Consider the following 144,179-nt stretch of genomic DNA (forward strand, 5'->3'; position numbering starts at 1 on the left):
TAATATTTAGAATATTGTTTGTCCTAGGTGTATACAATCTGGTTCATTTGTACATTACATACATACACACACACACACACACACACATATGTAATATATTCATGTACAGATACTCTTCCCATGTAAATTATTGCAGAGTGCTCCGTTGACCTCCCTTGCTATATGGTCGGTCTCTTTGATAAATGTATTTAGTAGGTATATGTACACATATGGTAACCCTAATCTTAATTTTCCATACCAGCCCCCTTTCCATTTACATAAGAATAGTTTGTTTCCTAAGTCTGTGAGTTTCTTTCTCTGTGAAAATGCTATCATTTTTGTCAGTTGTTAGATAACGCCTATAAGTGATATCATACTATATGTCTTTTTCTTTCTGACTTACGGCATGTTCTGAGATTATATCTAGGCTCATAAATGGTGCCTCAACGAGCAGTGTTTCACTGTTTTCCATGGCTAATATTCCATTATGTACATGGACCACTTCTTTATCCATTCATCCATTGATGGACATTTTGGTTGCTTCCGTGTCTTGGCTATTGTGAAAAATCCTGCAGTGAAGCTGTTGCAGTCTGTGCCTTCTCGGCTCTGGTATTTTCAGGTGAGAGGTTCAGCGGTGGGCCTGCTGAATGGAATGCTGGCTCAATTTTTACTTTTAAACACAGCTCCTTTCTGTTCTCACTATTGGCTCTTGCCACTTTACATCTCACCAGCAGCTAGAGGGTACACAGTTCTCTAAAACCCCTTCAGCATTTATTGTTTGTAGACCTTTGGCTGATGGTAGTTGCCGTGTGTGAGTTGAAATCTTTTTGTAGGCTAGATTTGCATGAGTTTAAAAATTTATGTTGTTGAGCTTTTATCCATTTTCCTTGTTTTTAGAAAAATAATGAGTAAAATTTACCTCTTCCTACTATCTCCTTGAAAATTTTGCCAGTTGTGAATTTTTGAGGGCAGTTGTCCTTTACTGTCCTGAGTCCTTGTGAATGTTAAGTGACCGTTAGCTGTGGTTTTAAAGCCGCTCTTGTGGGAAACGGCCACAAGGCGGCAGCATTTCTACATTTCCAACTCTGGGTTTTTGGGCAACAGAGGTTTCCTGGAAATCGTGTTTGTAAGCTGCAAATTAGAGCAGAATGTGCCACGGCAAACTCCCAAGAGCTTATATCTCCTTCCTTCTTGTTTGTTTTTTACATTTAATTTTTATTTATTATCACAGCAAATTGGATAAAAATACTGTGTTTTTTCTAGGTGTATGGAATCTGGTTCATTATATCAATGTATTGATCTATTCATCTTTGGATCCTTTCCCGTGTAGGTTACTACAGAGTGTTGAGTACACCTCTTTTAGCATTCCATAGGTATTTTGTGATTATATATTTCATATGTATTACTACATGTCTGTTAACCCCCATATCCTAATTCATACATTCCTTACACCTTTCCATTTGGTTAAACATAATTTGGTTTTCTGAATCTATGAGTGTCCTTCTCTTGGAAATTATTTCATGGGTATCAATTTTTAGGTAACACCTATAAGTGATGTAATAGGATATCTGTCTTTCGTTTTCTTTCTTACTTCAGGTAGGGTGATTATCTCTAGATCCTTCTATGGTGGTGGCAACGGCATTGTTCCATGCTTTTCCATGGCTAATATTCCATTGTGTACATGGACCACTTCTTCTTGGTGCATTTTTCTGTTGATGGACATTTTGGTTTCTTCCAGCTCTTGGCTATGGTACATGTTGCTGCAGTGAAGGATTGCCAGCCTGTGTCTTTTTGATTCAGGTCTACTCAGCGGATAGGCCCATCAGTGGGCCTACCTGATCACATAGTAGCTCAAGTTTTACCTTTAAACACACCTCCATTTTGTTCTCTGTACTGGCTGTTACCAGGTTACATCCCATCAGCAGCTAGAGGGTACACAGTTCTCTAAAACCCCTTCAGCATTTATACTATGTAGACTTTTTTGCTGATGATCCTTCTGACGGCTGTGAGGTGAACGTGTTTCTAGACCGGATTTGCATGGCTTTATTAATTCCTGACGTTGAGCGTTTTTCCATGCCTTTTTCTATAACCAAAAAAGAGACAGAATATAAAATGTGCATAAAATATGCCTCTTGAAATTGTCGTTTTGAAATATGGATGTCTTTTGAGATTTTTGCTCGATTTACGACCGAAGGATTGTTTTGAGGACAGGTGTCATTTACAGGCCTGCAATTATTTTGACTATCAAGTAACCATTACAGCTGCAGTTAGAGCTGCTGTTGTGTGAAACGGCCACAAGGCGGCAGCAGTTCTCATTAACCAAATCTGGTTACTAGGGAAACAGAGCCTCAATGGAAGTCCTGTTCTAGGTTGCAAATTAGAATGGAATGGGCCAGGAAAAAGCCCCTTAAGTTTATATCTCACTAAATATTGTTCTTCTTTTAAATTTAATTTTCATTGTTTATCACAGCAAGTGTGATTACAAAGTTTTGCTTGTTTTAGGTGTGCAAGATGTGGTTGTTTTCCACATATACCTATCTCTTTTCTTCTTTGGATCCTTTTCCCATTTTAGGTTATGACACAATGTTGAGTAGTCTTCTCTTGGTATTCCGTAGGTCTTTGGTGATTATATACTTCACCTGTGTTTGTATATCTCTGTTAACTCTGACATCCTAATGTATCCAATCCTCACACCTTTCCATTGGTGGACCATAAGTTTGTTTAATGAATCTGTGATTGCCTTTCTCTGTGGAAATATCTTCACTGGTATCAATTTTTAGGTAACACCTATAAGTGATATCACAGGATACGTGTCTTTCGCTTTCTGACTTACTACAAGTTGCGTGATTACTTCTAGACTCATCTATGGTGATGCAAATGGCATTGTGTCATTGTTTTCCTTGGCTAATATTCCATCTGTACGTGGACCAGTTTGTCTTTGTCCACTCGCCTGTTGATGGACTTTTTGGTTGCTTCCATGTCTTGGTTATTGTAACACTGCTGAAATGCACATTTGCCTGCCTGTGTCTTTCAACTATGTCTTCTTCGGTTATAGGCCCAGGAGAGGGCCTGTTGGTTCATATGGTAGCAAAATGTTTACCTTGTAAAGGCGTCTCCATTCTGTTCTCATTAGTGGCTCTTACCAGGTTATGTTCCACTTAAATTTGAGGGTATGCCCTTGTCCACAACCCTTTCAGCATTTATTGTTTGTAGTTTTTCTGCTGATGTTTATTCTGACAGGTGTGAGCTGACACCTCTTTGAGGTTGGATTTGCATGCATCTCATAATCCCTTGAAATTGAACTTTCAGGCATGTCCTCTTTTTTTTCAAGCTGTGAGTAGCGCTTACCTCTTCAAATGGTTTTCTTGAAGTATGTGTCACATTTTGAAATATTTTGGCCATTACCTCCCTGAAGACATTTTCAGGGCTGGTTTCATTTACAGCCCTCCAGTACTTGTGCATATGAAGTGACCATTAGCACAGATTTTAAAGCTGCTGTTGAAGGTATCAGCCATTGGGCGGCAGCATTTCTCCTTTCCCCATTCTGGGAATTACGGAAAGAGTCCCTCCTGCCAGTGGTGTTCCTCGGTTATATATTAGAGAGGAATGTGCCCGGACAGACCCCCAAAAGCTGATGTCTCCTAACTTACGTTTGGTTTCTAAATTGAAATTATATATTTTTTTAATTGGAGTAATATTCCATTGTGTACATGGACCACTTCTTCTTGTGCCTTCCTCTGTTGACAGACATTTTTGTTGCTTCCAAGTGTTGGCTGTGGTAAATATTGCTGGAGTGCAGGATTGCCACCCTGTGTCTTTTGGATTCTCATCCTCTCAGGTGATAGGCCCAGCAGTGGGTATGCTTGATTGAATGGTAGCTCAATATTTACCTTATCAAGGCACCTCCTTTGTGTTTTCATTACTGGTTCTTACCATGTCCCACTTAGAAACGAGGGTGCGCATTTCTCCACAACCCCTTCAGCATTTATTGTTTGCAGAATTTTTGCTGACGGCCATTATGACTGGTGTGAGCTGATAGGTTTTTGTAACTTGGATTTGCATGTCTTTAATAATTCCTAATGTTCAGCATTTTTCCATGCTTTGTTTTCTTTCTGTTAAACGAAAACAGAAAAAAACTGTGAGTACAATAAAGCACTTGAAGTGGTCTTCTGGGAAGGCTGCCCTGTTTTGAAGTTTTCGTCGATTTTTGACCCCAGGATTTTTTTGAGAACAGGTGACATTTACAGGCTTGTAATGAGTGTGAATATTTAGTGACCACTACTACTGGCTTTAAAGGTGCTGTTGGGGGAAACGGCCACAAGGCGGCAGCATTTCTCCGTTCCCAAAACTGGTTTCTAGGGCAGCACAACATTTCTGGAAGTTGTGTTCCCAGGTTGTAAATTAGAATGGAATGTGCTAGGAAAAAATCCCATAAGTTAATATTCCATTATTTCTTGTTCGATTTTTTAGTCTTTTTAAATCGAGGTAATATTTAGAATATTGTTTGTCCTAGGTGTATACAATCTGGTTCATTTGTACATTACATACACACACACACACACACACACACACATATATGTAATATATTCATGTACAGATACTCTTCCCATGTAAATTATTGCAGAGTGCTCCATTGACCTCCCTTGCTATATGGTCGGTCTCTTTGATAAATGTATTTAGTAGGTATATGTACACATATGGTAACCCTAATCTTAATTTTCCATACCGCCCACCTTTCCATTTACATAAGAATAGTTTGTTTTCTAAGTCTGTGAGTTTCTTTCTCTGTGAAAATGCTATCATTTTTGTCAGTTGTTAGATAACGCCTATAAGTGATATCATACTATATGTCTTTTTCTTTCTGACTTACGGCATGTTCTGAGATTATATCTAGGCTCATAAATGGTGCCTCAACGAGCAGTGTTTCACTGTTTTCCATGGCTAATATTCCATTATGTACATGGACCACTTCTTTATCCATTCATCCATTGATGGACATTTTGGTTGCTTCCGTGTCTTGGCTATTGTGAAAAATCCTGCAGTGAAGCTGTTGCAGTCTGTGCCTTCTCGGCTCTGGTATTTTCAGGTGAGAGGTTCAGCGGTGGGCCTGCTGAATGGAATGCTGGCTCAATTTTTACTTTTAAACACAGCTCCTTTCTGTTCTCACTATTGGCTCTTGCCACTTTACATCTCACCAGCAGCTAGAGGGTACACAGTTCTCTAAAACCCCTTCAGCATTTATTGTTTGTAGACCTTTGGCTGATGGTAGTTGCCGTGTGTGAGTTGAAATCTTTTTGTAGGCTAGATTTGCATGAGTTTAAAAATTTATGTTGTTGAGCTTTTATCCATTTTCCTTGTTTTTAGAAAAATAATGAGTAAAATTTACCTCTTCCTACTATCTCCTTGAAAATTTTGCCAGTTGTGAATTTTTGAGGGTAGTTGTCCTTTACTGTCCTGAGTCCTTGTGAATGTTAAGTGACCGTTAGCTGTGGTTTTAAAGCCGCTCTTGTGGGAAACGGCCACAAGGCGGCAGCATTTCTACATTTCCAACTCTGGGTTTTTGGGCAACAGAGGTTTCCTGGAAATCGTGTTTGTAAGCTGCAAATTAGAGCAGAATGTGCCACGGCAAACTCCCAAGAGCTTATATCTCCTTCCTTCTTGTTTGTTTTTTACATTTAATTTTTATTTATTATCACAGCAAATTGGATAAAAATACTGTGTTTTTTCTAGGTGTATGGAATCTGGTTCATTATATCAATGTATTGATCTATTCATCTTTGGATCCTTTCCCGTGTAGGTTACTACAGAGTGTTGAGTACACCTCTTTTAGCATTCCATAGGTATTTTGTGATTATATATTTCATATGTATTACTACATGTCTGTTAACCCCCATATCCTAATTCATACATTCCTTACACCTTTCCATTTGGTTAAACATAATTTGGTTTTCTGAATCTATGAGTGTCCTTCTCTTGGAAATTATTTCATGGGTATCAATTTTTAGGTGACACCTATAAGTGATGTAATAGGATATCTGTCTTTCGTTTTCTTTCTTACTTCAGGTAGGGTGATTATCTCTAGATCCTTCTATGGTGGTGCCAAAGGCATTGTTCCATGCTTTTCCATGGCTAATATTCCATTGTGTACATGGACCACTTCTTCTTGGTGCATTTTTCTGTTGATGGACATTTTGGTTTCTTCCAGCTCTTGGCTATGGTACATGTTGCTGCAGTGAAGGATTGCCAGCCTGTGTCTTTTTGATTCAGGTCTACTCAGCGGATAGGCCCATCAGTGGGCCTACCTGATCACATAGTAGCTCAAGTTTTACCTTTAAACACACCTCCATTTTGTTCTCTGTACTGGCTGTTACCAGGTTACATCCCATCAGCAGCTAGAGGGTACACAGTTCTCTAAAACCCCTTCAGCATTTATACTATGTAGACTTTTTTGCTGATGATCCTTCTGACGGCTGTGAGGTGAACGTGTTTCTAGACCGGATTTGCATGGCTTTATTAATTCCTGACGTTGAGCGTTTTTCCATGCCTTTTTCTATAACCAAAAAAGAGACAGAATATAAAATGTGCATAAAATATGCCTCTTGAAATTGTCGTTTTGAAATATGGATGTCTTTTGAGATTTTTGCTCGATTTACGACCGAAGGATTGTTTTGAGGACAGGTGTCATTTACAGGCCTGCAATTATTTTGACTATCAAGTAACCATTACAGCTGCAGTTAGAGCTGCTGTTGTGTGAAACGGCCACAAGGCGGCAGCAGTTCTCATTAACCAAATCTGGTTACTAGGGAAACAGAGCCTCAATGGAAGTCCTGTTCTAGGTTGCAAATTAGAATGGAATGGGCCAGGAAAAAGCCCCTTAAGTTTATATCTCACTAAATATTGTTCTTCTTTTAAATTTAATTTTCATTGTTTATCACAGCAAGTGTGATTACAAAGTTTTGCTTGTTTTAGGTGTGCAAGATGTGGTTGTTTTCCACATATACCTATCTCTTTTCTTCTTTGGATCCTTTTCCCATTTTAGGTTATGACACAATGTTGAGTAGTCTTCTCTCGGTATTCCGTAGGTCCTTGGTGATTATATACTTCACTTGTGTTTGTATATCTCTGTTAACTCTGACATCCTAATGTATCCAATCCTCACACCTTTCCATTGGTGGACCATAAGTTTGTTTAATGAATCTGTGATTGCCTTTCTCTGTGGAAATATCTTCACTGGTATCAATTTTTAGGTAACACCTATAAGTGATATCACAGGATACGTGTCTTTCGCTTTCTGACTTACTACAAGTTGCGTGATTACTTCTAGACTCATCTAGGGTGATGCAAATGGCATTGTGTCATTGTTTTCCTTGGCTAATATTCCATCTGTACGTGGACCAGTTTGTCTTTGTCCACTCGCCTGTTGATGGACTTTTTGGTTGCTTCCATGTCTTGGTTATTGTAACACTGCTGAAATGCACATTTGCCTGCCTGTGTCTTTCAACTATGTCTTCTTCGGTTATAGGCCCAGGAGAGAGCCTGTTGGTTCATATGGTAGCAAAATGTTTACCTTGTAAAGGCGTCTCCATTCTGTTCTCATTAGTGGCTCTTACCAGGTTATGTTCCACTTAAATTTGAGGGTATGCCCTTGTCCACAACCCTTTCAGCATTTATTGTTTGTAGTTTTTCTGCTGATGTTTATTCTGACAGGTGTGAGCTGACACCTCTTTGAGGTTGGATTTGCATGCATCTCATAATCCCTTGAAATTGAACTTTCAGGCATGTCCTCTTTTTTTTCAAGCTGTGAGTAGCACTTACCTCTTCAAATGGTTTTCTTGAAGTATGTGTCACATTTTGAAATATTTTGGCCATTACCTCCCTGAAGACATTTTCAGGGCTGGTTTCATTTACAGCCCTCCAGTACTTGTGCATATGAAGTGACCATTAGCACAGATTTTAAAGCTGCTGTTGAAGGTATCAGCCATTGGGCGGCAGCATTTCTCCTTTCCCCATTCTGGGAATTACGAAAAGAGTCCCTCCTGCCAGTGGTGTTCCTCGGTTATATATTAGAGAGGAATGTGCCCGGACAGACCCCCAAAAGCTGATGTCTCCTAACTTACGTTTGGTTTCTTAATTGAAATTATATATTTTTTTAATTGGAGTAATATTCCATTGTGTACATGGACCACTTCTTCTTTGTGCCTTCCTCTGTTGACAGACATTTTTGTTGCTTCCAAGTGTTGGCTGTGGTAAATATTGCTGGAGTGCAGGATTGCCACCCTGTGTCTTTTGGATTCTCATCCTCTCAGGTGATAGGCCCAGCAGTGGGTATGCTTGATTGAATGGTAGCTCAATATTTACCTTATCAAGGCACCTCCTTTGTGTTTTCATTACTGGTTCTTACCATGTCCCACTTAGAAACGAGGGTGCGCATTTCTCCACAACCCCTTCAGCATTTATTGTTTGCAGAATTTTTGCTGACGGCCATTATGACTGGTGTGAGCTGATAGGTTTTTGTAACTTGGATTTGCATGTCTTTAATAATTCCTAATGTTCAGCATTTTTCCATGCTTTGTTTTCTTTCTGTTAAACGAAAACAGAAAAAAACTGTGAGTACAATAAACCACTTGAAGTGGTCTTCTGGGAAGGCTGCCCTGTTTTGAAGTTTTCGTCGATTTTTGACCCCAGGATTTTTTTGAGAACAGGTGACATTTACAGGCTTGTAATGAGTGTGAATATTTAGTGACCACTACTACTGGCTTTAAAGGTGCTGTTGGGGGAAACGGCCACAAGGCGGCAGCATTTCTCCGTTCCCAAAACTGGTTTCTAGGGCAGCACAACATTTCTGGAAGTTGTGTTCCCAGGTTGTAAATTAGAATGGAATGTGCTAGGAAAAAATCCCATAAGTTAATATTCCATTATTTCTTGTTCGATTTTTTAGTCTTTTTAAATCGAGGTAATATTTAGAATATTGTTTGTCCTAGGTGTATACAATCTGGTTCATTTGTACATTACATACACACACACACACACACACACACACACACATATATGTAATATATTCATGTACAGATACTCTTCCCATGTAAATTATTGCAGAGTGCTCCATTGACCTCCCTTGCTATATGGTCGGTCTCTTTGATAAATGTATTTAGTAGGTATATGTACACATATGGTAACCCTAATCTTAATTTTCCATACCGCCCACCTTTCCATTTACATAAGAATAGTTTGTTTTCTAAGTCTGTGAGTTTCTTTCTCTGTGAAAATGCTATCATTTTTGTCAGTTGTTAGATAACGCCTATAAGTGATATCATACTATATGTCTTTTTCTTTCTGACTTACGGCATGTTCTGAGATTATATCTAGGCTCATAAATGGTGCCTCAACGAGCAGTGTTTCACTGTTTTCCATGGCTAATATTCCATTATGTACATGGACCACTTCTTTATCCATTCATCCATTGATGGACATTTTGGTTGCTTCCGTGTCTTGGCTATTGTGAAAAATCCTGCAGTGAAGCTGTTGCAGTCTGTGCCTTCTCGGCTCTGGTATTTTCAGGTGAGAGGTTCAGCGGTGGGCCTGCTGAATGGAATGCTGGCTCAATTTTTACTTTTAAACACAGCTCCTTTCTGTTCTCACTATTGGCTCTTGCCACTTTACGTCTCACCAGCAGCTAGAGGGTACACAGTTCTCTAAAACCCCTTCAGCATTTATTGTTTGTAGACCTTTGGCTGATGGTAGTTGCCGTGTGTGAGTTGAAATCTTTTTGTAGGCTAGATTTGCATGAGTTTAAAAATTTATGTTGTTGAGCTTTTATCCATTTTCCTTGTTTTTAGAAAAATAATGAGTAAAATTTACCTCTTCCTACTATCTCCTTGAAAATTTTGCCAGTTGTGAATTTTTGAGGGTAGTTGTCCTTTACTGTCCTGAGTCCTTGTGAATGTTAAGTGACCGTTAGCTGTGGTTTTAAAGCCGCTCTTGTGGGAAACGGCCACAAGGCGGCAGCATTTCTACATTTCCAACTCTGGGTTTTTGGGCAACAGAGGTTTCCTGGAAATCGTGTTTGTAAGCTGCAAATTAGAGCAGAATGTGCCACGGCAAACTCCCAAGAGCTTATATCTCCTTCCTTCTTGTTTGTTTTTTACATTTAATTTTTATTTATTATCACAGCAAATTGGATAAAAATACTGTGTTTTTTCTAGGTGTATGGAATCTGGTTCATTATATCAATGTATTGATCTATTCATCTTTGGATCCTTTCCCGTGTAGGTTACTACAGAGTGTTGAGTACACCTCTTTTAGCATTCCATAGGTATTTTGTGATTATATATTTCATATGTATTACTACATGTCTGTTAACCCCCATATCCTAATTCATACATTCCTTACACCTTTCCATTTGGTTAAACATAATTTGGTTTTCTGAATCTATGAGTGTCCTTCTCTTGGAAATTATTTCATGGGTATCAATTTTTAGGTAACACCTATAAGTGATGTAATAGGATATCTGTCTTTCGTTTTCTTTCTTACTTCAGGTAGGGTGATTATCTCTAGATCCTTCTATGGTGGTGGCAACGGCATTGTTCCATGCTTTTCCATGGCTAATATTCCATTGTGTACATGGACCACTTCTTCTTGGTGCATTTTTCTGTTGATGGACATTTTGGTTTCTTCCAGCTCTTGGCTATGGTACATGTTGCTGCAGTGAAGGATTGCCAGCCTGTGTCTTTTTGATTCAGGTCTACTCAGCGGAGAGGCCCATCAGTGGGCCTACCTGATCACATAGTAGCTCAAGTTTTACCTTTAAACACACCTCCATTTTGTTCTCTGTACTGGCTGTTACCAGGTTACATCCCATCAGCAGCTAGAGGGTACACAGTTCTCTAAAACCCCTTCAGCATTTATACTATGTAGACTTTTTTGCTGATGATCCTTCTGACGGCTGTGAGGTGAACGTGTTTCTAGACCGGATTTGCATGGCTTTATTAATTCCTGACATTGAGCGTTTTTCCATGCCTTTTTCTATAACCAAAAAAGAGACAGAATATAAAATGTGCATAAAATATGCCTCTTAAATTGTCGTTTTGAAATATGGATGTCTTTTGAGATTTTTGCTCGATTTACGACCGAAGGATTGTTTTGAGGACAGGTGTCATTTACAGGCCTGCAATTATTTTGACTATCAAGTAACCATTACAGCTGCAGTTAGAGCTGCTGTTGTGTGAAACGGCCACAAGGCGGCAGCAGTTCTCATTAACCAAATCTGGTTACTAGGGAAACAGAGCCTCAATGGAAGTCCTGTTCTAGGTTGCAAATTAGAATGGAATGGGCCAGGAAAAAGCCCCTTAAGTTTATATCTCACTAAATATTGTTCTTCTTTTAAATTTAATTTTCATTGTTTATCACAGCAAGTGTGATTACAAAGTTTTGCTTGTTTTAGGTGTGCAAGATGTGGTTGTTTTCCACATATACCTATCTCTTTTCTTCTTTGGATCCTTTTCCCATTTTAGGTTATGACACAATGTTGAGTAGTCTTCTCTTGGTATTCCATAGGTCTTTGGTGATTATATACTTCACCTGTGTTTGTATATCTCTGTTAACTCTGACATCCTAATGTATCCAATCCTCACACCTTTCCATTGGTGGACCATAAGTTTGTTTAATGAATCTGTGATTGCCTTTCTCTGTGGAAATATCTTCACTGGTATCAATTTTTAGGTAACACCTATAAGTGATATCACAGGATACGTGTCTTTCGCTTTCTGACTTACTACAAGTTGCGTGATTACTTCTAGACTCATCTAGGGTGATGCAAATGGCATTGTGTCATTGTTTTCCTTGGCTAATATTCCATCTGTACGTGGACCAGTTTGTCTTTGTCCACTCGCCTGTTGATGGACTTTTTGGTTGCTTCCATGTCTTGGTTATTGTAACACTGCTGAAATGCACATTTGCCTGCCTGTGTCTTTCAACTATGTCTTCTTCGGTTATAGGCCCAGGAGAGGGCCTGTTGGTTCATATGGTAGCAAAATGTTTACCTTGTAAAGGCGTCTCCATTCTGTTCTCATTAGTGGCTCTTACCAGGTTATGTTCCACTTAAATTTGAGGGTATGCCCTTGTCCACAACCCTTTCAGCATTTATTGTTTGTAGTTTTTCTGCTGATGTTTATTCTGACAGGTGTGAGCTGACACCTCTTTGAGGTTGGATTTGCATGCATCTCATAATCCCTTGAAATTGAACTTTCAGGCATGTCCTCTTTTTTTTCAAGCTGTGAGTAGCGCTTACCTCTTCAAATGGTTTTCTTGAAGTATGTGTCACATTTTGAAATATTTTGGCCATTACCTCCCTGAAGACATTTTCAGGGCTGGTTTCATTTACAGCCCTCCAGTACTTGTGCATATGAAGTGACCATTAGCACAGATTTTAAAGCTGCTGTTGAAGGTATCAGCCATTGGGCGGCAGCATTTCTCCTTTCCCCATTCTGGGAATTACGAAAAGAGTCCCTTCTGCCAGTGGTGTTCCTCGGTTATATATTAGAGAGGAATGTGCCCGGACAGACCCCCAAAAGCTGATGTCTCCTAACTTACGTTTGGTTTCTTAATTGAAATTATATATTTTTTTAATTGGAGTAATATTCCATTGTGTACATGGACCACTTCTTCTTTGTGCCTTCCTCTGTTGACAGACATTTTTGTTGCTTCCAAGTGTTGGCTGTGGTAAATATTGCTGGAGTGCAGGATTGCCACCCTGTGTCTTTTGGATTCTCATCCTCTCAGGTGATAGGCCCAGCAGTGGGTATGCTTGATTGAATGGTAGCTCAATATTTACCTTATCAAGGCACCTCCTTTGTGTTTTCATTACTGGTTCTTACCATGTCCCACTTAGAAACGAGGGTGCGCATTTCTCCACAACCCCTTCAGCATTTATTGTTTGCAGAATTTTTGCTGACGGCCATTATGACTGGTGTGAGCTGATAGGTTTTTGTAACTTGGATTTGCATGTCTTTAATAATTCCTAATGTTCAGCATTTTTCCATGCTTTGTTTTCTTTCTGTTAAACGAAAACAGAAAAAAACTGTGAGTACAATAAACCACTTGAAGTGGTCTTCTGGGAAGGCTGCCCTGTTTTGAATTTTTCGTCGATTTTTGACCCCAGGATTTTTTTGAGAACAGGTGACATTTACAGGCTTGTAATGAGTGTGAATATTTAGTGACCACTACTACTGGCTTTAAAGGTGCTGTTGGGGGAAACGGCCACAAGGCGGCAGCATTTCTCCGTTCCCAAAACTGGTTTCTAGGGCAGCACAACATTTCTGGAAGTTGTGTTCCCAGGTTGTAAATTAGAATGGAATGTGCTAGGAAAAAATCCCATAAGTTAATATTCCATTATTTCTTGTTCGATTTTTTAGTCTTTTTAAATCGAGGTAATATTTAGAATATTGTTTGTCCTAGGTGTACACAATCTGGTTCATTTGTACATTACATACACACACACACACACACACACACACATATATGTAATATATTCATGTACAGATACTCTTCCCATGTAAATTATTGCAGAGTGCTCCATTGACCTCCCTTGTTATATGGTCGGTCTCTTTGATAAATGTATTTAGTAGGTATATGTACACATATGGTAACCCTAATCTTAATTTTCCATACCGCCCACCTTTCCATTTACATAAGAATAGATTGTTTCCTAAGTCTGTGAGTTTCTTTCTCTGTGAAAATGCTATCATTTTTGTCAGTTGTTAGATAACGCCTATAAGTGATATCATACTATATGTCTTTTTCTTTCTGACTTACGGCATGTTCTGAGATTATATCTAGGCTCATAAATGGTGCCTCAACGAGCAGTGTTTCACTGTTTTCCATGGCTAATATTCCACTATGTACATGGACCACTTCTTTATCCATTCATCCATTGATGGACATTTTGGTTGCTTCCGTGTCTTGGCTATTGTGAAAAATCCTGCAGTGAAGCTGTTGCAGTCTGTGCCTTCTCGGCTCTGGTATTTTCAGGTGAGAGGTTCAGCGGTGGGCCTGCTGAATGGAATGCTGGCTCAATTTTTACTTTTAAACACAGCTCCTTTCTGTTCTCACTATTGGCTCTTGCCACTTTACGTCTCACCAGCAGCTAGAGGGTACACAGTTCTCTAAAACCCCTTCAGCATTTATTGTTTGTAGACCTTTGGCTGATGGTAGTTGCCGTGTGTGAGTTGAAATCTTTTTGTAGGCTAGATTTGCATGAGTTTAAAAATTTATGTTGTTGAGCTTTTATCCATTTTCCTTGTTTTTAGAAAAATAATGAGTAAAATTTACCTCTTCCTACTATCTCCTTGAAAATTTTGCCAGTTGTGAATTTTTGAGGGTAGTTGTCCTTTACTGTCCTGAGTCCTTGTGAATGTTAAGTGACCGTTAGCTGTGGTTTTAAAGCCGCTCTTGTGGGAAACGGCCACAAGGCGGCAGCATTTCTACATTTCCAACTCTGGGTTTTTGGGCAACAGAGGTTTCCTGGAAATCGTGTTTGTAAGCTGCAAATTAGAGCAGAATGTGCCACGGCAAACTCCCAAGAGCTTATATCTCCTTCCTTCTTGTTTGTTTTTTACATTTAATTTTTATTTATTATCACAGCAAATTGGATAAAAATACTGTGTTTTTTCTAGGTGTATGGAATCTGGTTCATTATATCAATGTATTGATCTATTCATCTTTGGATCCTTTCCCGTGTAGGTTACTACAGAGTGTTGAGTACACCTCTTTTAGCATTCCATAGGTATTTTGTGATTATATATTTCATATGTATTACTACATGTCTGTTAACCCCCATATCCTAATTCATACATTCCTTACACCTTTCCATTTGGTTAAACATAATTTGGTTTTCTGAATCTATGAGTGTCCTTCTCTTGGAAATTATTTCATGGGTATCAATTTTTAGGTAACACCTATAAGTGATGTAATAGGATATCTGTCTTTCGTTTTCTTTCTTACTTCAGGTAGGGTGATTATCTCTAGATCCTTCTATGGTGGTGGCAACGGCATTGTTCCATGCTTTTCCATGGCTAATATTCCATTGTGTACATGGACCACTTCTTCTTGGTGCATTTTTCTGTTGATGGACATTTTGGTTTCTTCCAGCTCTTGGCTATGGTACATGTTGCTGCAGTGAAGGATTGCCAGCCTGTGTCTTTTTGATTCAGGTCTACTCAGCGGATAGGCCCATCAGTGGGCCTACCTGATCACATAGTAGCTCAAGTTTTACCTTTAAACACACCTCCATTTTGTTCTCTGTACTGGCTGTTACCAGGTTACATCCCATCAGCAGCTAGAGGGTACACAGTTCTCTAAAACCCCTTCAGCATTTATACTATGTAGACTTTTTTGCTGATGATCCTTCTGACGGCTGTGAGGTGAACGTGTTTCTAGACCGGATTTGCATGGCTTTATTAATTCCTGACGTTGAGCGTTTTTCCATGCCTTTTTCTATAACCAAAAAAGAGACAGAATATAAAATGTGCATAAAATATGCCTCTTAAATTGTCGTTTTGAAATATGGATGTCTTTTGAGATTTTTGCTCGATTTACGACCGAAGGATTGTTTTGAGGACAGGTGTCATTTACAGGCCTGCAATTATTTTGACTATCAAGTAACCATTACAGCTGCAGTTAGAGCTGCTGTTGTGTGAAACGGCCACAAGGCGGCAGCAGTTCTCATTAACCAAATCTGGTTACTAGGGAAACAGAGCCTCAATGGAAGTCCTGTTCTAGGTTGCAAATTAGAATGGAATGGGCCAGGAAAAAGCCCCTTAAGTTTATATCTCACTAAATATTGTTCTTCTTTTAAATTTAATTTTCATTGTTTATCACAGCAAGTGTGATTACAAAGTTTTGCTTGTTTTAGGTGTGCAAGATGTGGTTGTTTTCCACATATACCTATCTCTTTTCTTCTTTGGATCCTTTTCCCATTTTAGGTTATGACACAATGTTGAGTAGTCTTCTCTTGGTATTCCATAGGTCTTTGGTGATTATATACTTCACCTGTGTTTGTATATCTCTGTTAACTCTGACATCCTAATGTATCCAATCCTCACACCTTTCCATTGGTGGACCATAAGTTTGTTTAATGAATCTGTGATTGCCTTTCTCTGTGGAAATATCTTCACTGGTATCAATTTTTAGGTAACACCTATAAGTGATATCACAGGATACGTGTCTTTCGCTTTCTGACTTACTACAAGTTGCGTGATTACTTCTAGACTCATCTAGGGTGATGCAAATGGCATTGTGTCATTGTTTTCCTTGGCTAATATTCCATCTGTACGTGGACCAGTTTGTCTTTGTCCACTCGCCTGTTGATGGACTTTTTGGTTGCTTCCATGTCTTGGTTATTGTAACACTGCTGAAATGCACATTTGCCTGCCTGTGTCTTTCAACTATGTCTTCTTCGGTTATAGGCCCAGGAGAGGGCCTGTTGGTTCATATGGTAGCAAAATGTTTACCTTGTAAAGGCGTCTCCATTCTGTTCTCATTAGTGGCTCTTACCAGGTTATGTTCCACTTAAATTTGAGGGTATGCCCTTGTCCACAACCCTTTCAGCATTTATTGTTTGTAGTTTTTCTGCTGATGTTTATTCTGACAGGTGTGAGCTGACACCTCTTTGAGGTTGGATTTGCATGCATCTCATAATCCCTTGAAATTGAACTTTCAGGCATGTCCTCTTTTTTTTCAAGCTGTGAGTAGCGCTTACCTCTTCAAATGGTTTTCTTGAAGTATGTGTCACATTTTGAAATATTTTGGCCATTACCTCCCTGAAGACATTTTCAGGGCTGGTTTCATTTACAGCCCTCCAGTACTTGTGCATATGAAGTGACCATTAGCACAGATTTTAAAGCTGCTGTTGAAGGTATCAGCCATTGGGCGGCAGCATTTCTCCTTTCCCCATTCTGGGAATTACGGAAAGAGTCCTTCCTGCCAGTGGTGTTCCTCGGTTATATATTAGAGAGGAATGTGCCCGGACAGACCCCCAAAAGCTGATGTCTCCTAACTTACGTTTGGTTTCTAAATTGAAATTATATATTTTTTTAATTGGAGTAATATTCCATTGTGTACATGGACCACTTCTTCTTTGTGCCTTCCTCTGTTGACAGACATTTTTGTTGCTTCCAAGTGTTGGCTGTGGTAAATATTGCTGGAGTGCAGGATTGCCACCCTGTGTCTTTTGGATTCTCATCCTCTCAGGTGATAGGCCCAGCAGTGGGTATGCTTGATTGAATGGTAGCTCAATATTTACCTTATCAAGGCACCTCCTTTGTGTTTTCATTACTGGTTCTTACCATGTCCCACTTAGAAACGAGGGTGCGCATTTCTCCACAACCCCTTCAGCATTTATTGTTTGCAGAATTTTTGCTGATGGCCATTATGACTGGTGTGAGCTGATAGGTTTTTGTAACTTGGATTTGCATGTCTTTAATAATTCCTAATGTTCAGCATTTTTCCATGCTTTGTTTTCTTTCTGTTAAACGAAAACAGAAAAAAACTGTGAGTACAATAAACCACTTGAAGTGGTCTTCTGGGAAGGCTGCCCTGTTTTGAATTTTTCGTCGATTTTTGACCCCAGGATTTTTTTGAGAACAGGTGACATTTACAGGCTTGTAATGAGTGTGAATATTTAGTGACCACTACTACTGGCTTTAAAGGTGCTGCTGGGGGAAACGGCCACAAGGCGGCAGCATTTCTCCGTTCCCAAAACTGGTTTCTAGGGCAGCACAACATTTCTGGAAGTTGTGTTCCCAGGTTGTAAATTAGAATGGAATGTGCTAGGAAAAAATCCCATAAGTTAATATTCCATTATTTCTTGTTCGATTTTTTAGTCTTTTTAAATCGAGGTAATATTTAGAATATTGTTTGTCCTAGGTGTATACAATCTGGTTCATTTGTACATTACATACATACACACACACACACACACACACACATATGTAATATATTCATGTACAGATACTCTTCCCATGTAAATTATTGCAGAGTGCTCCGTTGACCTCCCTTGCTATATGGTCGGTCTCTTTGATAAATGTATTTAGTAGGTATATGTACACATATGGTAACCCTAATCTTAATTTTCCATACCAGCCCCCTTTCCATTTACATAAGAATAGTTTGTTTCCTAAGTCTGTGAGTTTCTTTCTCTGTGAAAATGCTATCATTTTTGTCAGTTGTTAGATAACGCCTATAAGTGATATCATACTATATGTCTTTTTCTTTCTGACTTACGGCATGTTCTGAGATTATATCTAGGCTCATAAATGGTGCCTCAACGAGCAGTGTTTCACTGTTTTCCATGGCTAATATTCCATTATGTACATGGACCACTTCTTTATCCATTCATCCATTGATGGACATTTTGGTTGCTTCCGTGTCTTGGCTATTGTGAAAAATCCTGCAGTGAAGCTGTTGCAGTCTGTGCCTTCTCGGCTCTGGTATTTTCAGGTGAGAGGTTCAGCGGTGGGCCTGCTGAATGGAATGCTGGCTCAATTTTTACTTTTAAACACAGCTCCTTTCTGTTCTCACTATTGGCTCTTGCCACTTTATATCTCACCAGCAGCTAGAGGGTACACAGTTCTCTAAAACCCCTTCAGCATTTATTGTTTGTAGACCTTTGGCTGATGGTAGTTGCCGTGTGTGAGTTGAAATCTTTTTGTAGGCTAGATTTGCATGAGTTTAAAAATTTATGTTGTTGAGCTTTTATCCATTTTCCTTGTTTTTAGAAAAATAATGAGTAAAATTTACCTCTTCCTACTATCTCCTTGAAAATTTTGCCAGTTGTGAATTTTTGAGGGCAGTTGTCCTTTACTGTCCTGAGTCCTTGTGAATGTTAAGTGACCGTTAGCTGTGGTTTTAAAGCCGCTCTTGTGGGAAACGGCCACAAGGCGGCAGCATTTCTACATTTCCAACTCTGGGTTTTTGGGCAACAGAGGTTTCCTGGAAATCGTGTTTGTAAGCTGCAAATTAGAGCAGAATGTGCCACGGCAAACTCCCAAGAGCTTATATCTCCTTCCTTCTTGTTTGTTTTTTACATTTAATTTTTATTTATTATCACAGCAAATTGGATAAAAATACTGTGTTTTTTCTAGGTGTATGGAATCTGGTTCATTATATCAATGTATTGATCTATTCATCTTTGGATCCTTTCCCGTGTAGGTTACTACAGAGTGTTGAGTACACCTCTTTTAGCATTCCATAGGTATTTTGTGATTATATATTTCATATGTATTACTACATGTCTGTTAACCCCCATATCCTAATTCATACATTCCTTACACCTTTCCATTTGGTTAAACATAATTTGGTTTTCTGAATCTATGAGTGTCCTTCTCTTGGAAATTATTTCATGGGTATCAATTTTTAGGTAACACCTATAAGTGATGTAATAGGATATCTGTCTTTCGTTTTCTTTCTTACTTCAGGTAGGGTGATTATCTCTAGATCCTTCTATGGTGGTGGCAACGGCATTTTTCCATGCTTTTCCATGGCTAATATTCCATTGTGTACATGGACCACTTCTTCTTGGTGCATTTTTCTGTTGATGGACATTTTGGTTTCTTCCAGCTCTTGGCTATGGTACATGTTGCTGCAGTGAAGGATTGCCAGCCTGTGTCTTTTTGATTCAGGTCTACTCAGCGGATAGGCCCATCAGTGGGCCTACCTGATCACATAGTAGCTCAAGTTTTACCTTTAAACACACCTCCATTTTGTTCTCTGTACTGGCTGTTACCAGGTTACATCCCATCAGCAGCTAGAGGGTACACAGTTCTCTAAAACCCCTTCAGCATTTATACTATGTAGACTTTTTTGCTGATGATCCTTCTGACGGCTGTGAGGTGAACGTGTTTCTAGACCGGATTTGCATGGCTTTATTAATTCCTGACGTTGAGCGTTTTTCCATGCCTTTTTCTATAACCAAAAAAGAGACAGAATATAAAATGTGCATAAAATATGCCTCTTGAAATTGTCGTTTTGAAATATGGATGTCTTTTGAGATTTTTGCTCGATTTACGACCGAAGGATTGTTTTGAGGACAGGTGTCATTTACAGGCCTGCAATTATTTTGACTATCAAGTAACCATTACAGCTGCAGTTAGAGCTGCTGTTGTGTGAAACGGCCACAAGGCGGCAGCAGTTCTCATTAACCAAATCTGGTTACTAGGGAAACAGAGCCTCAATGGAAGTCCTGTTCTAGGTTGCAAATTAGAATGGAATGGGCCAGGAAAAAGCCCCTTAAGTTTATATCTCACTAAATATTGTTCTTCTTTTAAATTTAATTTTCATTGTTTATCACAGCAAGTGTGATTACAAAGTTTTGCTTGTTTTAGGTGTGCAAGATGTGGTTGTTTTCCACATATACCTATCTCTTTTCTTCTTTGGATCCTTTTCCCATTTTAGGTTATGACACAATGTTGAGTAGTCTTCTCTTGGTATTCCATAGGTCTTTGGTGATTATATACTTCACCTGTGTTTGTATATCTCTGTTAACTCTGACATCCTAATGTATCCAATCCTCACACCTTTCCATTGGTGGACCATAAGTTTGTTTAATGAATCTGTGATTGCCTTTCTCTGTGGAAATATCTTCACTGGTATCAATTTTTAGGTAACACCTATAAGTGATATCACAGGATACGTGTCTTTCGCTTTCTGACTTACTACAAGTTGCGTGATTACTTCTAGACTCATCTAGGGTGATGCAAATGGCATTGTGTCATTGTTTTCCTTGGCTAATATTCCATCTGTACGTGGACCAGTTTGTCTTTGTCCACTCGCCTGTTGATGGACTTTTTGGTTGCTTCCATGTCTTGGTTATTGTAACACTGCTGAAATGCACATTTGCCTGCCTGTGTCTTTCAACTATGTCTTCTTCGGTTATAGGCCCAGGAGAGGGCCTGTTGGTTCATATGGTAGCAAAATGTTTACCTTGTAAAGGCGTCTCCATTCTGTTCTCATTAGTGGCTCTTACCAGGTTATGTTCCACTTAAATTTGAGGGTATGCCCTTGTCCACAACCCTTTCAGCATTTATTGTTTGTAGTTTTTCTGCTGATGTTTATTCTGACAGGTGTGAGCTGACACCTCTTTGAGGTTGGATTTGCATGCATCTCATAATCCCTTGAAATTGAACTTTCAGGCATGTCCTCTTTTTTTTCAAGCTGTGAGTAGCGCTTACCTCTTCAAATGGTTTTCTTGAAGTATGTGTCACATTTTGAAATATTTTGGCCATTACCTCCCTGAAGACATTTTCAGGGCTGGTTTCATTTACAGCCCTCCAGTACTTGTGCATATGAAGTGACCATTAGCACAGATTTTAAAGCTGCTGTTGAAGGTATCAGCCATTGGGCGGCAGCATTTCTCCTTTCCCCATTCTGGGAATTACGGAAAGAGTCCTTCCTGCCAGTGGTGTTCCTCGGTTATATATTAGAGAGGAATGTGCCCGGACAGACCCCCAAAAGCTGATGTCTCCTAACTTACGTTTGGTTTCTAAATTGAAATTATATATTTTTTTAATTGGAGTAATATTCCATTGTGTACATGGACCACTTCTTCTTTGTGCCTTCCTCTGTTGACAGACATTTTTGTTGCTTCCAAGTGTTGGCTGTGGTAAATATTGCTGGAGTGCAGGATTGCCACCCTGTGTCTTTTGGATTCTCATCCTCTCAGGTGATAGGCCCAGCAGTGGGTATGCTTGATTGAATGGTAGCTCAATATTTACCTTATCAAGGCACCTCCTTTGTGTTTTCATTACTGGTTCTTACCATGTCCCACTTAGAAACGAGGGTGCGCATTTCTCCACAACCCCTTCAGCATTTATTGTTTGCAGAATTTTTGCTGATGGCCATTATGACTGGTGTGAGCTGATAGGTTTTTGTAACTTGGATTTGCATGTCTTTAATAATTCCTAATGTTCAGCATTTTTCCATGCTTTGTTTTCTTTCTGTTAAACGAAAACAGAAAAAAACTGTGAGTACAATAAACCACTTGAAGTGGTCTTCTGGGAAGGCTGCCCTGTTTTGAATTTTTCGTCGATTTTTGACCCCAGGATTTTTTTGAGAACAGGTGACATTTACAGGCTTGTAATGAGTGTGAATATTTAGTGACCACTACTACTGGCTTTAAAGGTGCTGTTGGGGGAAACGGCCACAAGGCGGCAGCATTTCTCCGTTCCCAAAACTGGTTTCTAGGGCAGCACAACATTTCTGGAAGTTGTGTTCCCAGGTTGTAAATTAGAATGGAATGTGCTAGGAAAAAATCCCATAAGTTAATATTCCATTATTTCTTGTTCGATTTTTTAGTCTTTTTAAATCGAGGTAATATTTAGAATATTGTTTGTCCTAGGTGTATACAATCTGGTTCATTTGTACATTACATACATACACACACACACACACACACACATATGTAATATATTCATGTACAGATACTCTTCCCATGTAAATTATTGCAGAGTGCTCCGTTGACCTCCCTTGCTATATGGTCGGTCTCTTTGATAAATGTATTTAGTAGGTATATGTACACATATGGTAACCCTAATCTTAATTTTCCATACCAGCCCCCTTTCCATTTACATAAGAATAGTTTGTTTCCTAAGTCTGTGAGTTTCTTTCTCTGTGAAAATGCTATCATTTTTGTCAGTTGTTAGATAACGCCTATAAGTGATATCATACTATATGTCTTTTTCTTTCTGACTTACGGCATGTTCTGAGATTATATCTAGGCTCATAAATGGTGCCTCAACGAGCAGTGTTTCACTGTTTTCCATGGCTAATATTCCATTATGTACATGGACCACTTCTTTATCCATTCATCCATTGATGGACATTTTGGTTGCTTCCGTGTCTTGGCTATTGTGAAAAATCCTGCAGTGAAGCTGTTGCAGTCTGTGCCTTCTCGGCTCTGGTATTTTCAGGTGAGAGGTTCAGCGGTGGGCCTGCTGAATGGAATGCTGGCTCAATTTTTACTTTTAAACACAGCTCCTTTCTGTTCTCACTATTGGCTCTTGCCACTTTACATCTCACCAGCAGCTAGAGGGTACACAGTTCTCTAAAACCCCTTCAGCATTTATTGTTTGTAGACCTTTGGCTGATGGTAGTTGCCGTGTGTGAGTTGAAATCTTTTTGTAGGCTAGATTTGCATGAGTTTAAAAATTTATGTTGTTGAGCTTTTATCCATTTTCCTTGTTTTTAGAAAAATAATGAGTAAAATTTACCTCTTCCTACTATCTCCTTGAAAATTTTGCCAGTTGTGAATTTTTGAGGGCAGTTGTCCTTTACTGTCCTGAGTCCTTGTGAATGTTAAGTGACCGTTAGCTGTGGTTTTAAAGCCGCTCTTGTGGGAAACGGCCACAAGGCGGCAGCATTTCTACATTTCCAACTCTGGGTTTTTGGGCAACAGAGGTTTCCTGGAAATCGTGTTTGTAAGCTGCAAATTACAGCAGAATGTGCCACGGCAAACTCCCAAGAGCTTATATCTCCTTCCTTCTTGTTTGTTTTTTACATTTAATTTTTATTTATTATCACAGCAAATTGGATAAAAATACTGTGTTTTTTCTAGGTGTATGGAATCTGGTTCATTATATCAATGTATTGATCTATTCATCTTTGGATCCTTTCCCGTGTAGGTTATTACAGAGTGTTGAGTACACCTCTTTTAGCATTCCATAGGTATTTTGTGATTATATATTTCATATGTATTACTACATGTCTGTTAACCCCCATATCCTAATTCATACATTCCTTACACCTTTCCATTTGGTTAAACATAATTTGGTTTTCTGAATCTATGAGTGTCCTTCTCTTGGAAATTATTTCATGGGTATCAATTTTTAGGTAACACCTATAAGTGATGTAATAGGATATCTGTCTTTCGTTTTCTTTCTTACTTCAGGTAGGGTGATTATCTCTAGATCCTTCTATGGTGGTGGCAACGGCATTGTTCAATGCTTTTCCATGGCTAATATTCCATTGTGTACATGGACCACTTCTTCTTGGTGCATTTTTCTGTTGATGGACATTTTGGTTTCTTCCAGCTCTTGGCTATGGTACATGTTGCTGCAGTGAAGGATTGCCAGCCTGTGTCTTTTTGATTCAGGTCTACTCAGCGGATAGGCCCATCAGTGGGCCTACCTGATCACATAGTAGCTCAAGTTTTACCTTTAAACACACCTCCATTTTGTTCTCTGTACTGGCTGTTACCAGGTTACATCCCATCAGCAGCTAGAGGGTACACAGTTCTCTAAAACCCCTTCAGCATTTATACTATGTAGACTTTTTTGCTGATGATCCTTCTGACGGCTGTGAGGTGAACGTGTTTCTAGACCGGATTTGCATGGCTTTATTAATTCCTGACGTTGAGCGTTTTTCCATGCCTTTTTCTATAACAAAAAAAGAGACAGAATATAAAATGTGCATAAAATATGCCTCTTGAAATTGTGGTTTTGAAATATGGATGTCTTTTGAGATTTTTGCTCGATTTACGACCGAAGGATTGTTTTGAGGACAGGTGTCATTTACAGGCCTGCAATTATTTTGACTATCAAGTAACCATTACAGCTGCAGTTAGAGCTGCTGTTGTGTGAAACGGCCACAAGGCGGCAGCAGTTCTCATTAACCAAATCTGGTTACTAGGGAAACAGAGCCTCAATGGAAGTCCTGTTCTAGGTTGCAAATTAGAATGGAATGGGCCAGGAAAAAGCCCCTTAAGTTTATATCTCACTAAATATTGTTCTTCTTTTAAATTTAATTTTCATTGTTTATCACAGCAAGTGTGATTACAAAGTTTTGCTTGTTTTAGGTGTGCAAGATGTGGTTGTTTTCCACATATACCTATCTCTTTTCTTCTTTGGATCCTTTTCCCATTTTAGGTTATGACACAATGTTGAGTAGTCTTCTCTTGGTATTCCATAGGTCTTTGGTGATTATATACTTCACCTGTGTTTGTATATCTCTGTTAACTCTGACATCCTAATGTATCCAATCCTCACACCTTTCCATTGGTGGACCATAAGTTTGTTTAATGAATCTGTGATTGCCTTTCTCTGTGGAAATATCTTCACTGGTATCAATTTTTAGGTAACACCTATAAGTGATATCACAGGATACGTGTCTTTCGCTTTCTGACTTACTACAAGTTGCGTGATTACTTCTAGACTCATCTAGGGTGATGCAAATGGCATTGTGTCATTGTTTTCCTTGGCTAATATTCCATCTGTACGTGGACCAGTTTGTCTTTGTCCACTCGCCTGTTGATGGACTTTTTGGTTGCTTCCATGTCTTGGTTATTGTAACACTGCTGAAATGCACATTTGCCTGCCTGTGTCTTTCAACTATGTCTTCTTCGGTTATAGGCCCAGGAGAGGGCCTGTTGGTTCATATGGTAGCAAAATGTTTACCTTGTAAAGGCGTCTCCATTCTGTTCTCATTAGTGGCTCTTACCAGGTTATGTTCCACTTAAATTTGAGGGTATGCCCTTGTCCACAACCCTTTCAGCATTTATTGTTTGTAGTTTTTCTGCTGATGTTTATTCTGACAGGTGTGAGCTGACACCTCTTTGAGGTTGGATTTGCATGCATCTCATAATCCCTTGAAATTGAACTTTCAGGCATGTCCTCTTTTTTTTCAAGCTGTGAGTAGCGCTTACCTCTTCAAATGGTTTTCTTGAAGTATGTGTCACATTTTGAAATATTTTGGCCATTACCTCCCTGAAGACATTTTCAGGGCTGGTTTCATTTACAGCCCTCCAGTACTTGTGCATATGAAGTGACCATTAGCACAGATTTTAAAGCTGCTGTTGAAGGTATCAGCCATTGGGCGGCAGCATTTCTCCTTTCCCCATTCTGGGAATTACGGAAAGAGTCCTTCCTGCCAGTGGTGTTCCTCGGTTATATATTAGAGAGGAATGTGCCCGGACAGACCCCCAAAAGCTGATGTCTCCTAACTTACGTTTGGTTTCTAAATTGAAATTATATATTTTTTTAATTGGAGTAATATTCCATTGTGTACATGGACCACTTCTTCTTTGTGCCTTCCTCTGTTGACAGACATTTTTGTTGCTTCCAAGTGTTGGCTGTGGTAAATATTGCTGGAGTGCAGGATTGCCACCCTGTGTCTTTTGGATTCTCATCCTCTCAGGTGATAGGCCCAGCAGTGGGTATGCTTGATTGAATGGTAGCTCAATATTTACCTTATCAAGGCACCTCCTTTGTGTTTTCATTACTGGTTCTTACCATGTCCCACTTAGAAACGAGGGTGCGCATTTCTCCACAACCCCTTCAGCATTTATTGTTTGCAGAATTTTTGCTGATGGCCATTATGACTGGTGTGAGCTGATAGGTTTTTGTAACTTGGATTTGCATGTCTTTAATAATTCCTAATGTTCAGCATTTTTCCATGCTTTGTTTTCTTTCTGTTAAACGAAAACAGAAAAAAACTGTGAGTACAATAAACCACTTGAAGTGGTCTTCTGGGAAGGCTGCCCTGTTTTGAATTTTTCGTCGATTTTTGACCCCAGGATTTTTTTGAGAACAGGTGACATTTACAGGCTTGTAATGAGTGTGAATATTTAGTGACCACTACTACTGGCTTTAAAGGTGCTGTTGGGGGAAACGGCCACAAGGCGGCAGCATTTCTCCGTTCCCAAAACTGGTTTCTAGGGCAGCACAACATTTCTGGAAGTTGTGTTCCCAGGTTGTAAATTAGAATGGAATGTGCTAGGAAAAAATCCCATAAGTTAATATTCCATTATTTCTTGTTCGATTTTTTAGTCTTTTTAAATCGAGGTAATATTTAGAATATTGTTTGTCCTAGGTGTATACAATCTGGTTCATTTGTACATTACATACATACACACACACACACACACACACACATATGTAATATATTCATGTACAGATACTCTTCCCATGTAAATTATTGCAGAGTGCTCCGTTGACCTCCCTTGCTATATGGTCGGTCTCTTTGATAAATGTATTTAGTAGGTATATGTACACATATGGTAACCCTAATCTTAATTTTCCATACCAGCCCCCTTTCCATTTACATAAGAATAGTTTGTTTCCTAAGTCTGTGAGTTTCTTTCTCTGTGAAAATGCTATCATTTTTGTCAGTTGTTAGATAACGCCTATAAGTGATATCATACTATATGTCTTTTTCTTTCTGACTTACGGCATGTTCTGAGATTATATCTAGGCTCATAAATGGTGCCTCAACGAGCAGTGTTTCACTGTTTTCCATGGCTAATATTCCATTATGTACATGGACCACTTCTTTATCCATTCATCCATTGATGGACATTTTGGTTGCTTCCGTGTCTTGGCTATTGTGAAAAATCCTGCAGTGAAGCTGTTGCAGTCTGTGCCTTCTCGGCTCTGGTATTTTCAGGTGAGAGGTTCAGCGGTGGGCCTGCTGAATGGAATGCTGGCTCAATTTTTACTTTTAAACACAGCTCCTTTCTGTTCTCACTATTGGCTCTTGCCACTTTACATCTCACCAGCAGCTAGAGGGTACACAGTTCTCTAAAACCCCTTCAGCATTTATTGTTTGTAGACCTTTGGCTGATGGTAGTTGCCGTGTGTGAGTTGAAATCTTTTTGTAGGCTAGATTTGCATGAGTTTAAAAATTTATGTTGTTGAGCTTTTATCCATTTTCCTTGTTTTTAGAAAAATAATGAGTAAAATTTACCTCTTCCTACTATCTCCTTGAAAATTTTGCCAGTTGTGAATTTTTGAGGGCAGTTGTCCTTTACTGTCCTGAGTCCTTGTGAATGTTAAGTGACCGTTAGCTGTGGTTTTAAAGCCGCTCTTGTGGGAAACGGCCACAAGGCGGCAGCATTTCTACATTTCCAACTCTGGGTTTTTGGGCAACAGAGGTTTCCTGGAAATCGTGTTTGTAAGCTGCAAATTACAGCAGAATGTGCCACGGCAAACTCCCAAGAGCTTATATCTCCTTCCTTCTTGTTTGTTTTTTACATTTAATTTTTATTTATTATCACAGCAAATTGGATAAAAATACTGTGTTTTTTCTAGGTGTATGGAATCTGGTTCATTATATCAATGTATTGATCTATTCATCTTTGGATCCTTTCCCGTGTAGGTTATTACAGAGTGTTGAGTACACCTCTTTTAGCATTCCATAGGTATTTTGTGATTATATATTTCATATGTATTACTACATGTCTGTTAACCCCCATATCCTAATTCATACATTCCTTACACCTTTCCATTTGGTTAAACATAATTTGGTTTTCTGAATCTATGAGTGTCCTTCTCTTGGAAATTATTTCATGGGTATCAATTTTTAGGTAACACCTATAAGTGATGTAATAGGATATCTGTCTTTCGTTTTCTTTCTTACTTCAGGTAGGGTGATTATCTCTAGATCCTTCTATGGTGGTGGCAACGGCATTGTTCAATGCTTTTCCATGGCTAATATTCCATTGTGTACATGGACCACTTCTTCTTGGTGCATTTTTCTGTTGATGGACATTTTGGTTTCTTCCAGCTCTTGGCTATGGTACATGTTGCTGCAGTGAAGGATTGCCAGCCTGTGTCTTTTTGATTCAGGTCTACTCAGCGGATAGGCCCATCAGTGGGCCTACCTGATCACATAGTAGCTCAAGTTTTACCTTTAAACACACCTCCATTTTGTTCTCTGTACTGGCTGTTACCAGGTTACATCCCATCAGCAGCTAGAGGGTACACAGTTCTCTAAAACCCCTTCAGCATTTATACTATGTAGACTTTTTTGCTGATGATCCTTCTGACGGCTGTGAGGTGAACGTGTTTCTAGACCGGATTTGCATGGCTTTATTAATTCCTGACGTTGAGCGTTTTTCCATGCCTTTTTCTATAACAAAAAAAGAGACAGAATATAAAATGTGCATAAAATATGCCTCTTGAAATTGTGGTTTTGAAATATGGATGTCTTTTGAGATTTTTGCTCGATTTACGACCGAAGGATTGTTTTGAGGACAGGTGTCATTTACAGGCCTGCAATTATTTTGACTATCAAGTAACCATTACAGCTGCAGTTAGAGCTGCTGTTGTGTGAAACGGCCACAAGGCGGCAGCAGTTCTCATTAACCAAATCTGGTTACTAGGGAAACAGAGCCTCAATGGAAGTCCTGTTCTAGGTTGCAAATTAGAATGGAATGGGCCAGGAAAAAGCCCCTTAAGTTTATATCTCACTAAATATTGTTCTTCTTTTAAATTTAATTTTCATTGTTTATCACAGCAAGTGTGATTACAAAGTTTTGCTTGTTTTAGGTGTGCAAGATGTGGTTGTTTTCCACATATACCTATCTCTTTTCTTCTTTGGATCCTTTTCCCATTTTAGGTTATGACACAATGTTGAGTAGTCTTCTCTTGGTATTCCATAGGTCTTTGGTGATTATATACTTCACCTGTGTTTGTATATCTCTGTTAACTCTGACATCCTAATGTATCCAATCCTCACACCTTTCCATTGGTGGACCATAAGTTTGTTTAATGAATCTGTGATTGCCTTTCTCTGTGGAAATATCTTCACTGGTATCAATTTTTAGGTAACACCTATAAGTGATATCACAGGATACGTGTCTTTCGCTTTCTGACTTACTACAAGTTGCGTGATTACTTCTAGACTCATCTAGGGTGATGCAAATGGCATTGTGTCATTGTTTTCCTTGGCTAATATTCCATCTGTACGTGGACCAGTTTGTCTTTGTCCACTCGCCTGTTGATGGACTTTTTGGTTGCTTCCATGTCTTGGTTATTGTAACACTGCTGAAATGCACATTTGCCTGCCTGTGTCTTTCAACTATGTCTTCTTCGGTTATAGGCCCAGGAGAGGGCCTGTTGGTTCATATGGTAGCAAAATGTTTACCTTGTAAAGGCGTCTCCATTCTGTTCTCATTAGTGGCTCTTACCAGGTTATGTTCCACTTAAATTTGAGGGTATGCCCTTGTCCACAACCCTTTCAGCATTTATTGTTTGTAGTTTTTCTGCTGATGTTTATTCTGACAGGTGTGAGCTGACACCTCTTTGAGGTTGGATTTGCATGCATCTCATAATCCCTTGAAATTGAACTTTCAGGCATGTCCTCTTTTTTTTCAAGCTGTGAGTAGCGCTTACCTCTTCAAATGGTTTTCTTGAAGTATGTGTCACATTTTGAAATATTTTGGCCATTACCTCCCTGAAGACATTTTCAGGGCTGGTTTCATTTACAGCCCTCCAGTACTTGTGCATATGAAGTGACCATTAGCACAGATTTTAAAGCTGCTGTTGAAGGTATCAGCCATTGGGCGGCAGCATTTCTCCTTTCCCCATTCTGGGAATTACGGAAAGAGTCCTTCCTGCCAGTGGTGTTCCTCGGTTATATATTAGAGAGGAATGTGCCCGGACAGACCCCCAAAAGCTGATGTCTCCTAACTTACGTTTGGTTTCTAAATTGAAATTATATATTTTTTTAATTGGAGTAATATTCCATTGTGTACATGGACCACTTCTTCTTTGTGCCTTCCTCTGTTGACAGACATTTTTGTTGCTTCCAAGTGTTGGCTGTGGTAAATATTGCTGGAGTGCAGGATTGCCACCCTGTGTCTTTTGGATTCTCATCCTCTCAGGTGATAGGCCCAGCAGTGGGTATGCTTGATTGAATGGTAGCTCAATATTTACCTTATCAAGGCACCTCCTTTGTGTTTTCATTACTGGTTCTTACCATGTCCCACTTAGAAACGAGGGTGCGCATTTCTCCACAACCCCTTCAGCATTTATTGTTTGCAGAATTTTTGCTGATGGCCATTATGACTGGTGTGAGCTGATAGGTTTTTGTAACTTGGATTTGCATGTCTTTAATAATTCCTAATGTTCAGCATTTTTCCATGCTTTGTTTTCTTTCTGTTAAACGAAAACAGAAAAAAACTGTGAGTACAATAAACCACTTGAAGTGGTCTTCTGGGAAGGCTGCCCTGTTTTGAATTTTTCGTCGATTTTTGACCCCAGGATTTTTTTGAGAACAGGTGACATTTACAGGCTTGTAATGAGTGTGAATATTTAGTGACCACTACTACTGGCTTTAAAGGTGCTGTTGGGGGAAACGGCCACAAGGCGGCAGCATTTCTCCGTTCCCAAAACTGGTTTCTAGGGCAGCACAACATTTCTGGAAGTTGTGTTCCCAGGTTGTAAATTAGAATGGAATGTGCTAGGAAAAAATCCCATAAGTTAATATTCCATTATTTCTTGTTCGATTTTTTAGTCTTTTTAAATCGAGGTAATATTTAGAATATTGTTTGTCCTAGGTGTATACAATCTGGTTCATTTGTACATTACATACATACACACACACACACACACACACACATATGTAATATATTCATGTACAGATACTCTTCCCATGTAAATTATTGCAGAGTGCTCCGTTGACCTCCCTTGCTATATGGTCGGTCTCTTTGATAAATGTATTTAGTAGGTATATGTACACATATGGTAACCCTAATCTTAATTTTCCATACCAGCCCCCTTTCCATTTACATAAGAATAGTTTGTTTCCTAAGTCTGTGAGTTTCTTTCTCTGTGAAAATGCTATCATTTTTGTCAGTTGTTAGATAACGCCTATAAGTGATATCATACTATATGTCTTTTTCTTTCTGACTTACGGCATGTTCTGAGATTATATCTAGGCTCATAAATGGTGCCTCAACGAGCAGTGTTTCACTGTTTTCCATGGCTAATATTCCATTATGTACATGGACCACTTCTTTATCCATTCATCCATTGATGGACATTTTGGTTGCTTCCGTGTCTTGGCTATTGTGAAAAATCCTGCAGTGAAGCTGTTGCAGTCTGTGCCTTCTCGGCTCTGGTATTTTCAGGTGAGAGGTTCAGCGGTGGGCCTGCTGAATGGAATGCTGGCTCAATTTTTACTTTTAAACACAGCTCCTTTCTGTTCTCACTATTGGCTCTTGCCACTTTACATCTCACCAGCAGCTAGAGGGTACACAGTTCTCTAAAACCCCTTCAGCATTTATTGTTTGTAGACCTTTGGCTGATGGTAGTTGCCGTGTGTGAGTTGAAATCTTTTTGTAGGCTAGATTTGCATGAGTTTAAAAATTTATGTTGTTGAGCTTTTATCCATTTTCCTTGTTTTTAGAAAAATAATGAGTAAAATTTACCTCTTCCTACTATCTCCTTGAAAATTTTGCCAGTTGTGAATTTTTGAGGGCAGTTGTCCTTTACTGTCCTGAGTCCTTGTGAATGTTAAGTGACCGTTAGCTGTGGTTTTAAAGCCGCTCTTGTGGGAAACGGCCACAAGGCGGCAGCATTTCTACATTTCCAACTCTGGGTTTTTGGGCAACAGAGGTTTCCTGGAAATCGTGTTTGTAAGCTGCAAATTAGAGCAGAATGTGCCACGGCAAACTCCCAAGAGCTTATATCTCCTTCCTTCTTGTTTGTTTTTTACATTTAATTTTTATTTATTATCACAGCAAATTGGATAAAAATACTGTGTTTTTTCTAGGTGTATGGAATCTGGTTCATTATATCAATGTATTGATCTATTCATCTTTGGATCCTTTCCCGTGTAGGTTACTACAGAGTGTTGAGTACACCTCTTTTAGCATTCCATAGGTATTTTGTGATTATATATTTCATATGTATTACTACATGTCTGTTAACCCCCATATCCTAATTCATACATTCCTTACACCTTTCCATTTGGTTAAACATAATTTGGTTTTCTGAATCTATGAGTGTCCTTCTCTTGGAAATTATTTCATGGGTATCAATTTTTAGGTAACACCTATAAGTGATGTAATAGGATATCTGTCTTTCGTTTTCTTTCTTACTTCAGGTAGGGTGATTATCTCTAGATCCTTCTATGGTGGTGGCAACGGCATTTTTCCATGCTTTTCCATGGCTAATATTCCATTGTGTACATGGACCACTTCTTCTTGGTGCATTTTTCTGTTGATGGACATTTTGGTTTCTTCCAGCTCTTGGCTATGGTACATGTTGCTGCAGTGAAGGATTGCCAGCCTGTGTCTTTTTGATTCAGGTCTACTCAGCGGATAGGCCCATCAGTGGGCCTACCTGATCACATAGTAGCTCAAGTTTTACCTTTAAACACACCTCCATTTTGTTCTCTGTACTGGCTGTTACCAGGTTACATCCCATCAGCAGCTAGAGGGTACACAGTTCTCTAAAACCCCTTCAGCATTTATACTATGTAGACTTTTTTGCTGATGATCCTTCTGACGGCTGTGAGGTGAACGTGTTTCTAGACCGGATTTGCATGGCTTTATTAATTCCTGACGTTGAGCGTTTTTCCATGCCTTTTTCTATAACCAAAAAAGAGACAGAATATAAAATGTGCATAAAATATGCCTCTTGAAATTGTCGTTTTGAAATATGGATGTCTTTTGAGATTTTTGCTCGATTTACGACCGAAGGATTGTTTTGAGGACAGGTGTCATTTACAGGCCTGCAATTATTTTGACTATCAAGTAACCATTACAGCTGCAGTTAGAGCTGCTGTTGTGTGAAACGGCCACAAGGCGGCAGCAGTTCTCATTAACCAAATCTGGTTACTAGGGAAACAGAGCCTCAATGGAAGTCCTGTTCTAGGTTGCAAATTAGAATGGAATGGGCCAGGAAAAAGCCCCTTAAGTTTATATCTCACTAAATATTGTTCTTCTTTTAAATTTAATTTTCATTGTTTATCACAGCAAGTGTGATTACAAAGTTTTGCTTGTTTTAGGTGTGCAAGATGTGGTTGTTTTCCACATATACCTATCTCTTTTCTTCTTTGGATCCTTTTCCCATTTTAGGTTATGACACAATGTTGAGTAGTCTTCTCTTGGTATTCCGTAGGTCTTTGGTGATTATATACTTCACCTGTGTTTGTATATCTCTGTTAACTCTGACATCCTAATGTATCCAATCCTCACACCTTTCCATTGGTGGACCATAAGTTTGTTTAATGAATCTGTGATTGCCTTTCTCTGTGGAAATATCTTCACTGGTATCAATTTTTAGGTAACACCTATAAGTGATATCACAGGATACGTGTCTTTCGCTTTCTGACTTACTACAAGTTGCGTGATTACTTCTAGACTCATCTATGGTGATGCAAATGGCATTGTGTCATTGTTTTCCTTGGCTAATATTCCATCTGTACGTGGACCAGTTTGTCTTTGTCCACTCGCCTGTTGATGGACTTTTTGGTTGCTTCCATGTCTTGGTTATTGTAACACTGCTGAAATGCACATTTGCCTGCCTGTGTCTTTCAACTATGTCTTCTTCGGTTATAGGCCCAGGAGAGGGCCTGTTGGTTCATATGGTAGCAAAATGTTTACCTTGTAAAGGCGTCTCCATTCTGTTCTCATTAGTGGCTCTTACCAGGTTATGTTCCACTTAAATTTGAGGGTATGCCCTTGTCCACAACCCTTTCAGCATTTATTGTTTGTAGTTTTTCTGCTGATGTTTATTCTGACAGGTGTGAGCTGACACCTCTTTGAGGTTGGATTTGCATGCATCTCATAATCCCTTGAAATTGAACTTTCAGGCATGTCCTCTTTTTTTTCAAGCTGTGAGTAGCGCTTACCTCTTCAAATGGTTTTCTTGAAGTATGTGTCACATTTTGAAATATTTTGGCCATTACCTCCCTGAAGACATTTTCAGGGCTGGTTTCATTTACAGCCCTCCAGTACTTGTGCATATGAAGTGACCATTAGCACAGATTTTAAAGCTGCTGTTGAAGGTATCAGCCATTGGGCGGCAGCATTTCTCCTTTCCCCATTCTGGGAATTACGGAAAGAGTCCCTCCTGCCAGTGGTGTTCCTCGGTTATATATTAGAGAGGAATGTGCCCGGACAGACCCCCAAAAGCTGATGTCTCCTAACTTACGTTTGGTTTCTAAATTGAAATTATATATTTTTTTAATTGGAGTAATATTCCATTGTGTACATGGACCACTTCTTCTTGTGCCTTCCTCTGTTGACAGACATTTTTGTTGCTTCCAAGTGTTGGCTGTGGTAAATATTGCTGGAGTGCAGGATTGCCACCCTGTGTCTTTTGGATTCTCATCCTCTCAGGTGATAGGCCCAGCAGTGGGTATGCTTGATTGAATGGTAGCTCAATATTTACCTTATCAAGGCACCTCCTTTGTGTTTTCATTACTGGTTCTTACCATGTCCCACTTAGAAACGAGGGTGCGCATTTCTCCACAACCCCTTCAGCATTTATTGTTTGCAGAATTTTTGCTGACGGCCATTATGACTGGTGTGAGCTGATAGGTTTTTGTAACTTGGATTTGCATGTCTTTAATAATTCCTAATGTTCAGCATTTTTCCATGCTTTGTTTTCTTTCTGTTAAACGAAAACAGAAAAAAACTGTGAGTACAATAAAGCACTTGAAGTGGTCTTCTGGGAAGGCTGCCCTGTTTTGAAGTTTTCGTCGATTTTTGACCCCAGGATTTTTTTGAGAACAGGTGACATTTACAGGCTTGTAATGAGTGTGAATATTTAGTGACCACTACTACTGGCTTTAAAGGTGCTGTTGGGGGAAACGGCCACAAGGCGGCAGCATTTCTCCGTTCCCAAAACTGGTTTCTAGGGCAGCACAACATTTCTGGAAGTTGTGTTCCCAGGTTGTAAATTAGAATGGAATGTGCTAGGAAAAAATCCCATAAGTTAATATTCCATTATTTCTTGTTCGATTTTTTAGTCTTTTTAAATCGAGGTAATATTTAGAATATTGTTTGTCCTAGGTGTATACAATCTGGTTCATTTGTACATTACATACACACACACACACACACACACACACATATATGTAATATATTCATGTACAGATACTCTTCCCATGTAAATTATTGCAGAGTGCTCCATTGACCTCCCTTGCTATATGGTCGGTCTCTTTGATAAATGTATTTAGTAGGTATATGTACACATATGGTAACCCTAATCTTAATTTTCCATACCAGCCCCCTTTCCATTTACATAAGAATAGTTTGTTTTCTAAGTCTGTGAGTTTCTTTCTCTGTGAAAATGCTATCATTTTTGTCAGTTGTTAGATAACGCCTATAAGTGATATCATACTATATGTCTTTTTCTTTCTGACTTACGGCATGTTCTGAGATTATATCTAGGCTCATAAATGGTGCCTCAACGAGCAGTGTTTCACTGTTTTCCATGGCTAATATTCCATTATGTACATGGACCACTTCTTTATCCATTCATCCATTGATGGACATTTTGGTTGCTTCCGTGTCTTGGCTATTGTGAAAAATCCTGCAGTGAAGCTGTTGCAGTCTGTGCCTTCTCGGCTCTGGTATTTTCAGGTGAGAGGTTCAGCGGTGGGCCTGCTGAATGGAATGCTGGCTCAATTTTTACTTTTAAACACAGCTCCTTTCTGTTCTCACTATTGGCTCTTGCCACTTTACGTCTCACCAGCAGCTAGAGGGTACACAGTTCTCTAAAACCCCTTCAGCATTTATTGTTTGTAGACCTTTGGCTGATGGTAGTTGCCGTGTGTGAGTTGAAATCTTTTTGTAGGCTAGATTTGCATGAGTTTAAAAATTTATGTTGTTGAGCTTTTATCCATTTTCCTTGTTTTTAGAAAAATAATGAGTAAAATTTACCTCTTCCTACTATCTCCTTGAAAATTTTGCCAGTTGTGAATTTTTGAGGGTAGTTGTCCTTTACTGTCCTGAGTCCTTGTGAATGTTAAGTGACCGTTAGCTGTGGTTTTAAAGCCGCTCTTGTGGGAAACGGCCACAAGGCGGCAGCATTTCTACATTTCCAACTCTGGGTTTTTGGGCAACAGAGGTTTCCTGGAAATCGTGTTTGTAAGCTGCAAATTAGAGCAGAATGTGCCACGGCAAACTCCCAAGAGCTTATATCTCCTTCCTTCTTGTTTGTTTTTTACATTTAATTTTTATTTATTATCACAGCAAATTGGATAAAAATACTGTGTTTTTTCTAGGTGTATGGAATCTGGTTCATTATATCAATGTATTGATCTATTCATCTTTGGATCCTTTCCCGTGTAGGTTACTACAGAGTGTTGAGTACACCTCTTTTAGCATTCCATAGGTATTTTGTGATTATATATTTCATATGTATTACTACATGTCTGTTAACCCCCATATCCTAATTCATACATTCCTTACACCTTTCCATTTGGTTAAACATAATTTGGTTTTCTGAATCTATGAGTGTCCTTCTCTTGGAAATTATTTCATGGGTATCAATTTTTAGGTAACACCTATAAGTGATGTAATAGGATATCTGTCTTTCGTTTTCTTTCTTACTTCAGGTAGGGTGATTATCTCTAGATCCTTCTATGGTGGTGGCAACGGCATTGTTCCATGCTTTTCCATGGCTAATATTCCATTGTGTACATGGACCACTTCTTCTTGGTGCATTTTTCTGTTGATGGACATTTTGGTTTCTTCCAGCTCTTGGCTATGGTACATGTTGCTGCAGTGAAGGATTGCCAGCCTGTGTCTTTTTGATTCAGGTCTACTCAGCGGAGAGGCCCATCAGTGGGCCTACCTGATCACATAGTAGCTCAAGTTTTACCTTTAAACACACCTCCATTTTGTTCTCTGTACTGGCTGTTACCAGGTTACATCCCATCAGCAGCTAGAGGGTACACAGTTCTCTAAAACCCCTTCAGCATTTATACTATGTAGACTTTTTTGCTGATGATCCTTCTGACGGCTGTGAGGTGAACGTGTTTCTAGACCGGATTTGCATGGCTTTATTAATTCCTGACATTGAGCGTTTTTCCATGCCTTTTTCTATAACCAAAAAAGAGACAGAATATAAAATGTGCATAAAATATGCCTCTTAAATTGTCGTTTTGAAATATGGATGTCTTTTGAGATTTTTGCTCGATTTACGACCGAAGGATTGTTTTGAGGACAGGTGTCATTTACAGGCCTGCAATTATTTTGACTATCAAGTAACCATTACAGCTGCAGTTAGAGCTGCTGTTGTGTGAAACGGCCACAAGGCGGCAGCAGTTCTCATTAACCAAATCTGGTTACTAGGGAAACAGAGCCTCAATGGAAGTCCTGTTCTAGGTTGCAAATTAGAATGGAATGGGCCAGGAAAAAGCCCCTTAAGTTTATATCTCACTAAATATTGTTCTTCTTTTAAATTTAATTTTCATTGTTTATCACAGCAAGTGTGATTACAAAGTTTTGCTTGTTTTAGGTGTGCAAGATGTGGTTGTTTTCCACATATACCTATCTCTTTTCTTCTTTGGATCCTTTTCCCATTTTAGGTTATGACACAATGTTGAGTAGTCTTCTCTTGGTATTCCATAGGTCTTTGGTGATTATATACTTCACCTGTGTTTGTATATCTCTGTTAACTCTGACATCCTAATGTATCCAATCCTCACACCTTTCCATTGGTGGACCATAAGTTTGTTTAATGAATCTGTGATTGCCTTTCTCTGTGGAAATATCTTCACTGGTATCAATTTTTAGGTAACACCTATAAGTGATATCACAGGATACGTGTCTTTCGCTTTCTGACTTACTACAAGTTGCGTGATTACTTCTAGACTCATCTAGGGTGATGCAAATGGCATTGTGTCATTGTTTTCCTTGGCTAATATTCCATCTGTACGTGGACCAGTTTGTCTTTGTCCACTCGCCTGTTGATGGACTTTTTGGTTGCTTCCATGTCTTGGTTATTGTAACACTGCTGAAATGCACATTTGCCTGCCTGTGTCTTTCAACTATGTCTTCTTCGGTTATAGGCCCAGGAGAGGGCCTGTTGGTTCATATGGTAGCAAAATGTTTACCTTGTAAAGGCGTCTCCATTCTGTTCTCATTAGTGGCTCTTACCAGGTTATGTTCCACTTAAATTTGAGGGTATGCCCTTGTCCACAACCCTTTCAGCATTTATTGTTTGTAGTTTTTCTGCTGATGTTTATTCTGACAGGTGTGAGCTGACACCTCTTTGAGGTTGGATTTGCATGCATCTCATAATCCCTTGAAATTGAACTTTCAGGCATGTCCTCTTTTTTTTCAAGCTGTGAGTAGCGCTTACCTCTTCAAATGGTTTTCTTGAAGTATGTGTCACATTTTGAAATATTTTGGCCATTACCTCCCTGAAGACATTTTCAGGGCTGGTTTCATTTACAGCCCTCCAGTACTTGTGCATATGAAGTGACCATTAGCACAGATTTTAAAGCTGCTGTTGAAGGTATCAGCCATTGGGCGGCAGCATTTCTCCTTTCCCCATTCTGGGAATTACGAAAAGAGTCCCTCCTGCCAGTGGTGTTCCTCGGTTATATATTAGAGAGGAATGTGCCCGGACAGACCCCCAAAAGCTGATGTCTCCTAACTTACGTTTGGTTTCTTAATTGAAATTATATATTTTTTTAATTGGAGTAATATTCCATTGTGTACATGGACCACTTCTTCTTTGTGCCTTCCTCTGTTGACAGACATTTTTGTTGCTTCCAAGTGTTGGCTGTGGTAAATATTGCTGGAGTGCAGGATTGCCACCCTGTGTCTTTTGGATTCTCATCCTCTCAGGTGATAGGCCCAGCAGTGGGTATGCTTGATTGAATGGTAGCTCAATATTTACCTTATCAAGGCACCTCCTTTGTGTTTTCATTACTGGTTCTTACCATGTCCCACTTAGAAACGAGGGTGCGCATTTCTCCACAACCCCTTCAGCATTTATTGTTTGCAGAATTTTTGCTGACGGCCATTATGACTGGTGTGAGCTGATAGGTTTTTGTAACTTGGATTTGCATGTCTTTAATAATTCCTAATGTTCAGCATTTTTCCATGCTTTGTTTTCTTTCTGTTAAACGAAAACAGAAAAAAACTGTGAGTACAATAAACCACTTGAAGTGGTCTTCTGGGAAGGCTGCCCTGTTTTGAATTTTTCGTCGATTTTTGACCCCAGGATTTTTTTGAGAACAGGTGACATTTACAGGCTTGTAATGAGTGTGAATATTTAGTGACCACTACTACTGGCTTTAAAGGTGCTGTTGGGGGAAACGGCCACAAGGCGGCAGCATTTCTCCGTTCCCAAAACTGGTTTCTAGGGCAGCACAACATTTCTGGAAGTTGTGTTCCCAGGTTGTAAATTAGAATGGAATGTGCTAGGAAAAAATCCCATAAGTTAATATTCCATTATTTCTTGTTCGATTTTTTAGTCTTTTTAAATCGAGGTAATATTTAGAATATTGTTTGTCCTAGGTGTACACAATCTGGTTCATTTGTACATTACATACACACACACACACACACACACACACATATATGTAATATATTCATGTACAGATACTCTTCCCATGTAAATTATTGCAGAGTGCTCCATTGACCTCCCTTGCTATATGGTCGGTCTCTTTGATAAATGTATTTAGTAGGTATATGTACACATATGGTAACCCTAATCTTAATTTTCCATACCGCCCACCTTTCCATTTACATAAGAATAGTTTGTTTCCTAAGTCTGTGAGTTTCTTTCTCTGTGAAAATGCTATCATTTTTGTCAGTTGTTAGATAACGCCTATAAGTGATATCATACTATATGTCTTTTTCTTTCTGACTTACGGCATGTTCTGAGATTATATCTAGGCTCATAAATGGTGCCTCAACGAGCAGTGTTTCACTGTTTTCCATGGCTAATATTCCACTATGTACATGGACCACTTCTTTATCCATTCATCCATTGATGGACATTTTGGTTGCTTCCGTGTCTTGGCTATTGTGAAAAATCCTGCAGTGAAGCTGTTGCAGTCTGTGCCTTCTCGGCTCTGGTATTTTCAGGTGAGAGGTTCAGCGGTGGGCCTGCTGAATGGAATGCTGGCTCAATTTTTACTTTTAAACACAGCTCCTTTCTGTTCTCACTATTGGCTCTTGCCACTTTACGTCTCACCAGCAGCTAGAGGGTACACAGTTCTCTAAAACCCCTTCAGCATTTATTGTTTGTAGACCTTTGGCTGATGGTAGTTGCCGTGTGTGAGTTGAAATCTTTTTGTAGGCTAGATTTGCATGAGTTTAAAAATTTATGTTGTTGAGCTTTTATCCATTTTCCTTGTTTTTAGAAAAATAATGAGTAAAATTTACCTCTTCCTACTATCTCCTTGAAAATTTTGCCAGTTGTGAATTTTTGAGGGTAGTTGTCCTTTACTGTCCTGAGTCCTTGTGAATGTTAAGTGACCGTTAGCTGTGGTTTTAAAGCCGCTCTTGTGGGAAACGGCCACAAGGCGGCAGCATTTCTACATTTCCAACTCTGGGTTTTTGGGCAACAGAGGTTTCCTGGAAATCGTGTTTGTAAGCTGCAAATTAGAGCAGAATGTGCCACGGCAAACTCCCAAGAGCTTATATCTCCTTCCTTCTTGTTTGTTTTTTACATTTAATTTTTATTTATTATCACAGCAAATTGGATAAAAATACTGTGTTTTTTCTAGGTGTATGGAATCTGGTTCATTATATCAATGTATTGATCTATTCATCTTTGGATCCTTTCCCGTGTAGGTTACTACAGAGTGTTGAGTACACCTCTTTTAGCATTCCATAGGTATTTTGTGATTATATATTTCATATGTATTACTACATGTCTGTTAACCCCCATATCCTAATTCATACATTCCTTACACCTTTCCATTTGGTTAAACATAATTTGGTTTTCTGAATCTATGAGTGTCCTTCTCTTGGAAATTATTTCATGGGTATCAATTTTTAGGTAACACCTATAAGTGATGTAATAGGATATCTGTCTTTCGTTTTCTTTCTTACTTCAGGTAGGGTGATTATCTCTAGATCCTTCTATGGTGGTGGCAACGGCATTGTTCCATGCTTTTCCATGGCTAATATTCCATTGTGTACATGGACCACTTCTTCTTGGTGCATTTTTCTGTTGATGGACATTTTGGTTTCTTCCAGCTCTTGGCTATGGTACATGTTGCTGCAGTGAAGGATTGCCAGCCTGTGTCTTTTTGATTCAGGTCTACTCAGCGGATAGGCCCATCAGTGGGCCTACCTGATCACATAGTAGCTCAAGTTTTACCTTTAAACACACCTCCATTTTGTTCTCTGTACTGGCTGTTACCAGGTTACATCCCATCAGCAGCTAGAGGGTACACAGTTCTCTAAAACCCCTTCAGCATTTATACTATGTAGACTTTTTTGCTGATGATCCTTCTGACGGCTGTGAGGTGAACGTGTTTCTAGACCGGATTTGCATGGCTTTATTAATTCCTGACGTTGAGCGTTTTTCCATGCCTTTTTCTATAACCAAAAAAGAGACAGAATATAAAATGTGCATAAAATATGCCTCTTAAATTGTCGTTTTGAAATATGGATGTCTTTTGAGATTTTTGCTCGATTTACGACCGAAGGATTGTTTTGAGGACAGGTGTCATTTACAGGCCTGCAATTATTTTGACTATCAAGTAACCATTACAGCTGCAGTTAGAGCTGCTGTTGTGTGAAACGGCCACAAGGCGGCAGCAGTTCTCATTAACCAAATCTGGTTACTAGGGAAACAGAGCCTCAATGGAAGTCCTGTTCTAGGTTGCAAATTAGAATGGAATGGGCCAGGAAAAAGCCCCTTAAGTTTATATCTCACTAAATATTGTTCTTCTTTTAAATTTAATTTTCATTGTTTATCACAGCAAGTGTGATTACAAAGTTTTGCTTGTTTTAGGTGTGCAAGATGTGGTTGTTTTCCACATATACCTATCTCTTTTCTTCTTTGGATCCTTTTCCCATTTTAGGTTATGACACAATGTTGAGTAGTCTTCTCTTGGTATTCCATAGGTCTTTGGTGATTATATACTTCACCTGTGTTTGTATATCTCTGTTAACTCTGACATCCTAATGTATCCAATCCTCACACCTTTCCATTGGTGGACCATAAGTTTGTTTAATGAATCTGTGATTGCCTTTCTCTGTGGAAATATCTTCACTGGTATCAATTTTTAGGTAACACCTATAAGTGATATCACAGGATACGTGTCTTTCGCTTTCTGACTTACTACAAGTTGCGTGATTACTTCTAGACTCATCTAGGGTGATGCAAATGGCATTGTGTCATTGTTTTCCTTGGCTAATATTCCATCTGTACGTGGACCAGTTTGTCTTTGTCCACTCGCCTGTTGATGGACTTTTTGGTTGCTTCCATGTCTTGGTTATTGTAACACTGCTGAAATGCACATTTGCCTGCCTGTGTCTTTCAACTATGTCTTCTTCGGTTATAGGCCCAGGAGAGGGCCTGTTGGTTCATATGGTAGCAAAATGTTTACCTTGTAAAGGCGTCTCCATTCTGTTCTCATTAGTGGCTCTTACCAGGTTATGTTCCACTTAAATTTGAGGGTATGCCCTTGTCCACAACCCTTTCAGCATTTATTGTTTGTAGTTTTTCTGCTGATGTTTATTCTGACAGGTGTGAGCTGACACCTCTTTGAGGTTGGATTTGCATGCATCTCATAATCCCTTGAAATTGAACTTTCAGGCATGTCCTCTTTTTTTTCAAGCTGTGAGTAGCGCTTACCTCTTCAAATGGTTTTCTTGAAGTATGTGTCACATTTTGAAATATTTTGGCCATTACCTCCCTGAAGACATTTTCAGGGCTGGTTTCATTTACAGCCCTCCAGTACTTGTGCATATGAAGTGACCATTAGCACAGATTTTAAAGCTGCTGTTGAAGGTATCAGCCATTGGGCGGCAGCATTTCTCCTTTCCCCATTCTGGGAATTACGAAAAGAGTCCCTCCTGCCAGTGGTGTTCCTCGGTTATATATTAGAGAGGAATGTGCCCGGACAGACCCCCAAAAGCTGATGTCTCCTAACTTACGTTTGGTTTCTTAATTGAAATTATATATTTTTTTAATTGGAGTAATATTCCATTGTGTACATGGACCACTTCTTCTTTGTGCCTTCCTCTGTTGACAGACATTTTTGTTGCTTCCAAGTGTTGGCTGTGGTAAATATTGCTGGAGTGCAGGATTGCCACCCTGTGTCTTTTGGATTCTCATCCTCTCAGGTGATAGGCCCAGCAGTGGGTATGCTTGATTGAATGGTAGCTCAATATTTACCTTATCAAGGCACCTCCTTTGTGTTTTCATTACTGGTTCTTACCATGTCCCACTTAGAAACGAGGGTGCGCATTTCTCCACAACCCCTTCAGCATTTATTGTTTGCAGAATTTTTGCTGATGGCCATTATGACTGGTGTGAGCTGATAGGTTTTTGTAACTTGGATTTGCATGTCTTTAATAATTCCTAATGTTCAGCATTTTTCCATGCTTTGTTTTCTTTCTGTTAAACGAAAACAGAAAAAAACTGTGAGTACAATAAACCACTTGAAGTGGTCTTCTGGGAAGGCTGCCCTGTTTTGAATTTTTCGTCGATTTTTGACCCCAGGATTTTTTTGAGAACAGGTGACATTTACAGGCTTGTAATGAGTGTGAATATTTAGTGACCACTACTACTGGCTTTAAAGGTGCTGTTGGGGGAAACGGCCACAAGGCGGCAGCATTTCTCCGTTCCCAAAACTGGTTTCTAGGGCAGCACAACATTTCTGGAAGTTGTGTTCCCAGGTTGTAAATTAGAATGGAATGTGCTAGGAAAAAATCCCATAAGTTAATATTCCATTATTTCTTGTTCGATTTTTTAGTCTTTTTAAATCGAGGTAATATTTAGAATATTGTTTGTCCTAGGTGTACACAATCTGGTTCATTTGTACATTACATACACACACACACACACACACACACACATATATGTAATATATTCATGTACAGATACTCTTCCCATGTAAATTATTGCAGAGTGCTCCATTGACCTCCCTTGCTATATGGTCGGTCTCTTTGATAAATGTATTTAGTAGGTATATGTACACATATGGTAACCCTAATCTTAATTTTCCATACCGCCCACCTTTCCATTTACATAAGAATAGTTTGTTTCCTAAGTCTGTGAGTTTCTTTCTCTGTGAAAATGCTATCATTTTTGTCAGTTGTTAGATAACGCCTATAAGTGATATCATACTATATGTCTTTTTCTTTCTGACTTACGGCATGTTCTGAGATTATATCTAGGCTCATAAATGGTGCCTCAACGAGCAGTGTTTCACTGTTTTCCATGGCTAATATTCCACTATGTACATGGACCACTTCTTTATCCATTCATCCATTGATGGACATTTTGGTTGCTTCCGTGTCTTGGCTATTGTGAAAAATCCTGCAGTGAAGCTGTTGCAGTCTGTGCCTTCTCGGCTCTGGTATTTTCAGGTGAGAGGTTCAGCGGTGGGCCTGCTGAATGGAATGCTGGCTCAATTTTTACTTTTAAACACAGCTCCTTTCTGTTCTCACTATTGGCTCTTGCCACTTTACGTCTCACCAGCAGCTAGAGGGTACACAGTTCTCTAAAACCCCTTCAGCATTTATTGTTTGTAGACCTTTGGCTGATGGTAGTTGCCGTGTGTGAGTTGAAATCTTTTTGTAGGCTAGATTTGCATGAGTTTAAAAATTTATGTTGTTGAGCTTTTATCCATTTTCCTTGTTTTTAGAAAAATAATGAGTAAAATTTACCTCTTCCTACTATCTCCTTGAAAATTTTGCCAGTTGTGAATTTTTGAGGGTAGTTGTCCTTTACTGTCCTGAGTCCTTGTGAATGTTAAGTGACCGTTAGCTGTGGTTTTAAAGCCGCTCTTGTGGGAAACGGCCACAAGGCGGCAGCATTTCTACATTTCCAACTCTGGGTTTTTGGGCAACAGAGGTTTCCTGGAAATCGTGTTTGTAAGCTGCAAATTAGAGCAGAATGTGCCACGGCAAACTCCCAAGAGCTTATATCTCCTTCCTTCTTGTTTGTTTTTTACATTTAATTTTTATTTATTATCACAGCAAATTGGATAAAAATACTGTGTTTTTTCTAGGTGTATGGAATCTGGTTCATTATATCAATGTATTGATCTATTCATCTTTGGATCCTTTCCCGTGTAGGTTACTACAGAGTGTTGAGTACACCTCTTTTAGCATTCCATAGGTATTTTGTGATTATATATTTCATATGTATTACTACATGTCTGTTAACCCCCATATCCTAATTCATACATTCCTTACACCTTTCCATTTGGTTAAACATAATTTGGTTTTCTGAATCTATGAGTGTCCTTCTCTTGGAAATTATTTCATGGGTATCAATTTTTAGGTAACACCTATAAGTGATGTAATAGGATATCTGTCTTTCGTTTTCTTTCTTACTTCAGGTAGGGTGATTATCTCTAGATCCTTCTATGGTGGTGGCAACGGCATTGTTCCATGCTTTTCCATGGCTAATATTCCATTGTGTACATGGACCACTTCTTCTTGGTGCATTTTTCTGTTGATGGACATTTTGGTTTCTTCCAGCTCTTGGCTATGGTACATGTTGCTGCAGTGAAGGATTGCCAGCCTGTGTCTTTTTGATTCAGGTCTACTCAGCGGATAGGCCCATCAGTGGGCCTACCTGATCACATAGTAGCTCAAGTTTTACCTTTAAACACACCTCCATTTTGTTCTCTGTACTGGCTGTTACCAGGTTACATCCCATCAGCAGCTAGAGGGTACACAGTTCTCTAAAACCCCTTCAGCATTTATACTATGTAGACTTTTTTGCTGATGATCCTTCTGACGGCTGTGAGGTGAACGTGTTTCTAGACCGGATTTGCATGGCTTTATTAATTCCTGACGTTGAGCGTTTTTCCATGCCTTTTTCTATAACCAAAAAAGAGACAGAATATAAAATGTGCATAAAATATGCCTCTTAAATTGTCGTTTTGAAATATGGATGTCTTTTGAGATTTTTGCTCGATTTACGACCGAAGGATTGTTTTGAGGACAGGTGTCATTTACAGGCCTGCAATTATTTTGACTATCAAGTAACTATTACAGCTGCAGTTAGAGCTGCTGTTGTGTGAAACGGCCACAAGGCGGCAGCAGTTCTCATTAACCAAATCTGGTTACTAGGGAAACAGAGCCTCAATGGAAGTCCTGTTCTAGGTTGCAAATTAGAATGGAATGGGCCAGGAAAAAGCCCCTTAAGTTTATATCTCACTAAATATTGTTCTTCTTTTAAATTTAATTTTCATTGTTTATCACAGCAAGTGTGATTACAAAGTTTTGCTTGTTTTAGGTGTGCAAGATGTGGTTGTTTTCCACATATACCTATCTCTTTTCTTCTTTGGATCCTTTTCCCATTTTAGGTTATGACACAATGTTGAGTAGTCTTCTCTTGGTATTCCATAGGTCTTTGGTGATTATATACTTCACCTGTGTTTGTATATCTCTGTTAACTCTGACATCCTAATGTATCCAATCCTCACACCTTTCCATTGGTGGACCATAAGTTTGTTTAATGAATCTGTGATTGCCTTTCTCTGTGGAAATATCTTCACTGGTATCAATTTTTAGGTAACACCTATAAGTGATATCACAGGATACGTGTCTTTCGCTTTCTGACTTACTACAAGTTGCGTGATTACTTCTAGACTCATCTAGGGTGATGCAAATGGCATTGTGTCATTGTTTTCCTTGGCTAATATTCCATCTGTACGTGGACCAGTTTGTCTTTGTCCACTCGCCTGTTGATGGACTTTTTGGTTGCTTCCATGTCTTGGTTATTGTAACACTGCTGAAATGCACATTTGCCTGCCTGTGTCTTTCAACTATGTCTTCTTCGGTTATAGGCCCAGGAGAGGGCCTGTTGGTTCATATGGTAGCAAAATGTTTACCTTGTAAAGGCGTCTCCATTCTGTTCTCATTAGTGGCTCTTACCAGGTTATGTTCCACTTAAATTTGAGGGTATGCCCTTGTCCACAACCCTTTCAGCATTTATTGTTTGTAGTTTTTCTGCTGATGTTTATTCTGACAGGTGTGAGCTGACACCTCTTTGAGGTTGGATTTGCATGCATCTCATAATCCCTTGAAATTGAACTTTCAGGCATGTCCTCTTTTTTTTCAAGCTGTGAGTAGCGCTTACCTCTTCAAATGGTTTTCTTGAAGTATGTGTCACATTTTGAAATATTTTGGCCATTACCTCCCTGAAGACATTTTCAGGGCTGGTTTCATTTACAGCCCTCCAGTACTTGTGCATATGAAGTGACCATTAGCACAGATTTTAAAGCTGCTGTTGAAGGTATCAGCCATTGGGCGGCAGCATTTCTCCTTTCCCCATTCTGGGAATTACGAAAAGAGTCCCTCCTGCCAGTGGTGTTCCTCGGTTATATATTAGAGAGGAATGTGCCCGGACAGACCCCCAAAAGCTGATGTCTCCTAACTTACGTTTGGTTTCTTAATTGAAATTATATATTTTTTTAATTGGAGTAATATTCCATTGTGTACATGGACCACTTCTTCTTTGTGCCTTCCTCTGTTGACAGACATTTTTGTTGCTTCCAAGTGTTGGCTGTGGTAAATATTGCTGGAGTGCAGGATTGCCACCCTGTGTCTTTTGGATTCTCATCCTCTCAGGTGATAGGCCCAGCAGTGGGTATGCTTGATTGAATGGTAGCTCAATATTTACCTTATCAAGGCACCTCCTTTGTGTTTTCATTACTGGTTCTTACCATGTCCCACTTAGAAACGAGGGTGCGCATTTCTCCACAACCCCTTCAGCATTTATTGTTTGCAGAATTTTTGCTGACGGCCATTATGACTGGTGTGAGCTGATAGGTTTTTGTAACTTGGATTTGCATGTCTTTAATAATTCCTAATGTTCAGCATTTTTCCATGCTTTGTTTTCTTTCTGTTAAACGAAAACAGAAAAAAACTGTGAGTACAATAAACCACTTGAAGTGGTCTTCTGGGAAGGCTGCCCTGTTTTGAATTTTTCGTCGATTTTTGACCCCAGGATTTTTTTGAGAACAGGTGACATTTACAGGCTTGTAATGAGTGTGAATATTTAGTGACCACTACTACTGGCTTTAAAGGTGCTGTTGGGGGAAACGGCCACAAGGCGGCAGCATTTCTCCGTTCCCAAAACTGGTTTCTAGGGCAGCACAACATTTCTGGAAGTTGTGTTCCCAGGTTGTAAATTAGAATGGAATGTGCTAGGAAAAAATCCCATAAGTTAATATTCCATTATTTCTTGTTCGATTTTTTAGTCTTTTTAAATCGAGGTAATATTTAGAATATTGTTTGTCCTAGGTGTACACAATCTGGTTCATTTGTACATTACATACACACACACACACACACACACACACATATATGTAATATATTCATGTACAGATACTCTTCCCATGTAAATTATTGCAGAGTGCTCCATTGACCTCCCTTGCTATATGGTCGGTCTCTTTGATAAATGTATTTAGTAGGTATATGTACACATATGGTAACCCTAATCTTAATTTTCCATACCGCCCACCTTTCCATTTACATAAGAATAGTTTGTTTCCTAAGTCTGTGAGTTTCTTTCTCTGTGAAAATGCTATCATTTTTGTCAGTTGTTAGATAACGCCTATAAGTGATATCATACTATATGTCTTTTTCTTTCTGACTTACGGCATGTTCTGAGATTATATCTAGGCTCATAAATGGTGCCTCAACGAGCAGTGTTTCACTGTTTTCCATGGCTAATATTCCACTATGTACATGGACCACTTCTTTATCCATTCATCCATTGATGGACATTTTGGTTGCTTCCGTGTCTTGGCTATTGTGAAAAATCCTGCAGTGAAGCTGTTGCAGTCTGTGCCTTCTCGGCTCTGGTATTTTCAGGTGAGAGGTTCAGCGGTGGGCCTGCTGAATGGAATGCTGGCTCAATTTTTACTTTTAAACACAGCTCCTTTCTGTTCTCACTATTGGCTCTTGCCACTTTACGTCTCACCAGCAGCTAGAGGGTACACAGTTCTCTAAAACCCCTTCAGCATTTATTGTTTGTAGACCTTTGGCTGATGGTAGTTGCCGTGTGTGAGTTGAAATCTTTTTGTAGGCTAGATTTGCATGAGTTTAAAAATTTATGTTGTTGAGCTTTTATCCATTTTCCTTGTTTTTAGAAAAATAATGAGTAAAATTTACCTCTTCCTACTATCTCCTTGAAAATTTTGCCAGTTGTGAATTTTTGAGGGTAGTTGTCCTTTACTGTCCTGAGTCCTTGTGAATGTTAAGTGACCGTTAGCTGTGGTTTTAAAGCCGCTCTTGTGGGAAACGGCCACAAGGCGGCAGCATTTCTACATTTCCAACTCTGGGTTTTTGGGCAACAGAGGTTTCCTGGAAATCGTGTTTGTAAGCTGCAAATTAGAGCAGAATGTGCCACGGCAAACTCCCAAGAGCTTATATCTCCTTCCTTCTTGTTTGTTTTTTACATTTAATTTTTATTTATTATCACAGCAAATTGGATAAAAATACTGTGTTTTTTCTAGGTGTATGGAATCTGGTTCATTATATCAATGTATTGATCTATTCATCTTTGGATCCTTTCCCGTGTAGGTTACTACAGAGTGTTGAGTACACCTCTTTTAGCATTCCATAGGTATTTTGTGATTATATATTTCATATGTATTACTACATGTCTGTTAACCCCCATATCCTAATTCATACATTCCTTACACCTTTCCATTTGGTTAAACATAATTTGGTTTTCTGAATCTATGAGTGTCCTTCTCTTGGAAATTATTTCATGGGTATCAATTTTTAGGTAACACCTATAAGTGATGTAATAGGATATCTGTCTTTCGTTTTCTTTCTTACTTCAGGTAGGGTGATTATCTCTAGATCCTTCTATGGTGGTGGCAACGGCATTGTTCCATGCTTTTCCATGGCTAATATTCCATTGTGTACATGGACCACTTCTTCTTGGTGCATTTTTCTGTTGATGGACATTTTGGTTTCTTCCAGCTCTTGGCTATGGTACATGTTGCTGCAGTGAAGGATTGCCAGCCTGTGTCTTTTTGATTCAGGTCTACTCAGCGGATAGGCCCATCAGTGGGCCTACCTGATCACATAGTAGCTCAAGTTTTACCTTTAAACACACCTCCATTTTGTTCTCTGTACTGGCTGTTACCAGGTTACATCCCATCAGCAGCTAGAGGGTACACAGTTCTCTAAAACCCCTTCAGCATTTATACTATGTAGACTTTTTTGCTGATGATCCTTCTGACGGCTGTGAGGTGAACGTGTTTCTAGACCGGATTTGCATGGCTTTATTAATTCCTGACGTTGAGCGTTTTTCCATGCCTTTTTCTATAACCAAAAAAGAGACAGAATATAAAATGTGCATAAAATATGCCTCTTAAATTGTCGTTTTGAAATATGGATGTCTTTTGAGATTTTTGCTCGATTTACGACCGAAGGATTGTTTTGAGGACAGGTGTCATTTACAGGCCTGCAATTATTTTGACTATCAAGTAACCATTACAGCTGCAGTTAGAGCTGCTGTTGTGTGAAACGGCCACAAGGCGGCAGCAGTTCTCATTAACCAAATCTGGTTACTAGGGAAACAGAGCCTCAATGGAAGTCCTGTTCTAGGTTGCAAATTAGAATGGAATGGGCCAGGAAAAAGCCCCTTAAGTTTATATCTCACTAAATATTGTTCTTCTTTTAAATTTAATTTTCATTGTTTATCACAGCAAGTGTGATTACAAAGTTTTGCTTGTTTTAGGTGTGCAAGATGTGGTTGTTTTCCACATATACCTATCTCTTTTCTTCTTTGGATCCTTTTCCCATTTTAGGTTATGACACAATGTTGAGTAGTCTTCTCTTGGTATTCCATAGGTCTTTGGTGATTATATACTTCACCTGTGTTTGTATATCTCTGTTAACTCTGACATCCTAATGTATCCAATCCTCACACCTTTCCATTGGTGGACCATAAGTTTGTTTAATGAATCTGTGATTGCCTTTCTCTGTGGAAATATCTTCACTGGTATCAATTTTTAGGTAACACCTATAAGTGATATCACAGGATACGTGTCTTTCGCTTTCTGACTTACTACAAGTTGCGTGATTACTTCTAGACTCATCTAGGGTGATGCAAATGGCATTGTGTCATTGTTTTCCTTGGCTAATATTCCATCTGTACGTGGACCAGTTTGTCTTTGTCCACTCGCCTGTTGATGGACTTTTTGGTTGCTTCCATGTCTTGGTTATTGTAACACTGCTGAAATGCACATTTGCCTGCCTGTGTCTTTCAACTATGTCTTCTTCGGTTATAGGCCCAGGAGAGGGCCTGTTGGTTCATATGGTAGCAAAATGTTTACCTTGTAAAGGCGTCTCCATTCTGTTCTCATTAGTGGCTCTTACCAGGTTATGTTCCACTTAAATTTGAGGGTATGCCCTTGTTCACAACCCTTTCAGCATTTATTGTTTGTAGTTTTTCTGCTGATGTTTATTCTGACAGGTGTGAGCTGACACCTCTTTGAGGTTGGATTTGCATGCATCTCATAATCCCTTGAAATTGAACTTTCAGGCATGTCCTCTTTTTTTTCAAGCTGTGAGTAGCGCTTACCTCTTCAAATGGTTTTCTTGAAGTATGTGTCACATTTTGAAATATTTTGGCCATTACCTCCCTGAAGACATTTTCAGGGCTGGTTTCATTTACAGCCCTCCAGTACTTGTGCATATGAAGTGACCATTAGCACAGATTTTAAAGCTGCTGTTGAAGGTATCAGCCATTGGGCGGCAGCATTTCTCCTTTCCCCATTCTGGGAATTACGGAAAGAGTCCTTCCTGCCAGTGGTGTTCCTCGGTTATATATTAGAGAGGAATGTGCCCGGACAGACCCCCAAAAGCTGATGTCTCCTAACTTATGTTTGGTTTCTAAATTGAAATTATATATTTTTTTAATTGGAGTAATATTCCATTGTGTACATGGACCACTTCTTCTTTGTGCCTTCCTCTGTTGACAGACATTTTTGTTGCTTCCAAGTGTTGGCTGTGGTAAATATTGCTGGAGTGCAGGATTGCCACCCTGTGTCTTTTGGATTCTCATCCTCTCAGGTGATAGGCCCAGCAGTGGGTATGCTTGATTGAATGGTAGCTCAATATTTACCTTATCAAGGCACCTCCTTTGTGTTTTCATTACTGGTTCTTACCATGTCCCACTTAGAAACGAGGGTGCGCATTTCTCCACAACCCCTTCAGCATTTATTGTTTGCAGAATTTTTGCTGATGGCCATTATGACTGGTGTGAGCTGATAGGTTTTTGTAACTTGGATTTGCATGTCTTTAATAATTCCTAATGTTCAGCATTTTTCCATGCTTTGTTTTCTTTCTGTTAAACGAAAACAGAAAAAAACTGTGAGTACAATAAACCACTTGAAGTGGTCTTCTGGGAAGGCTGCCCTGTTTTGAATTTTTCGTCGATTTTTGACCCCAGGATTTTTTTGAGAACAGGTGACATTTACAGGCTTGTAATGAGTGTGAATATTTAGTGACCACTACTACTGGCTTTAAAGGTGCTGTTGGGGGAAACGGCCACAAGGCGGCAGCATTTCTCCGTTCCCAAAACTGGTTTCTAGGGCAGCACAACATTTCTGGAAGTTGTGTTCCCAGGTTGTAAATTAGAATGGAATGTGCTAGGAAAAAATCCCATAAGTTAATATTCCATTATTTCTTGTTCGATTTTTTAGTCTTTTTAAATCGAGGTAATATTTAGAATATTGTTTGTCCTAGGTGTATACAATCTGGTTCATTTGTACATTACATACATACACACACACACACACACACACACATATGTAATATATTCATGTACAGATACTCTTCCCATGTAAATTATTGCAGAGTGCTCCGTTGACCTCCCTTGCTATATGGTCGGTCTCTTTGATAAATGTATTTAGTAGGTATATGTACACATATGGTAACCCTAATCTTAATTTTCCATACCAGCCCCCTTTCCATTTACATAAGAATAGTTTGTTTCCTAAGTCTGTGAGTTTCTTTCTCTGTGAAAATGCTATCATTTTTGTCAGTTGTTAGATAACGCCTATAAGTGATATCATACTATATGTCTTTTTCTTTCTGACTTACGGCATGTTCTGAGATTATATCTAGGCTCATAAATGGTGCCTCAACGAGCAGTGTTTCACTGTTTTCCATGGCTAATATTCCATTATGTACATGGACCACTTCTTTATCCATTCATCCATTGATGGACATTTTGGTTGCTTCCGTGTCTTGGCTATTGTGAAAAATCCTGCAGTGAAGCTGTTGCAGTCTGTGCCTTCTCGGCTCTGGTATTTTCAGGTGAGAGGTTCAGCGGTGGGCCTGCTGAATGGAATGCTGGCTCAATTTTTACTTTTAAACACAGCTCCTTTCTGTTCTCACTATTGGCTCTTGCCACTTTACATCTCACCAGCAGCTAGAGGGTACACAGTTCTCTAAAACCCCTTCAGCATTTATTGTTTGTAGACCTTTGGCTGATGGTAGTTGCCGTGTGTGAGTTGAAATCTTTTTGTAGGCTAGATTTGCATGAGTTTAAAAATTTATGTTGTTGAGCTTTTATCCATTTTCCTTGTTTTTAGAAAAATAATGAGTAAAATTTACCTCTTCCTACTATCTCCTTGAAAATTTTGCCAGTTGTGAATTTTTGAGGGCAGTTGTCCTTTACTGTCCTGAGTCCTTGTGAATGTTAAGTGACCGTTAGCTGTGGTTTTAAAGCCGCTCTTGTGGGAAACGGCCACAAGGCGGCAGCATTTCTACATTTCCAACTCTGGGTTTTTGGGCAACAGAGGTTTCCTGGAAATCGTGTTTGTAAGCTGCAAATTAGAGCAGAATGTGCCACGGCAAACTCCCAAGAGCTTATATCTCCTTCCTTCTTGTTTGTTTTTTACATTTAATTTTTATTTATTATCACAGCAAATTGGATAAAAATACTGTGTTTTTTCTAGGTGTATGGAATCTGGTTCATTATATCAATGTATTGATCTATTCATCTTTGGATCCTTTCCCGTGTAGGTTATTACAGAGTGTTGAGTACACCTCTTTTAGCATTCCATAGGTATTTTGTGATTATATATTTCATATGTATTACTACATGTCTGTTAACCCCCATATCCTAATTCATACATTCCTTACACCTTTCCATTTGGTTAAACATAATTTGGTTTTCTGAATCTATGAGTGTCCTTCTCTTGGAAATTATTTCATGGGTATCAATTTTTAGGTAACACCTATAAGTGATGTAATAGGATATCTGTCTTTCGTTTTCTTTCTTACTTCAGGTAGGGTGATTATCTCTAGATCCTTCTATGGTGGTGGCAACGGCATTGTTCCATGCTTTTCCATGGCTAATATTCCATTGTGTGCATTTTTCTGTTGATGGACATTTTGGTTTTTCTGTTGATGGACATTTTTTGGTGCATTTTTCTGTTGATGGACATTTTGGTTTCTTCCAGCTCTTGGCTATGGTACATGTTGCTGCAGTGAAGGATTGCCAGCCTGTGTCTTTTTGATTCAGGTCTACTCAGCGGATAGGCCCATCAGTGGGCCTACCTGATCACATAGTAGCTCAAGTTTTACCTTTAAACACACCTCCATTTTGTTCTCTGTACTGGCTGTTACCAGGTTACATCCCATCAGCAGCTAGAGGGTACACAGTTCTCTAAAACCCCTTCAGCATTTATACTATGTAGACTTTTTTGCTGATGATCCTTCTGACGGCTGTGAGGTGAACGTGTTTCTAGACCGGATTTGCATGGCTTTATTAATTCCTGACGTTGAGCGTTTTTCCATGCCTTTTTCTATAACAAAAAAAGAGACAGAATATAAAATGTGCATAAAATATGCCTCTTGAAATTGTCGTTTTGAAATATGGATGTCTTTTGAGATTTTTGCTCGATTTACGACCGAAGGATTGTTTTGAGGACAGGTGTCATTTACAGGCCTGCAATTATTTTGACTATCAAGTAACCATTACAGCTGCAGTTAGAGCTGCTGTTGTGTGAAACGGCCACAAGGCGGCAGCAGTTCTCATTAACCAAATCTGGTTACTAGGGAAACAGAGCCTCAATGGAAGTCCTGTTCTAGGTTGCAAATTAGAATGGAATGGGCCAGGAAAAAGCCCCTTAAGTTTATATCTCACTAAATATTGTTCTTCTTTTAAATTTAATTTTCATTGTTTATCACAGCAAGTGTGATTACAAAGTTTTGCTTGTTTTAGGTGTGCAAGATGTGGTTGTTTTCCACATATACCTATCTCTTTTCTTCTTTGGATCCTTTTCCCATTTTAGGTTATGACACAATGTTGAGTAGTCTTCTCTTGGTATTCCATAGGTCTTTGGTGATTATATACTTCACCTGTGTTTGTATATCTCTGTTAACTCTGACATCCTAATGTATCCAATCCTCACACCTTTCCATTGGTGGACCATAAGTTTGTTTAATGAATCTGTGATTGCCTTTCTCTGTGGAAATATCTTCACTGGTATCAATTTTTAGGTAACACCTATAAGTGATATCACAGGATACGTGTCTTTCGCTTTCTGACTTACTACAAGTTGCGTGATTACTTCTAGACTCATCTAGGGTGATGCAAATGGCATTGTGTCATTGTTTTCCTTGGCTAATATTCCATCTGTACGTGGACCAGTTTGTCTTTGTCCACTCGCCTGTTGATGGACTTTTTGGTTGCTTCCATGTCTTGGTTATTGTAACACTGCTGAAATGCACATTTGCCTGCCTGTGTCTTTCAACTATGTCTTCTTCGGTTATAGGCCCAGGAGAGGGCCTGTTGGTTCATATGGTAGCAAAATGTTTACCTTGTAAAGGCGTCTCCATTCTGTTCTCATTAGTGGCTCTTACCAGGTTATGTTCCACTTAAATTTGAGGGTATGCCCTTGTCCACAACCCTTTCAGCATTTATTGTTTGTAGTTTTTCTGCTGATGTTTATTCTGACAGGTGTGAGCTGACACCTCTTTGAGGTTGGATTTGCATGCATCTCATAATCCCTTGAAATTGAACTTTCAGGCATGTCCTCTTTTTTTTCAAGCTGTGAGTAGCGCTTACCTCTTCAAATGGTTTTCTTGAAGTATGTGTCACATTTTGAAATATTTTGGCCATTACCTCCCTGAAGACATTTTCAGGGCTGGTTTCATTTACAGCCCTCCAGTACTTGTGCATATGAAGTGACCATTAGCACAGATTTTAAAGCTGCTGTTGAAGGTATCAGCCATTGGGCGGCAGCATTTCTCCTTTCCCCATTCTGGGAATTACGGAAAGAGTCCTTCCTGCCAGTGGTGTTCCTCGGTTATATATTAGAGAGGAATGTGCCCGGACAGACCCCCAAAAGCTGATGTCTCCTAACTTACGTTTGGTTTCTAAATTGAAATTATATATTTTTTTAATTGGAGTAATATTCCATTGTGTACATGGACCACTTCTTCTTTGTGCCTTCCTCTGTTGACAGACATTTTTGTTGCTTCCAAGTGTTGGCTGTGGTAAATATTGCTGGAGTGCAGGATTGCCACCCTGTGTCTTTTGGATTCTCATCCTCTCAGGTGATAGGCCCAGCAGTGGGTATGCTTGATTGAATGGTAGCTCAATATTTACCTTATCAAGGCACCTCCTTTGTGTTTTCATTACTGGTTCTTACCATGTCCCACTTAGAAACGAGGGTGCGCATTTCTCCACAACCCCTTCAGCATTTATTGTTTGCAGAATTTTTGCTGATGGCCATTATGACTGGTGTGAGCTGATAGGTTTTTGTAACTTGGATTTGCATGTCTTTAATAATTCCTAATGTTCAGCATTTTTCCATGCTTTGTTTTCTTTCTGTTAAACGAAAACAGAAAAAAACTGTGAGTACAATAAACCACTTGAAGTGGTCTTCTGGGAAGGCTGCCCTGTTTTGAATTTTTCGTCGATTTTTGACCCCAGGATTTTTTTGAGAACAGGTGACATTTACAGGCTTGTAATGAGTGTGAATATTTAGTGACCACTACTACTGGCTTTAAAGGTGCTGTTGGGGGAAACGGCCACAAGGCGGCAGCATTTCTCCGTTCCCAAAACTGGTTTCTAGGGCAGCACAACATTTCTGGAAGTTGTGTTCCCAGGTTGTAAATTAGAATGGAATGTGCTAGGAAAAAATCCCATAAGTTAATATTCCATTATTTCTTGTTCGATTTTTTAGTCTTTTTAAATCGAGGTAATATTTAGAATATTGTTTGTCCTAGGTGTATACAATCTGGTTCATTTGTACATTACATACATACACACACACACACACACACATATGTAATATATTCATGTACAGATACTCTTCCCATGTAAATTATTGCAGAGTGCTCCGTTGACCTCCCTTGCTATATGGTCGGTCTCTTTGATAAATGTATTTAGTAGGTATATGTACACATATGGTAACCCTAATCTTAATTTTCCATACCAGCCCCCTTTCCATTTACATAAGAATAGTTTGTTTCCTAAGTCTGTGAGTTTCTTTCTCTGTGAAAATGCTATCATTTTTGTCAGTTGTTAGATAACGCCTATAAGTGATATCATACTATATGTCTTTTTCTTTCTGACTTACGGCATGTTCTGAGATTATATCTAGGCTCATAAATGGTGCCTCAACGAGCAGTGTTTCACTGTTTTCCATGGCTAATATTCCATTATGTACATGGACCACTTCTTTATCCATTCATCCATTGATGGACATTTTGGTTGCTTCCGTGTCTTGGCTATTGTGAAAAATCCTGCAGTGAAGCTGTTGCAGTCTGTGCCTTCTCGGCTCTGGTATTTTCAGGTGAGAGGTTCAGCGGTGGGCCTGCTGAATGGAATGCTGGCTCAATTTTTACTTTTAAACACAGCTCCTTTCTGTTCTCACTATTGGCTCTTGCCACTTTACATCTCACCAGCAGCTAGAGGGTACACAGTTCTCTAAAACCCCTTCAGCATTTATTGTTTGTAGACCTTTGGCTGATGGTAGTTGCCGTGTGTGAGTTGAAATCTTTTTGTAGGCTAGATTTGCATGAGTTTAAAAATTTATGTTGTTGAGCTTTTATCCATTTTCCTTGTTTTTAGAAAAATAATGAGTAAAATTTACCTCTTCCTACTATCTCCTTGAAAATTTTGCCAGTTGTGAATTTTTGAGGGCAGTTGTCCTTTACTGTCCTGAGTCCTTGTGAATGTTAAGTGACCGTTAGCTGTGGTTTTAAAGCCGCTCTTGTGGGAAACGGCCACAAGGCGGCAGCATTTCTACATTTCCAACTCTGGGTTTTTGGGCAACAGAGGTTTCCTGGAAATCGTGTTTGTAAGCTGCAAATTAGAGCAGAATGTGCCACGGCAAACTCCCAAGAGCTTATATCTCCTTCCTTCTTGTTTGTTTTTTACATTTAATTTTTATTTATTATCACAGCAAATTGGATAAAAATACTGTGTTTTTTCTAGGTGTATGGAATCTGGTTCATTATATCAATGTATTGATCTATTCATCTTTGGATCCTTTCCCGTGTAGGTTACTACAGAGTGTTGAGTACACCTCTTTTAGCATTCCATAGGTATTTTGTGATTATATATTTCATATGTATTACTACATGTCTGTTAACCCCCATATCCTAATTCATACATTCCTTACACCTTTCCATTTGGTTAAACATAATTTGGTTTTCTGAATCTATGAGTGTCCTTCTCTTGGAAATTATTTCATGGGTATCAATTTTTAGGTAACACCTATAAGTGATGTAATAGGATATCTGTCTTTCATTTTCTTTCTTACTTCAGGTAGGGTGATTATCTCTAGATCCTTCTATGGTGGTGGCAACGGCATTTTTCCATGCTTTTCCATGGCTAATATTCCATTGTGTACATGGACCACTTCTTCTTGGTGCATTTTTCTGTTGATGGACATTTTGGTTTCTTCCAGCTCTTGGCTATGGTACATGTTGCTGCAGTGAAGGATTGCCAGCCTGTGTCTTTTTGATTCAGGTCTACTCAGTGGATAGGCCCATCAGTGGGCCTACCTGATCACATAGTAGCTCAAGTTTTACCTTTAAACACACCTCCATTTTGTTCTCTGTACTGGCTGTTACCAGGTTACATCCCATCAGCAGCTAGAGGGTACACAGTTCTCTAAAACCCCTTCAGCATTTATACTATGTAGACTTTTTTGCTGATGATCCTTCTGACGGCTGTGAGGTGAACGTGTTTCTAGACCGGATTTGCATGGCTTTATTAATTCCTGACGTTGAGCGTTTTTCCATGCCTTTTTCTATAACCAAAAAAGAGACAGAATATAAAATGTGCATAAAATATGCCTCTTGAAATTGTCGTTTTGAAATATGGATGTCTTTTGAGATTTTTGCTCGATTTACGACCGAAGGATTGTTTTGAGGACAGGTGTCATTTACAGGCCTGCAATTATTTTGACTATCAAGTAACCATTACAGCTGCAGTTAGAGCTGCTGTTGTGTGAAACGGCCACAAGGCGGCAGCAGTTCTCATTAACCAAATCTGGTTACTAGGGAAACAGAGCCTCAATGGAAGTCCTGTTCTAGGTTGCAAATTAGAATGGAATGGGCCAGGAAAAAGCCCCTTAAGTTTATATCTCACTAAATATTGTTCTTCTTTTAAATTTAATTTTCATTGTTTATCACAGCAAGTGTGATTACAAAGTTTTGCTTGTTTTAGGTGTGCAAGATGTGGTTGTTTTCCACATATACCTATCTCTTTTCTTCTTTGGATCCTTTTCCCATTTTAGGTTATGACACAATGTTGAGTAGTCTTCTCTTGGTATTCCGTAGGTCTTTGGTGATTATATACTTCACCTGTGTTTGTATATCTCTGTTAACTCTGACATCCTAATGTATCCAATCCTCACACCTTTCCATTGGTGGACCATAAGTTTGTTTAATGAATCTGTGATTGCCTTTCTCTGTGGAAATATCTTCACTGGTATCAATTTTTAGGTAACACCTATAAGTGATATCACAGGATACGTGTCTTTCGCTTTCTGACTTACTACAAGTTGCGTGATTACTTCTAGACTCATCTATGGTGATGCAAATGGCATTGTGTCATTGTTTTCCTTGGCTAATATTCCATCTGTACGTGGACCAGTTTGTCTTTGTCCACTCGCCTGTTGATGGACTTTTTGGTTGCTTCCATGTCTTGGTTATTGTAACACTGCTGAAATGCACATTTGCCTGCCTGTGTCTTTCAACTATGTCTTCTTCGGTTATAGGCCCAGGAGAGGGCCTGTTGGTTCATATGGTAGCAAAATGTTTACCTTGTAAAGGCGTCTCCATTCTGTTCTCATTAGTGGCTCTTACCAGGTTATGTTCCACTTAAATTTGAGGGTATGCCCTTGTCCACAACCCTTTCAGCATTTATTGTTTGTAGTTTTTCTGCTGATGTTTATTCTGACAGGTGTGAGCTGACACCTCTTTGAGGTTGGATTTGCATGCATCTCATAATCCCTTGAAATTGAACTTTCAGGCATGTCCTCTTTTTTTTCAAGCTGTGAGTAGCGCTTACCTCTTCAAATGGTTTTCTTGAAGTATGTGTCACATTTTGAAATATTTTGGCCATTACCTCCCTGAAGACATTTTCAGGGCTGGTTTCATTTACAGCCCTCCAGTACTTGTGCATATGAAGTGACCATTAGCACAGATTTTAAAGCTGCTGTTGAAGGTATCAGCCATTGGGCGGCAGCATTTCTCCTTTCCCCATTCTGGGAATTACGGAAAGAGTCCCTTCTGCCAGTGGTGTTCCTCGGTTATATATTAGAGAGGAATGTGCCCGGACAGACCCCCAAAAGCTGATGTCTCCTAACTTACGTTTGGTTTCTAAATTGAAATTATATATTTTTTTAATTGGAGTAATATTCCATTGTGTACATGGACCACTTCTTCTTGTGCCTTCCTCTGTTGACAGACATTTTTGTTGCTTCCAAGTGTTGGCTGTGGTAAATATTGCTGGAGTGCAGGATTGCCACCCTGTGTCTTTTGGATTCTCATCCTCTCAGGTGATAGGCCCAGCAGTGGGTATGCTTGATTGAATGGTAGCTCAATATTTACCTTATCAAGGCACCTCCTTTGTGTTTTCATTACTGGTTCTTACCATGTCCCACTTAGAAACGAGGGTGCGCATTTCTCCACAACCCCTTCAGCATTTATTGTTTGCAGAATTTTTGCTGACGGCCATTATGACTGGTGTGAGCTGATAGGTTTTTGTAACTTGGATTTGCATGTCTTTAATAATTCCTAATGTTCAGCATTTTTCCATGCTTTGTTTTCTTTCTGTTAAACGAAAACAGAAAAAAACTGTGAGTACAATAAAGCACTTGAAGTGGTCTTCTGGGAAGGCTGCCCTGTTTTGAAGTTTTCGTCGATTTTTGACCCCAGGATTTTTTTGAGAACAGGTGACATTTACAGGCTTGTAATGAGTGTGAATATTTAGTGACCACTACTACTGGCTTTAAAGGTGCTGTTGGGGGAAACGGCCACAAGGCGGCAGCATTTCTCCGTTCCCAAAACTGGTTTCTAGGGCAGCACAACATTTCTGGAAGTTGTGTTCCCAGGTTGTAAATTAGAATGGAATGTGCTAGGAAAAAATCCCATAAGTTAATATTCCATTATTTCTTGTTCGATTTTTTAGTCTTTTTAAATCGAGGTAATATTTAGAATATTGTTTGTCCTAGGTGTATACAATCTGGTTCATTTGTACATTACATACACACACACACACACACACACACACACACATATATGTAATATATTCATGTACAGATACTCTTCCCATGTAAATTATTGCAGAGTGCTCCATTGACCTCCCTTGCTATATGGTCGGTCTCTTTGATAAATGTATTTAGTAGGTATATGTACACATATGGTAACCCTAATCTTAATTTTCCATACCGCCCACCTTTCCATTTACATAAGAATAGTTTGTTTTCTAAGTCTGTGAGTTTCTTTCTCTGTGAAAATGCTATCATTTTTGTCAGTTGTTAGATAACGCCTATAAGTGATATCATACTATATGTCTTTTTCTTTCTGACTTACGGCATGTTCTGAGATTATATCTAGGCTCATAAATGGTGCCTCAACGAGCAGTGTTTCACTGTTTTCCATGGCTAATATTCCATTATGTACATGGACCACTTCTTTATCCATTCATCCATTGATGGACATTTTGGTTGCTTCCGTGTCTTGGCTATTGTGAAAAATCCTGCAGTGAAGCTGTTGCAGTCTGTGCCTTCTCGGCTCTGGTATTTTCAGGTGAGAGGTTCAGCGGTGGGCCTGCTGAATGGAATGCTGGCTCAATTTTTACTTTTAAACACAGCTCCTTTCTGTTCTCACTATTGGCTCTTGCCACTTTACATCTCACCAGCAGCTAGAGGGTACACAGTTCTCTAAAACCCCTTCAGCATTTATTGTTTGTAGACCTTTGGCTGATGGTAGTTGCCGTGTGTGAGTTGAAATCTTTTTGTAGGCTAGATTTGCATGAGTTTAAAAATTTATGTTGTTGAGCTTTTATCCATTTTCCTTGTTTTTAGAAAAATAATGAGTAAAATTTACCTCTTCCTACTATCTCCTTGAAAATTTTGCCAGTTGTGAATTTTTGAGGGTAGTTGTCCTTTACTGTCCTGAGTCCTTGTGAATGTTAAGTGACCGTTAGCTGTGGTTTTAAAGCCGCTCTTGTGGGAAACGGCCACAAGGCGGCAGCATTTCTACATTTCCAACTCTGGGTTTTTGGGCAACAGAGGTTTCCTGGAAATCGTGTTTGTAAGCTGCAAATTAGAGCAGAATGTGCCACGGCAAACTCCCAAGAGCTTATATCTCCTTCCTTCTTGTTTGTTTTTTACATTTAATTTTTATTTATTATCACAGCAAATTGGATAAAAATACTGTGTTTTTTCTAGGTGTATGGAATCTGGTTCATTATATCAATGTATTGATCTATTCATCTTTGGATCCTTTCCCGTGTAGGTTACTACAGAGTGTTGAGTACACCTCTTTTAGCATTCCATAGGTATTTTGTGATTATATATTTCATATGTATTACTACATGTCTGTTAACCCCCATATCCTAATTCATACATTCCTTACACCTTTCCATTTGGTTAAACATAATTTGGTTTTCTGAATCTATGAGTGTCCTTCTCTTGGAAATTATTTCATGGGTATCAATTTTTAGGTGACACCTATAAGTGATGTAATAGGATATCTGTCTTTCGTTTTCTTTCTTACTTCAGGTAGGGTGATTATCTCTAGATCCTTCTATGGTGGTGCCAAAGGCATTGTTCCATGCTTTTCCATGGCTAATATTCCATTGTGTACATGGACCACTTCTTCTTGGTGCATTTTTCTGTTGATGGACATTTTGGTTTCTTCCAGCTCTTGGCTATGGTACATGTTGCTGCAGTGAAGGATTGCCAGCCTGTGTCTTTTTGATTCAGGTCTACTCAGCGGATAGGCCCATCAGTGGGCCTACCTGATCACATAGTAGCTCAAGTTTTACCTTTAAACACACCTCCATTTTGTTCTCTGTACTGGCTGTTACCAGGTTACATCCCATCAGCAGCTAGAGGGTACACAGTTCTCTAAAACCCCTTCAGCATTTATACTATGTAGACTTTTTTGCTGATGATCCTTCTGACGGCTGTGAGGTGAACGTGTTTCTAGACCGGATTTGCATGGCTTTATTAATTCCTGACATTGAGCGTTTTTCCATGCCTTTTTCTATAACCAAAAAAGAGACAGAATATAAAATGTGCATAAAATATGCCTCTTGAAATTGTCGTTTTGAAATATGGATGTCTTTTGAGATTTTTGCTCGATTTACGACCGAAGGATTGTTTTGAGGACAGGTGTCATTTACAGGCCTGCAATTATTTTGACTATCAAGTAACCATTACAGCTGCAGTTAGAGCTGCTGTTGTGTGAAACGGCCACAAGGCGGCAGCAGTTCTCATTAACCAAATCTGGTTACTAGGGAAACAGAGCCTCAATGGAAGTCCTGTTCTAGGTTGCAAATTAGAATGGAATGGGCCAGGAAAAAGCCCCTTAAGTTTATATCTCACTAAATATTGTTCTTCTTTTAAATTTAATTTTCATTGTTTATCACAGCAAGTGTGATTACAAAGTTTTGCTTGTTTTAGGTGTGCAAGATGTGGTTGTTTTCCACATATACCTATCTCTTTTCTTCTTTGGATCCTTTTCCCATTTTAGGTTATGACACAATGTTGAGTAGTCTTCTCTCGGTATTCCGTAGGTCCTTGGTGATTATATACTTCACTTGTGTTTGTATATCTCTGTTAACTCTGACATCCTAATGTATCCAATCCTCACACCTTTCCATTGGTGGACCATAAGTTTGTTTAATGAATCTGTGATTGCCTTTCTCTGTGGAAATATCTTCACTGGTATCAATTTTTAGGTAACACCTATAAGTGATATCACAGGATACGTGTCTTTCGCTTTCTGACTTACTACAAGTTGCGTGATTACTTCTAGACTCATCTAGGGTGATGCAAATGGCATTGTGTCATTGTTTTCCTTGGCTAATATTCCATCTGTACGTGGACCAGTTTGTCTTTGTCCACTCGCCTGTTGATGGACTTTTTGGTTGCTTCCATGTCTTGGTTATTGTAACACTGCTGAAATGCACATTTGCCTGCCTGTGTCTTTCAACTATGTCTTCTTCGGTTATAGGCCCAGGAGAGAGCCTGTTGGTTCATATGGTAGCAAAATGTTTACCTTGTAAAGGCGTCTCCATTCTGTTCTCATTAGTGGCTCTTACCAGGTTATGTTCCACTTAAATTTGAGGGTATGCCCTTGTCCACAACCCTTTCAGCATTTATTGTTTGTAGTTTTTCTGCTGATGTTTATTCTGACAGGTGTGAGCTGACACCTCTTTGAGGTTGGATTTGCATGCATCTCATAATCCCTTGAAATTGAACTTTCAGGCATGTCCTCTTTTTTTTCAAGCTGTGCGTAGCACTTACCTCTTCAAATGGTTTTCTTGAAGTATGTGTCACATTTTGAAATATTTTGGCCATTACCTCCCTGAAGACATTTTCAGGGCTGGTTTCATTTACAGCCCTCCAGTACTTGTGCATATGAAGTTACCATTAGCACAGATTTTAAAGCTGCTGTTGAAGGTATCAGCCATTGGGCGGCAGCATTTCTCCTTTCCCCATTCTGGGAATTACGAAAAGAGTCCCTCCTGCCAGTGGTGTTCCTCGGTTATATATTAGAGAGGAATGTGCCCGGACAGACCCCCAAAAGCTGATGTCTCCTAACTTACGTTTGGTTTCTTAATTGAAATTATATATTTTTTTAATTGGAGTAATATTCCATTGTGTACATGGACCACTTCTTCTTTGTGCCTTCCTCTGTTGACAGACATTTTTGTTGCTTCCAAGTGTTGGCTGTGGTAAATATTGCTGGAGTGCAGGATTGCCACCCTGTGTCTTTTGGATTCTCATCCTCTCAGGTGATAGGCCCAGCAGTGGGTATGCTTGATTGAATGGTAGCTCAATATTTACCTTATCAAGGCACCTCCTTTGTGTTTTCATTACTGGTTCTTACCATGTCCCACTTAGAAACGAGGGTGCGCATTTCTCCACAACCCCTTCAGCATTTATTGTTTGCAGAATTTTTGCTGACGGCCATTATGACTGGTGTGAGCTGATAGGTTTTTGTAACCTGGATTTGCATGTCTTTAATAATTCCTAATGTTCAGCATTTTTCCATGCTTTGTTTTCTTTCTGTTAAACGAAAACAGAAAAAAACTGTGAGTACAATAAAGCACTTGAAGTGGTCTTCTGGGAAGGCTGCCCTGTTTTGAAGTTTTCGTCGATTTTTGACCCCAGGATTTTTTTGAGAACAGGTGACATTTACAGGCTTGTAATGAGTGTGAATATTTAGTGACCACTACTACTGGCTTTAAAGGTGCTGTTGGGGGAAACGGCCACAAGGCGGCAGCATTTCTCCGTTCCCAAAACTGGTTTCTAGGGCAGCACAACATTTCTGGAAGTTGTGTTCCCAGGTTGTAAATTAGAATGGAATGTGCTAGGAAAAAATCCCATAAGTTAATATTCCATTATTTCTTGTTCGATTTTTTAGTCTTTTTAAATCGAGGTAATATTTAGAATATTGTTTGTCCTAGGTGTATACAATCTGGTTCATTTGTACATTACATACACACACACACACACACACACACACACACACATATGTAATATATTCATGTACAGATACTCTTCCCATGTAAATTATTGCAGAGTGCTCCATTGACCTCCCTTGCTATATGGTCGGTCTCTTTGATAAATGTATTTAGTAGGTATATGTACACATATGGTAACCCTAATCTTAATTTTCCATACCGCCCACCTTTCCATTTACATAAGAATAGTTTGTTTTCTAAGTCTGTGAGTTTCTTTCTCTGTGAAAATGCTATCATTTTTGTCAGTTGTTAGATAACGCCTATAAGTGATATCATACTATATGTCTTTTTCTTTCTGACTTACGGCATGTTCTGAGATTATATCTAGGCTCATAAATGGTGCCTCAACGAGCAGTGTTTCACTGTTTTCCATGGCTAATATTCCATTATGTACATGGACCACTTCTTTATCCATTCATCCATTGATGGACATTTTGGTTGCTTCCGTGTCTTGGCTATTGTGAAAAATCCTGCAGTGAAGCTGTTGCAGTCTGTGCCTTCTCGGCTCTGGTATTTTCAGGTGAGAGGTTCAGCGGTGGGCCTGCTGAATGGAATGCTGGCTCAATTTTTACTTTTAAACACAGCTCCTTTCTGTTCTCACTATTGGCTCTTGCCACTTTACGTCTCACCAGCAGCTAGAGGGTACACAGTTCTCTAAAACCCCTTCAGCATTTATTGTTTGTAGACCTTTGGCTGATGGTAGTTGCCGTGTGTGAGTTGAAATCTTTTTGTAGGCTAGATTTGCATGAGTTTAAAAATTTATGTTGTTGAGCTTTTATCCATTTTCCTTGTTTTTAGAAAAATAATGAGTAAAATTTACCTCTTCCTACTATCTCCTTGAAAATTTTGCCAGTTGTGAATTTTTGAGGGTAGTTGTCCTTTACTGTCCTGAGTCCTTGTGAATGTTAAGTGACCGTTAGCTGTGGTTTTAAAGCCGCTCTTGTGGGAAACGGCCACAAGGCGGCAGCATTTCTACATTTCCAACTCTGGGTTTTTGGGCAACAGAGGTTTCCTGGAAATCGTGTTTGTAAGCTGCAAATTAGAGCAGAATGTGCCACGGCAAACTCCCAAGAGCTTATATCTCCTTCCTTCTTGTTTGTTTTTTACATTTAATTTTTATTTATTATCACAGCAAATTGGATAAAAATACTGTGTTTTTTCTAGGTGTATGGAATCTGGTTCATTATATCAATGTATTGATCTATTCATCTTTGGATCCTTTCCCGTGTAGGTTACTACAGAGTGTTGAGTACACCTCTTTTAGCATTCCATAGGTATTTTGTGATTATATATTTCATATGTATTACTACATGTCTGTTAACCCCCATATCCTAATTCATACATTCCTTACACCTTTCCATTTGGTTAAACATAATTTGGTTTTCTGAATCTATGAGTGTCCTTCTCTTGGAAATTATTTCATGGGTATCAATTTTTAGGTAACACCTATAAGTGATGTAATAGGATATCTGTCTTTCGTTTTCTTTCTTACTTCAGGTAGGGTGATTATCTCTAGATCCTTCTATGGTGGTGGCAACGGCATTGTTCCATGCTTTTCCATGGCTAATATTCCATTGTGTACATGGACCACTTCTTCTTGGTGCATTTTTCTGTTGATGGACATTTTGGTTTCTTCCAGCTCTTGGCTATGGTACATGTTGCTGCAGTGAAGGATTGCCAGCCTGTGTCTTTTTGATTCAGGTCTACTCAGCGGAGAAGCCCATCAGTGGGCCTACCTGATCACATAGTAGCTCAAGTTTTACCTTTAAACACACCTCCATTTTGTTCTCTGTACTGGCTGTTACCAGGTTACATCCCATCAGCAGCTAGAGGGTACACAGTTCTCTAAAACCCCTTCAGCATTTATACTATGTAGACTTTTTTGCTGATGATCCTTCTGACGGCTGTGAGGTGAACGTGTTTCTAGACCGGATTTGCATGGCTTTATTAATTCCTGACATTGAGCGTTTTTCCATGCCTTTTTCTATAACCAAAAAAGAGACAGAATATAAAATGTGCATAAAATATGCCTCTTGAAATTGTCGTTTTGAAATATGGATGTCTTTTGAGATTTTTGCTCGATTTACGACTGAAGGATTGTTTTGAGGACAGGTGTCATTTACAGGCCTGCAATTATTTTGACTATCAAGTAACCATTACAGCTGCAGTTAGAGCTGCTGTTGTGTGAAACGGCCACAAGGCGGCAGCAGTTCTCATTAACCAAATCTGGTTACTAGGGAAACAGAGCCTCAATGGAAGTCCTGTTCTAGGTTGCAAATTAGAATGGAATGGGCCAGGAAAAAGCCCCTTAAGTTTATATCTCACTAAATATTGTTCTTCTTTTAAATTTAATTTTCATTGTTTATCACAGCAAGTGTGATTACAAAGTTTTGCTTGTTTTAGGTGTGCAAGATGTGGTTGTTTTCCACATATACCTATCTCTTTTCTTCTTTGGATCCTTTTCCCATTTTAGGTTATGACACAATGTTGAGTAGTCTTCTCTTGGTATTCCATAGGTCTTTGGTGATTATATACTTCACCTGTGTTTGTATATCTCTGTTAACTCTGACATCCTAATGTATCCAATCCTCACACCTTTCCATTGGTGGACCATAAGTTTGTTTAATGAATCTGTGATTGCCTTTCTCTGTGGAAATATCTTCACTGGTATCAATTTTTAGGTAACACCTATAAGTGATATCACAGGATACGTGTCTTTCGCTTTCTGACTTACTACAAGTTGCGTGATTACTTCTAGACTCATCTAGGGTGATGCAAATGGCATTGTGTCATTGTTTTCCTTGGCTAATATTCCATCTGTACGTGGACCAGTTTGTCTTTGTCCACTCGCCTGTTGATGGACTTTTTGGTTGCTTCCATGTCTTGGTTATTGTAACACTGCTGAAATGCACATTTGCCTGCCTGTGTCTTTCAACTATGTCTTCTTCGGTTATAGGCCCAGGAGAGGGCCTGTTGGTTCATATGGTAGCAAAATGTTTACCTTGTAAAGGCGTCTCCATTCTGTTCTCATTAGTGGCTCTTACCAGGTTATGTTCCACTTAAATTTGAGGGTATGCCCTTGTCCACAACCCTTTCAGCATTTATTGTTTGTAGTTTTTCTGCTGATGTTTATTCTGACAGGTGTGAGCTGACACCTCTTTGAGGTTGGATTTGCATGCATCTCATAATCCCTTGAAATTGAACTTTCAGGCATGTCCTCTTTTTTTTCAAGCTGTGAGTAGCGCTTACCTCTTCAAATGGTTTTCTTGAAGTATGTGTCACATTTTGAAATATTTTGGCCATTACCTCCCTGAAGACATTTTCAGGGCTGGTTTCATTTACAGCCCTCCAGTACTTGTGCATATGAAGTGACCATTAGCACAGATTTTAAAGCTGCTGTTGAAGGTATCAGCCATTGGGCGGCAGCATTTCTCCTTTCCCCATTCTGGGAATTACGAAAAGAGTCCCTCCTGCCAGTGGTGTTCCTCGGTTATATATTAGAGAGGAATGTGCCCGGACAGACCCCCAAAAGCTGATGTCTCCTAACTTACGTTTGGTTTCTTAATTGAAATTATATATTTTTTTAATTGGAGTAATATTCCATTGTGTACATGGACCACTTCTTCTTTGTGCCTTCCTCTGTTGACAGACATTTTTGTTGCTTCCAAGTGTTGGCTGTGGTAAATATTGCTGGAGTGCAGGATTGCCACCCTGTGTCTTTTGGATTCTCATCCTCTCAGGTGATAGGCCCAGCAGTGGGTATGCTTGATTGAATGGTAGCTCAATATTTACCTTATCAAGGCACCTCCTTTGTGTTTTCATTACTGGTTCTTACCATGTCCCACTTAGAAACGAGGGTGCGCATTTCTCCACAACCCCTTCAGCATTTATTGTTTGCAGAATTTTTGCTGACGGCCATTATGACTGGTGTGAGCTGATAGGTTTTTGTAACTTGGATTTGCATGTCTTTAATAATTCCTAATGTTCAGCATTTTTCCATGCTTTGTTTTCTTTCTGTTAAACGAAAACAGAAAAAAACTGTGAGTACAATAAACCACTTGAAGTGGTCTTCTGGGAAGGCTGCCCTGTTTTGAAGTTTTCGTCGATTTTTGACCCCAGGATTTTTTTGAGAACAGGTGACATTTACAGGCTTGTAATGAGTGTGAATATTTAGTGACCACTACTACTGGCTTTAAAGGTGCTGTTGGGGGAAACGGCCACAAGGCGGCAGCATTTCTCCGTTCCCAAAACTGGTTTCTAGGGCAGCACAACATTTCTGGAAGTTGTGTTCCCAGGTTGTAAATTAGAATGGAATGTGCTAGGAAAAAATCCCATAAGTTAATATTCCATTATTTCTTGTTCGATTTTTTAGTCTTTTTAAATCGAGGTAATATTTAGAATATTGTTTGTCCTAGGTGTATACAATCTGGTTCATTTGTACATTACATACACACACACACACACACACACACACACACATATATGTAATATATTCATGTACAGATACTCTTCCCATGTAAATTATTGCAGAGTGCTCCATTGACCTCCCTTGCTATATGGTCGGTCTCTTTGATAAATGTATTTAGTAGGTATATGTACACATATGGTAACCCTAATCTTAATTTTCCATACCGCCCACCTTTCCATTTACATAAGAATAGTTTGTTTTCTAAGTCTGTGAGTTTCTTTCTCTGTGAAAATGCTATCATTTTTGTCAGTTGTTAGATAACGCCTATAAGTGATATCATACTATATGTCTTTTTCTTTCTGACTTACGGCATGTTCTGAGATTATATCTAGGCTCATAAATGGTGCCTCAACGAGCAGTGTTTCACTGTTTTCCATGGCTAATATTCCATTATGTACATGGACCACTTCTTTATCCATTCATCCATTGATGGACATTTTGGTTGCTTCCGTGTCTTGGCTATTGTGAAAAATCCTGCAGTGAAGCTGTTGCAGTCTGTGCCTTCTCGGCTCTGGTATTTTCAGGTGAGAGGTTCAGCGGTGGGCCTGCTGAATGGAATGCTGGCTCAATTTTTACTTTTAAACACAGCTCCTTTCTGTTCTCACTATTGGCTCTTGTCACTTTACGTCTCACCAGCAGCTAGAGGGTACACAGTTCTCTAAAACCCCTTCAGCATTTATTGTTTGTAGACCTTTGGCTGATGGTAGTTGCCGTGTGTGAGTTGAAATCTTTTTGTAGGCTAGATTTGCATGAGTTTAAAAATTTATGTTGTTGAGCTTTTATCCATTTTCCTTGTTTTTAGAAAAATAATGAGTAAAATTTACCTCTTCCTACTATCTCCTTGAAAATTTTGCCAGTTGTGAATTTTTGAGGGCAGTTGTCCTTTACTGTCCTGAGTCCTTGTGAATGTTAAGTGACCGTTAGCTGTGGTTTTAAAGCCGCTCTTGTGGGAAACGGCCACAAGGCGGCAGCATTTCTACATTTCCAACTCTGGGTTTTTGGGCAACAGAGGTTTCCTGGAAATCGTGTTTGTAAGCTGCAAATTAGAGCAGAATGTGCCACGGCAAACTCCCAAGAGCTTATATCTCCTTCCTTCTTGTTTGTTTTTTACATTTAATTTTTATTTATTATCACAGCAAATTGGATAAAAATACTGTGTTTTTTCTAGGTGTATGGAATCTGGTTCATTATATCAATGTATTGATCTATTCATCTTTGGATCCTTTCCCGTGTAGGTTATTACAGAGTGTTGAGTACACCTCTTTTAGCATTCCATAGGTATTTTGTGATTATATATTTCATATGTATTACTACATGTCTGTTAACCCCCATATCCTAATTCATACATTCCTTACACCTTTCCATTTGGTTAAACATAATTTGGTTTTCTGAATCTATGAGTGTCCTTCTCTTGGAAATTATTTCATGGGTATCAATTTTTAGGTAACACCTATAAGTGATGTAATAGGATATCTGTCTTTCGTTTTCTTTCTTACTTCAGGTAGGGTGATTATCTCTAGATCCTTCTATGGTGGTGGCAACGGCATTGTTCCATGCTTTTCCATGGCTAATATTCCATTGTGTGCATTTTTCTGTTGATGGACATTTTGGTTTCTTCCAGCTCTTGGCTATGGTACATGTTGCTGCAGTGAAGGATTGCCAGCCTGTGTCTTTTTGATTCAGGTCTACTCAGCGGATAGGCCCATCAGTGGGCCTACCTGATCACATAGTAGCTCAAGTTTTACCTTTAAACACACCTCCATTTTGTTCTCTGTACTGGCTGTTACCAGGTTACATCCCATCAGCAGCTAGAGGGTACACAGTTCTCTAAAACCCCTTCAGCATTTATACTATGTAGACTTTTTTGCTGATGATCCTTCTGACGGCTGTGAGGTGAACGTGTTTCTAGACCGGATTTGCATGGCTTTATTAATTCCTGACGTTGAGCGTTTTTCCATGCCTTTTTCTATAACAAAAAAAGAGACAGAATATAAAATGTGCATAAAATATGCCTCTTGAAATTGTCGTTTTGAAATATGGATGTCTTTTGAGATTTTTGCTCGATTTACGACCGAAGGATTGTTTTGAGGACAGGTGTCATTTACAGGCCTGCAATTATTTTGACTATCAAGTAACCATTACAGCTGCAGTTAGAGCTGCTGTTGTGTGAAACGGCCACAAGGCGGCAGCAGTTCTCATTAACCAAATCTGGTTACTAGGGAAACAGAGCCTCAATGGAAGTCCTGTTCTAGGTTGCAAATTAGAATGGAATGGGCCAGGAAAAAGCCCCTTAAGTTTATATCTCACTAAATATTGTTCTTCTTTTAAATTTAATTTTCATTGTTTATCACAGCAAGTGTGATTACAAAGTTTTGCTTGTTTTAGGTGTGCAAGATGTGGTTGTTTTCCACATATACCTATCTCTTTTCTTCTTTGGATCCTTTTCCCATTTTAGGTTATGACACAATGTTGAGTAGTCTTCTCTTGGTATTCCATAGGTCTTTGGTGATTATATACTTCACCTGTGTTTGTATATCTCTGTTAACTCTGACATCCTAATGTATCCAATCCTCACACCTTTCCATTGGTGGACCATAAGTTTGTTTAATGAATCTGTGATTGCCTTTCTCTGTGGAAATATCTTCACTGGTATCAATTTTTAGGTAACACCTATAAGTGATATCACAGGATACGTGTCTTTCGCTTTCTGACTTACTACAAGTTGCGTGATTACTTCTAGACTCATCTAGGGTGATGCAAATGGCATTGTGTCATTGTTTTCCTTGGCTAATATTCCATCTGTACGTGGACCAGTTTGTCTTTGTCCACTCGCCTGTTGATGGACTTTTTGGTTGCTTCCATGTCTTGGTTATTGTAACACTGCTGAAATGCACATTTGCCTGCCTGTGTCTTTCAACTATGTCTTCTTCGGTTATAGGCCCAGGAGAGGGCCTGTTGGTTCATATGGTAGCAAAATGTTTACCTTGTAAAGGCGTCTCCATTCTGTTCTCATTAGTGGCTCTTACCAGGTTATGTTCCACTTAAATTTGAGGGTATGCCCTTGTCCACAACCCTTTCAGCATTTATTGTTTGTAGTTTTTCTGCTGATGTTTATTCTGACAGGTGTGAGCTGACACCTCTTTGAGGTTGGATTTGCATGCATCTCATAATCCCTTGAAATTGAACTTTCAGGCATGTCCTCTTTTTTTTCAAGCTGTGAGTAGCGCTTACCTCTTCAAATGGTTTTCTTGAAGTATGTGTCACATTTTGAAATATTTTGGCCATTACCTCCCTGAAGACATTTTCAGGGCTGGTTTCATTTACAGCCCTCCAGTACTTGTGCATATGAAGTGACCATTAGCACAGATTTTAAAGCTGCTGTTGAAGGTATCAGCCATTGGGCGGCAGCATTTCTCCTTTCCCCATTCTGGGAATTACGGAAAGAGTCCTTCCTGCCAGTGGTGTTCCTCGGTTATATATTAGAGAGGAATGTGCCCGGACAGACCCCCAAAAGCTGATGTCTCCTAACTTACGTTTGGTTTCTAAATTGAAATTATATATTTTTTTAATTGGAGTAATATTCCATTGTGTACATGGACCACTTCTTCTTTGTGCCTTCCTCTGTTGACAGACATTTTTGTTGCTTCCAAGTGTTGGCTGTGGTAAATATTGCTGGAGTGCAGGATTGCCACCCTGTGTCTTTTGGATTCTCATCCTCTCAGGTGATAGGCCCAGCAGTGGGTATGCTTGATTGAATGGTAGCTCAATATTTACCTTATCAAGGCACCTCCTTTGTGTTTTCATTACTGGTTCTTACCATGTCCCACTTAGAAACGAGGGTGCGCATTTCTCCACAACCCCTTCAGCATTTATTGTTTGCAGAATTTTTGCTGATGGCCATTATGACTGGTGTGAGCTGATAGGTTTTTGTAACTTGGATTTGCATGTCTTTAATAATTCCTAATGTTCAGCATTTTTCCATGCTTTGTTTTCTTTCTGTTAAACGAAAACAGAAAAAAACTGTGAGTACAATAAACCACTTGAAGTGGTCTTCTGGGAAGGCTGCCCTGTTTTGAATTTTTCGTCGATTTTTGACCCCAGGATTTTTTTGAGAACAGGTGACATTTACAGGCTTGTAATGAGTGTGAATATTTAGTGACCACTACTACTGGCTTTAAAGGTGCTGTTGGGGGAAACGGCCACAAGGCGGCAGCATTTCTCCGTTCCCAAAACTGGTTTCTAGGGCAGCACAACATTTCTGGAAGTTGTGTTCCCAGGTTGTAAATTAGAATGGAATGTGCTAGGAAAAAATCCCATAAGTTAATATTCCATTATTTCTTGTTCGATTTTTTAGTCTTTTTAAATCGAGGTAATATTTAGAATATTGTTTGTCCTAGGTGTATACAATCTGGTTCATTTGTACATTACATACATACACACACACACACACACACACATATGTAATATATTCATGTACAGATACTCTTCCCATGTAAATTATTGCAGAGTGCTCCGTTGACCTCCCTTGCTATATGGTCGGTCTCTTTGATAAATGTATTTAGTAGGTATATGTACACATATGGTAACCCTAATCTTAATTTTCCATACCAGCCCCCTTTCCATTTACATAAGAATAGTTTGTTTCCTAAGTCTGTGAGTTTCTTTCTCTGTGAAAATGCTATCATTTTTGTCAGTTGTTAGATAACGCCTATAAGTGATATCATACTATATGTCTTTTTCTTTCTGACTTACGGCATGTTCTGAGATTATATCTAGGCTCATAAATGGTGCCTCAACGAGCAGTGTTTCACTGTTTTCCATGGCTAATATTCCACTATGTACATGGACCACTTCTTTATCCATTCATCCATTGATGGACATTTTGGTTGCTTCCGTGTCTTGGCTATTGTGAAAAATCCTGCAGTGAAGCTGTTGCAGTCTGTGCCTTCTCGGCTCTGGTATTTTCAGGTGAGAGGTTCAGCGGTGGGCCTGCTGAATGGAATGCTGGCTCAATTTTTACTTTTAAACACAGCTCCTTTCTGTTCTCACTATTGGCTCTTGCCACTTTACGTCTCACCAGCAGCTAGAGGGTACACAGTTCTCTAAAACCCCTTCAGCATTTATTGTTTGTAGACCTTTGGCTGATGGTAGTTGCCGTGTGTGAGTTGAAATCTTTTTGTAGGCTAGATTTGCATGAGTTTAAAAATTTATGTTGTTGAGCTTTTATCCATTTTCCTTGTTTTTAGAAAAATAATGAGTAAAATTTACCTCTTCCTACTATCTCCTTGAAAATTTTGCCAGTTGTGAATTTTTGAGGGCAGTTGTCCTTTACTGTCCTGAGTCCTTGTGAATGTTAAGTGACCGTTAGCTGTGGTTTTAAAGCCGCTCTTGTGGGAAACGGCCACAAGGCGGCAGCATTTCTACATTTCCAACTCTGGGTTTTTGGGCAGCAGAGGTTTCCTGGAAATCGTGTTTGTAAGCTGCAAATTAGAGCAGAATGTGCCACGGCAAACTCCCAAGAGCTTATATCTCCTTCCTTCTTGTTTGTTTTTTACATTTAATTTTTATTTATTATCACAGCAAATTGGATAAAAATACTGTGTTTTTTCTAGGTGTATGGAATCTGGTTCATTATATCAATGTATTGATCTATTCATCTTTGGATCCTTTCCCGTGTAGGTTACTACAGAGTGTTGAGTACACCTCTTTTAGCATTCCATAGGTATTTTGTGATTATATATTTCATATGTATTACTACATGTCTGTTAACCCCCATATCCTAATTCATACATTCCTTACACCTTTCCATTTGGTTAAACATAATTTGGTTTTCTGAATCTATGAGTGTCCTTCTCTTGGAAATTATTTCATGGGTATCAATTTTTAGGTAACACCTATAAGTGATGTAATAGGATATCTGTCTTTCGTTTTCTTTCTTACTTCAGGTAGGGTGATTATCTCTAGATCCTTCTATGGTGGTGGCAACGGCATTGTTCCATGCTTTTCCATGGCTAATATTCCATTGTGTACATGGACCACTTCTTCTTGGTGCATTTTTCTGTTGATGGACATTTTGGTTTCTTCCAGCTCTTGGCTATGGTACATGTTGCTGCAGTGAAGGATTGCCAGCCTGTGTCTTTTTGATTCAGGTCTACTCAGCGGATAGGCCCATCAGTGGGCCTACCTGATCACATAGTAGCTCAAGTTTTACCTTTAAACACACCTCCATTTTGTTCTCTGTACTGGCTGTTACCAGGTTACATCCCATCAGCAGCTAGAGGGTACACAGTTCTCTAAAACCCCTTCAGCATTTATACTATGTAGACTTTTTTGCTGATGATCCTTCTGACGGCTGTGAGGTGAACGTGTTTCTAGACCGGATTTGCATGGCTTTATTAATTCCTGACGTTGAGCGTTTTTCCATGCCTTTTTCTATAACCAAAAAAGAGACAGAATATAAAATGTGCATAAAATATGCCTCTTAAATTGTCGTTTTGAAATATGGATGTCTTTTGAGATTTTTGCTCGATTTACGACCGAAGGATTGTTTTGAGGACAGGTGTCATTTACAGGCCTGCAATTATTTTGACTATCAAGTAACCATTACAGCTGCAGTTAGAGCTGCTGTTGTGTGAAACGGCCACAAGGCGGCAGCAGTTCTCATTAACCAAATCTGGTTACTAGGGAAACAGAGCCTCAATGGAAGTCCTGTTCTAGGTTGCAAATTAGAATGGAATGGGCCAGGAAAAAGCCCCTTAAGTTTATATCTCACTAAATATTGTTCTTCTTTTAAATTTAATTTTCATTGTTTATCACAGCAAGTGTGATTACAAAGTTTTGCTTGTTTTAGGTGTGCAAGATGTGGTTGTTTTCCACATATACCTATCTCTTTTCTTCTTTGGATCCTTTTCCCATTTTAGGTTATGACACAATGTTGAGTAGTCTTCTCTTGGTACTCCATAGGTCTTTGGTGATTATATACTTCACCTGTGTTTGTATATCTCTGTTAACTCTGACATCCTAATGTATCCAATCCTCACACCTTTCCATTGGTGGACCATAAGTTTGTTTAATGAATCTGTGATTGCCTTTCTCTGTGGAAATATCTTCACTGGTATCAATTTTTAGGTAACACCTATAAGTGATATCACAGGATACGTGTCTTTCGCTTTCTGACTTACTACAAGTTGCGTGATTACTTCTAGACTCATCTAGGGTGATGCAAATGGCATTGTGTCATTGTTTTCCTTGGCTAATATTCCATCTGTACGTGGACCAGTTTGTCTTTGTCCACTCGCCTGTTGATGGACTTTTTGGTTGCTTCCATGTCTTGGTTATTGTAACACTGCTGAAATGCACATTTGCCTGCCTGTGTCTTTCAACTATGTCTTCTTCGGTTATAGGCCCAGGAGAGGGCCTGTTGGTTCATATGGTAGCAAAATGTTTACCTTGTAAAGGCGTCTCCATTCTGTTCTCATTAGTGGCTCTTACCAGGTTATGTTCCACTTAAATTTGAGGGTATGCCCTTGTCCACAACCCTTTCAGCATTTATTGTTTGTAGTTTTTCTGCTGATGTTTATTCTGACAGGTGTGAGCTGACACCTCTTTGAGGTTGGATTTGCATGCATCTCATAATCCCTTGAAATTGAACTTTCAGGCATGTCCTCTTTTTTTTCAAGCTGTGAGTAGCGCTTACCTCTTCAAATGGTTTTCTTGAAGTATGTGTCACATTTTGAAATATTTTGGCCATTACCTCCCTGAAGACATTTTCAGGGCTGGTTTCATTTACAGCCCTCCAGTACTTGTGCATATGAAGTGACCATTAGCACAGATTTTAAAGCTGCTGTTGAAGGTATCAGCCATTGGGCGGCAGCATTTCTCCTTTCCCCATTCTGGGAATTACGGAAAGAGTCCTTCCTGCCAGTGGTGTTCCTCGGTTATATATTAGAGAGGAATGTGCCCGGACAGACCCCCAAAAGCTGATGTCTCCTAACTTACGTTTGGTTTCTAAATTGAAATTATATATTTTTTTAATTGGAGTAATATTCCATTGTGTACATGGACCACTTCTTCTTTGTGCCTTCCTCTGTTGACAGACATTTTTGTTGCTTCCAAGTGTTGGCTGTGGTAAATATTGCTGGAGTGCAGGATTGCCACCCTGTGTCTTTTGGATTCTCATCCTCTCAGGTGATAGGCCCAGCAGTGGGTATGCTTGATTGAATGGTAGCTCAATATTTACCTTATCAAGGCACCTCCTTTGTGTTTTCATTACTGGTTCTTACCATGTCCCACTTAGAAACGAGGGTGCGCATTTCTCCACAACCCCTTCAGCATTTATTGTTTGCAGAATTTTTGCTGATGGCCATTATGACTGGTGTGAGCTGATAGGTTTTTGTAACTTGGATTTGCATGTCTTTAATAATTCCTAATGTTCAGCATTTTTCCATGCTTTGTTTTCTTTCTGTTAAACGAAAACAGAAAAAAACTGTGAGTACAATAAACCACTTGAAGTGGTCTTCTGGGAAGGCTGCCCTGTTTTGAATTTTTCGTCGATTTTTGACCCCAGGATTTTTTTGAGAACAGGTGACATTTACAGGCTTGTAATGAGTGTGAATATTTAGTGACCACTACTACTGGCTTTAAAGGTGCTGTTGGGGGAAACGGCCACAAGGCGGCAGCATTTCTCCGTTCCCAAAACTGGTTTCTAGGGCAGCACAACATTTCTGGAAGTTGTGTTCCCAGGTTGTAAATTAGAATGGAATGTGCTAGGAAAAAATCCCATAAGTTAATATTCCATTATTTCTTGTTCGATTTTTTAGTCTTTTTAAATCGAGGTAATATTTAGAATATTGTTTGTCCTAGGTGTATACAATCTGGTTCATTTGTACATTACATACATACACACACACACACACACACACACACATATGTAATATATTCATGTACAGATACTCTTCCCATGTAAATTATTGCAGAGTGCTCCGTTGACCTCCCTTGCTATATGGTCGGTCTCTTTGATAAATGTATTTAGTAGGTATATGTACACATATGGTAACCCTAATCTTAATTTTCCATACCAGCCCCCTTTCCATTTACATAAGAATAGTTTGTTTCCTAAGTCTGTGAGTTTCTTTCTCTGTGAAAATGCTATCATTTTTGTCAGTTGTTAGATAACGCCTATAAGTGATATCATACTATATGTCTTTTTCTTTCTGACTTACGGCATGTTCTGAGATTATATCTAGGCTCATAAATGGTGCCTCAACGAGCAGTGTTTCACTGTTTTCCATGGCTAATATTCCATTATGTACATGGACCACTTCTTTATCCATTCATCCATTGATGGACATTTTGGTTGCTTCCGTGTCTTGGCTATTGTGAAAAATCCTGCAGTGAAGCTGTTGCAGTCTGTGCCTTCTCGGCTCTGGTATTTTCAGGTGAGAGGTTCAGCGGTGGGCCTGCTGAATGGAATGCTGGCTCAATTTTTACTTTTAAACACAGCTCCTTTCTGTTCTCACTATTGGCTCTTGTCACTTTACATCTCACCAGCAGCTAGAGGGTACACAGTTCTCTAAAACCCCTTCAGCATTTATTGTTTGTAGACCTTTGGCTGATGGTAGTTGCCGTGTGTGAGTTGAAATCTTTTTGTAGGCTAGATTTGCATGAGTTTAAAAATTTATGTTGTTGAGCTTTTATCCATTTTCCTTGTTTTTAGAAAAATAATGAGTAAAATTTACCTCTTCCTACTATCTCCTTGAAAATTTTGCCAGTTGTGAATTTTTGAGGGCAGTTGTCCTTTACTGTCCTGAGTCCTTGTGAATGTTAAGTGACCGTTAGCTGTGGTTTTAAAGCCGCTCTTGTGGGAAACGGCCACAAGGCGGCAGCATTTCTACATTTCCAACTCTGGGTTTTTGGGCAACAGAGGTTTCCTGGAAATCGTGTTTGTAAGCTGCAAATTAGAGCAGAATGTGCCACGGCAAACTCCCAAGAGCTTATATCTCCTTCCTTCTTGTTTGTTTTTTACATTTAATTTTTATTTATTATCACAGCAAATTGGATAAAAATACTGTGTTTTTTCTAGGTGTATGGAATCTGGTTCATTATATCAATGTATTGATCTATTCATCTTTGGATCCTTTCCCGTGTAGGTTATTACAGAGTGTTGAGTACACCTCTTTTAGCATTCCATAGGTATTTTGTGATTATATATTTCATATGTATTACTACATGTCTGTTAACCCCCATATCCTAATTCATACATTCCTTACACCTTTCCATTTGGTTAAACATAATTTGGTTTTCTGAATCTATGAGTGTCCTTCTCTTGGAAATTATTTCATGGGTATCAATTTTTAGGTAACACCTATAAGTGATGTAATAGGATATCTGTCTTTCGTTTTGTTTCTTACTTCAGGTAGGGTGATTATCTCTAGATCCTTCTATGGTGGTGGCAACGGCATTGTTCCATGCTTTTCCATGGCTAATATTCCATTGTGTGCATTTTTCTGTTGATGGACATTTTGGTTTCTTCCAGCTCTTGGCTATGGTACATGTTGCTGCAGTGAAGGATTGCCAGCCTGTGTCTTTTTGATTCAGGTCTACTCAGCGGATAGGCCCATCAGTGGGCCTACCTGATCACATAGTAGCTCAAGTTTTACCTTTAAACACACCTCCATTTTGTTCTCTGTACTGGCTGTTACCAGGTTACATCCCATCAGCAGCTAGAGGGTACACAGTTCTCTAAAACCCCTTCAGCATTTATACTATGTAGACTTTTTTGCTGATGATCCTTCTGACGGCTGTGAGGTGAACGTGTTTCTAGACCGGATTTGCATGGCTTTATTAATTCCTGACGTTGAGCGTTTTTCCATGCCTTTTTCTATAACCAAAAAAGAGACAGAATATAAAATGTGCATAAAATATGCCTCTTGAAATTGTCGTTTTGAAATATGGATGTCTTTTGAGATTTTTGCTCGATTTACGACCGAAGGATTGTTTTGAGGACAGGTGTCATTTACAGGCCTGCAATTATTTTGACTATCAAGTAACCATTACAGCTGCAGTTAGAGCTGCTGTTGTGTGAAACGGCCACAAGGCGGCAGCAGTTCTCATTAACCAAATCTGGTTACTAGGGAAACAGAGCCTCAATGGAAGTCCTGTTCTAGGTTGCAAATTAGAATGGAATGGGCCAGGAAAAAGCCCCTTAAGTTTATATCTCACTAAATATTGTTCTTCTTTTAAATTTAATTTTCATTGTTTATCACAGCAAGTGTGATTACAAAGTTTTGCTTGTTTTAGGTGTGCAAGATGTGGTTGTTTTCCACATATACCTATCTCTTTTCTTCTTTGGATCCTTTTCCCATTTTAGGTTATGACACAATGTTGAGTAGTCTTCTCTTGGTATTCCATAGGTCTTTGGTGATTATATACTTCACCTGTGTTTGTATATCTCTGTTAACTCTGACATCCTAATGTATCCAATCCTCACACCTTTCCATTGGTGGACCATAAGTTTGTTTAATGAATCTGTGATTGCCTTTCTCTGTGGAAATATCTTCACTGGTATCAATTTTTAGGTAACACCTATAAGTGATATCACAGGATACGTGTCTTTCGCTTTCTGACTTACTACAAGTTGCGTGATTACTTCTAGACTCATCTAGGGTGATGCAAATGGCATTGTGTCATTGTTTTCCTTGGCTAATATTCCATCTGTACGTGGACCAGTTTGTCTTTGTCCACTCGCCTGTTGATGGACTTTTTGGTTGCTTCCATGTCTTGGTTATTGTAACACTGCTGAAATGCACATTTGCCTGCCTGTGTCTTTCAACTATGTCTTCTTCGGTTATAGGCCCAGGAGAGGGCCTGTTGGTTCATATGGTAGCAAAATGTTTACCTTGTAAAGGCGTCTCCATTCTGTTCTCATTAGTGGCTCTTACCAGGTTATGTTCCACTTAAATTTGAGGGTATGCCCTTGTCCACAACCCTTTCAGCATTTATTGTTTGTAGTTTTTCTGCTGATGTTTATTCTGACAGGTGTGAGCTGACACCTCTTTGAGGTTGGATTTGCATGCATCTCATAATCCCTTGAAATTGAACTTTCAGGCATGTCCTCTTTTTTTTCAAGCTGTGAGTAGCGCTTACCTCTTCAAATGGTTTTCTTGAAGTATGTGTCACATTTTGAAATATTTTGGCCATTACCTCCCTGAAGACATTTTCAGGGCTGGTTTCATTTACAGCCCTCCAGTACTTGTGCATATGAAGTGACCATTAGCACAGATTTTAAAGCTGCTGTTGAAGGTATCAGCCATTGGGCGGCAGCATTTCTCCTTTCCCCATTCTGGGAATTACGGAAAGAGTCCTTCCTGCCAGTGGTGTTCCTCGGTTATATATTAGAGAGGAATGTGCCCGGACAGACCCCCAAAAGCTGATGTCTCCTAACTTACGTTTGGTTTCTAAATTGAAATTATATATTTTTTTAATTGGAGTAATATTCCATTGTGTACATGGACCACTTCTTCTTTGTGCCTTCCTCTGTTGACAGACATTTTTGTTGCTTCCAAGTGTTGGCTGTGGTAAATATTGCTGGAGTGCAGGATTGCCACCCTGTGTCTTTTGGATTCTCATCCTCTCAGGTGATAGGCCCAGCAGTGGGTATGCTTGATTGAATGGTAGCTCAATATTTACCTTATCAAGGCACCTCCTTTGTGTTTTCATTACTGGTTCTTACCATGTCCCACTTAGAAACGAGGGTGCGCATTTCTCCACAACCCCTTCAGCATTTATTGTTTGCAGAATTTTTGCTGATGGCCATTATGACTGGTGTGAGCTGATAGGTTTTTGTAACTTGGATTTGCATGTCTTTAATAATTCCTAATGTTCAGCATTTTTCCATGCTTTGTTTTCTTTCTGTTAAACGAAAACAGAAAAAAACTGTGAGTACAATAAACCACTTGAAGTGGTCTTCTGGGAAGGCTGCCCTGTTTTGAATTTTTCGTCGATTTTTGACCCCAGGATTTTTTTGAGAACAGGTGACATTTACAGGCTTGTAATGAGTGTGAATATTTAGTGACCACTACTACTGGCTTTAAAGGTGCTGTTGGGGGAAACGGCCACAAGGCGGCAGCATTTCTCCGTTCCCAAAACTGGTTTCTAGGGCAGCACAACATTTCTGGAAGTTGTGTTCCCAGGTTGTAAATTAGAATGGAATGTGCTAGGAAAAAATCCCATAAGTTAATATTCCATTATTTCTTGTTCGATTTTTTAGTCTTTTTAAATCGAGGTAATATTTAGAATATTGTTTGTCCTAGGTGTATACAATCTGGTTCATTTGTACATTACATACATACACACACACACACACACACACACATATGTAATATATTCATGTACAGATACTCTTCCCATGTAAATTATTGCAGAGTGCTCCGTTGACCTCCCTTGCTATATGGTCGGTCTCTTTGATAAATGTATTTAGTAGGTATATGTACACATATGGTAACCCTAATCTTAATTTTCCATACCAGCCCCCTTTCCATTTACATAAGAATAGTTTGTTTCCTAAGTCTGTGAGTTTCTTTCTCTGTGAAAATGCTATCATTTTTGTCAGTTGTTAGATAACGCCTATAAGTGATATCATACTATATGTCTTTTTCTTTCTGACTTACGGCATGTTCTGAGATTATATCTAGGCTCATAAATGGTGCCTCAACGAGCAGTGTTTCACTGTTTTCCATGGCTAATATTCCATTATGTACATGGACCACTTCTTTATCCATTCATCCATTGATGGACATTTTGGTTGCTTCCGTGTCTTGGCTATTGTGAAAAATCCTGCAGTGAAGCTGTTGCAGTCTGTGCCTTCTCGGCTCTGGTATTTTCAGGTGAGAGGTTCAGCGGTGGGCCTGCTGAATGGAATGCTGGCTCAATTTTTACTTTTAAACACAGCTCCTTTCTGTTCTCACTATTGGCTCTTGCCACTTTACATCTCACCAGCAGCTAGAGGGTACACAGTTCTCTAAAACCCCTTCAGCATTTATTGTTTGTAGACCTTTGGCTGATGGTAGTTGCCGTGTGTGAGTTGAAATCTTTTTGTAGGCTAGATTTGCATGAGTTTAAAAATTTATGTTGTTGAGCTTTTATCCATTTTCCTTGTTTTTAGAAAAATAATGAGTAAAATTTACCTCTTCCTACTATCTCCTTGAAAATTTTGCCAGTTGTGAATTTTTGAGGGCAGTTGTCCTTTACTGTCCTGAGTCCTTGTGAATGTTAAGTGACCGTTAGCTGTGGTTTTAAAGCCGCTCTTGTGGGAAACGGCCACAAGGCGGCAGCATTTCTACATTTCCAACTCTGGGTTTTTGGGCAACAGAGGTTTCCTGGAAATCGTGTTTGTAAGCTGCAAATTAGAGCAGAATGTGCCACGGCAAACTCCCAAGAGCTTATATCTCCTTCCTTCTTGTTTGTTTTTTACATTTAATTTTTATTTATTATCACAGCAAATTGGATAAAAATACTGTGTTTTTTCTAGGTGTATGGAATCTGGTTCATTATATCAATGTATTGATCTATTCATCTTTGGATCCTTTCCCGTGTAGGTTACTACAGAGTGTTGAGTACACCTCTTTTAGCATTCCATAGGTATTTTGTGATTATATATTTCATATGTATTACTACATGTCTGTTAACCCCCATATCCTAATTCATACATTCCTTACACCTTTCCATTTGGTTAAACATAATTTGGTTTTCTGAATCTATGAGTGTCCTTCTCTTGGAAATTATTTCATGGGTATCAATTTTTAGGTAACACCTATAAGTGATGTAATAGGATATCTGTCTTTCGTTTTCTTTCTTACTTCAGGTAGGGTGATTATCTCTAGATCCTTCTATGGTGGTGGCAACGGCATTGTTCCATGCTTTTCCATGGCTAATATTCCATTGTGTACATGGACCACTTCTTCTTGGTGCATTTTTCTGTTGATGGACATTTTGGTTTCTTCCAGCTCTTGGCTATGGTACATGTTGCTGCAGTGAAGGATTGCCAGCCTGTGTCTTTTTGATTCAGGTCTACTCAGCGGATAGGCCCATCAGTGGGCCTACCTGATCACATAGTAGCTCAAGTTTTACCTTTAAACACACCTCCATTTTGTTCTCTGTACTGGCTGTTACCAGGTTACATCCCATCAGCAGCTAGAGGGTACACAGTTCTCTAAAACCCCTTCAGCATTTATACTATGTAGACTTTTTTGCTGATGATCCTTCTGACGGCTGTGAGGTGAACGTGTTTCTAGACCGGATTTGCATGGCTTTATTAATTCCTGACGTTGAGCGTTTTTCCATGCCTTTTTCTATAACAAAAAAAGAGACAGAATATAAAATGTGCATAAAATATGCCTCTTGAAATTGTCGTTTTGAAATATGGATGTCTTTTGAGATTTTTGCTCGATTTACGACCGAAGGATTGTTTTGAGGACAGGTGTCATTTACAGGCCTGCAATTATTTTGACTATCAAGTAACCATTACAGCTGCAGTTAGAGCTGCTGTTGTGTGAAACGGCCACAAGGCGGCAGCAGTTCTCATTAACCAAATCTGGTTACTAGGGAAACAGAGCCTCAATGGAAGTCCTGTTCTAGGTTGCAAATTAGAATGGAATGGGCCAGGAAAAAGCCCCTTAAGTTTATATCTCACTAAATATTGTTCTTCTTTTAAATTTAATTTTCATTGTTTATCACAGCAAGTGTGATTACAAAGTTTTGCTTGTTTTAGGTGTGCAAGATGTGGTTGTTTTCCACATATACCTATCTCTTTTCTTCTTTGGATCCTTTTCCCATTTTAGGTTATGACACAATGTTGAGTAGTCTTCTCTTGGTATTCCATAGGTCTTTGGTGATTATATACTTCACCTGTGTTTGTATATCTCTGTTAACTCTGACATCCTAATGTATCCAATCCTCACACCTTTCCATTGGTGGACCATAAGTTTGTTTAATGAATCTGTGATTGCCTTTCTCTGTGGAAATATCTTCACTGGTATCAATTTTTAGGTAACACCTATAAGTGATATCACAGGATACGTGTCTTTCGCTTTCTGACTTACTACAAGTTGCGTGATTACTTCTAGACTCATCTAGGGTGATGCAAATGGCATTGTGTCATTGTTTTCCTTGGCTAATATTCCATCTGTACGTGGACCAGTTTGTCTTTGTCCACTCGCCTGTTGATGGACTTTTTGGTTGCTTCCATGTCTTGGTTATTGTAACACTGCTGAAATGCACATTTGCCTGCCTGTGTCTTTCAACTATGTCTTCTTCGGTTATAGGCCCAGGAGAGGGCCTGTTGGTTCATATGGTAGCAAAATGTTTACCTTGTAAAGGCGTCTCCATTCTGTTCTCATTAGTGGCTCTTACCAGGTTATGTTCCACTTAAATTTGAGGGTATGCCCTTGTCCACAACCCTTTCAGCATTTATTGTTTGTAGTTTTTCTGCTGATGTTTATTCTGACAGGTGTGAGCTGACACCTCTTTGAGGTTGGATTTGCATGCATCTCATAATCCCTTGAAATTGAACTTTCAGGCATGTCCTCTTTTTTTTCAAGCTGTGAGTAGCGCTTACCTCTTCAAATGGTTTTCTTGAAGTATGTGTCACATTTTGAAATATTTTGGCCATTACCTCCCTGAAGACATTTTCAGGGCTGGTTTCATTTACAGCCCTCCAGTACTTGTGCATATGAAGTGACCATTAGCACAGATTTTAAAGCTGCTGTTGAAGGTATCAGCCATTGGGCGGCAGCATTTCTCCTTTCCCCATTCTGGGAATTACGGAAAGAGTCCTTCCTGCCAGTGGTGTTCCTCGGTTATATATTAGAGAGGAATGTGCCCGGACAGACCCCCAAAAGCTGATGTCTCCTAACTTACGTTTGGTTTCTAAATTGAAATTATATATTTTTTTAATTGGAGTAATATTCCATTGTGTACATGGACCACTTCTTCTTTGTGCCTTCCTCTGTTGACAGACATTTTTGTTGCTTCCAAGTGTTGGCTGTGGTAAATATTGCTGGAGTGCAGGATTGCCACCCTGTGTCTTTTGGATTCTCATCCTCTCAGGTGATAGGCCCAGCAGTGGGTATGCTTGATTGAATGGTAGCTCAATATTTACCTTATCAAGGCACCTCCTTTGTGTTTTCATTACTGGTTCTTACCATGTCCCACTTAGAAACGAGGGTGCGCATTTCTCCACAACCCCTTCAGCATTTATTGTTTGCAGAATTTTTGCTGATGGCCATTATGACTGGTGTGAGCTGATAGGTTTTTGTAACTTGGATTTGCATGTCTTTAATAATTCCTAATGTTCAGCATTTTTCCATGCTTTGTTTTCTTTCTGTTAAACGAAAACAGAAAAAAACTGTGAGTACAATAAACCACTTGAAGTGGTCTTCTGGGAAGGCTGCCCTGTTTTGAATTTTTCGTCGATTTTTGACCCCAGGATTTTTTTGAGAACAGGTGACATTTACAGGCTTGTAATGAGTGTGAATATTTAGTGACCACTACTACTGGCTTTAAAGGTGCTGTTGGGGGAAACGGCCACAAGGCGGCAGCATTTCTCCGTTCCCAAAACTGGTTTCTAGGGCAGCACAACATTTCTGGAAGTTGTGTTCCCAGGTTGTAAATTAGAATGGAATGTGCTAGGAAAAAATCCCATAAGTTAATATTCCATTATTTCTTGTTCGATTTTTTAGTCTTTTTAAATCGAGGTAATATTTAGAATATTGTTTGTCCTAGGTGTATACAATCTGGTTCATTTGTACATTACATACATACACACACACACACACACACACACACATATGTAATATATTCATGTACAGATACTCTTCCCATGTAAATTATTGCAGAGTGCTCCGTTGACCTCCCTTGCTATATGGTCGGTCTCTTTGATAAATGTATTTAGTAGGTATATGTACACATATGGTAACCCTAATCTTAATTTTCCATACCAGCCCCCTTTCCATTTACATAAGAATAGTTTGTTTCCTAAGTCTGTGAGTTTCTTTCTCTGTGAAAATGCTATCATTTTTGTCAGTTGTTAGATAACGCCTATAAGTGATATCATACTATATGTCTTTTTCTTTCTGACTTACGGCATGTTCTGAGATTATATCTAGGCTCATAAATGGTGCCTCAACGAGCAGTGTTTCACTGTTTTCCATGGCTAATATTCCATTATGTACATGGACCACTTCTTTATCCATTCATCCATTGATGGACATTTTGGTTGCTTCCGTGTCTTGGCTATTGTGAAAAATCCTGCAGTGAAGCTGTTGCAGTCTGTGCCTTCTCGGCTCTGGTATTTTCAGGTGAGAGGTTCAGCGGTGGGCCTGCTGAATGGAATGCTGGCTCAATTTTTACTTTTAAACACAGCTCCTTTCTGTTCTCACTATTGGCTCTTGCCACTTTACATCTCACCAGCAGCTAGAGGGTACACAGTTCTCTAAAACCCCTTCAGCATTTATTGTTTGTAGACCTTTGGCTGATGGTAGTTGCCGTGTGTGAGTTGAAATCTTTTTGTAGGCTAGATTTGCATGAGTTTAAAAATTTATGTTGTTGAGCTTTTATCCATTTTCCTTGTTTTTAGAAAAATAATGAGTAAAATTTACCTCTTCCTACTATCTCCTTGAAAATTTTGCCAGTTGTGAATTTTTGAGGGCAGTTGTCCTTTACTGTCCTGAGTCCTTGTGAATGTTAAGTGACCGTTAGCTGTGGTTTTAAAGCCGCTCTTGTGGGAAACGGCCACAAGGCGGCAGCATTTCTACATTTCCAACTCTGGGTTTTTGGGCAACAGAGGTTTCCTGGAAATCGTGTTTGTAAGCTGCAAATTAGAGCAGAATGTGCCACGGCAAACTCCCAAGAGCTTATATCTCCTTCCTTCTTGTTTGTTTTTTACATTTAATTTTTATTTATTATCACAGCAAATTGGATAAAAATACTGTGTTTTTTCTAGGTGTATGGAATCTGGTTCATTATATCAATGTATTGATCTATTCATCTTTGGATCCTTTCCCGTGTAGGTTATTACAGAGTGTTGAGTACACCTCTTTTAGCATTCCATAGGTATTTTGTGATTATATATTTCATATGTATTACTACATGTCTGTTAACCCCCATATCCTAATTCATACATTCCTTACACCTTTCCATTTGGTTAAACATAATTTGGTTTTCTGAATCTATGAGTGTCCTTCTCTTGGAAATTATTTCATGGGTATCAATTTTTAGGTAACACCTATAAGTGATGTAATAGGATATCTGTCTTTCGTTTTCTTTCTTACTTCAGGTAGGGTGATTATCTCTAGATCCTTCTATGGTGGTGGCAATGGCATTGTTCCATGCTTTTCCATGGCTAATATTCCATTGTGTACATGGACCACTTCTTCTTGGTGCATTTTTCTGTTGATGGACATTTTGGTTTCTTCCAGCTCTTGGCTATGGTACATGTTGCTGCAGTGAAGGATTGCCAGCCTGTGTCTTTTTGATTCAGGTCTACTCAGCGGATAGGCCCATCAGTGGGCCTACCTGATCACATAGTAGCTCAAGTTTTACCTTTAAACACACCTCCATTTTGTTCTCTGTACTGGCTGTTACCAGGTTACATCCCATCAGCAGCTAGAGGGTACACAGTTCTCTAAAACCCCTTCAGCATTTATACTATGTAGACTTTTTTGCTGATGATCCTTCTGACGGCTGTGAGGTGAACGTGTTTCTAGACCGGATTTGCATGGCTTTATTAATTCCTGACGTTGAGCGTTTTTCCATGCCTTTTTCTATAACAAAAAAAGAGACAGAATATAAAATGTGCATAAAATATGCCTCTTGAAATTGTCGTTTTGAAATATGGATGTCTTTTGAGATTTTTGCTCGATTTACGACCGAAGGATTGTTTTGAGGACAGGTGTCATTTACAGGCCTGCAATTATTTTGACTATCAAGTAACCATTACAGCTGCAGTTAGAGCTGCTGTTGTGTGAAACGGCCACAAGGCGGCAGCAGTTCTCATTAACCAAATCTGGTTACTAGGGAAACAGAGCCTCAATGGAAGTCCTGTTCTAGGTTGCAAATTAGAATGGAATGGGCCAGGAAAAAGCCCCTTAAGTTTATATCTCACTAAATATTGTTCTTCTTTTAAATTTAATTTTCATTGTTTATCACAGCAAGTGTGATTACAAAGTTTTGCTTGTTTTAGGTGTGCAAGATGTGGTTGTTTTCCACATATACCTATCTCTTTTCTTCTTTGGATCCTTTTCCCATTTTAGGTTATGACACAATGTTGAGTAGTCTTCTCTTGGTATTCCATAGGTCTCTGGTGATTATATACTTCACCTGTGTTTGTATATCTCTGTTAACTCTGACATCCTAATGTATCCAATCCTCACACCTTTCCATTGGTGGACCATAAGTTTGTTTAATGAATCTGTGATTGCCTTTCTCTGTGGAAATATCTTCACTGGTATCAATTTTTAGGTAACACCTATAAGTGATATCACAGGATACGTGTCTTTCGCTTTCTGACTTACTACAAGTTGCGTGATTACTTCTAGACTCATCTAGGGTGATGCAAATGGCATTGTGTCATTGTTTTCCTTGGCTAATATTCCATCTGTACGTGGACCAGTTTGTCTTTGTCCACTCGCCTGTTGATGGACTTTTTGGTTGCTTCCATGTCTTGGTTATTGTAACACTGCTGAAATGCACATTTGCCTGCCTGTGTCTTTCAACTATGTCTTCTTCGGTTATAGGCCCAGGAGAGGGCCTGTTGGTTCATATGGTAGCAAAATGTTTACCTTGTAAAGGCGTCTCCATTCTGTTCTCATTAGTGGCTCTTACCAGGTTATGTTCCACTTAAATTTGAGGGTATGCCCTTGTCCACAACCCTTTCAGCATTTATTGTTTGTAGTTTTTCTGCTGATGTTTATTCTGACAGGTGTGAGCTGACACCTCTTTGAGGTTGGATTTGCATGCATCTCATAATCCCTTGAAATTGAACTTTCAGGCATGTCCTCTTTTTTTTCAAGCTGTGAGTAGCGCTTACCTCTTCAAATGGTTTTCTTGAAGTATGTGTCACATTTTGAAATATTTTGGCCATTACCTCCCTGAAGACATTTTCAGGGCTGGTTTCATTTACAGCCCTCCAGTACTTGTGCATATGAAGTGACCATTAGCACAGATTTTAAAGCTGCTGTTGAAGGTATCAGCCATTGGGCGGCAGCATTTCTCCTTTCCCCATTCTGGGAATTACGGAAAGAGTCCTTCCTGCCAGTGGTGTTCCTCGGTTATATATTAGAGAGGAATGTGCCCGGACAGACCCCCAAAAGCTGATGTCTCCTAACTTACGTTTGGTTTCTAAATTGAAATTATATATTTTTTTAATTGGAGTAATATTCCATTGTGTACATGGACCACTTCTTCTTTGTGCCTTCCTCTGTTGACAGACATTTTTGTTGCTTCCAAGTGTTGGCTGTGGTAAATATTGCTGGAGTGCAGGATTGCCACCCTGTGTCTTTTGGATTCTCATCCTCTCAGGTGATAGGCCCAGCAGTGGGTATGCTTGATTGAATGGTAGCTCAATATTTACCTTATCAAGGCACCTCCTTTGTGTTTTCATTACTGGTTCTTACCATGTCCCACTTAGAAACGAGGGTGCGCATTTCTCCACAACCCCTTCAGCATTTATTGTTTGCAGAATTTTTGCTGATGGCCATTATGACTGGTGTGAGCTGATAGGTTTTTGTAACTTGGATTTGCATGTCTTTAATAATTCCTAATGTTCAGCATTTTTCCATGCTTTGTTTTCTTTCTGTTAAACGAAAACAGAAAAAAACTGTGAGTACAATAAACCACTTGAAGTGGTCTTCTGGGAAGGCTGCCCTGTTTTGAATTTTTCGTCGATTTTTGACCCCAGGATTTTTTTGAGAACAGGTGACATTTACAGGCTTGTAATGAGTGTGAATATTTAGTGACCACTACTACTGGCTTTAAAGGTGCTGTTGGGGGAAACGGCCACAAGGCGGCAGCATTTCTCCGTTCCCAAAACTGGTTTCTAGGGCAGCACAACATTTCTGGAAGTTGTGTTCCCAGGTTGTAAATTAGAATGGAATGTGCTAGGAAAAAATCCCATAAGTTAATATTCCATTATTTCTTGTTCGATTTTTTAGTCTTTTTAAATCGAGGTAATATTTAGAATATTGTTTGTCCTAGGTGTATACAATCTGGTTCATTTGTACATTACATACATACACACACACACACACACACACACACATATGTAATATATTCATGTACAGATACTCTTCCCATGTAAATTATTGCAGAGTGCTCCGTTGACCTCCCTTGCTATATGGTCGGTCTCTTTGATAAATGTATTTAGTAGGTATATGTACACATATGGTAACCCTAATCTTAATTTTCCATACCAGCCCCCTTTCCATTTACATAAGAATAGTTTGTTTCCTAAGTCTGTGAGTTTCTTTCTCTGTGAAAATGCTATCATTTTTGTCAGTTGTTAGATAACGCCTATAAGTGATATCATACTATATGTCTTTTTCTTTCTGACTTACGGCATGTTCTGAGATTATATCTAGGCTCATAAATGGTGCCTCAACGAGCAGTGTTTCACTGTTTTCCATGGCTAATATTCCATTATGTACATGGACCACTTCTTTATCCATTCATCCATTGATGGACATTTTGGTTGCTTCCGTGTCTTGGCTATTGTGAAAAATCCTGCAGTGAAGCTGTTGCAGTCTGTGCCTTCTCGGCTCTGGTATTTTCAGGTGAGAGGTTCAGCGGTGGGCCTGCTGAATGGAATGCTGGCTCAATTTTTACTTTTAAACACAGCTCCTTTCTGTTCTCACTATTGGCTCTTGCCACTTTACATCTCACCAGCAGCTAGAGGGTACACAGTTCTCTAAAACCCCTTCAGCATTTATTGTTTGTAGACCTTTGGCTGATGGTAGTTGCCGTGTGTGAGTTGAAATCTTTTTGTAGGCTAGATTTGCATGAGTTTAAAAATTTATGTTGTTGAGCTTTTATCCATTTTCCTTGTTTTTAGAAAAATAATGAGTAAAATTTACCTCTTCCTACTATCTCCTTGAAAATTTTGCCAGTTGTGAATTTTTGAGGGCAGTTGTCCTTTACTGTCCTGAGTCCTTGTGAATGTTAAGTGACCGTTAGCTGTGGTTTTAAAGCCGCTCTTGTGGGAAACGGCCACAAGGCGGCAGCATTTCTACATTTCCAACTCTGGGTTTTTGGGCAACAGAGGTTTCCTGGAAATCGTGTTTGTAAGCTGCAAATTAGAGCAGAATGTGCCACGGCAAACTCCCAAGAGCTTATATCTCCTTCCTTCTTGTTTGTTTTTTACATTTAATTTTTATTTATTATCACAGCAAATTGGATAAAAATACTGTGTTTTTTCTAGGTGTATGGAATCTGGTTCATTATATCAATGTATTGATCTATTCATCTTTGGATCCTTTCCCGTGTAGGTTACTACAGAGTGTTGAGTACACCTCTTTTAGCATTCCATAGGTATTTTGTGATTATATATTTCATATGTATTACTACATGTCTGTTAACCCCCATATCCTAATTCATACATTCCTTACACCTTTCCATTTGGTTAAACATAATTTGGTTTTCTGAATCTATGAGTGTCCTTCTCTTGGAAATTATTTCATGGGTATCAATTTTTAGGTAACACCTATAAGTGATGTAATAGGATATCTGTCTTTCGTTTTCTTTCTTACTTCAGGTAGGGTGATTATCTCTAGATCCTTCTATGGTGGTGGCAACGGCATTGTTCCATGCTTTTCCATGGCTAATATTCCATTGTGTGCATTTTTCTGTTGATGGACATTTTGGTTTCTTCCAGCTCTTGGCTATGGTACATGTTGCTGCAGTGAAGGATTGCCAGCCTGTGTCTTTTTGATTCAGGTCTACTCAGCGGATAGGCCCATCAGTGGGCCTACCTGATCACATAGTAGCTCAAGTTTTACCTTTAAACACACCTCCATTTTGTTCTCTGTACTGGCTGTTACCAGGTTACATCCCATCAGCAGCTAGAGGGTACACAGTTCTCTAAAACCCCTTCAGCATTTATACTATGTAGACTTTTTTGCTGATGATCCTTCTGACGGCTGTGAGGTGAACGTGTTTCTAGACCGGATTTGCATGGCTTTATTAATTCCTGACGTTGAGCGTTTTTCCATGCCTTTTTCTGTAACAAAAAAAGAGACAGAATATAAAATGTGCATAAAATATGCCTCTTGAAATTGTCGTTTTGAAATATGGATGTCTTTTGAGATTTTTGCTCGATTTACGACCGAAGGATTGTTTTGAGGACAGGTGTCATTTACAGGCCTGCAATTATTTTGACTATCAAGTAACCATTACAGCTGCAGTTAGAGCTGCTGTTGTGTGAAACGGCCACAAGGCGGCAGCAGTTCTCATTAACCAAATCTGGTTACTAGGGAAACAGAGCCTCAATGGAAGTCCTGTTCTAGGTTGCAAATTAGAATGGAATGGGCCAGGAAAAAGCCCCTTAAGTTTATATCTCACTAAATATTGTTCTTCTTTTAAATTTAATTTTCATTGTTTATCACAGCAAGTGTGATTACAAAGTTTTGCTTGTTTTAGGTGTGCAAGATGTGGTTGTTTTCCACATATACCTATCTCTTTTCTTCTTTGGATCCTTTTCCCATTTTAGGTTATGACACAATGTTGAGTAGTCTTCTCTTGGTATTCCATAGGTCTTTGGTGATTATATACTTCACCTGTGTTTGTATATCTCTGTTAACTCTGACATCCTAATGTATCCAATCCTCACACCTTTCCATTGGTGGACCATAAGTTTGTTTAATGAATCTGTGATTGCCTTTCTCTGTGGAAATATCTTCACTGGTATCAATTTTTAGGTAACACCTATAAGTGATATCACAGGATACGTGTCTTTCGCTTTCTGACTTACTACAAGTTGCGTGATTACTTCTAGACTCATCTAGGGTGATGCAAATGGCATTGTGTCATTGTTTTCCTTGGCTAATATTCCATCTGTACGTGGACCAGTTTGTCTTTGTCCACTCGCCTGTTGATGGACTTTTTGGTTGCTTCCATGTCTTGGTTATTGTAACACTGCTGAAATGCACATTTGCCTGCCTGTGTCTTTCAACTATGTCTTCTTCGGTTATAGGCCCAGGAGAGGGCCTGTTGGTTCATATGGTAGCAAAATGTTTACCTTGTAAAGGCGTCTCCATTCTGTTCTCATTAGTGGCTCTTACCAGGTTATGTTCCACTTAAATTTGAGGGTATGCCCTTGTCCACAACCCTTTCAGCATTTATTGTTTGTAGTTTTTCTGCTGATGTTTATTCTGACAGGTGTGAGCTGACACCTCTTTGAGGTTGGATTTGCATGCATCTCATAATCCCTTGAAATTGAACTTTCAGGCATGTCCTCTTTTTTTTCAAGCTGTGAGTAGCGCTTACCTCTTCAAATGGTTTTCTTGAAGTATGTGTCACATTTTGAAATATTTTGGCCATTACCTCCCTGAAGACATTTTCAGGGCTGGTTTCATTTACAGCCCTCCAGTACTTGTGCATATGAAGTGACCATTAGCACAGATTTTAAAGCTGCTGTTGAAGGTATCAGCCATTGGGCGGCAGCATTTCTCCTTTCCCCATTCTGGGAATTACGGAAAGAGTCCTTCCTGCCAGTGGTGTTCCTCGGTTATATATTAGAGAGGAATGTGCCCGGACAGACCCCCAAAAGCTGATGTCTCCTAACTTACGTTTGGTTTCTAAATTGAAATTATATATTTTTTTAATTGGAGTAATATTCCATTGTGTACATGGACCACTTCTTCTTTGTGCCTTCCTCTGTTGACAGACATTTTTGTTGCTTCCAAGTGTTGGCTGTGGTAAATATTGCTGGAGTGCAGGATTGCCACCCTGTGTCTTTTGGATTCTCATCCTCTCAGGTGATAGGCCCAGCAGTGGGTATGCTTGATTGAATGGTAGCTCAATATTTACCTTATCAAGGCACCTCCTTTGTGTTTTCATTACTGGTTCTTACCATGTCCCACTTAGAAACGAGGGTGCGCATTTCTCCACAACCCCTTCAGCATTTATTGTTTGCAGAATTTTTGCTGATGGCCATTATGACTGGTGTGAGCTGATAGGTTTTTGTAACTTGGATTTGCATGTCTTTAATAATTCCTAATGTTCAGCATTTTTCCATGCTTTGTTTTCTTTCTGTTAAACGAAAACAGAAAAAAACTGTGAGTACAATAAACCACTTGAAGTGGTCTTCTGGGAAGGCTGCCCTGTTTTGAATTTTTCGTCGATTTTTGACCCCAGGATTTTTTTGAGAACAGGTGACATTTACAGGCTTGTAATGAGTGTGAATATTTAGTGACCACTACTACTGGCTTTAAAGGTGCTGTTGGGGGAAACGGCCACAAGGCGGCAGCATTTCTCCGTTCCCAAAACTGGTTTCTAGGGCAGCACAACATTTCTGGAAGTTGTGTTCCCAGGTTGTAAATTAGAATGGAATGTGCTAGGAAAAAATCCCATAAGTTAATATTCCATTATTTCTTGTTCGATTTTTTAGTCTTTTTAAATCGAGGTAATATTTAGAATATTGTTTGTCCTAGGTGTATACAATCTGGTTCATTTGTACATTACATACATACACACACACACACACACACACATATGTAATATATTCATGTACAGATACTCTTCCCATGTAAATTATTGCAGAGTGCTCCGTTGACCTCCCTTGCTATATGGTCGGTCTCTTTGATAAATGTATTTAGTAGGTATATGTACACATATGGTAACCCTAATCTTAATTTTCCATACCAGCCCCCTTTCCATTTACATAAGAATAGTTTGTTTCCTAAGTCTGTGAGTTTCTTTCTCTGTGAAAATGCTATCATTTTTGTCAGTTGTTAGATAACGCCTATAAGTGATATCATACTATATGTCTTTTTCTTTCTGACTTACGGCATGTTCTGAGATTATATCTAGGCTCATAAATGGTGCCTCAACGAGCAGTGTTTCACTGTTTTCCATGGCTAATATTCCATTATGTACATGGACCACTTCTTTATCCATTCATCCATTGATGGACATTTTGGTTGCTTCCGTGTCTTGGCTATTGTGAAAAATCCTGCAGTGAAGCTGTTGCAGTCTGTGCCTTCTCGGCTCTGGTATTTTCAGGTGAGAGGTTCAGCGGTGGGCCTGCTGAATGGAATGCTGGCTCAATTTTTACTTTTAAACACAGCTCCTTTCTGTTCTCACTATTGGCTCTTGCCACTTTACATCTCACCAGCAGCTAGAGGGTACACAGTTCTCTAAAACCCCTTCAGCATTTATTGTTTGTAGACCTTTGGCTGATGGTAGTTGTCGTGTGTGAGTTGAAATCTTTTTGTAGGCTAGATTTGCATGAGTTTAAAAATTTATGTTGTTGAGCTTTTATCCATTTTCCTTGTTTTTAGAAAAATAATGAGTAAAATTTACCTCTTCCTACTATCTCCTTGAAAATTTTGCCAGTTGTGAATTTTTGAGGGCAGTTGTCCTTTACTGTCCTGAGTCCTTGTGAATGTTAAGTGACCGTTAGCTGTGGTTTTAAAGCCGCTCTTGTGGGAAACGGCCACAAGGCGGCAGCATTTCTACATTTCCAACTCTGGGTTTTTGGGCAACAGAGGTTTCCTGGAAATCGTGTTTGTAAGCTGCAAATTAGAGCAGAATGTGCCACGGCAAACTCCCAAGAGCTTATATCTCCTTCCTTCTTGTTTGTTTTTTACATTTAATTTTTATTTATTATCACAGCAAATTGGATAAAAATACTGTGTTTTTTCTAGGTGTATGGAATCTGGTTCATTATATCAATGTATTGATCTATTCATCTTTGGATCCTTTCCCGTGTAGGTTATTACAGAGTGTTGAGTACACCTCTTTTAGCATTCCATAGGTATTTTGTGATTATATATTTCATATGTATTACTACATGTCTGTTAACCCCCATATCCTAATTCATACATTCCTTACACCTTTCCATTTGGTTAAACATAATTTGGTTTTCTGAATCTATGAGTGTCCTTCTCTTGGAAATTATTTCATGGGTATCAATTTTTAGGTAACACCTATAAGTGATGTAATAGGATATCTGTCTTTCGTTTTCTTTCTTACTTCAGGTAGGGTGATTATCTCTAGATCCTTCTATGGTGGTGGCAACGGCATTGTTCCATGCTTTTCCATGGCTAATATTCCATTGTGTACATGGACCACTTCTTCTTGGTGCATTTTTCTGTTGATGGACATTTTGGTTTCTTCCAGCTCTTGGCTATGGTACATGTTGCTGCAGTGAAGGATTGCCAGCCTGTGTCTTTTTGATTCAGGTCTACTCAGCGGATAGGCCCATCAGTGGGCCTACCTGATCACATAGTAGCTCAAGTTTTACCTTTAAACACACCTCCATTTTGTTCTCTGTACTGGCTGTTACCAGGTTACATCCCATCAGCAGCTAGAGGGTACACAGTTCTCTAAAACCCCTTCAGCATTTATACTATGTAGACTTTTTTGCTGATGATCCTTCTGACGGCTGTGAGGTGAACGTGTTTCTAGACCGGATTTGCATGGCTTTATTAATTCCTGACGTTGAGCGTTTTTCCATGCCTTTTTCTATAACAAAAAAAGAGACAGAATATAAAATGTGCATAAAATATGCCTCTTGAAATTGTCGTTTTGAAATATGGATGTCTTTTGAGATTTTTGCTCGATTTACGACCGAAGGATTGTTTTGAGGACAGGTGTCATTTACAGGCCTGCAATTATTTTGACTATCAAGTAACCATTACAGCTGCAGTTAGAGCTGCTGTTGTGTGAAACGGCCACAAGGCGGCAGCAGTTCTCATTAACCAAATCTGGTTACTAGGGAAACAGAGCCTCAATGGAAGTCCTGTTCTAGGTTGCAAATTAGAATGGAATGGGCCAGGAAAAAGCCCCTTAAGTTTATATCTCACTAAATATTGTTCTTCTTTTAAATTTAATTTTCATTGTTTATCACAGCAAGTGTGATTACAAAGTTTTGCTTGTTTTAGGTGTGCAAGATGTGGTTGTTTTCCACATATACCTATCTCTTTTCTTCTTTGGATCCTTTTCCCATTTTAGGTTATGACACAATGTTGAGTAGTCTTCTCTTGGTATTCCATAGGTCTCTGGTGATTATATACTTCACCTGTGTTTGTATATCTCTGTTAACTCTGACATCCTAATGTATCCAATCCTCACACCTTTCCATTGGTGGACCATAAGTTTGTTTAATGAATCTGTGATTGCCTTTCTCTGTGGAAATATCTTCACTGGTATCAATTTTTAGGTAACACCTATAAGTGATATCACAGGATACGTGTCTTTCGCTTTCTGACTTACTACAAGTTGCGTGATTACTTCTAGACTCATCTAGGGTGATGCAAATGGCATTGTGTCATTGTTTTCCTTGGCTAATATTCCATCTGTACGTGGACCAGTTTGTCTTTGTCCACTCGCCTGTTGATGGACTTTTTGGTTGCTTCCATGTCTTGGTTATTGTAACACTGCTGAAATGCACATTTGCCTGCCTGTGTCTTTCAACTATGTCTTCTTCGGTTATAGGCCCAGGAGAGGGCCTGTTGGTTCATATGGTAGCAAAATGTTTACCTTGTAAAGGCGTCTCCATTCTGTTCTCATTAGTGGCTCTTACCAGGTTATGTTCCACTTAAATTTGAGGGTATGCCCTTGTCCACAACCCTTTCAGCATTTATTGTTTGTAGTTTTTCTGCTGATGTTTATTCTGACAGGTGTGAGCTGACACCTCTTTGAGGTTGGATTTGCATGCATCTCATAATCCCTTGAAATTGAACTTTCAGGCATGTCCTCTTTTTTTTCAAGCTGTGAGTAGCGCTTACCTCTTCAAATGGTTTTCTTGAAGTATGTGTCACATTTTGAAATATTTTGGCCATTACCTCCCTGAAGACATTTTCAGGGCTGGTTTCATTTACAGCCCTCCAGTACTTGTGCATATGAAGTGACCATTAGCACAGATTTTAAAGCTGCTGTTGAAGGTATCAGCCATTGGGCGGCAGCATTTCTCCTTTCCCCATTCTGGGAATTACGGAAAGAGTCCTTCCTGCCAGTGGTGTTCCTCGGTTATATATTAGAGAGGAATGTGCCCGGACAGACCCCCAAAAGCTGATGTCTCCTAACTTACGTTTGGTTTCTAAATTGAAATTATATATTTTTTTAATTGGAGTAATATTCCATTGTGTACATGGACCACTTCTTCTTTGTGCCTTCCTCTGTTGACAGACATTTTTGTTGCTTCCAAGTGTTGGCTGTGGTAAATATTGCTGGAGTGCAGGATTGCCACCCTGTGTCTTTTGGATTCTCATCCTCTCAGGTGATAGGCCCAGCAGTGGGTATGCTTGATTGAATGGTAGCTCAATATTTACCTTATCAAGGCACCTCCTTTGTGTTTTCATTACTGGTTCTTACCATGTCCCACTTAGAAACGAGGGTGCGCATTTCTCCACAACCCCTTCAGCATTTATTGTTTGCAGAATTTTTGCTGATGGCCATTATGACTGGTGTGAGCTGATAGGTTTTTGTAACTTGGATTTGCATGTCTTTAATAATTCCTAATGTTCAGCATTTTTCCATGCTTTGTTTTCTTTCTGTTAAACGAAAACAGAAAAAAACTGTGAGTACAATAAACCACTTGAAGTGGTCTTCTGGGAAGGCTGCCCTGTTTTGAATTTTTCGTCGATTTTTGACCCCAGGATTTTTTTGAGAACAGGTGACATTTACAGGCTTGTAATGAGTGTGAATATTTAGTGACCACTACTACTGGCTTTAAAGGTGCTGTTGGGGGAAACGGCCACAAGGCGGCAGCATTTCTCCGTTCCCAAAACTGGTTTCTAGGGCAGCACAACATTTCTGGAAGTTGTGTTCCCAGGTTGTAAATTAGAATGGAATGTGCTAGGAAAAAATCCCATAAGTTAATATTCCATTATTTCTTGTTCGATTTTTTAGTCTTTTTAAATCGAGGTAATATTTAGAATATTGTTTGTCCTAGGTGTATACAATCTGGTTCATTTGTACATTACATACATACACACACACACACACACACACACATATGTAATATATTCATGTACAGATACTCTTCCCATGTAAATTATTGCAGAGTGCTCCGTTGACCTCCCTTGCTATATGGTCGGTCTCTTTGATAAATGTATTTAGTAGGTATATGTACACATATGGTAACCCTAATCTTAATTTTCCATACCAGCCCCCTTTCCATTTACATAAGAATAGTTTGTTTCCTAAGTCTGTGAGTTTCTTTCTCTGTGAAAATGCTATCATTTTTGTCAGTTGTTAGATAACGCCTATAAGTGATATCATACTATATGTCTTTTTCTTTCTGACTTACGGCATGTTCTGAGATTATATCTAGGCTCATAAATGGTGCCTCAACGAGCAGTGTTTCACTGTTTTCCATGGCTAATATTCCATTATGTACATGGACCACTTCTTTATCCATTCATCCATTGATGGACATTTTGGTTGCTTCCGTGTCTTGGCTATTGTGAAAAATCCTGCAGTGAAGCTGTTGCAGTCTGTGCCTTCTCGGCTCTGGTATTTTCAGGTGAGAGGTTCAGCGGTGGGCCTGCTGAATGGAATGCTGGCTCAATTTTTACTTTTAAACACAGCTCCTTTCTGTTCTCACTATTGGCTCTTGCCACTTTACATCTCACCAGCAGCTAGAGGGTACACAGTTCTCTAAAACCCCTTCAGCATTTATTGTTTGTAGACCTTTGGCTGATGGTAGTTGCCGTGTGTGAGTTGAAATCTTTTTGTAGGCTAGATTTGCATGAGTTTAAAAATTTATGTTGTTGAGCTTTTATCCATTTTCCTTGTTTTTAGAAAAATAATGAGTAAAATTTACCTCTTCCTACTATCTCCTTGAAAATTTTGCCAGTTGTGAATTTTTGAGGGCAGTTGTCCTTTACTGTCCTGAGTCCTTGTGAATGTTAAGTGACCGTTAGCTGTGGTTTTAAAGCCGCTCTTGTGGGAAACGGCCACAAGGCGGCAGCATTTCTACATTTCCAACTCTGGGTTTTTGGGCAACAGAGGTTTCCTGGAAATCGTGTTTGTAAGCTGCAAATTAGAGCAGAATGTGCCACGGCAAACTCCCAAGAGCTTATATCTCCTTCCTTCTTGTTTGTTTTTTACATTTAATTTTTATTTATTATCACAGCAAATTGGATAAAAATACTGTGTTTTTTCTAGGTGTATGGAATCTGGTTCATTATATCAATGTATTGATCTATTCATCTTTGGATCCTTTCCCGTGTAGGTTATTACAGAGTGTTGAGTACACCTCTTTTAGCATTCCATAGGTATTTTGTGATTATATATTTCATATGTATTACTACATGTCTGTTAACCCCCATATCCTAATTCATACATTCCTTACACCTTTCCATTTGGTTAAACATAATTTGGTTTTCTGAATCTATGAGTGTCCTTCTCTTGGAAATTATTTCATGGGTATCAATTTTTAGGTAACACCTATAAGTGATGTAATAGGATATCTGTCTTTCGTTTTCTTTCTTACTTCAGGTAGGGTGATTATCTCTAGATCCTTCTATGGTGGTGGCAACGGCATTGTTCCATGCTTTTCCATGGCTAATATTCCATTGTGTACATGGACCACTTCTTCTTGGTGCATTTTTCTGTTGATGGACATTTTGGTTTCTTCCAGCTCTTGGCTATGGTACATGTTGCTGCAGTGAAGGATTGCCAGCCTGTGTCTTTTTGATTCAGGTCTACTCAGCGGATAGGCCCATCAGTGGGCCTACCTGATCACATAGTAGCTCAAGTTTTACCTTTAAACACACCTCCATTTTGTTCTCTGTACTGGCTGTTACCAGGTTACATCCCATCAGCAGCTAGAGGGTACACAGTTCTCTAAAACCCCTTCAGCATTTATACTATGTAGACTTTTTTGCTGATGATCCTTCTGACGGCTGTGAGGTGAACGTGTTTCTAGACCGGATTTGCATGGCTTTATTAATTCCTGACGTTGAGCGTTTTTCCATGCCTTTTTCTATAACAAAAAAAGAGACAGAATATAAAATGTGCATAAAATATGCCTCTTGAAATTGTCGTTTTGAAATATGGATGTCTTTTGAGATTTTTGCTCGATTTACGACCGAAGGATTGTTTTGAGGACAGGTGTCATTTACAGGCCTGCAATTATTTTGACTATCAAGTAACCATTACAGCTGCAGTTAGAGCTGCTGTTGTGTGAAACGGCCACAAGGCGGCAGCAGTTCTCATTAACCAAATCTGGTTACTAGGGAAACAGAGCCTCAATGGAAGTCCTGTTCTAGGTTGCAAATTAGAATGGAATGGGCCAGGAAAAAGCCCCTTAAGTTTATATCTCACTAAATATTGTTCTTCTTTTAAATTTAATTTTCATTGTTTATCACAGCAAGTGTGATTACAAAGTTTTGCTTGTTTTAGGTGTGCAAGATGTGGTTGTTTTCCACATATACCTATCTCTTTTCTTCTTTGGATCCTTTTCCCATTTTAGGTTATGACACAATGTTGAGTAGTCTTCTCTTGGTATTCCATAGGTCTCTGGTGATTATATACTTCACCTGTGTTTGTATATCTCTGTTAACTCTGACATCCTAATGTATCCAATCCTCACACCTTTCCATTGGTGGACCATAAGTTTGTTTAATGAATCTGTGATTGCCTTTCTCTGTGGAAATATCTTCACTGGTATCAATTTTTAGGTAACACCTATAAGTGATATCACAGGATACGTGTCTTTCGCTTTCTGACTTACTACAAGTTGCGTGATTACTTCTAGACTCATCTAGGGTGATGCAAATGGCATTGTGTCATTGTTTTCCTTGGCTAATATTCCATCTGTACGTGGACCAGTTTGTCTTTGTCCACTCGCCTGTTGATGGACTTTTTGGTTGCTTCCATGTCTTGGTTATTGTAACACTGCTGAAATGCACATTTGCCTGCCTGTGTCTTTCAACTATGTCTTCTTCGGTTATAGGCCCAGGAGAGGGCCTGTTGGTTCATATGGTAGCAAAATGTTTACCTTGTAAAGGCGTCTCCATTCTGTTCTCATTAGTGGCTCTTACCAGGTTATGTTCCACTTAAATTTGAGGGTATGCCCTTGTCCACAACCCTTTCAGCATTTATTGTTTGTAGTTTTTCTGCTGATGTTTATTCTGACAGGTGTGAGCTGACACCTCTTTGAGGTTGGATTTGCATGCATCTCATAATCCCTTGAAATTGAACTTTCAGGCATGTCCTCTTTTTTTTCAAGCTGTGAGTAGCGCTTACCTCTTCAAATGGTTTTCTTGAAGTATGTGTCACATTTTGAAATATTTTGGCCATTACCTCCCTGAAGACATTTTCAGGGCTGGTTTCATTTACAGCCCTCCAGTACTTGTGCATATGAAGTGACCATTAGCACAGATTTTAAAGCTGCTGTTGAAGGTATCAGCCATTGGGCGGCAGCATTTCTCCTTTCCCCATTCTGGGAATTACGGAAAGAGTCCTTCCTGCCAGTGGTGTTCCTCGGTTATATATTAGAGAGGAATGTGCCCGGACAGACCCCCAAAAGCTGATGTCTCCTAACTTACGTTTGGTTTCTAAATTGAAATTATATATTTTTTTAATTGGAGTAATATTCCATTGTGTACATGGACCACTTCTTCTTTGTGCCTTCCTCTGTTGACAGACATTTTTGTTGCTTCCAAGTGTTGGCTGTGGTAAATATTGCTGGAGTGCAGGATTGCCACCCTGTGTCTTTTGGATTCTCATCCTCTCAGGTGATAGGCCCAGCAGTGGGTATGCTTGATTGAATGGTAGCTCAATATTTACCTTATCAAGGCACCTCCTTTGTGTTTTCATTACTGGTTCTTACCATGTCCCACTTAGAAACGAGGGTGCGCATTTCTCCACAACCCCTTCAGCATTTATTGTTTGCAGAATTTTTGCTGATGGCCATTATGACTGGTGTGAGCTGATAGGTTTTTGTAACTTGGATTTGCATGTCTTTAATAATTCCTAATGTTCAGCATTTTTCCATGCTTTGTTTTCTTTCTGTTAAACGAAAACAGAAAAAAACTGTGAGTACAATAAACCACTTGAAGTGGTCTTCTGGGAAGGCTGCCCTGTTTTGAATTTTTCGTCGATTTTTGACCCCAGGATTTTTTTGAGAACAGGTGACATTTACAGGCTTGTAATGAGTGTGAATATTTAGTGACCACTACTACTGGCTTTAAAGGTGCTGTTGGGGGAAACGGCCACAAGGCGGCAGCATTTCTCCGTTCCCAAAACTGGTTTCTAGGGCAGCACAACATTTCTGGAAGTTGTGTTCCCAGGTTGTAAATTAGAATGGAATGTGCTAGGAAAAAATCCCATAAGTTAATATTCCATTATTTCTTGTTCGATTTTTTAGTCTTTTTAAATCGAGGTAATATTTAGAATATTGTTTGTCCTAGGTGTATACAATCTGGTTCATTTGTACATTACATACATACACACACACACACACACACACATATGTAATATATTCATGTACAGATACTCTTCCCATGTAAATTATTGCAGAGTGCTCCGTTGACCTCCCTTGCTATATGGTCGGTCTCTTTGATAAATGTATTTAGTAGGTATATGTACACATATGGTAACCCTAATCTTAATTTTCCATACCAGCCCCCTTTCCATTTACATAAGAATAGTTTGTTTCCTAAGTCTGTGAGTTTCTTTCTCTGTGAAAATGCTATCATTTTTGTCAGTTGTTAGATAACGCCTATAAGTGATATCATACTATATGTCTTTTTCTTTCTGACTTACGGCATGTTCTGAGATTATATCTAGGCTCATAAATGGTGCCTCAACGAGCAGTGTTTCACTGTTTTCCATGGCTAATATTCCATTATGTACATGGACCACTTCTTTATCCATTCATCCATTGATGGACATTTTGGTTGCTTCCGTGTCTTGGCTATTGTGAAAAATCCTGCAGTGAAGCTGTTGCAGTCTGTGCCTTCTCGGCTCTGGTATTTTCAGGTGAGAGGTTCAGCGGTGGGCCTGCTGAATGGAATGCTGGCTCAATTTTTACTTTTAAACACAGCTCCTTTCTGTTCTCACTATTGGCTCTTGCCACTTTACATCTCACCAGCAGCTAGAGGGTACACAGTTCTCTAAAACCCCTTCAGCATTTATTGTTTGTAGACCTTTGGCTGATGGTAGTTGCCGTGTGTGAGTTGAAATCTTTTTGTAGGCTAGATTTGCATGAGTTTAAAAATTTATGTTGTTGAGCTTTTATCCATTTTCCTTGTTTTTAGAAAAATAATGAGTAAAATTTACCTCTTCCTACTATCTCCTTGAAAATTTTGCCAGTTGTGAATTTTTGAGGGCAGTTGTCCTTTACTGTCCTGAGTCCTTGTGAATGTTAAGTGACCGTTAGCTGTGGTTTTAAAGCCGCTCTTGTGGGAAACGGCCACAAGGCGGCAGCATTTCTACATTTCCAACTCTGGGTTTTTGGGCAACAGAGGTTTCCTGGAAATCGTGTTTGTAAGCTGCAAATTAGAGCAGAATGTGCCACGGCAAACTCCCAAGAGCTTATATCTCCTTCCTTCTTGTTTGTTTTTTACATTTAATTTTTATTTATTATCACAGCAAATTGGATAAAAATACTGTGTTTTTTCTAGGTGTATGGAATCTGGTTCATTATATCAATGTATTGATCTATTCATCTTTGGATCCTTTCCCGTGTAGGTTACTACAGAGTGTTGAGTACACCTCTTTTAGCATTCCATAGGTATTTTGTGATTATATATTTCATATGTATTACTACATGTCTGTTAACCCCCATATCCTAATTCATACATTCCTTACACCTTTCCATTTGGTTAAACATAATTTGGTTTTCTGAATCTATGAGTGTCCTTCTCTTGGAAATTATTTCATGGGTATCAATTTTTAGGTAACACCTATAAGTGATGTAATAGGATATCTGTCTTTCGTTTTCTTTCTTACTTCAGGTAGGGTGATTATCTCTAGATCCTTCTATGGTGGTGGCAACGGCATTGTTCCATGCTTTTCCATGGCTAATATTCCATTGTGTACATGGACCACTTCTTCTTGGTGCATTTTTCTGTTGATGGACATTTTGGTTTCTTCCAGCTCTTGGCTATGGTACATGTTGCTGCAGTGAAGGATTGCCAGCCTGTGTCTTTTTGATTCAGGTCTACTCAGCGGATAGGCCCATCAGTGGGCCTACCTGATCACATAGTAGCTCAAGTTTTACCTTTAAACACACCTCCATTTTGTTCTCTGTACTGGCTGTTACCAGGTTACATCCCATCAGCAGCTAGAGGGTACACAGTTCTCTAAAACCCCTTCAGCATTTATACTATGTAGACTTTTTTGCTGATGATCCTTCTGACGGCTGTGAGGTGAACGTGTTTCTAGACCGGATTTGCATGGCTTTATTAATTCCTGACGTTGAGCGTTTTTCCATGCCTTTTTCTATAACAAAAAAAGAGACAGAATATAAAATGTGCATAAAATATGCCTCTTGAAATTGTCGTTTTGAAATATGGATGTCTTTTGAGATTTTTGCTCGATTTACGACCGAAGGATTGTTTTGAGGACAGGTGTCATTTACAGGCCTGCAATTATTTTGACTATCAAGTAACCATTACAGCTGCAGTTAGAGCTGCTGTTGTGTGAAACGGCCACAAGGCGGCAGCAGTTCTCATTAACCAAATCTGGTTACTAGGGAAACAGAGCCTCAATGGAAGTCCTGTTCTAGGTTGCAAATTAGAATGGAATGGGCCAGGAAAAAGCCCCTTAAGTTTATATCTCACTAAATATTGTTCTTCTTTTAAATTTAATTTTCATTGTTTATCACAGCAAGTGTGATTACAAAGTTTTGCTTGTTTTAGGTGTGCAAGATGTGGTTGTTTTCCACATATACCTATCTCTTTTCTTCTTTGGATCCTTTTCCCATTTTAGGTTATGACACAATGTTGAGTAGTCTTCTCTTGGTATTCCATAGGTCTCTGGTGATTATATACTTCACCTGTGTTTGTATATCTCTGTTAACTCTGACATCCTAATGTATCCAATCCTCACACCTTTCCATTGGTGGACCATAAGTTTGTTTAATGAATCTGTGATTGCCTTTCTCTGTGGAAATATCTTCACTGGTATCAATTTTTAGGTAACACCTATAAGTGATATCACAGGATACGTGTCTTTCGCTTTCTGACTTACTACAAGTTGCGTGATTACTTCTAGACTCATCTAGGGTGATGCAAATGGCATTGTGTCATTGTTTTCCTTGGCTAATATTCCATCTGTACGTGGACCAGTTTGTCTTTGTCCACTCGCCTGTTGATGGACTTTTTGGTTGCTTCCATGTCTTGGTTATTGTAACACTGCTGAAATGCACATTTGCCTGCCTGTGTCTTTCAACTATGTCTTCTTCGGTTATAGGCCCAGGAGAGGGCCTGTTGGTTCATATGGTAGCAAAATGTTTACCTTGTAAAGGCGTCTCCATTCTGTTCTCATTAGTGGCTCTTACCAGGTTATGTTCCACTTAAATTTGAGGGTATGCCCTTGTCCACAACCCTTTCAGCATTTATTGTTTGTAGTTTTTCTGCTGATGTTTATTCTGACAGGTGTGAGCTGACACCTCTTTGAGGTTGGATTTGCATGCATCTCATAATCCCTTGAAATTGAACTTTCAGGCATGTCCTCTTTTTTTTCAAGCTGTGAGTAGCGCTTACCTCTTCAAATGGTTTTCTTGAAGTATGTGTCACATTTTGAAATATTTTGGCCATTACCTCCCTGAAGACATTTTCAGGGCTGGTTTCATTTACAGCCCTCCAGTACTTGTGCATATGAAGTGACCATTAGCACAGATTTTAAAGCTGCTGTTGAAGGTATCAGCCATTGGGCGGCAGCATTTCTCCTTTCCCCATTCTGGGAATTACGGAAAGAGTCCTTCCTGCCAGTGGTGTTCCTCGGTTATATATTAGAGAGGAATGTGCCCGGACAGACCCCCAAAAGCTGATGTCTCCTAACTTACATTTGGTTTCTAAATTGAAATTATATATTTTTTTAATTGGAGTAATATTCCATTGTGTACATGGACCACTTCTTCTTTGTGCCTTCCTCTGTTGACAGACATTTTTGTTGCTTCCAAGTGTTGGCTGTGGTAAATATTGCTGGAGTGCAGGATTGCCACCCTGTGTCTTTTGGATTCTCATCCTCTCAGGTGATAGGCCCAGCAGTGGGTATGCTTGATTGAATGGTAGCTCAATATTTACCTTATCAAGGCACCTCCTTTGTGTTTTCATTACTGGTTCTTACCATGTCCCACTTAGAAACGAGGGTGCGCATTTCTCCACAACCCCTTCAGCATTTATTGTTTGCAGAATTTTTGCTGATGGCCATTATGACTGGTGTGAGCTGATAGGTTTTTGTAACTTGGATTTGCATGTCTTTAATAATTCCTAATGTTCAGCATTTTTCCATGCTTTGTTTTCTTTCTGTTAAACGAAAACAGAAAAAAACTGTGAGTACAATAAACCACTTGAAGTGGTCTTCTGGGAAGGCTGCCCTGTTTTGAATTTTTCGTCGATTTTTGACCCCAGGATTTTTTTGAGAACAGGTGACATTTACAGGCTTGTAATGAGTGTGAATATTTAGTGACCACTACTACTGGCTTTAAAGGTGCTGTTGGGGGAAACGGCCACAAGGCGGCAGCATTTCTCCGTTCCCAAAACTGGTTTCTAGGGCAGCACAACATTTCTGGAAGTTGTGTTCCCAGGTTGTAAATTAGAATGGAATGTGCTAGGAAAAAATCCCATAAGTTAATATTCCATTATTTCTTGTTCGATTTTTTAGTCTTTTTAAATCGAGGTAATATTTAGAATATTGTTTGTCCTAGGTGTATACAATCTGGTTCATTTGTACATTACATACATACACACACACACACACACACACATATGTAATATATTCATGTACAGATACTCTTCCCATGTAAATTATTGCAGAGTGCTCCGTTGACCTCCCTTGCTATATGGTCGGTCTCTTTGATAAATGTATTTAGTAGGTATATGTACACATATGGTAACCCTAATCTTAATTTTCCATACCAGCCCCCTTTCCATTTACATAAGAATAGTTTGTTTCCTAAGTCTGTGAGTTTCTTTCTCTGTGAAAATGCTATCATTTTTGTCAGTTGTTAGATAACGCCTATAAGTGATATCATACTATATGTCTTTTTCTTTCTGACTTACGGCATGTTCTGAGATTATATCTAGGCTCATAAATGGTGCCTCAACGAGCAGTGTTTCACTGTTTTCCATGGCTAATATTCCATTATGTACATGGACCACTTCTTTATCCATTCATCCATTGATGGACATTTTGGTTGCTTCCGTGTCTTGGCTATTGTGAAAAATCCTGCAGTGAAGCTGTTGCAGTCTGTGCCTTCTCGGCTCTGGTATTTTCAGGTGAGAGGTTCAGTGGTGGGCCTGCTGAATGGAATGCTGGCTCAATTTTTACTTTTAAACACAGCTCCTTTCTGTTCTCACTATTGGCTCTTGCCACTTTACATCTCACCAGCAGCTAGAGGGTACACAGTTCTCTAAAACCCCTTCAGCATTTATTGTTTGTAGACCTTTGGCTGATGGTAGTTGCCGTGTGTGAGTTGAAATCTTTTTGTAGGCTAGATTTGCATGAGTTTAAAAATTTATGTTGTTGAGCTTTTATCCATTTTCCTTGTTTTTAGAAAAATAATGAGTAAAATTTACCTCTTCCTACTATCTCCTTGAAAATTTTGCCAGTTGTGAATTTTTGAGGGCAGTTGTCCTTTACTGTCCTGAGTCCTTGTGAATGTTAAGTGACCGTTAGCTGTGGTTTTAAAGCCGCTCTTGTGGGAAACGGCCACAAGGCGGCAGCATTTCTACATTTCCAACTCTGGGTTTTTGGGCAACAGAGGTTTCCTGGAAATCGTGTTTGTAAGCTGCAAATTAGAGCAGAATGTGCCACGGCAAACTCCCAAGAGCTTATATCTCCTTCCTTCTTGTTTGTTTTTTACATTTAATTTTTATTTATTATCACAGCAAATTGGATAAAAATACTGTGTTTTTTCTAGGTGTATGGAATCTGGTTCATTATATCAATGTATTGATCTATTCATCTTTGGATCCTTTCCCGTGTAGGTTACTACAGAGTGTTGAGTACACCTCTTTTAGCATTCCATAGGTATTTTGTGATTATATATTTCATATGTATTACTACATGTCTGTTAACCCCCATATCCTAATTCATACATTCCTTACACCTTTCCATTTGGTTAAACATAATTTGGTTTTCTGAATCTATGAGTGTCCTTCTCTTGGAAATTATTTCATGGGTATCAATTTTTAGGTAACACCTATAAGTGATGTAATAGGATATCTGTCTTTCGTTTTCTTTCTTACTTCAGGTAGGGTGATTATCTCTAGATCCTTCTATGGTGGTGGCAACGGCATTGTTCCATGCTTTTCCATGGCTAATATTCCATTGTGTACATGGACCACTTCTTCTTGGTGCATTTTTCTGTTGATGGACATTTTGGTTTCTTCCAGCTCTTGGCTATGGTACATGTTGCTGCAGTGAAGGATTGCCAGCCTGTGTCTTTTTGATTCAGGTCTACTCAGCGGATAGGCCCATCAGTGGGCCTACCTGATCACATAGTAGCTCAAGTTTTACCTTTAAACACACCTCCATTTTGTTCTCTGTACTGGCTGTTACCAGGTTACATCCCATCAGCAGCTAGAGGGTACACAGTTCTCTAAAACCCCTTCAGCATTTATACTATGTAGACTTTTTTGCTGATGATCCTTCTGACGGCTGTGAGGTGAACGTGTTTCTAGACCGGATTTGCATGGCTTTATTAATTCCTGACGTTGAGCGTTTTTCCATGCCTTTTTCTATAACAAAAAAAGAGACAGAATATAAAATGTGCATAAAATATGCCTCTTGAAATTGTCGTTTTGAAATATGGATGTCTTTTGAGATTTTTGCTCGATTTACGACCGAAGGATTGTTTTGAGGACAGGTGTCATTTACAGGCCTGCAATTATTTTGACTATCAAGTAACCATTACAGCTGCAGTTAGAGCTGCTGTTGTGTGAAACGGCCACAAGGCGGCAGCAGTTCTCATTAACCAAATCTGGTTACTAGGGAAACAGAGCCTCAATGGAAGTCCTGTTCTAGGTTGCAAATTAGAATGGAATGGGCCAGGAAAAAGCCCCTTAAGTTTATATCTCACTAAATATTGTTCTTCTTTTAAATTTAATTTTCATTGTTTATCACAGCAAGTGTGATTACAAAGTTTTGCTTGTTTTAGGTGTGCAAGATGTGGTTGTTTTCCACATATACCTATCTCTTTTCTTCTTTGGATCCTTTTCCCATTTTAGGTTATGACACAATGTTGAGTAGTCTTCTCTTGGTATTCCATAGGTCTCTGGTGATTATATACTTCACCTGTGTTTGTATATCTCTGTTAACTCTGACATCCTAATGTATCCAATCCTCACACCTTTCCATTGGTGGACCATAAGTTTGTTTAATGAATCTGTGATTGCCTTTCTCTGTGGAAATATCTTCACTGGTATCAATTTTTAGGTAACACCTATAAGTGATATCACAGGATACGTGTCTTTCGCTTTCTGACTTACTACAAGTTGCGTGATTACTTCTAGACTCATCTAGGGTGATGCAAATGGCATTGTGTCATTGTTTTCCTTGGCTAATATTCCATCTGTACGTGGACCAGTTTGTCTTTGTCCACTCGCCTGTTGATGGACTTTTTGGTTGCTTCCATGTCTTGGTTATTGTAACACTGCTGAAATGCACATTTGCCTGCCTGTGTCTTTCAACTATGTCTTCTTCGGTTATAGGCCCAGGAGAGGGCCTGTTGGTTCATATGGTAGCAAAATGTTTACCTTGTAAAGGCGTCTCCATTCTGTTCTCATTAGTGGCTCTTACCAGGTTATGTTCCACTTAAATTTGAGGGTATGCCCTTGTCCACAACCCTTTCAGCATTTATTGTTTGTAGTTTTTCTGCTGATGTTTATTCTGACAGGTGTGAGCTGACACCTCTTTGAGGTTGGATTTGCATGCATCTCATAATCCCTTGAAATTGAACTTTCAGGCATGTCCTCTTTTTTTTCAAGCTGTGAGTAGCGCTTACCTCTTCAAATGGTTTTCTTGAAGTATGTGTCACATTTTGAAATATTTTGGCCATTACCTCCCTGAAGACATTTTCAGGGCTGGTTTCATTTACAGCCCTCCAGTACTTGTGCATATGAAGTGACCATTAGCACAGATTTTAAAGCTGCTGTTGAAGGTATCAGCCATTGGGCGGCAGCATTTCTCCTTTCCCCATTCTGGGAATTACGGAAAGAGTCCTTCCTGCCAGTGGTGTTCCTCGGTTATATATTAGAGAGGAATGTGCCCGGACAGACCCCCAAAAGCTGATGTCTCCTAACTTACGTTTGGTTTCTAAATTGAAATTATATATTTTTTTAATTGGAGTAATATTCCATTGTGTACATGGACCACTTCTTCTTTGTGCCTTCCTCTGTTGACAGACATTTTTGTTGCTTCCAAGTGTTGGCTGTGGTAAATATTGCTGGAGTGCAGGATTGCCACCCTGTGTCTTTTGGATTCTCATCCTCTCAGGTGATAGGCCCAGCAGTGGGTATGCTTGATTGAATGGTAGCTCAATATTTACCTTATCAAGGCACCTCCTTTGTGTTTTCATTACTGGTTCTTACCATGTCCCACTTAGAAACGAGGGTGCGCATTTCTCCACAACCCCTTCAGCATTTATTGTTTGCAGAATTTTTGCTGATGGCCATTATGACTGGTGTGAGCTGATAGGTTTTTGTAACTTGGATTTGCATGTCTTTAATAATTCCTAATGTTCAGCATTTTTCCATGCTTTGTTTTCTTTCTGTTAAACGAAAACAGAAAAAAACTGTGAGTACAATAAACCACTTGAAGTGGTCTTCTGGGAAGGCTGCCCTGTTTTGAATTTTTCGTCGATTTTTGACCCCAGGATTTTTTTGAGAACAGGTGACATTTACAGGCTTGTAATGAGTGTGAATATTTAGTGACCACTACTACTGGCTTTAAAGGTGCTGTTGGGGGAAACGGCCACAAGGCGGCAGCATTTCTCCGTTCCCAAAACTGGTTTCTAGGGCAGCACAACATTTCTGGAAGTTGTGTTCCCAGGTTGTAAATTAGAATGGAATGTGCTAGGAAAAAATCCCATAAGTTAATATTCCATTATTTCTTGTTCGATTTTTTAGTCTTTTTAAATCGAGGTAATATTTAGAATATTGTTTGTCCTAGGTGTATACAATCTGGTTCATTTGTACATTACATACATACACACACACACACACACACACATATGTAATATATTCATGTACAGATACTCTTCCCATGTAAATTATTGCAGAGTGCTCCGTTGACCTCCCTTGCTATATGGTCGGTCTCTTTGATAAATGTATTTAGTAGGTATATGTACACATATGGTAACCCTAATCTTAATTTTCCATACCAGCCCCCTTTCCATTTACATAAGAATAGTTTGTTTCCTAAGTCTGTGAGTTTCTTTCTCTGTGAAAATGCTATCATTTTTGTCAGTTGTTAGATAACGCCTATAAGTGATATCATACTATATGTCTTTTTCTTTCTGACTTACGGCATGTTCTGAGATTATATCTAGGCTCATAAATGGTGCCTCAACGAGCAGTGTTTCACTGTTTTCCATGGCTAATATTCCATTATGTACATGGACCACTTCTTTATCCATTCATCCATTGATGGACATTTTGGTTGCTTCCGTGTCTTGGCTATTGTGAAAAATCCTGCAGTGAAGCTGTTGCAGTCTGTGCCTTCTCGGCTCTGGTATTTTCAGGTGAGAGGTTCAGCGGTGGGCCTGCTGAATGGAATGCTGGCTCAATTTTTACTTTTAAACACAGCTCCTTTCTGTTCTCACTATTGGCTCTTGCCACTTTACATCTCACCAGCAGCTAGAGGGTACACAGTTCTCTAAAACCCCTTCAGCATTTATTGTTTGTAGACCTTTGGCTGATGGTAGTTGCCGTGTGTGAGTTGAAATCTTTTTGTAGGCTAGATTTGCATGAGTTTAAAAATTTATGTTGTTGAGCTTTTATCCATTTTCCTTGTTTTTAGAAAAATAATGAGTAAAATTTACCTCTTCCTATTATCTCCTTGAAAATTTTGCCAGTTGTGAATTTTTGAGGGCAGTTGTCCTTTACTGTCCTGAGTCCTTGTGAATGTTAAGTGACCGTTAGCTGTGGTTTTAAAGCCGCTCTTGTGGGAAACGGCCACAAGGCGGCAGCATTTCTACATTTCCAACTCTGGGTTTTTGGGCAACAGAGGTTTCCTGGAAATCGTGTTTGTAAGCTGCAAATTAGAGCAGAATGTGCCACGGCAAACTCCCAAGAGCTTATATCTCCTTCCTTCTTGTTTGTTTTTTACATTTAATTTTTATTTATTATCACAGCAAATTGGATAAAAATACTGTGTTTTTTCTAGGTGTATGGAATCTGGTTCATTATATCAATGTATTGATCTATTCATCTTTGGATCCTTTCCCGTGTAGGTTACTACAGAGTGTTGAGTACACCTCTTTTAGCATTCCATAGGTATTTTGTGATTATATATTTCATATGTATTACTACATGTCTGTTAACCCCCATATCCTAATTCATACATTCCTTACACCTTTCCATTTGGTTAAACATAATTTGGTTTTCTGAATCTATGAGTGTCCTTCTCTTGGAAATTATTTCATGGGTATCAATTTTTAGGTAACACCTATAAGTGATGTAATAGGATATCTGTCTTTCGTTTTCTTTCTTACTTCAGGTAGGGTGATTATCTCTAGATCCTTCTATGGTGGTGGCAACGGCATTGTTCCATGCTTTTCCATGGCTAATATTCCATTGTGTACATGGACCACTTCTTCTTGGTGCATTTTTCTGTTGATGGACATTTTGGTTTCTTCCAGCTCTTGGCTATGGTACATGTTGCTGCAGTGAAGGATTGCCAGCCTGTGTCTTTTTGATTCAGGTCTACTCAGCGGATAGGCCCATCAGTGGGCCTACCTGATCACATAGTAGCTCAAGTTTTACCTTTAAACACACCTCCATTTTGTTCTCTGTACTGGCTGTTACCAGGTTACATCCCATCAGCAGCTAGAGGGTACACAGTTCTCTAAAACCCCTTCAGCATTTATACTATGTAGACTTTTTTGCTGATGATCCTTCTGACGGCTGTGAGGTGAACGTGTTTCTAGACCGGATTTGCATGGCTTTATTAATTCCTGACGTTGAGCGTTTTTCCATGCCTTTTTCTATAACAAAAAAAGAGACAGAATATAAAATGTGCATAAAATATGCCTCTTGAAATTGTCGTTTTGAAATATGGATGTCTTTTGAGATTTTTGCTCGATTTACGACCGAAGGATTGTTTTGAGGACAGGTGTCATTTACAGGCCTGCAATTATTTTGACTATCAAGTAACCATTACAGCTGCAGTTAGAGCTGCTGTTGTGTGAAACGGCCACAAGGCGGCAGCAGTTCTCATTAACCAAATCTGGTTACTAGGGAAACAGAGCCTCAATGGAAGTCCTGTTCTAGGTTGCAAATTAGAATGGAATGGGCCAGGAAAAAGCCCCTTAAGTTTATATCTCACTAAATATTGTTCTTCTTTTAAATTTAATTTTCATTGTTTATCACAGCAAGTGTGATTACAAAGTTTTGCTTGTTTTAGGTGTGCAAGATGTGGTTGTTTTCCACATATACCTATCTCTTTTCTTCTTTGGATCCTTTTCCCATTTTAGGTTATGACACAATGTTGAGTAGTCTTCTCTTGGTATTCCATAGGTCTCTGGTGATTATATACTTCACCTGTGTTTGTATATCTCTGTTAACTCTGACATCCTAATGTATCCAATCCTCACACCTTTCCATTGGTGGACCATAAGTTTGTTTAATGAATCTGTGATTGCCTTTCTCTGTGGAAATATCTTCACTGGTATCAATTTTTAGGTAACACCTATAAGTGATATCACAGGATACGTGTCTTTCGCTTTCTGACTTACTACAAGTTGCGTGATTACTTCTAGACTCATCTAGGGTGATGCAAATGGCATTGTGTCATTGTTTTCCTTGGCTAATATTCCATCTGTACGTGGACCAGTTTGTCTTTGTCCACTCGCCTGTTGATGGACTTTTTGGTTGCTTCCATGTCTTGGTTATTGTAACACTGCTGAAATGCACATTTGCCTGCCTGTGTCTTTCAACTATGTCTTCTTCGGTTATAGGCCCAGGAGAGGGCCTGTTGGTTCATATGGTAGCAAAATGTTTACCTTGTAAAGGCGTCTCCATTCTGTTCTCATTAGTGGCTCTTACCAGGTTATGTTCCACTTAAATTTGAGGGTATGCCCTTGTCCACAACCCTTTCAGCATTTATTGTTTGTAGTTTTTCTGCTGATGTTTATTCTGACAGGTGTGAGCTGACACCTCTTTGAGGTTGGATTTGCATGCATCTCATAATCCCTTGAAATTGAACTTTCAGGCATGTCCTCTTTTTTTTCAAGCTGTGAGTAGCGCTTACCTCTTCAAATGGTTTTCTTGAAGTATGTGTCACATTTTGAAATATTTTGGCCATTACCTCCCTGAAGACATTTTCAGGGCTGGTTTCATTTACAGCCCTCCAGTACTTGTGCATATGAAGTGACCATTAGCACAGATTTTAAAGCTGCTGTTGAAGGTATCAGCCATTGGGCGGCAGCATTTCTCCTTTCCCCATTCTGGGAATTACGGAAAGAGTCCTTCCTGCCAGTGGTGTTCCTCGGTTATATATTAGAGAGGAATGTGCCCGGACAGACCCCCAAAAGCTGATGTCTCCTAACTTACGTTTGGTTTCTAAATTGAAATTATATATTTTTTTAATTGGAGTAATATTCCATTGTGTACATGGACCACTTCTTCTTTGTGCCTTCCTCTGTTGACAGACATTTTTGTTGCTTCCAAGTGTTGGCTGTGGTAAATATTGCTGGAGTGCAGGATTGCCACCCTGTGTCTTTTGGATTCTCATCCTCTCAGGTGATAGGCCCAGCAGTGGGTATGCTTGATTGAATGGTAGCTCAATATTTACCTTATCAAGGCACCTCCTTTGTGTTTTCATTACTGGTTCTTACCATGTCCCACTTAGAAACGAGGGTGCGCATTTCTCCACAACCCCTTCAGCATTTATTGTTTGCAGAATTTTTGCTGATGGCCATTATGACTGGTGTGAGCTGATAGGTTTTTGTAACTTGGATTTGCATGTCTTTAATAATTCCTAATGTTCAGCATTTTTCCATGCTTTGTTTTCTTTCTGTTAAACGAAAACAGAAAAAAACTGTGAGTACAATAAACCACTTGAAGTGGTCTTCTGGGAAGGCTGCCCTGTTTTGAATTTTTCGTCGATTTTTGACCCCAGGATTTTTTTGAGAACAGGTGACATTTACAGGCTTGTAATGAGTGTGAATATTTAGTGACCACTACTACTGGCTTTAAAGGTGCTGTTGGGGGAAACGGCCACAAGGCGGCAGCATTTCTCCGTTCCCAAAACTGGTTTCTAGGGCAGCACAACATTTCTGGAAGTTGTGTTCCCAGGTTGTAAATTAGAATGGAATGTGCTAGGAAAAAATCCCATAAGTTAATATTCCATTATTTCTTGTTCGATTTTTTAGTCTTTTTAAATCGAGGTAATATTTAGAATATTGTTTGTCCTAGGTGTATACAATCTGGTTCATTTGTACATTACATACATACACACACACACACACACACACATATGTAATATATTCATGTACAGATACTCTTCCCATGTAAATTATTGCAGAGTGCTCCGTTGACCTCCCTTGCTATATGGTCGGTCTCTTTGATAAATGTATTTAGTAGGTATATGTACACATATGGTAACCCTAATCTTAATTTTCCATACCAGCCCCCTTTCCATTTACATAAGAATAGTTTGTTTCCTAAGTCTGTGAGTTTCTTTCTCTGTGAAAATGCTATCATTTTTGTCAGTTGTTAGATAACGCCTATAAGTGATATCATACTATATGTCTTTTTCTTTCTGACTTACGGCATGTTCTGAGATTATATCTAGGCTCATAAATGGTGCCTCAACGAGCAGTGTTTCACTGTTTTCCATGGCTAATATTCCATTATGTACATGGACCACTTCTTTATCCATTCATCCATTGATGGACATTTTGGTTGCTTCCGTGTCTTGGCTATTGTGAAAAATCCTGCAGTGAAGCTGTTGCAGTCTGTGCCTTCTCGGCTCTGGTATTTTCAGGTGAGAGGTTCAGCGGTGGGCCTGCTGAATGGAATGCTGGCTCAATTTTTACTTTTAAACACAGCTCCTTTCTGTTCTCACTATTGGCTCTTGCCACTTTACATCTCACCAGCAGCTAGAGGGTACACAGTTCTCTAAAACCCCTTCAGCATTTATTGTTTGTAGACCTTTGGCTGATGGTAGTTGCCGTGTGTGAGTTGAAATCTTTTTGTAGGCTAGATTTGCATGAGTTTAAAAATTTATGTTGTTGAGCTTTTATCCATTTTCCTTGTTTTTAGAAAAATAATGAGTAAAATTTACCTCTTCCTATTATCTCCTTGAAAATTTTGCCAGTTGTGAATTTTTGAGGGCAGTTGTCCTTTACTGTCCTGAGTCCTTGTGAATGTTAAGTGACCGTTAGCTGTGGTTTTAAAGCCGCTCTTGTGGGAAACGGCCACAAGGCGGCAGCATTTCTACATTTCCAACTCTGGGTTTTTGGGCAACAGAGGTTTCCTGGAAATCGTGTTTGTAAGCTGCAAATTAGAGCAGAATGTGCCACGGCAAACTCCCAAGAGCTTATATCTCCTTCCTTCTTGTTTGTTTTTTACATTTAATTTTTATTTATTATCACAGCAAATTGGATAAAAATACTGTGTTTTTTCTAGGTGTATGGAATCTGGTTCATTATATCAATGTATTGATCTATTCATCTTTGGATCCTTTCCCGTGTAGGTTACTACAGAGTGTTGAGTACACCTCTTTTAGCATTCCATAGGTATTTTGTGATTATATATTTCATATGTATTACTACATGTCTGTTAACCCCCATATCCTAATTCATACATTCCTTACACCTTTCCATTTGGTTAAACATAATTTGGTTTTCTGAATCTATGAGTGTCCTTCTCTTGGAAATTATTTCATGGGTATCAATTTTTAGGTAACACCTATAAGTGATGTAATAGGATATCTGTCTTTCGTTTTCTTTCTTACTTCAGGTAGGGTGATTATCTCTAGATCCTTCTATGGTGGTGGCAATGGCATTGTTCCATGCTTTTCCATGGCTAATATTCCATTGTGTACATGGACCACTTCTTCTTGGTGCATTTTTCTGTTGATGGACATTTTGGTTTCTTCCAGCTCTTGGCTATGGTACATGTTGCTGCAGTGAAGGATTGCCAGCCTGTGTCTTTTTGATTCAGGTCTACTCAGCGGATAGGCCCATCAGTGGGCCTACCTGATCACATAGTAGCTCAAGTTTTACCTTTAAACACACCTCCATTTTGTTCTCTGTACTGGCTGTTACCAGGTTACATCCCATCAGCAGCTAGAGGGTACACAGTTCTCTAAAACCCCTTCAGCATTTATACTATGTAGACTTTTTTGCTGATGATCCTTCTGACGGCTGTGAGGTGAACGTGTTTCTAGACCGGATTTGCATGGCTTTATTAATTCCTGACGTTGAGCGTTTTTCCATGCCTTTTTCTATAACAAAAAAAGAGACAGAATATAAAATGTGCATAAAATATGCCTCTTGAAATTGTCGTTTTGAAATATGGATGTCTTTTGAGATTTTTGCTCGATTTACGACCGAAGGATTGTTTTGAGGACAGGTGTCATTTACAGGCCTGCAATTATTTTGACTATCAAGTAACCATTACAGCTGCAGTTAGAGCTGCTGTTGTGTGAAACGGCCACAAGGCGGCAGCAGTTCTCATTAACCAAATCTGGTTACTAGGGAAACAGAGCCTCAATGGAAGTCCTGTTCTAGGTTGCAAATTAGAATGGAATGGGCCAGGAAAAAGCCCCTTAAGTTTATATCTCACTAAATATTGTTCTTCTTTTAAATTTAATTTTCATTGTTTATCACAGCAAGTGTGATTACAAAGTTTTGCTTGTTTTAGGTGTGCAAGATGTGGTTGTTTTCCACATATACCTATCTCTTTTCTTCTTTGGATCCTTTTCCCATTTTAGGTTATGACACAATGTTGAGTAGTCTTCTCTTGGTATTCCATAGGTCTCTGGTGATTATATACTTCACCTGTGTTTGTATATCTCTGTTAACTCTGACATCCTAATGTATCCAATCCTCACACCTTTCCATTGGTGGACCATAAGTTTGTTTAATGAATCTGTGATTGCCTTTCTCTGTGGAAATATCTTCACTGGTATCAATTTTTAGGTAACACCTATAAGTGATATCACAGGATACGTGTCTTTCGCTTTCTGACTTACTACAAGTTGCGTGATTACTTCTAGACTCATCTAGGGTGATGCAAATGGCATTGTGTCATTGTTTTCCTTGGCTAATATTCCATCTGTACGTGGACCAGTTTGTCTTTGTCCACTCGCCTGTTGATGGACTTTTTGGTTGCTTCCATGTCTTGGTTATTGTAACACTGCTGAAATGCACATTTGCCTGCCTGTGTCTTTCAACTATGTCTTCTTCGGTTATAGGCCCAGGAGAGGGCCTGTTGGTTCATATGGTAGCAAAATGTTTACCTTGTAAAGGCGTCTCCATTCTGTTCTCATTAGTGGCTCTTACCAGGTTATGTTCCACTTAAATTTGAGGGTATGCCCTTGTCCACAACCCTTTCAGCATTTATTGTTTGTAGTTTTTCTGCTGATGTTTATTCTGACAGGTGTGAGCTGACACCTCTTTGAGGTTGGATTTGCATGCATCTCATAATCCCTTGAAATTGAACTTTCAGGCATGTCCTCTTTTTTTTCAAGCTGTGAGTAGCGCTTACCTCTTCAAATGGTTTTCTTGAAGTATGTGTCACATTTTGAAATATTTTGGCCATTACCTCCCTGAAGACATTTTCAGGGCTGGTTTCATTTACAGCCCTCCAGTACTTGTGCATATGAAGTGACCATTAGCACAGATTTTAAAGCTGCTGTTGAAGGTATCAGCCATTGGGCGGCAGCATTTCTCCTTTCCCCATTCTGGGAATTACGGAAAGAGTCCTTCCTGCCAGTGGTGTTCCTCGGTTATATATTAGAGAGGAATGTGCCCGGACAGACCCCCAAAAGCTGATGTCTCCTAACTTACGTTTGGTTTCTAAATTGAAATTATATATTTTTTTAATTGGAGTAATATTCCATTGTGTACATGGACCACTTCTTCTTTGTGCCTTCCTCTGTTGACAGACATTTTTGTTGCTTCCAAGTGTTGGCTGTGGTAAATATTGCTGGAGTGCAGGATTGCCACCCTGTGTCTTTTGGATTCTCATCCTCTCAGGTGATAGGCCCAGCAGTGGGTATGCTTGATTGAATGGTAGCTCAATATTTACCTTATCAAGGCACCTCCTTTGTGTTTTCATTACTGGTTCTTACCATGTCCCACTTAGAAACGAGGGTGCGCATTTCTCCACAACCCCTTCAGCATTTATTGTTTGCAGAATTTTTGCTGATGGCCATTATGACTGGTGTGAGCTGATAGGTTTTTGTAACTTGGATTTGCATGTCTTTAATAATTCCTAATGTTCAGCATTTTTCCATGCTTTGTTTTCTTTCTGTTAAACGAAAACAGAAAAAAACTGTGAGTACAATAAACCACTTGAAGTGGTCTTCTGGGAAGGCTGCCCTGTTTTGAATTTTTCGTCGATTTTTGACCCCAGGATTTTTTTGAGAACAGGTGACATTTACAGGCTTGTAATGAGTGTGAATATTTAGTGACCACTACTACTGGCTTTAAAGGTGCTGTTGGGGGAAACGGCCACAAGGCGGCAGCATTTCTCCGTTCCCAAAACTGGTTTCTAGGGCAGCACAACATTTCTGGAAGTTGTGTTCCCAGGTTGTAAATTAGAATGGAATGTGCTAGGAAAAAATCCCATAAGTTAATATTCCATTATTTCTTGTTCGATTTTTTAGTCTTTTTAAATCGAGGTAATATTTAGAATATTGTTTGTCCTAGGTGTATACAATCTGGTTCATTTGTACATTACATACATACACACACACACACACACACACATATGTAATATATTCATGTACAGATACTCTTCCCATGTAAATTATTGCAGAGTGCTCCGTTGACCTCCCTTGCTATATGGTCGGTCTCTTTGATAAATGTATTTAGTAGGTATATGTACACATATGGTAACCCTAATCTTAATTTTCCATACCAGCCCCCTTTCCATTTACATAAGAATAGTTTGTTTCCTAAGTCTGTGAGTTTCTTTCTCTGTGAAAATGCTATCATTTTTGTCAGTTGTTAGATAACGCCTATAAGTGATATCATACTATATGTCTTTTTCTTTCTGACTTACGGCATGTTCTGAGATTATATCTAGGCTCATAAATGGTGCCTCAACGAGCAGTGTTTCACTGTTTTCCATGGCTAATATTCCATTATGTACATGGACCACTTCTTTATCCATTCATCCATTGATGGACATTTTGGTTGCTTCCGTGTCTTGGCTATTGTGAAAAATCCTGCAGTGAAGCTGTTGCAGTCTGTGCCTTCTCGGCTCTGGTATTTTCAGGTGAGAGGTTCAGTGGTGGGCCTGCTGAATGGAATGCTGGCTCAATTTTTACTTTTAAACACAGCTCCTTTCTGTTCTCACTATTGGCTCTTGCCACTTTACATCTCACCAGCAGCTAGAGGGTACACAGTTCTCTAAAACCCCTTCAGCATTTATTGTTTGTAGACCTTTGGCTGATGGTAGTTGCCGTGTGTGAGTTGAAATCTTTTTGTAGGCTAGATTTGCATGAGTTTAAAAATTTATGTTGTTGAGCTTTTATCCATTTTCCTTGTTTTTAGAAAAATAATGAGTAAAATTTACCTCTTCCTACTATCTCCTTGAAAATTTTGCCAGTTGTGAATTTTTGAGGGCAGTTGTCCTTTACTGTCCTGAGTCCTTGTGAATGTTAAGTGACCGTTAGCTGTGGTTTTAAAGCCGCTCTTGTGGGAAACGGCCACAAGGCGGCAGCATTTCTACATTTCCAACTCTGGGTTTTTGGGCAACAGAGGTTTCCTGGAAATCGTGTTTGTAAGCTGCAAATTAGAGCAGAATGTGCCACGGCAAACTCCCAAGAGCTTATATCTCCTTCCTTCTTGTTTGTTTTTTACATTTAATTTTTATTTATTATCACAGCAAATTGGATAAAAATACTGTGTTTTTTCTAGGTGTATGGAATCTGGTTCATTATATCAATGTATTGATCTATTCATCTTTGGATCCTTTCCCGTGTAGGTTACTACAGAGTGTTGAGTACACCTCTTTTAGCATTCCATAGGTATTTTGTGATTATATATTTCATATGTATTACTACATGTCTGTTAACCCCCATATCCTAATTCATACATTCCTTACACCTTTCCATTTGGTTAAACATAATTTGGTTTTCTGAATCTATGAGTGTCCTTCTCTTGGAAATTATTTCATGGGTATCAATTTTTAGGTAACACCTATAAGTGATGTAATAGGATATCTGTCTTTCGTTTTCTTTCTTACTTCAGGTAGGGTGATTATCTCTAGATCCTTCTATGGTGGTGGCAACGGCATTGTTCCATGCTTTTCCATGGCTAATATTCCATTGTGTACATGGACCACTTCTTCTTGGTGCATTTTTCTGTTGATGGACATTTTGGTTTCTTCCAGCTCTTGGCTATGGTACATGTTGCTGCAGTGAAGGATTGCCAGCCTGTGTCTTTTTGATTCAGGTCTACTCAGCGGATAGGCCCATCAGTGGGCCTACCTGATCACATAGTAGCTCAAGTTTTACCTTTAAACACACCTCCATTTTGTTCTCTGTACTGGCTGTTACCAGGTTACATCCCATCAGCAGCTAGAGGGTACACAGTTCTCTAAAACCCCTTCAGCATTTATACTATGTAGACTTTTTTGCTGATGATCCTTCTGACGGCTGTGAGGTGAACGTGTTTCTAGACCGGATTTGCATGGCTTTATTAATTCCTGACGTTGAGCGTTTTTCCATGCCTTTTTCTATAACAAAAAAAGAGACAGAATATAAAATGTGCATAAAATATGCCTCTTGAAATTGTCGTTTTGAAATATGGATGTCTTTTGAGATTTTTGCTCGATTTACGACCGAAGGATTGTTTTGAGGACAGGTGTCATTTACAGGCCTGCAATTATTTTGACTATCAAGTAACCATTACAGCTGCAGTTAGAGCTGCTGTTGTGTGAAACGGCCACAAGGCGGCAGCAGTTCTCATTAACCAAATCTGGTTACTAGGGAAACAGAGCCTCAATGGAAGTCCTGTTCTAGGTTGCAAATTAGAATGGAATGGGCCAGGAAAAAGCCCCTTAAGTTTATATCTCACTAAATATTGTTCTTCTTTTAAATTTAATTTTCATTGTTTATCACAGCAAGTGTGATTACAAAGTTTTGCTTGTTTTAGGTGTGCAAGATGTGGTTGTTTTCCACATATACCTATCTCTTTTCTTCTTTGGATCCTTTTCCCATTTTAGGTTATGACACAATGTTGAGTAGTCTTCTCTTGGTATTCCATAGGTCTCTGGTGATTATATACTTCACCTGTGTTTGTATATCTCTGTTAACTCTGACATCCTAATGTATCCAATCCTCACACCTTTCCATTGGTGGACCATAAGTTTGTTTAATGAATCTGTGATTGCCTTTCTCTGTGGAAATATCTTCACTGGTATCAATTTTTAGGTAACACCTATAAGTGATATCACAGGATACGTGTCTTTCGCTTTCTGACTTACTACAAGTTGCGTGATTACTTCTAGACTCATCTAGGGTGATGCAAATGGCATTGTGTCATTGTTTTCCTTGGCTAATATTCCATCTGTACGTGGACCAGTTTGTCTTTGTCCACTCGCCTGTTGATGGACTTTTTGGTTGCTTCCATGTCTTGGTTATTGTAACACTGCTGAAATGCACATTTGCCTGCCTGTGTCTTTCAACTATGTCTTCTTCGGTTATAGGCCCAGGAGAGGGCCTGTTGGTTCATATGGTAGCAAAATGTTTACCTTGTAAAGGCGTCTCCATTCTGTTCTCATTAGTGGCTCTTACCAGGTTATGTTCCACTTAAATTTGAGGGTATGCCCTTGTCCACAACCCTTTCAGCATTTATTGTTTGTAGTTTTTCTGCTGATGTTTATTCTGACAGGTGTGAGCTGACACCTCTTTGAGGTTGGATTTGCATGCATCTCATAATCCCTTGAAATTGAACTTTCAGGCATGTCCTCTTTTTTTTCAAGCTGTGAGTAGCGCTTACCTCTTCAAATGGTTTTCTTGAAGTATGTGTCACATTTTGAAATATTTTGGCCATTACCTCCCTGAAGACATTTTCAGGGCTGGTTTCATTTACAGCCCTCCAGTACTTGTGCATATGAAGTGACCATTAGCACAGATTTTAAAGCTGCTGTTGAAGGTATCAGCCATTGGGCGGCAGCATTTCTCCTTTCCCCATTCTGGGAATTACGGAAAGAGTCCTTCCTGCCAGTGGTGTTCCTCGGTTATATATTAGAGAGGAATGTGCCCGGACAGACCCCCAAAAGCTGATGTCTCCTAACTTACGTTTGGTTTCTAAATTGAAATTATATATTTTTTTAATTGGAGTAATATTCCATTGTGTACATGGACCACTTCTTCTTTGTGCCTTCCTCTGTTGACAGACATTTTTGTTGCTTCCAAGTGTTGGCTGTGGTAAATATTGCTGGAGTGCAGGATTGCCACCCTGTGTCTTTTGGATTCTCATCCTCTCAGGTGATAGGCCCAGCAGTGGGTATGCTTGATTGAATGGTAGCTCAATATTTACCTTATCAAGGCACCTCCTTTGTGTTTTCATTACTGGTTCTTACCATGTCCCACTTAGAAACGAGGGTGCGCATTTCTCCACAACCCCTTCAGCATTTATTGTTTGCAGAATTTTTGCTGATGGCCATTATGACTGGTGTGAGCTGATAGGTTTTTGTAACTTGGATTTGCATGTCTTTAATAATTCCTAATGTTCAGCATTTTTCCATGCTTTGTTTTCTTTCTGTTAAACGAAAACAGAAAAAAACTGTGAGTACAATAAACCACTTGAAGTGGTCTTCTGGGAAGGCTGCCCTGTTTTGAATTTTTCGTCGATTTTTGACCCCAGGATTTTTTTGAGAACAGGTGACATTTACAGGCTTGTAATGAGTGTGAATATTTAGTGACCACTACTACTGGCTTTAAAGGTGCTGTTGGGGGAAACGGCCACAAGGCGGCAGCATTTCTCCGTTCCCAAAACTGGTTTCTAGGGCAGCACAACATTTCTGGAAGTTGTGTTCCCAGGTTGTAAATTAGAATGGAATGTGCTAGGAAAAAATCCCATAAGTTAATATTCCATTATTTCTTGTTCGATTTTTTAGTCTTTTTAAATCGAGGTAATATTTAGAATATTGTTTGTCCTAGGTGTATACAATCTGGTTCATTTGTACATTACATACATACACACACACACACACACACACACATATGTAATATATTCATGTACAGATACTCTTCCCATGTAAATTATTGCAGAGTGCTCCGTTGACCTCCCTTGCTATATGGTCGGTCTCTTTGATAAATGTATTTAGTAGGTATATGTACACATATGGTAACCCTAATCTTAATTTTCCATACCAGCCCCCTTTCCATTTACATAAGAATAGTTTGTTTCCTAAGTCTGTGAGTTTCTTTCTCTGTGAAAATGCTATCATTTTTGTCAGTTGTTAGATAACGCCTATAAGTGATATCATACTATATGTCTTTTTCTTTCTGACTTACGGCATGTTCTGAGATTATATCTAGGCTCATAAATGGTGCCTCAACGAGCAGTGTTTCACTGTTTTCCATGGCTAATATTCCATTATGTACATGGACCACTTCTTTATCCATTCATCCATTGATGGACATTTTGGTTGCTTCCGTGTCTTGGCTATTGTGAAAAATCCTGCAGTGAAGCTGTTGCAGTCTGTGCCTTCTCGGCTCTGGTATTTTCAGGTGAGAGGTTCAGCGGTGGGCCTGCTGAATGGAATGCTGGCTCAATTTTTACTTTTAAACACAGCTCCTTTCTGTTCTCACTATTGGCTCTTGCCACTTTACATCTCACCAGCAGCTAGAGGGTACACAGTTCTCTAAAACCCCTTCAGCATTTATTGTTTGTAGACCTTTGGCTGATGGTAGTTGCCGTGTGTGAGTTGAAATCTTTTTGTAGGCTAGATTTGCATGAGTTTAAAAATTTATGTTGTTGAGCTTTTATCCATTTTCCTTGTTTTTAGAAAAATAATGAGTAAAATTTACCTCTTCCTACTATCTCCTTGAAAATTTTGCCAGTTGTGAATTTTTGAGGGCAGTTGTCCTTTACTGTCCTGAGTCCTTGTGAATGTTAAGTGACCGTTAGCTGTGGTTTTAAAGCCGCTCTTGTGGGAAACGGCCACAAGGCGGCAGCATTTCTACATTTCCAACTCTGGGTTTTTGGGCAACAGAGGTTTCCTGGAAATCGTGTTTGTAAGCTGCAAATTAGAGCAGAATGTGCCACGGCAAACTCCCAAGAGCTTATATCTCCTTCCTTCTTGTTTGTTTTTTACATTTAATTTTTATTTATTATCACAGCAAATTGGATAAAAATACTGTGTTTTTTCTAGGTGTATGGAATCTGGTTCATTATATCAATGTATTGATCTATTCATCTTTGGATCCTTTCCCGTGTAGGTTATTACAGAGTGTTGAGTACACCTCTTTTAGCATTCCATAGGTATTTTGTGATTATATATTTCATATGTATTACTACATGTCTGTTAACCCCCATATCCTAATTCATACATTCCTTACACCTTTCCATTTGGTTAAACATAATTTGGTTTTCTGAATCTATGAGTGTCCTTCTCTTGGAAATTATTTCATGGGTATCAATTTTTAGGTAACACCTATAAGTGATGTAATAGGATATCTGTCTTTCGTTTTCTTTCTTACTTCAGGTAGGGTGATTATCTCTAGATCCTTCTATGGTGGTGGCAACGGCATTGTTCCATGCTTTTCCATGGCTAATATTCCATTGTGTACATGGACCACTTCTTCTTGGTGCATTTTTCTGTTGATGGACATTTTGGTTTCTTCCAGCTCTTGGCTATGGTACATGTTGCTGCAGTGAAGGATTGCCAGCCTGTGTCTTTTTGATTCAGGTCTACTCAGCGGATAGGCCCATCAGTGGGCCTACCTGATCACATAGTAGCTCAAGTTTTACCTTTAAACACACCTCCATTTTGTTCTCTGTACTGGCTGTTACCAGGTTACATCCCATCAGCAGCTAGAGGGTACACAGTTCTCTAAAACCCCTTCAGCATTTATACTATGTAGACTTTTTTGCTGATGATCCTTCTGACGGCTGTGAGGTGAACGTGTTTCTAGACCGGATTTGCATGGCTTTATTAATTCCTGACGTTGAGCGTTTTTCCATGCCTTTTTCTATAACAAAAAAAGAGACAGAATATAAAATGTGCATAAAATATGCCTCTTGAAATTGTCGTTTTGAAATATGGATGTCTTTTGAGATTTTTGCTCGATTTACGACCGAAGGATTGTTTTGAGGACAGGTGTCATTTACAGGCCTGCAATTATTTTGACTATCAAGTAACCATTACAGCTGCAGTTAGAGCTGCTGTTGTGTGAAACGGCCACAAGGCGGCAGCAGTTCTCATTAACCAAATCTGGTTACTAGGGAAACAGAGCCTCAATGGAAGTCCTGTTCTAGGTTGCAAATTAGAATGGAATGGGCCAGGAAAAAGCCCCTTAAGTTTATATCTCACTAAATATTGTTCTTCTTTTAAATTTAATTTTCATTGTTTATCACAGCAAGTGTGATTACAAAGTTTTGCTTGTTTTAGGTGTGCAAGATGTGGTTGTTTTCCACATATACCTATCTCTTTTCTTCTTTGGATCCTTTTCCCATTTTAGGTTATGACACAATGTTGAGTAGTCTTCTCTTGGTATTCCATAGGTCTCTGGTGATTATATACTTCACCTGTGTTTGTATATCTCTGTTAACTCTGACATCCTAATGTATCCAATCCTCACACCTTTCCATTGGTGGACCATAAGTTTGTTTAATGAATCTGTGATTGCCTTTCTCTGTGGAAATATCTTCACTGGTATCAATTTTTAGGTAACACCTATAAGTGATATCACAGGATACGTGTCTTTCGCTTTCTGACTTACTACAAGTTGCGTGATTACTTCTAGACTCATCTAGGGTGATGCAAATGGCATTGTGTCATTGTTTTCCTTGGCTAATATTCCATCTGTACGTGGACCAGTTTGTCTTTGTCCACTCGCCTGTTGATGGACTTTTTGGTTGCTTCCATGTCTTGGTTATTGTAACACTGCTGAAATGCACATTTGCCTGCCTGTGTCTTTCAACTATGTCTTCTTCGGTTATAGGCCCAGGAGAGGGCCTGTTGGTTCATATGGTAGCAAAATGTTTACCTTGTAAAGGCGTCTCCATTCTGTTCTCATTAGTGGCTCTTACCAGGTTATGTTCCACTTAAATTTGAGGGTATGCCCTTGTCCACAACCCTTTCAGCATTTATTGTTTGTAGTTTTTCTGCTGATGTTTATTCTGACAGGTGTGAGCTGACACCTCTTTGAGGTTGGATTTGCATGCATCTCATAATCCCTTGAAATTGAACTTTCAGGCATGTCCTCTTTTTTTTCAAGCTGTGAGTAGCGCTTACCTCTTCAAATGGTTTTCTTGAAGTATGTGTCACATTTTGAAATATTTTGGCCATTACCTCCCTGAAGACATTTTCAGGGCTGGTTTCATTTACAGCCCTCCAGTACTTGTGCATATGAAGTGACCATTAGCACAGATTTTAAAGCTGCTGTTGAAGGTATCAGCCATTGGGCGGCAGCATTTCTCCTTTCCCCATTCTGGGAATTACGGAAAGAGTCCTTCCTGCCAGTGGTGTTCCTCGGTTATATATTAGAGAGGAATGTGCCCGGACAGACCCCCAAAAGCTGATGTCTCCTAACTTACGTTTGGTTTCTAAATTGAAATTATATATTTTTTTAATTGGAGTAATATTCCATTGTGTACATGGACCACTTCTTCTTTGTGCCTTCCTCTGTTGACAGACATTTTTGTTGCTTCCAAGTGTTGGCTGTGGTAAATATTGCTGGAGTGCAGGATTGCCACCCTGTGTCTTTTGGATTCTCATCCTCTCAGGTGATAGGCCCAGCAGTGGGTATGCTTGATTGAATGGTAGCTCAATATTTACCTTATCAAGGCACCTCCTTTGTGTTTTCATTACTGGTTCTTACCATGTCCCACTTAGAAACGAGGGTGCGCATTTCTCCACAACCCCTTCAGCATTTATTGTTTGCAGAATTTTTGCTGATGGCCATTATGACTGGTGTGAGCTGATAGGTTTTTGTAACTTGGATTTGCATGTCTTTAATAATTCCTAATGTTCAGCATTTTTCCATGCTTTGTTTTCTTTCTGTTAAACGAAAACAGAAAAAAACTGTGAGTACAATAAACCACTTGAAGTGGTCTTCTGGGAAGGCTGCCCTGTTTTGAATTTTTCGTCGATTTTTGACCCCAGGATTTTTTTGAGAACAGGTGACATTTACAGGCTTGTAATGAGTGTGAATATTTAGTGACCACTACTACTGGCTTTAAAGGTGCTGTTGGGGGAAACGGCCACAAGGCGGCAGCATTTCTCCGTTCCCAAAACTGGTTTCTAGGGCAGCACAACATTTCTGGAAGTTGTGTTCCCAGGTTGTAAATTAGAATGGAATGTGCTAGGAAAAAATCCCATAAGTTAATATTCCATTATTTCTTGTTCGATTTTTTAGTCTTTTTAAATCGAGGTAATATTTAGAATATTGTTTGTCCTAGGTGTATACAATCTGGTTCATTTGTACATTACATACATACACACACACACACACACACACACATATGTAATATATTCATGTACAGATACTCTTCCCATGTAAATTATTGCAGAGTGCTCCGTTGACCTCCCTTGCTATATGGTCGGTCTCTTTGATAAATGTATTTAGTAGGTATATGTACACATATGGTAACCCTAATCTTAATTTTCCATACCAGCCCCCTTTCCATTTACATAAGAATAGTTTGTTTCCTAAGTCTGTGAGTTTCTTTCTCTGTGAAAATGCTATCATTTTTGTCAGTTGTTAGATAACGCCTATAAGTGATATCATACTATATGTCTTTTTCTTTCTGACTTACGGCATGTTCTGAGATTATATCTAGGCTCATAAATGGTGCCTCAACGAGCAGTGTTTCACTGTTTTCCATGGCTAATATTCCATTATGTACATGGACCACTTCTTTATCCATTCATCCATTGATGGACATTTTGGTTGCTTCCGTGTCTTGGCTATTGTGAAAAATCCTGCAGTGAAGCTGTTGCAGTCTGTGCCTTCTCGGCTCTGGTATTTTCAGGTGAGAGGTTCAGCGGTGGGCCTGCTGAATGGAATGCTGGCTCAATTTTTACTTTTAAACACAGCTCCTTTCTGTTCTCACTATTGGCTCTTGCCACTTTACATCTCACCAGCAGCTAGAGGGTACACAGTTCTCTAAAACCCCTTCAGCATTTATTGTTTGTAGACCTTTGGCTGATGGTAGTTGTCGTGTGTGAGTTGAAATCTTTTTGTAGGCTAGATTTGCATGAGTTTAAAAATTTATGTTGTTGAGCTTTTATCCATTTTCCTTGTTTTTAGAAAAATAATGAGTAAAATTTACCTCTTCCTACTATCTCCTTGAAAATTTTGCCAGTTGTGAATTTTTGAGGGCAGTTGTCCTTTACTGTCCTGAGTCCTTGTGAATGTTAAGTGACCGTTAGCTGTGGTTTTAAAGCCGCTCTTGTGGGAAACGGCCACAAGGCGGCAGCATTTCTACATTTCCAACTCTGGGTTTTTGGGCAACAGAGGTTTCCTGGAAATCGTGTTTGTAAGCTGCAAATTAGAGCAGAATGTGCCACGGCAAACTCCCAAGAGCTTATATCTCCTTCCTTCTTGTTTGTTTTTTACATTTAATTTTTATTTATTATCACAGCAAATTGGATAAAAATACTGTGTTTTTTCTAGGTGTATGGAATCTGGTTCATTATATCAATGTATTGATCTATTCATCTTTGGATCCTTTCCCGTGTAGGTTACTACAGAGTGTTGAGTACACCTCTTTTAGCATTCCATAGGTATTTTGTGATTATATATTTCATATGTATTACTACATGTCTGTTAACCCCCATATCCTAATTCATACATTCCTTACACCTTTCCATTTGGTTAAACATAATTTGGTTTTCTGAATCTATGAGTGTCCTTCTCTTGGAAATTATTTCATGGGTATCAATTTTTAGGTAACACCTATAAGTGATGTAATAGGATATCTGTCTTTCGTTTTCTTTCTTACTTCAGGTAGGGTGATTATCTCTAGATCCTTCTATGGTGGTGCCAACGGCATTGTTCCATGCTTTTCCATGGCTAATATTCCATTGTGTACATGGACCACTTCTTCTTGGTGCATTTTTCTGTTGATGGACATTTTGGTTTCTTCCAGCTCTTGGCTATGGTACATGTTGCTGCAGTGAAGGATTGCCAGCCTGTGTCTTTTTGATTCAGGTCTACTCAGCGGATAGGCCCATCAGTGGGCCTACCTGATCACATAGTAGCTCAAGTTTTACCTTTAAACACACCTCCATTTTGTTCTCTGTACTGGCTGTTACCAGGTTACATCCCATCAGCAGCTAGAGGGTACACAGTTCTCTAAAACCCCTTCAGCATTTATACTATGTAGACTTTTTTGCTGATGATCCTTCTGACGGCTGTGAGGTGAACGTGTTTCTAGACCGGATTTGCATGGCTTTATTAATTCCTGACGTTGAGCGTTTTTCCATGCCTTTTTCTATAACAAAAAAAGAGACAGAATATAAAATGTGCATAAAATATGCCTCTTGAAATTGTCGTTTTGAAATATGGATGTCTTTTGAGATTTTTGCTCGATTTACGACCGAAGGATTGTTTTGAGGACAGGTGTCATTTACAGGCCTGCAATTATTTTGACTATCAAGTAACCATTACAGCTGCAGTTAGAGCTGCTGTTGTGTGAAACGGCCACAAGGCGGCAGCAGTTCTCATTAACCAAATCTGGTTACTAGGGAAACAGAGCCTCAATGGAAGTCCTGTTCTAGGTTGCAAATTAGAATGGAATGGGCCAGGAAAAAGCCCCTTAAGTTTATATCTCACTAAATATTGTTCTTCTTTTAAATTTAATTTTCATTGTTTATCACAGCAAGTGTGATTACAAAGTTTTGCTTGTTTTAGGTGTGCAAGATGTGGTTGTTTTCCACATATACCTATCTCTTTTCTTCTTTGGATCCTTTTCCCATTTTAGGTTATGACACAATGTTGAGTAGTCTTCTCTTGGTATTCCATAGGTCTCTGGTGATTATATACTTCACCTGTGTTTGTATATCTCTGTTAACTCTGACATCCTAATGTATCCAATCCTCACACCTTTCCATTGGTGGACCATAAGTTTGTTTAATGAATCTGTGATTGCCTTTCTCTGTGGAAATATCTTCACTGGTATCAATTTTTAGGTAACACCTATAAGTGATATCACAGGATACGTGTCTTTCGCTTTCTGACTTACTACAAGTTGCGTGATTACTTCTAGACTCATCTAGGGTGATGCAAATGGCATTGTGTCATTGTTTTCCTTGGCTAATATTCCATCTGTACGTGGACCAGTTTGTCTTTGTCCACTCGCCTGTTGATGGACTTTTTGGTTGCTTCCATGTCTTGGTTATTGTAACACTGCTGAAATGCACATTTGCCTGCCTGTGTCTTTCAACTATGTCTTCTTCGGTTATAGGCCCAGGAGAGGGCCTGTTGGTTCATATGGTAGCAAAATGTTTACCTTGTAAAGGCGTCTCCATTCTGTTCTCATTAGTGGCTCTTACCAGGTTATGTTCCACTTAAATTTGAGGGTATGCCCTTGTCCACAACCCTTTCAGCATTTATTGTTTGTAGTTTTTCTGCTGATGTTTATTCTGACAGGTGTGAGCTGACACCTCTTTGAGGTTGGATTTGCATGCATCTCATAATCCCTTGAAATTGAACTTTCAGGCATGTCCTCTTTTTTTTCAAGCTGTGAGTAGCGCTTACCTCTTCAAATGGTTTTCTTGAAGTATGTGTCACATTTTGAAATATTTTGGCCATTACCTCCCTGAAGACATTTTCAGGGCTGGTTTCATTTACAGCCCTCCAGTACTTGTGCATATGAAGTGACCATTAGCACAGATTTTAAAGCTGCTGTTGAAGGTATCAGCCATTGGGCGGCAGCATTTCTCCTTTCCCCATTCTGGGAATTACGGAAAGAGTCCTTCCTGCCAGTGGTGTTCCTCGGTTATATATTAGAGAGGAATGTGCCCGGACAGACCCCCAAAAGCTGATGTCTCCTAACTTACGTTTGGTTTCTAAATTGAAATTATATATTTTTTTAATTGGAGTAATATTCCATTGTGTACATGGACCACTTCTTCTTTGTGCCTTCCTCTGTTGACAGACATTTTTGTTGCTTCCAAGTGTTGGCTGTGGTAAATATTGCTGGAGTGCAGGATTGCCACCCTGTGTCTTTTGGATTCTCATCCTCTCAGGTGATAGGCCCAGCAGTGGGTATGCTTGATTGAATGGTAGCTCAATATTTACCTTATCAAGGCACCTCCTTTGTGTTTTCATTACTGGTTCTTACCATGTCCCACTTAGAAACGAGGGTGCGCATTTCTCCACAACCCCTTCAGCATTTATTGTTTGCAGAATTTTTGCTGATGGCCATTATGACTGGTGTGAGCTGATAGGTTTTTGTAACTTGGATTTGCATGTCTTTAATAATTCCTAATGTTCAGCATTTTTCCATGCTTTGTTTTCTTTCTGTTAAACGAAAACAGAAAAAAACTGTGAGTACAATAAACCACTTGAAGTGGTCTTCTGGGAAGGCTGCCCTGTTTTGAATTTTTCGTCGATTTTTGACCCCAGGATTTTTTTGAGAACAGGTGACATTTACAGGCTTGTAATGAGTGTGAATATTTAGTGACCACTACTACTGGCTTTAAAGGTGCTGTTGGGGGAAACGGCCACAAGGCGGCAGCATTTCTCCGTTCCCAAAACTGGTTTCTAGGGCAGCACAACATTTCTGGAAGTTGTGTTCCCAGGTTGTAAATTAGAATGGAATGTGCTAGGAAAAAATCCCATAAGTTAATATTCCATTATTTCTTGTTCGATTTTTTAGTCTTTTTAAATCGAGGTAATATTTAGAATATTGTTTGTCCTAGGTGTATACAATCTGGTTCATTTGTACATTACATACATACACACACACACACACACACACACATATGTAATATATTCATGTACAGATACTCTTCCCATGTAAATTATTGCAGAGTGCTCCGTTGACCTCCCTTGCTATATGGTCGGTCTCTTTGATAAATGTATTTAGTAGGTATATGTACACATATGGTAACCCTAATCTTAATTTTCCATACCAGCCCCCTTTCCATTTACATAAGAATAGTTTGTTTCCTAAGTCTGTGAGTTTCTTTCTCTGTGAAAATGCTATCATTTTTGTCAGTTGTTAGATAACGCCTATAAGTGATATCATACTATATGTCTTTTTCTTTCTGACTTACGGCATGTTCTGAGATTATATCTAGGCTCATAAATGGTGCCTCAACGAGCAGTGTTTCACTGTTTTCCATGGCTAATATTCCATTATGTACATGGACCACTTCTTTATCCATTCATCCATTGATGGACATTTTGGTTGCTTCCGTGTCTTGGCTATTGTGAAAAATCCTGCAGTGAAGCTGTTGCAGTCTGTGCCTTCTCGGCTCTGGTATTTTCAGGTGAGAGGTTCAGCGGTGGGCCTGCTGAATGGAATGCTGGCTCAATTTTTACTTTTAAACACAGCTCCTTTCTGTTCTCACTATTGGCTCTTGCCACTTTACATCTCACCAGCAGCTAGAGGGTACACAGTTCTCTAAAACCCCTTCAGCATTTATTGTTTGTAGACCTTTGGCTGATGGTAGTTGCCGTGTGTGAGTTGAAATCTTTTTGTAGGCTAGATTTGCATGAGTTTAAAAATTTATGTTGTTGAGCTTTTATCCATTTTCCTTGTTTTTAGAAAAATAATGAGTAAAATTTACCTCTTCCTACTATCTCCTTGAAAATTTTGCCAGTTGTGAATTTTTGAGGGCAGTTGTCCTTTACTGTCCTGAGTCCTTGTGAATGTTAAGTGACCGTTAGCTGTGGTTTTAAAGCCGCTCTTGTGGGAAACGGCCACAAGGCGGCAGCATTTCTACATTTCCAACTCTGGGTTTTTGGGCAACAGAGGTTTCCTGGAAATCGTGTTTGTAAGCTGCAAATTAGAGCAGAATGTGCCACGGCAAACTCCCAAGAGCTTATATCTCCTTCCTTCTTGTTTGTTTTTTACATTTAATTTTTATTTATTATCACAGCAAATTGGATAAAAATACTGTGTTTTTTCTAGGTGTATGGAATCTGGTTCATTATATCAATGTATTGATCTATTCATCTTTGGATCCTTTCCCGTGTAGGTTACTACAGAGTGTTGAGTACACCTCTTTTAGCATTCCATAGGTATTTTGTGATTATATATTTCATATGTATTACTACATGTCTGTTAACCCCCATATCCTAATTCATACATTCCTTACACCTTTCCATTTGGTTAAACATAATTTGGTTTTCTGAATCTATGAGTGTCCTTCTCTTGGAAATTATTTCATGGGTATCAATTTTTAGGTAACACCTATAAGTGATGTAATAGGATATCTGTCTTTCGTTTTCTTTCTTACTTCAGGTAGGGTGATTATCTCTAGATCCTTCTATGGTGGTGCCAACGGCATTGTTCCATGCTTTTCCATGGCTAATATTCCATTGTGTACATGGACCACTTCTTCTTGGTGCATTTTTCTGTTGATGGACATTTTGGTTTCTTCCAGCTCTTGGCTATGGTACATGTTGCTGCAGTGAAGGATTGCCAGCCTGTGTCTTTTTGATTCAGGTCTACTCAGCGGATAGGCCCATCAGTGGGCCTACCTGATCACATAGTAGCTCAAGTTTTACCTTTAAACACACCTCCATTTTGTTCTCTGTACTGGCTGTTACCAGGTTACATCCCATCAGCAGCTAGAGGGTACACAGTTCTCTAAAACCCCTTCAGCATTTATACTATGTAGACTTTTTTGCTGATGATCCTTCTGACGGCTGTGAGGTGAACGTGTTTCTAGACCGGATTTGCATGGCTTTATTAATTCCTGACGTTGAGCGTTTTTCCATGCCTTTTTCTATAACAAAAAAAGAGACAGAATATAAAATGTGCATAAAATATGCCTCTTGAAATTGTCGTTTTGAAATATGGATGTCTTTTGAGATTTTTGCTCGATTTACGACCGAAGGATTGTTTTGAGGACAGGTGTCATTTACAGGCCTGCAATTATTTTGACTATCAAGTAACCATTACAGCTGCAGTTAGAGCTGCTGTTGTGTGAAACGGCCACAAGGCGGCAGCAGTTCTCATTAACCAAATCTGGTTACTAGGGAAACAGAGCCTCAATGGAAGTCCTGTTCTAGGTTGCAAATTAGAATGGAATGGGCCAGGAAAAAGCCCCTTAAGTTTATATCTCACTAAATATTGTTCTTCTTTTAAATTTAATTTTCATTGTTTATCACAGCAAGTGTGATTACAAAGTTTTGCTTGTTTTAGGTGTGCAAGATGTGGTTGTTTTCCACATATACCTATCTCTTTTCTTCTTTGGATCCTTTTCCCATTTTAGGTTATGACACAATGTTGAGTAGTCTTCTCTTGGTATTCCATAGGTCTCTGGTGATTATATACTTCACCTGTGTTTGTATATCTCTGTTAACTCTGACATCCTAATGTATCCAATCCTCACACCTTTCCATTGGTGGACCATAAGTTTGTTTAATGAATCTGTGATTGCCTTTCTCTGTGGAAATATCTTCACTGGTATCAATTTTTAGGTAACACCTATAAGTGATATCACAGGATACGTGTCTTTCGCTTTCTGACTTACTACAAGTTGCGTGATTACTTCTAGACTCATCTAGGGTGATGCAAATGGCATTGTGTCATTGTTTTCCTTGGCTAATATTCCATCTGTACGTGGACCAGTTTGTCTTTGTCCACTCGCCTGTTGATGGACTTTTTGGTTGCTTCCATGTCTTGGTTATTGTAACACTGCTGAAATGCACATTTGCCTGCCTGTGTCTTTCAACTATGTCTTCTTCGGTTATAGGCCCAGGAGAGGGCCTGTTGGTTCATATGGTAGCAAAATGTTTACCTTGTAAAGGCGTCTCCATTCTGTTCTCATTAGTGGCTCTTACCAGGTTATGTTCCACTTAAATTTGAGGGTATGCCCTTGTCCACAACCCTTTCAGCATTTATTGTTTGTAGTTTTTCTGCTGATGTTTATTCTGACAGGTGTGAGCTGACACCTCTTTGAGGTTGGATTTGCATGCATCTCATAATCCCTTGAAATTGAACTTTCAGGCATGTCCTCTTTTTTTTCAAGCTGTGAGTAGCGCTTACCTCTTCAAATGGTTTTCTTGAAGTATGTGTCACATTTTGAAATATTTTGGCCATTACCTCCCTGAAGACATTTTCAGGGCTGGTTTCATTTACAGCCCTCCAGTACTTGTGCATATGAAGTGACCATTAGCACAGATTTTAAAGCTGCTGTTGAAGGTATCAGCCATTGGGCGGCAGCATTTCTCCTTTCCCCATTCTGGGAATTACGGAAAGAGTCCTTCCTGCCAGTGGTGTTCCTCGGTTATATATTAGAGAGGAATGTGCCCGGACAGACCCCCAAAAGCTGATGTCTCCTAACTTACGTTTGGTTTCTAAATTGAAATTATATATTTTTTTAATTGGAGTAATATTCCATTGTGTACATGGACCACTTCTTCTTTGTGCCTTCCTCTGTTGACAGACATTTTTGTTGCTTCCAAGTGTTGGCTGTGGTAAATATTGCTGGAGTGCAGGATTGCCACCCTGTGTCTTTTGGATTCTCATCCTCTCAGGTGATAGGCCCAGCAGTGGGTATGCTTGATTGAATGGTAGCTCAATATTTACCTTATCAAGGCACCTCCTTTGTGTTTTCATTACTGGTTCTTACCATGTCCCACTTAGAAACGAGGGTGCGCATTTCTCCACAACCCCTTCAGCATTTATTGTTTGCAGAATTTTTGCTGATGGCCATTATGACTGGTGTGAGCTGATAGGTTTTTGTAACTTGGATTTGCATGTCTTTAATAATTCCTAATGTTCAGCATTTTTCCATGCTTTGTTTTCTTTCTGTTAAACGAAAACAGAAAAAAACTGTGAGTACAATAAACCACTTGAAGTGGTCTTCTGGGAAGGCTGCCCTGTTTTGAATTTTTCGTCGATTTTTGACCCCAGGATTTTTTTGAGAACAGGTGACATTTACAGGCTTGTAATGAGTGTGAATATTTAGTGACCACTACTACTGGCTTTAAAGGGGCTGTTGGGGGAAACGGCCACAAGGCGGCAGCATTTCTCCGTTCCCAAAACTGGTTTCTAGGGCAGCACAACATTTCTGGAAGTTGTGTTCCCAGGTTGTAAATTAGAATGGAATGTGCTAGGAAAAAATCCCATAAGTTAATATTCCATTATTTCTTGTTCGATTTTTTAGTCTTTTTAAATCGAGGTAATATTTAGAATATTGTTTGTCCTAGGTGTATACAATCTGGTTCATTTGTACATTACATACATACACACACACACACACACACACATATGTAATATATTCATGTACAGATACTCTTCCCATGTAAATTATTGCAGAGTGCTCCGTTGACCTCCCTTGCTATATGGTCGGTCTCTTTGATAAATGTATTTAGTAGGTATATGTACACATATGGTAACCCTAATCTTAATTTTCCATACCAGCCCCCTTTCCATTTACATAAGAATAGTTTGTTTCCTAAGTCTGTGAGTTTCTTTCTCTGTGAAAATGCTATCATTTTTGTCAGTTGTTAGATAACGCCTATAAGTGATATCATACTATATGTCTTTTTCTTTCTGACTTACGGCATGTTCTGAGATTATATCTAGGCTCATAAATGGTGCCTCAACGAGCAGTGTTTCACTGTTTTCCATGGCTAATATTCCATTATGTACATGGACCACTTCTTTATCCATTCATCCATTGATGGACATTTTGGTTGCTTCCGTGTCTTGGCTATTGTGAAAAATCCTGCAGTGAAGCTGTTGCAGTCTGTGCCTTCTCGGCTCTGGTATTTTCAGGTGAGAGGTTCAGCGGTGGGCCTGCTGAATGGAATGCTGGCTCAATTTTTACTTTTAAACACAGCTCCTTTCTGTTCTCACTATTGGCTCTTGCCACTTTACATCTCACCAGCAGCTAGAGGGTACACAGTTCTCTAAAACCCCTTCAGCATTTATTGTTTGTAGACCTTTGGCTGATGGTAGTTGCCGTGTGTGAGTTGAAATCTTTTTGTAGGCTAGATTTGCATGAGTTTAAAAATTTATGTTGTTGAGCTTTTATCCATTTTCCTTGTTTTTAGAAAAATAATGAGTAAAATTTACCTCTTCCTACTATCTCCTTGAAAATTTTGCCAGTTGTGAATTTTTGAGGGCAGTTGTCCTTTACTGTCCTGAGTCCTTGTGAATGTTAAGTGACCGTTAGCTGTGGTTTTAAAGCCGCTCTTGTGGGAAACGGCCACAAGGCGGCAGCATTTCTACATTTCCAACTCTGGGTTTTTGGGCAACAGAGGTTTCCTGGAAATCGTGTTTGTAAGCTGCAAATTAGAGCAGAATGTGCCACGGCAAACTCCCAAGAGCTTATATCTCCTTCCTTCTTGTTTGTTTTTTACATTTAATTTTTATTTATTATCACAGCAAATTGGATAAAAATACTGTGTTTTTTCTAGGTGTA

This window comes from Orcinus orca, chromosome 3 (assembly GCF_937001465.1).
Source record: "Orcinus orca chromosome 3, mOrcOrc1.1, whole genome shotgun sequence".
In the NCBI taxonomy this organism is placed as follows: domain Eukaryota; kingdom Metazoa; phylum Chordata; class Mammalia; order Artiodactyla; family Delphinidae; genus Orcinus; species Orcinus orca.